Source organism: Loxodonta africana, chromosome 11 (genome assembly GCF_030014295.1).
Source record: "Loxodonta africana isolate mLoxAfr1 chromosome 11, mLoxAfr1.hap2, whole genome shotgun sequence".
Classification (NCBI taxonomy): Eukaryota; Metazoa; Chordata; class Mammalia; order Proboscidea; family Elephantidae; genus Loxodonta; species Loxodonta africana.
Window position 1 is genome coordinate 52434745 of NC_087352.1, and position 144179 is coordinate 52578923.

Consider the following 144179-nt stretch of genomic DNA (forward strand, 5'->3'; position numbering starts at 1 on the left):
GCGGGTGGCGGGGGTGGGTGGAATGCAAAATGGTACAACCACTTTGGAAAACAGGCCATTTCTTAAAAAGTTAAAGGTACACCTGCCACACGACCCAACCATTTCATTCCTAGGTTTTTATCCAAGAGAAACAAAAGCTGTTCACATAAAGATTTATGCATGAATATTTATAGTACCTTCATGTATAATAGCCACTTACACGCACACACACACAGCAACAACACTAAACAACACACAGCAACAACACTAAACAAGCAACAACACTTGACAGATGAAAAGATAAAATGTGGTGCATCTCCATACAATGTAATATAACTCAGTAATAAAAAGAAACAAACTATTAATATATGCAACAATACAGATAAATCTCAAATCATTGTGCCAGAGGGAAGACCCATTGCTGTTGAGTTGATTCCAGAGCAGCTGGTGGATTTGAACTGCCAGCCTTTCAGTTGGCAGCCAAGCACTTAGCCACAGCTCCATCAGGGCTCCTTCCAAGTGGAAGAAAAAACAAAAAACCCAGCTGCCATCCTGTCAACTCTGACTCCAACTTTCAACCTTTCAGTTAGCAGTCCTGCGCATTAAAATAACTCCTCAAGTGAAAGAAGCCAGAGGAAAAAAAGAGGACATAGTGGATGTTTCCATAGTGACAGAACGCAAATCAGCATTTGTCTGGGCACAAGGGTGGAGGGAGGGAGAGATTGCAAAGGGGCAGAAACATCCGGAGGCAATAGGGATGTTTAGTGCCATGGTAATGGTGATGTTTTCATGTGTGTGGTCTGTATCAAAATTCAATGAAATGTATGATTTAGATGTTTGCAATTTTTTGTACTTAATATCTACTTCAATAAAGTAGTGAAAAAAAAAAGTTAACACTTTATTATTCTATAGTCACCCTAATCAGTTTCTTATGCAGGATTCTTTCTTCAATGAACAAATATTTGCCAGACACTGTTCTAGATGCCAGGGATACAGAGTTGAGTAAAAGAAAGAGATCTCCACATTTCTTGAAATACATTCTAATAAAGAGGGACAGATAATAAAACCAACTATCTCTGATGTACTATGTAAAAATATTTAGCAGAAACAGGAGTTTCCAGGGATGAAACAAGTGGTTGTAATTTTAAATTGAGTGATAATTTAAAACATGGTAACTATAGATTGGTAAGGTTTCCTGGGTTGCTTAAACGGTTAAGTGCTGACTACTAGCCAGAGGTTGGAGGTTCAAACTCACAAAGAGGCACCTCCAAATACTGGCTGGGGGATCTGCTTCCAAAAGGTCAAAGCACTGAAAACCCTATGGAGCAGTTTTATCTACTCTGTACACATGGGGCTGCCATGAGTTGGAATCAATTCAACGGCACCTAACAACAACAACATAGATTGGTAATTTAAATAAGACACTGTTCTTATTTTTAAGTGCTGTCCAGTTGATTACGACTCATGGTGACCCCATGTGACAGAGTAGGGTATTCTAGGCTGAAATCTTTATGGGAGCAGATCACCAAGTCTTTTCTCCCACAGACTGGCTGGTGTGACTTTTCGGTTAGCAGCCAAGAGCTTTAACCATTGTGCCACCAGGGCCCCTCTTAAATATCCCTTGCTGTCAAGTCGATTCCAACTCATAGCAACCCTATAGGACAGAATAAAACTGCCCCCATAGAGTTTCCAAGGAGTTCCTGGCAGACCTGAACTGCCGACCTCTTGGTTAGCAGCCATAGCACTTAACCACTACACCACCAGGGTTTCCTCTCTAGGAGGCAGCCCTTATGAGGTCTCTTCACCAGGAGGATAGGTCAAAACCAGTGCTTTGAAACAGTTGGAAACCCTGCTGAAAATTTGCATTTAAACCTCAGATATACTGAATCAGAATCTACAGTTTAACGAGATCCCCAGGTGATTCTTAAGTATAATAAATTTTGAGAACTGCTCCTTTACTAGCAGTTTTCAGAACTGGTCTCTAATCAGCAGCATAAGCATCACCTGGGAACTTTTTAGCACTAAAAGTTCTCAGCAAGGGTTTAAACTGGAATGGTTCTAAGTCCTGGCTCAAAACAAGGCGACTCAACTGTTTTCTCTTTACTGGCCCTTCAGGAGAAAGGCTGTTCTCAGAATGTTAGGGAAATGCAGACTAAGGAGAGGATTTGAGATGCAAATATCTTACTTTACCACCACTCAGAATTCAAGAACTGAAAGGAAGTAACAAGTATGATTTGCACAAAGGAAATGTGAAAGAGTTGTTATGTGGAAATAATTTCACAGGTATTGGGATCTACTCACCATCACCAGTTCAGCCTGACAGCCTTGCTCTTCCTGGACTCACCTGGCAGCTCCTCCTGCAGGCTGTGCAGTGGGTATGGTTTTTGGGCTTTGAACTTGTTCCGTCCAGTTTGACCCCCTGCTGAGAATTTGCATTTCCATCCCAGATATACTGAATCAGAATCTACATTTTAATAAGATCCCCAGTTAATTCTTATGTGTACATCTACAGTTTAACAAGATCCGCAGGTGATTTTTATGAATCCATAAGACTATATATAGCTACAGTTCATCAAGATCCCCAGGTGATTCTTAGGTATACATCTACATTTAACGAGACCCCCAGGTGATTCTTAGGTATCCCTGCCTGTAAACTAGCTGCTGAAAGTCTTTCTTTCTGAGACCCATGAAAATGGTCCAAAGTTCTAATAACTGCAGAAATCTGATTACTGTCACAAAACTTTTCTAGTGTCTATAATAAAAAACAAAACTGTTGCTATCAGAGTCAGTTTTGACTTGTAGCCACATTTTTAGGCAGAATAGAACTTCCCCATAGGTTTTCCAAGGCTGTAAATCTTAACAGAAGCAGACTGCCGCATCTTTCTGCCACAGAGCAGCTGGTGGGTTCGAATCTCTGACCTTTTGGTTAGCAGCTGAGTCCTTAACCACTGTGCCACCGGGGCTCCACCTATGATATTAAAAAAAAAAAAAAAAAAAGGTATAGCTGCAGTCAAATTATAATTAGTGTGTTGGCTTCCTGAACCATAATGCAAGCAACTTAAATGAGTTTTTAAAGAAACAACAATATTCACACTCTTCCTTTAGCTATTCTTTGTCCACAAGTAGCCATCCATATTAGAAATGAAATTCTCCTTGATACAGAGAACTGTGAGTAATACAACATACTTTGAATACAGTAATAAAAACAAAAATCCTATCGTTGTACTGAATGTCAGGAGGCCCTATTTTTTGTTGTTGTTATTGTTAAGATGAGGCATGCTATGACTATATAAACATCCTACAAAACCATTAGGAAACCCAGTCCCTACGGTGGTCCTAGCCTGAATTATTTAAGAAGAACCCAGGGGGCAAAAGATTCTATGTGAAGCTTCATTACTGCTAAGGGGGAGTAGAGTTGAGAGGATAGTGCCAAGGATTTATTTGCTTGCAGTAGGATAGTTGTTTATCTTTAAATTAAAAACTCATCATTATCTTGGCAGAGCCTATCTAAGTAACATATGGAGGGGGAACAACTCTGGGAACCAAGGCAGCCTTTGCAAAGGAGTATTTTAAAGGAAACTACATGGTTGTGGTTTTGAATCGGCCTTAAACATCAATCCTTTCTCTAGTCTCAGACTTAAGGAGATACCACCACCTGCCTCAACATTTTTTGTGGGGAAGAAATGTGTTACAATATGTGGAAATGCTATGTAAAGTATTTCTACATGTTAATTGCTTAATGAATTGATAATTCAGAATTATTAGTAAATTTCCCTTGCAAAGGCCAGTCTTTAAACAAGTAATAAATGAGAAATGTTGGAGAGATGAGTAAAAATTACTCGGCTGAGTCCAAATCACTCCTCATTTCAGAGTTCCAAATGGATACCATTTTTAGTTCCCAGTTTAATGTTCCCCACCCACTATATATCCAACTCTAGCACAGAAATAAAGTCTCTTTGAGTACACAAACGATTGATAAAAAATGCAATTTTATTTGAAAAGTGTGCAGAAACAATCATTAAATACAGTTCTCAACCATAGTATTCAAACTCAGACACCATGAAATGATTGGATGCTATAATTACTGAAGCCACTAGAACTTTGGTACAACAACAATGACCTAACAATGTCTGTCAGGCACCACAATCTATTCATCGGCATATAGAATTATAACTCCATATTTAAAATTTTAAGTGACATTCATAGCACTATGCGAAACAGAGATCTGCATAGAAGACAGACTAAGCAACCAAAAGTGCTCAACCTAACAATGAGGAAACATTCCTTAAAGGTAAATTGTTGGGATACAGTAAAATATTTCAGCATTATATCAGAACATTATCTACTTTTAACATATTACCTAAAGCAGGATAGATTATTTAAATAATTTCAGATGCCATCAATAGCTTTTACAAAGCTGTGGACAAAAAAGCCCTATGGTACAAGGAGGATATTGACCAAATTATAATATACTATCAAGCATGTAATTGGTCTTCTTGAAAGAAATACAAGAGGACATACAAAATGATTGTTTTCAATAACTTGAGATCTATTAAACCTTTCAGTCAAATATGATGACCTCAATTTGCCCATCTGTACTTTCCAATACTTCTACTAAATTTAGCGTTTTGTCCTGTTATGACACTTCTTTTCACGACAGTTGGCTTAAATTATGACTGTGTTTTTTTTCAGCTTGCAATAGCAGTGCCTGTTTATAAAATGGAACATAATTGACAAACCAGTTTCTGATACATGCTCTCATCTGTGCCTGATAGTAACCTGGTGAGGTACGTGGGGTTTATAACTCTCATATGCGCAGAAGTCACTGAAATATTTAATGACATTCCCACAGTCCCCCAACTGTTCTTTCTGGCCGCTTTCTTCTTTATAACACTAGGCTTCCTCTCGAAAGAGCATTTGAAAAATATCATCTGGAGAATAGAAGGGTAAGAATAAGCAAATATTTTTACCTTACTAGGGGTTGTATTAGTGCTAACAGAGGTAGGGACAGCAGTCACCGGTTAAATAATGAATCTATTAGGTTAAGGACAGATATTTTGATTCCTGTGGGTTTTGTTAATGAGCCTTAAGAGCTAAGTCAGCTGAGGGATAATACCCATGCCTTCCATAACCTGTTAGAAAAGAACCAAGAAATCAAATTTAAACCACTTGATTCAAAGATGACTTCTGTGTGGCACAGCAGTTAAGAGCTTGGCTGCTAACCAAAAGGTCAGCAGTTTGAATCCACCAGCTGTTCTTGGAAACCCTATGGGGCAGTTCTACTCCGTTCTACATGGTCGCTATGAGTCGGAATCAACTCAGTGGCAACAGATGTGGTTTTTGGTTTCAAATATATATATATACACATTTGCAAAAGATGACAGGATTTTAGGTAGTCCCTCTACTTGGTAATAAAGTTGTTTTGTTTTATATGATGTTTCCACACAGAAAGAAAATATCTCAGCCATAGTGTGGTGGTACAAAGAACTCCACAGAAAAACACCTTTGGTATGTTCTTTCTTGAAATTTTAATCAAAGTACAATTTATGAGACAATTAGATTCATATATAGTAAACAAAATATTCCTGTTTCCCAAATTTTAATGCCAATAATAAAATTCAATCTTTAAATATTTTATTAGCTTAGTTTTAAGGTCAGAAACCTCTATTTGGTTAAAACCTTTCATTACCAAATTTTTATTTAAAAAAAAATTTTTTTTTGATGGCATGCGTTTTCAGTATTGAAATGCATGCTTACTAATTGAGTGTGTTTAAATTTTTGATTGGTAGTATGGATCTTGAGAAACATGACCTGACAATACAATCTGCCAATGGCACTAGTGGCGCTGTGGCACCACAAATCTGTGGCATGACGAAATGCCAGTGGGAACTAGAGGCATAATTTATTGCAGGCACCTTTCCAAAACAAACCCATCAGTGCTCCCTAAATATCACACGGGAAAGCCGTAATTGTGCTTGCAAGCGTATCTCACAGAAATAAAGGGGAAAAAAGGCAAAAGTTTACAAAACTAGCACATCCAGGCAGCATCACCTAATAGAATGCTCAATCTACACAACTAGGCTCCAACTCAGTTCTGCTGAGCTTCACGCATTTCAAAAGGGACCCACCTTGAGTGCATTACAACTGGACTAACTCCTTGCCAGTGAGGTCCAGAGGCATGAAAAGTGGCTGGCAAACCATTTATGCCAATGGTAACGAAAGGTTGGTGGAAATGATGGGCAGATATTTGCCGGGATCTTGTTACAGAAACTCTGTTGGTTACAAGGTTTCTGTTGGAAGACTTGTCTTTCCCTACTGAAAAAATCGGCCTTTTAAATATGACCTTTCTCCATGCTATTTAAGAGGACTAGTTAGACAACTTTTAACTCTTATCTCTCTTTGTAGTTCTTGCTCAACAATGTCATTGTTGTTTGGCCTCCACACAAGAATTCTAAGGCAAATGTTTATATTCCCTAAGTATCTAACAGTTAGCAGTTCTACCTTATGAGACAAATAGCTTGATAAATTTATAAAGCATTGAGACAACATTCATCTCAGAGAGTATTCTATATCAATTTTCCATGCTGAAGAGAGAGTTCAGAACTCTTCCCAGAAATAAGCTTATCATCTTGGTTAAAGGTCAAAAAGAAAATACAGCTTATGTTGAATCTTTAGACAACATTTTCAAATATAGACGCATCTTTAAAAATGATGCATTCCCTAAGATATCCAGATATACTAGACTTAGCACTTGACAGCTTGATGATGCAGTGGTTAAGAGCTCAGCTGTTAACTAAGAGGTCGGCAGTTCGAATCCACCAGCCGCTCCTTGGAAACCCAATGGAGCAGTTCTCCTCTGTCCTATAGGGTCTCTACGAGTCGGAATCGACTCGATGGCAACTTGATGACAGTAGAGGGTGAAAGAAAACTTTTCTATAACTTTGGCTAACATCTGGTTTCATATTTTCCTTTTAAAGAGTAATTAAGTATCTTAGGAAATCGGAGACCTGAAGAACCATTTTTTTTAATACTTTGAATTTTAGATTGTAACCCCAAATCCTTTATGTTTTTTTTTCCTCAAATGTGTAGTGTAGTGTACAAGGAGGAAAGGATATGCCCCCTTTTTTAAGTGAACAGAAGCAGAGAACCATGAATTATCTTGTTCTACGGCACAGCATGTTGGTACTCAGGAGTCCAGGTTTCACACTATACCCAGTTGCACACTGTATCTACTGCACGATATTGCCTCTCTTTCTAACGACTGCATTATTCCACTCCCACAGGTAAGAATATATATGTGCTTCATCAAATTTGTTGATTCCCAGTGGACTTGCTTTATAGTTTAAAAAATATTTTGGCTGTTACTGATTTTTGATGTAGTCATGTGGTTTTCTATGGTCAAGCATCTCTCTCTTACAAAGGAGATAGGGATGGGCTGATTAAAATTTTTACCCTGGCTCATCTTACCTGTACAGGTTGGCAAGGAATAAAAAATTTGAAGCCTAACAAGAACCCACTGATACACAGAACTGCTCTTCTAGTCAAAAGTAACATACCATATTTACTTTAGAAAATGCTGGTTTTTTCATTTTTGCCGTGTGATAGCTAATCATATGGAAATGATAGCAAAGTGGCTATGGTGGTGATTTGCAAGAGTTTTACAGATTCTGTGCAGACACCCACATTTAGCATTTTCTGTGGCAAGTCATGACTAGTTCCCATCGTTAGACCAAGACAAGCGTTATGTTCTCTTCACTTTTGTTTTTTGTAAAAGAATTTTATTTTTAACATTAAAAGCTAACCCTGTACCTAATTATGGTTAAGAGTCTCAAAGAATGCCTACTCCATGAGAAGTGAGCTAGGAGACCAGATGGTAGTCGTAGTATCCAGATTCCAACCAAGTCCTTGCATCCTTTGCTGAAGACATCGGAGGACTTACAGCTGTGTTGGAGTCTCTGTGAGGCTTCCATAGAATAGGACGTTATAGAAAATGATCTACGTGGGTAGAGATAAATTTGGTCACAGAGGTATCTGAGGCACTGTGTTAGAGCTATGTAAACATCAACCAGTAGAAACACTACAGACATGGTTTCTATATCCAAAAAGAAGTTTCATGTACATTTTAAATATTTTGTCAACTTACAATATGATTTACTAAAGCGTTTGGGAGATAATCAGTAACAGGACACAAAAGTAAAAGTACATGCTATTGTGGGCAACCGGGGTCTACAATTCTTTAAAGGAGTCTGTATACTTCATGGCACCGGATGAGTTTGACATTATCAAATGAATTATACAGAACTATTGATTTTGAAGTAATGAGAGAAGGCATTTCTAGGGATGGTTACATGGAATTGATACTCAGATGTCAAACTTTATAGAGGAAACATCTTTTTGGATCAAGTACTTTATTTACAAACAGAATATTTTTAAATTCACTTTCTTGTCAAATTTCATTCCTCTTGAGATTATTACTCAATAATTATTTTTACAGGCATGATTCTATAATTATGGGCATCATCACCTTCTGCTTCATGCTACAGCTATCAAATAGCATCATCTTAAAATAGACCCTCAAGAAATGCTCATTAAACAACTGACAATGACAGAATTTTGGCATAAGTAAATCAATCATATAGCTAAAAAATGAGAGAACACAAAAAGACATACCAAAAATAGAATACCTTTAGGGTTTTATAAAGGCCAAACATCCCCTAATATGGAAATGCAGAGGGTGTTACAATTTGAATCCCCAAAAAGAAATTGCTATAATGATCACAAAAGTTTACGAAATTTTGCCACAGCAATAGTTACATTGCTTCTGCTCATTTTCCTTCTAGAAGAAACACCTTAACTATTAGCTAATAGCTTTCTATTTTCATGGCACATGGGAGGAGGACCATAGAGAAAACACCACTGGAGGTAATACCAAACTGTGATCAATCTTAGAGGCAGGCACAGTGCTGCAGAAAGCAGAGGAACGAGGGAGTTAACACTGCGGATTTCACCAGGCTAACCCTATCAAAGCCTCCAAAGTGCTGTTACTCATGACACATTTCTGGGTCAATTCCATCCTAAGAACATGACAAAAAGACATTTACTTGGATGTGTCTGTGTTTCTAAAATTGATGCAAAGCCAGGTGGAAGTTGGTGGAGAGGATTGAAAGGGGGACTGTAATTTAGGTTTCCCATGCTTTTGTAATTTAACAAAAAATGAGGCACAGAGTCTGGAAAAATGAGGTTTCATTGCCAAATCATATAGAAAGAGGAGCTATCCAGTTGGAAAACTGTATCCTCGTAAGGAAGAGAGAAAACTTGAAGTGCCTTGCCTTTGTTACAGAGGATACATGAGTCATATTATTGATAAAACTGACTAAAATATTTAAATAATAATCAGTTTGATAGGAATGGCTCATGATCTCATAAACCGAGATCATAAAGAAAATATACTAGTTTAGATGAAATAATAAAAATAGACTAATGGAAAAGAGTTTTGTGATCATTTTTGAGAAAAAAGGCAGTTTTATATGAATAATAAAGCAATTAACCAAATTTTTGGTGACATAAGCGATAGCTCCCGCCATACCCAATCCCCAATATAGCTCAGCCATGCATATTTAGACCTTAATAGGTGAAATAAAAACAAACGCTAAGCGTATTGTAATACAGCATGAGGTATCATCAATTTGTATGTGATGAGTCACAACGAAAGTTCAGAGTGGCCATAGTATTGATCCATCATGACTCTGAAATTGCTGATTTACAAAGTAACACATCGGCTTTTCTAAAATTGATTCAAAGTCAGAGGTGTGAAGGAAAGGAGTATGATTTATGTTTCTAATGCTCTTATAATTTTTTTTTATAAATTAAAAGGAAACACACAATTAATACCCCCAAAATTAATAGTCATATTCTTTTTCAAGGAACACCAGAATATTTTATCTAAAACGAAAATGGCTGAGGCTAGTTTTCAAAAGAGCTATTTAATCAACGGCAATCCTTAATTTCTCCTTCTGATTCTTCAACATTTGCTGAGAAAAACAGTGAAGTGTGATCTGAATACTGAACCAATTTCTAAGAGTTGGTTTGAAACGAAAACCTCCAGAGATTCTCTTAATCCCCACTGATAACGTCAGCTTCTAATTGGCTTGAGTAAAATTTGGCTAAACAATTCTCTCAGACATCTGTAACAGATACATTTTGTTTCAGCCATCCAAATGCCATGTTCACATATTCGCATGTTTTTCTGCCAGGTCATTTCTCTTGTACTTTGTCATTCACTGTTCTGTCCTTGTCCACCTGCTATTTATTAAGAATATAAAAATGGCATCATTACACAATCCCCTACATTTTAGCAGAACTCTGACATTCACCCTCACATAACCTTATCAGTAATTTAGTCATTCAAGGACAGCTTATTGGTTGTAATGCCACTCTTAATGAACCACATAGAATTCTTCATTGTTCATCCATTTTTAGCTGCTATATTTTCCTCCAGTGGAAACCTGATGATATAAATCAGAGTCTATATAGGAAGGATACCCAATCATTAAAAAAGAAGAAAATCATCATCTTTCTATCCTTTCTTTTTAGTAGCCTCTCTCCTCAATATGGCAAGGCATATTTTGTTGATTTAAAAAAAAATTAATATTTCCTCTTGAACACTATCTTATGTACTCATCTTTATAAGAAAAACAAATTGAGCATCCATGATGGTGAGATCTCATTAGGAAATCTTTGATCTTGTTGGGAGGGACCTCAGGAAAAGCTACTTAATTCTTTTGCACACTGTTGACTATTGTGGTTTCTTAAAATAGATTTTCTGGCACACAAAGACATGCCGTTGTGCACTGTCTACTCAACAACGATTTTGTGGTTGGTCACCATTTGTGGAAGTAAGATTTGAGTGGGGCTCTTGATTATCAGTTCACATGTAGAGTCTAGCAGGCACATTTTTTCTCTGCTGGCTTCTCCCCATCTAGCTTTCCCGAGTTTCCTCCATTGGCCGTTTCAGGGACTTGTGTCTTCTCTACACACTGTTCCATTCGCTTCATTATTAAGTCCAGAAGGGTCTCCACAGCTTTCTCCACATTCTGTCCAGTCGCTGCACTTGTTTCAAAGTAGGGTATGCTAGCACAGAAAAGATGATGAGTATTTTTGAGAGGAAGAAGTCAGAAAAAGATACAATCAGATGTACAAATGAGTCACACACGCAAAAACATGGCTGGCTGACAGACTGGGAAATCATCATGGTTTTGCGGGTTAAGTTGGAAAGCATCCTTGTTTTTTCTTAATGAGTAAAAACTGGTGGGCTGCTCTTTAGTATGGGTATAACTGTTTTATGGGCAAAGAAGCTGAGACAGGAGGTACTCAGGAACTTAAGGCCCACGCATCATCACTGTTTAAAAAATTTAAGGGGGAAAATGCCTAAAGCAGTGATTAATATTACCGTTAATATTACCATTCTATGTGTTTCCAAGGATTTGAACTCCTGACCTTTTTCTTAGCAGCCCTATCTCTTAACCACTACACCAGCAGGGTGCCACAAGTTAAATATTGAGTTAATCTTGGAACTGTTCCTAGCACATTATAAGAATAATTCAACTACTGTTAGCTGCTATTATTATTATTAAATAATTCAGCAAAAACATCATATATATTCTTCTGGAAGATCTTCGTAATTCATGTACCATTCTTGATTCAAGGAGATTCCTTCACTTAATCGGAAGTTTGCAAGGTCAGGTGACATCTCAATGTAATCAGCTTACCCGTATTTGTCTGCTAGATCTCGGGCTTGCCGTTCGTTGACTTCCCTCTGGTCTGGCAGGTCTGCCTTGTTGCCAATTAATACTATATCCGGATTTTCACAATAAGCATTTGCTTGCAGTTGGCCTTGGAAAGAAAGCAGATGGAACCAGCATGTTAGTTATAAACAAGTGATGTCAAATGACTGCTCATGCTCCAGATTCCTCAGCTAATTATTCATCTTCCGTTTGGCTGCTTACTAGTTATGTTAAATTAGCCCAGTTATTTACCTTTTCTCAGCCTCAGTTTCCTCATCTGTAAAATGGAGATAATTCCTCACAAACTGCATACTATGAAGATTAGAAATAATATATATATGAAGGACCTATTGTCCATCAATGCTCTTCTACATCTGGAAAATGCCTTTTGAGAAGGATGTACTGCTTCAGGTCATTTGTTCCTCAGATATAAGCGGAGATAACAGAATACGATTTTGAAGTGTGTAAGTTTGCTGCCTCTTTTAGAAGAACGATACGTTTCCCTCTCTCAAAGTCAAGTGATGATTTAAAAAGAGCAGAATATTTTGAACCATGATGAATTCATGGAGAAACAATTTTAATACAGGTAATTTTCCTTTTTTCTCCAGGAAACATTGTTCAAAAGGAGAAAAGAAAGAAAGAGAGGGAGAAAAAGGAAAGAGGGAAAAAAAAAAGAATGAGAAAGAAAAAGAAAAGAAACCTATCAAAGCTATGCTTCTGAGATTATAGGGGCTTCTTCAATGTCTATCTTAAGGCACATTGTGTGCTACCTTGCTGGGTGCAGAGGAAGAAGCCAAAGGCTTATCCTGCAACAACAACAATTTGAGTGTTAGAAATGAAAATATTATTAGACGTGGCAATTAATTATCTTAAATCCCATCAATATCCTTCTGGAGATTCTTAAAAAACAAGGGAGAGTTTCATCTTTCTTGAAAAAGGATAAATGAATCATTCTCTGAAAAGTCCTAATCCTTCAGAATCTAGTAATACCACCAAAGTTTTGATAAGGAAATGCAGTAAGAAAAGGAAATAGAGACAGAGCCCAGGATAAACACTCATTTGAAGTGGTTAAGAAGGTCAGAATTTATTAATTTTTCTGCCATTGGTAGCAATTGTGCTATTGAACTCACATTGAAAGCAGTTTTATATGTGTGTGTGTGTTTATAGATATACACACATATATAGAAAATAATCTAAAAAACCAAAAAACTCGTTGCCATCGAGTCCATTTTGACTTATGGCAACCCTTTAGGACAGGGTAGAACTGCTCCATAGGGTTTCCAAGCCTGTAAATCTTTACAGAAGCAATAATCTAAAATATGTTAACATATTAATAAGAAATGTGTATTTTCTTGAGCATCTACTCTACACTAGGCATAATTCCAGCCTCTGAGGTATGGCGATGGGACAAAATAGATAGTATGCCAGTGCTCGTAGAGCTCATAGAGCTTTTCTACTGCATACTAGTAGTAGGAGAGTTAAAACACAAGTAAACAAAGAAATATGTAATGTAGTATCAGGTGGTAGAAAGTGTCCATTCGTTGAGGGGAGAGTGATGAGAATGCTATTGATGGAGATGGGTGGTCAGGGACAGCATCTCCAAAAGAGAGAAGTTTTGATCAAGCATCTGAAAGAAAAGAAGGAACTAGCACATGACTGTAAATGGGAGAAGAGAAATCAAGGCTGAGGGATAGGAAGTGCTAAGGCCCCACAGCAGGAAGGTGCATTTGGTTGGAGGAACAGCATGCGAGCATGTGGGGCTGGAGCCCAGTGAGCTAGGGAGAGTGAGAGAAGTAGATTGGAGAGGATTCCAAGGGTCTGATCCCATAGGGCCTCAGAACTGAGGGAAGAACTCTGGATTTCATTCCGAATGAGATGAGAAATCACAGAAGGATTTTGAGCAGAGGAGTAACATCATCCAAGTTAAAGAAAAAGCAATGGTGTCTGGCCATAGACTGCCCAGCAAATCTGGAAATTATCAAGAGTGGCACCAGCCCTGGAGAACAAGTGATCTGTCCTATTGCTTGTTTATGCCATTAGGATCAAAATTCTTATTTGTAATAAAAGCAAATGAAATATTTTCTTTAGTACTATGTAAGTAAAAAAAAAAAGAAAAAGAAAGGAAAAAATTATAATACTGCTCTCCTGTGTGTTGGTTTATTAATTGGCTTTAATAATTCATTAGGCAATTTTTAAATTCCATATTATGGTCTAAATTCCTTCAGAGGCTGAGGACTATTTTATGCAAGTTCCACTCATATTTGAACATTTAAAAAAAAAATTTATTGTGCTTTAAGTGAAAGTTTACAAATCAAGTCAGTCTCTCACACAAAAACTTATATACACCTTGCTACATACTCCCAGTTGCTCTCCCCTTAATGAGACAGCCCACTCCCTCCCTCCACTCTCTCTTGTCGCGTCCATTCCGTCAGCTTCTAACCCCCTCTACCCTCTCATCTCCCCTCCAGACTGGAGATGCCAACATAGTCTCAAGTGTCCACCTATATTTGAACATTTTTTAAAACTTAAAACTCCAGTCTGACTGATTGGCACACTATACCTTATCTTCATGCCAGTGCTTTGCTCTGGAGTAGTTTATTAACTAATAATTAATTATTACTAGTTTATTAACTACTAATTAACATCTAATTAACCCGTTAGTTCTTACACACATTTCAGGTTAAAGTGTCCCCATCAGGAAAGACTGTTTGCCCTGTGCCTTCTCTAGGCTAGACATAGTGGATGTTGTACCTCAACCAGTTGTAAGATGTCATTCAAGACTTACTAGACCTTTCAATCACAATAACAAAGACCTTAAATATAGGTAGTGATTAACCCTTCTTAAAACGGTGTCAACAGAAAATACAATTCCAAGCCACCTTGGGTAATCCAGATAAAGGCCCCACTTTGAAGGCAATACAGGAAACACTAAACTCTTGACTTCCTAAACTCATGACTGTGGTGCCGAGTCTGGTCATAGTTTGTACGGTAAACAAGCAAATGTAGTGGTTGAGCCCTAAAGTGGCCAGTACAAGTCACTCAGTCCCACTTACTCATCCAGTTTCTGACATTTAGGAAGCTCTGTTGACTGGTGAGGTCAAACATTAATAAGAAGCCCATGGCATCTCTGAAAAACGCGGTGGTGAGGCTCCGAAACCTGCCAAGAAAGCATACAGCGGGTAGTTCTGCAAGTTAGTCCACAGGCTTATGATGCAATGCAAATAAGTGTTTCCTTTTCAAACACAAAGTTTCCATGGCTAACTCTCATGGGTTATCCTACAGAACAGGGAGAGCAGGTGTAGAGCCCGCTGAAAGGCCAGGAGAGGAGGTGTGGTTGTAGTTTTTTTTGTTCGTTTTAAGACCACTTCCTGACTATATGGTCCCATAGCACTTAAAATCACAGAGTTATAACATTCTCATCACAAACTTACACAACATATAGGTCTAGGTCTTTTTTGTACTTGACCCTGTGTGCCCAATTACTTTTAGGTACTTCCTTAGAGCAAACACAGGCACTCGCAACTTCACACATCTGGAACCACACTGGTCCCTCCTCATTTCTTATTCTAGCTATGGCATCATCATCCTCCTTTGCCACAGTCTCTTCAACCACAATATTCAAATAATCAACAGATATTTCTTGACCTCCTCATTTAAGTCCATTCACCGTACCACTCCCCCAGATGTCTGTTAGTTTGTCGTACTGTGGGAGCTTATGTGTTGCTGTGATGCTGGGAGCTATGCCACTGGTATTCAGACACCAGCAGGGTCACCTATGGTGGACGGGTTTCAGCTGAGCTTCCAGACTAAGACAGATTAGGAAGAAGGACCCGGCAGTCTACTTCTGAAAAGAATTAGCAGGTAAAAACCTTAAGAATAGCAGTAGAACACTGTCTGATATAGTGCTGGAAGATGAGCCCCCCAGGTTGGAAGGCACTCAGAATACGACTGGGGAAGAGCTGCCTCCTCAAAAGAGAGTCAACCTTAATGACATGGTTGGACTCAAGCTTTCGGGACCTTCATTTGCTGATGTGGCACGACTCAAAATGAGAAGAAACAGCTGCAAATGTCCATTAATAATTGGAACCTGGAATGTACAAAGTATGAATCTATGAAAATTGGAAATCATCAAAAATTAAATGGAATGCAGAAACATTGATATCCTAGGCATTGGTGAGCTGAAATGGACTGGTAGTGGCCATTTTGAATTAGACAATAGTATGGTCTACTATGCAAGGAATGACAACTTGAAGAGGAGTGGTGTTGCAGTCATCATCAAAAAGAACATTTCAAAATCTACCCTGAAGTACAATGGTGTCAGTGATAGAATAATATCCATACATCTACAAGGAATACCAGTTAACACGACTATTATCCAAATTTACGTACTAACTGCGAAGGCCAAAGATGAAGAAATTGAAGATTATTACCAACTTCTGCAGTCTGAAATTAATCGAACATGCATTAAGGACGCATTGATAATTACTGGTGATTGGAATGTGAAAGTTGGAAACAAAGAGGAAGGATCGGTAGTTGGAAAATACGGCTTTGGTGTTAGAAACAAAGCCGGAGATTGCATGATACAATTCTGTAAGACCAATGACTTCTTAATTACAAATACCTTTTCTCACCAACATAAATGGTAGCTATATACATGTACCTCACCTGATGGGATACACATGAATCAAATCGACTACATCTGTGGAAAGAGACGATGGAAAACCTCAATATCATCAGTGAGAACAAGGCCAGGGATGATTGTGGAAAAGACCATCAACTGATCATATGGAAGTTCAAGTTGAAACTGAAGAAAATTATAACAAGGCCATGACAGCCAAAGTATGATCTTGAGTATATCTGACCTGAATTTAGATTTGACATGTTGAATACTAATAGACCAAAGCCCAGACGAGCTGTGGAATGACATCAAGGACATCATACATGAAGAAAGCAAGAGGCCATTAAAAAGACGGGAAAGAAAGAAAAGACCAAATGGATGTCAGAAGAGACTCTGAAACTTCCTCTTGAATGTTGTGTAGCTAAAACAAAAGGAAGAAATGATGAAGTAAAAAAAGAACTGAACAGAAGACTTCAAAGGGTGGCTTGAGAAGACAAAGTGAAGTATTATAATGTCATGTGCAAAGAGCTGGAGATAGAAAACCAAAAGAGAAGAGCATGTTCAGCATTTCTCAAGCTGAAAGAACTGAAGAAAAAATCCAAGCCTCGAGTTGCAATAGTGAAGGATTCCATGGGGAAGAGATTAAATGACACAGGAAGCATCAAAAGAAGATGGAAGGAATACACTGAGTCATTATACCAAAAAGAATTGCTCTATGTTCAACCATTTCAAGAGGTAGCATATGATCAGGAACCAATAGTACTGAAGGAAGAAGTCCAAGCTGCACTGCAAAAAAAAAAAAAAATTTTTTTTTTTTTGGTGAAAAAACAAGGCTCCAGGAATTGACGGAATATCAACCGAGATATTTCAACAAACAGATGCAGCACTGGAAGTGCTCACTTGTCTATGCCAAGAAATTTGGAAGAGAGCTACCTAGCCAATCGACTGGAAGGGATCCATATTTATGCCTATTCCCAAGAAAGATGATCCAACCGAATGCAGAAATTATTGAACAATATTAATATCACATGCAAGTAAAATTTTGCTGAAGATCATTCAAAAGCGGCTGCAGCAATATATCAACAGGGAAATGCCAGAAATTCAGGCTGCATTCAGAAGCAGACACGGAACTGAGGATATCATTGCTGATGTCAGATGGATCTTGGCTGAAAGCAGAGAATACACAAAAGATGTTTACCTGTGTTTTATCGACTGTGAAAAGGCATTCGACTATGTGAATCGTAACAAACTATGGATAACATCGCAAAGAATGGGAATTCCAGAACGCTTAATTGTGCCCATGAGGAACCTGTTCATAGATCAAGAGGCAGTTCTTCAGACAGAACAAGGGGATGCTGCGTAGTTTAAGGTCAGGAAAGGTGTGTATCAAGGTTATATCTTTTCACCATACCTATTCAATCTGTATGCTGAGCAAATAATCCGAGAAGCTGGACTATATGAAGAAGAATGTGGCATCAGGATTGGAGGAAGACTCAATAACAACCTGCATTATGCGGATGACACAACCTTGCTTGCTGAAGGTGAACAGGACTTGAAGCACTTACTGAGGAAGGTTGAAGACCACAGCCTTCAGTATGGATTACACTTCAACAAAAAGAAAACAAAAATCCTCACAACTGGGCCAATAAGCAACATCATGATAAACGGAGAAAAGACTGAAGTTGTCAAAGATTTAATTTTACTTGGCTCCACAATCAACACCCATGGAAGCAATAGTCCAGAAATAAAAAGACGCATTGCATTGAGCAAATCTGCTGCTAAAGACCTTCTTAAAGTGTTAAAAAGCAAAAATGTCACCTTGAAGACTAAGGTGCACCTGACCCGAGCCATGGTATTTTCAATAGCATCATATGCATGCGAAAGCTGGGCAATGAATAAGGAAGACAGAAGAAGAATTGATGCCTTTGAATGGTGTTGGCGAAGAATATTGACTATACCATGGACTGCCGGAAGAATGAACAAATCTGTCTTGGAGGAAGTACAACCAGAATGCTCCTTAGAAGCGAGGATGGCGAGACTACATCTTACATACTTTGGATGTGCTGTTATGAGTGATCAGTCCCTAGAGAAGGATATCATGCTTGGTAAAAGTACAGGGTCAATGAAAAAGAGGAAGACCCTCAATGAGATGGATTGACACAGTGGCTGCAACAACGGGTTCAAGCAAAACAACGATTGTAGGCATGGCACAGGACTGGGCAGTGTTTTGTTCTGTTGGACATTGGGTTGCCATGAGTTGGAACTGACTCAACCACGCCTAACAACAACAACAACCCTACCACACTACTCTAGCTCCCAAAGCCATTATCTCTCACCTGGATAACTTCCCCAATCTTATAGAGTTCCTGTTTCCCTCTGATTCCTTCCCATCTATTATATCAATCCTCTTCTAAGAGCATTTTAATGCCCAAGCTCCATAACAGACTGTCAATGCTTTGTATGAGCAGATCCTTGGTCATTTAACCAGCTTCATCTCTTGATCATCCACAGGCATGATGATCTTTTAGTTCTCAGGAAGTTCTTTCTCTCCTCCAGGCTTTCACACGTGCTGTTCTTTCTGTTGTCTCCCTACTGATAGCCTCACCTCCCACTTCATGTCTGCTTGTATAACACTCACTCAAATATTCTTTATGAGCAATACAAAATGGTATCAGCAGAAGTATCACCCCTGAAACAGGCTTCCCAAAACCCAAGCCTAGGTTATGGGCTCCTCCTGGTGGGCCTCCCTATCACCTTTTGTTTCCCTATTATTATCCTAAGGTTATATTGCAATTGCTAGTTGTTCTTGTTGTTAGGTGCTGTTGAGTCGGTTCCGACTCATAGTGACCCTATGCACAACAGAACGAAACACTGCCCGGTCCTGGGCCACCCTTACAATCCTTGTTATGCTTGAGCTCATCGTTGCAGCCACTGTGTCAATCCACCTTGTTGAGGGTCTTCCTCTTTTCCACTGACCCTGCACTCTGCCAAGCATGATGTCGTTCTCCAGGGACTCATCCCTTCTGACATGTCCAAAGTATGTAAGATGCAGTCTCGCCATCCTTGCTTCTAAGGGGCACTCTGGCTGCACTTCTTCCAGGATGGATTTGTTCGTTCTTTTGGCAGTCCATGGTATATTCAATATTCTTCACCAACACCACAATTCAAAGGCGTCAACTCTTCTTCAGTCTTCCTTATTCATTGTCCAGCTTTCACATGCATATGATGCGACTGAAAATACCATGGCTTGGGTCAGGCGCACTTTAGTCTTCAGGGTGACATCTTTGCTCTTCAACACTTTGAAGAGGTCCTTTGCAACAGATTTGTCCAATGCAATGCGTCTTTTTATTTCTTGACTATTGCTTCCATGGGCGTTGATTGTGGATCCAAGTAAAATGAAATCCTTGACAACTTCAGTCTTTTCTCCGTTTATCATGATGTTGCTCATTGGCCCAGTTGTGAGGATTTTTGTTTTCTTTATGTTGAGGTGTAATCCATACTGTAGGCTGTGGTCTTTGATCTTCATTAGTAAGTGCTTCAAGTCCTGTCCACTTTCAGCAAGCAAGGTTGTGTCATCTGCATAACACAGGTTGTTAATGAGTCTTCCTCCAATCCTGATGTCCCGTTCTTCTTCATATAGTCCAGCTTCTCGTATTGTTTGTTTAAGCATACAGATTAAATGGGTATGGTGAAAGAGTACAACCCTGACGCACACCTTTCCTGACTTTAAACCAATCAGTGTCCCCTTGTTCTGTCTGAACAACTGCCTCTTGATCCATGTAAAGGTTCCTCATGAGCGCAATTGTTCTGGAATTCCCATTCTTCGCAGTGTTATCCATAGTTTGCTATGATCCACACAGTCGAATGCCTTTGCATAGTCAATAAAACACAGGTAAACATCCTTCTGGTATTCTCTGCTTTCAGCCAGGATCCATCTGACATCAGCAATGATATCCCTGGTTCCACGTCCTCTTCTGAAACTGGCCTGAGTTTCTGGCAGTTCCCTGTCGATATACTGCTGCAGCCGTTTTTGAAGGATCTTCAGCAAAATTTTGCTTGAGTGTGAAATTAACGATATTGTTCTATAATTTCCACATTCGGTTGGATCATCTTTCCTGGGAATAGGCATAAATATGGATCTCTTCCAGTCAGCTGGCCAGGAAGCTGTCTTCCATATTTCTTGGCATAGACGAGTAAGCACGTCCAGCGCTGCATCTGTTTGTTGAAATATCTCAATTGATATTCCATCAATTCCTGGAGCCTTGTTTTTTGCCAATGCCTTTCGGAGCAGCCTGGACGTCTTCCTTCAGTACCATTGGTTCCTGATCATATGCCACCTCTTGAAATGTTTGAACACTGGCTAATTCTTTTTGGTATAATGAGTCTGTGTATTCCTTCCATCTTCTTTTGATGCTTCCTGTGTCATTTAATATTTTCCCCATGGAATCCTTCACTATTGCAATTCGAGGCTTGAATTTTTCCTTCAGTTCTTTCAGCTTGAGAAATGCCAAGAGTGTTCTTCCCTTTTGGTTTTCCATCTCCAGCTCTTTGCACATGTCATTGTAATACTTTACTTCATCTTGAGAGGCCCTTTGAAGTCTTCTGTTCAGTTCTTTTACTTCATCAATTCTTCCTTTTGCTTTAGCTGCTCGATGCTCAAGAACAAGTTTCAGAGTCTCCTCTGACATCCATCGTGGTCTTTTCTTTCTTTCCTGTCTTTTCAGTGATCTCTTGCTTTCTTCATGTATGATGTCCTTGATGTCATTCCACAACTCATCTGGTCTGCAGTCCCTAGTGTTCAATACATCAAATCTATTCTTCAGACGGTCTCTAAATTCAGGTGGGATATACTCAAGGTCATATTTGGCTCTCATGGACTTGCTCTGATTTTCTTCAGCTTCAGCTTGAACTTGCATATGAGCAATTGCTGGTCTGTTCCGCAGTTGGCCCCTGGACTTGTCCTGACTGATGATATTGAGCTTTTCCATTGTCTCTTTCCACAGATGTAGTCAATTTGATTTCTGTGTGTTTCATCTGGCGTTGTCCATGTGTATAGTTGCTGTTTATGTTGGTGAAAGAAGGCATTTGCATGAAGAAGTCATAGGTCTTGCAAAATTCTATCATTCAATCTCTGGCATTGTTTCTATCCCCAAGGCCATAGTTTCCAACTACTGATCCTTCTTCTTTGTTTCCAACTTATGCATTTCAATCGCCAGTAATTATCAATGCATCTTGATTGCATGTTCGATCAATTTCAGACTGTAGCAGCTGATAAAAATCTTTTATTTCTTCATCTTTGGCCCTAGTGGTTGGTGCGTAAATTTGAATAATAGTCGTATTAACTAGTCTTCCTTGTAGGCGTATGGGTATTATCCTATCACTGACAGCGCTGTACTTCAGGATGGATTTTGAAACGTTCTTTTTGACAATGAATGCAACACCATTCCTCTTCAAGTTGTCGTTCCCAGCATAGTAGACTATATGATTGTCCGATTCAGAATGGCCACTACCAGTCCATTTCAGCTCACTAATGCCTAGGATATCGATGTTTATGTGTTCCATTTCATTTTTGACTATTTCCAATTTTCCTAGATTCATACTTCGTACATTCCAGGTTCCGATTATTAATGGATGTTTGCAGCTGTTTCTTCTCATTTTGAGTCGTGCCACATCAGCAAATGAAGGTCCCGAAAGCTTGAGTCCAACCACGTCATTAAGGTTGACTCTCTTTTGAGGAGGCAGCTCTTCCCCAGTCGTATTCTGAGTGCCTTCTAACCTGGGGGGCTCATCTTCCAGCACTATATCAGACAATGTTCTGCTGCTATTCCTAAAGTTTTCACTGGCTAATTCTTTTCAGAAGTAGATTGCCAGGTCCTTCTTCCTAGTCTGTCTTAGTCTGGAAGCTCAGCTGAAACCTGTTCTCCATGGGTGACCCTGCTGTATATGAATACCGGTGGCATAGCTTCCAGCATCACAGCAACACAGAAGCCGCCACAGTACAACAAACTGACAGACACATGGGGGAATTGCTAGTTATTTGTCCCAAATTCCACACTAGACTGTAAGCTCCAAGAGAAAAGGAGCTGTGTTTCCAACATGTTCTACATTATATATTTTCATGGCCCAAAGCATAGTAATTGCTCACTAAATATTTGTGAAATTAAAGATAGTGAAAGAAAGTGAAAAAGAAAGAGATCAGCAAAGGATATGAAATTATTAAAGACTTAAAATGACTTCTGTGGAGAAGAATGCTTTTAATACCAAAGCAGAGAGAAGAGAAATTTTAACAACCATTTGTTTCCAAGTTAGGATTTTTGTAGGGTATTGTCACGATCAAAAATGTAGAGTAGAGACACAAAAAAAATTTACTGAATTTTTTCTTGTGGGTTTGTTCCTACCATTTGCTGGAAGCACATGGAGATTATAGTGCTTTTATTGAAATTTTCTCTCCTTGGGGACTAGCTGAACTCATAAAGTTGTCTCTTACTCAACTATAATGGTATTGTGGCTAAGAAAACTTCTCTGTGTTCTCTCCCTAAGTGTGTGTATGTGTGTCTCATTTGAGGACAAAACCATGTTCACAGCACATGACAGGATTACTCAAAACATGCTTGTATTGCTCTTATTGGGGCAAACACTCTTCAATCCTTTCGTGTCTTTAGCAACATGGGTAGTACACATTCACACTGGACCAGGCTCATCCCCTGGACTATTCTGCCAAGTATCTTTGTTATCCCACAATCTTCTCAGAGTTTCTTCCAAGCAGAAAGATAATTGATTTCTGGCTTCATCTACCCAGCTCATTCTGTCCAGTAAGTTGGTAGGGTGGGAAAGCCAGAACCACACAGAAACAGATCCCAGAGTTGCATAATTACTCTTTCTCTCTCCTGGGGGCTGAGGCTGTGCCCCGTCTCCTTTAGGTTTATACAAGGACTATGGTTTTTCCTGCCTCGCATGAAGTTGCTCTTATCAATAGCTATTACCTTATATGGATTAGACTGCCAGATGTCCTCAGGCACTGGGTTGAGGTGTGAGATATTGTTTGTCTTGTTGCTTATATATACAGAATGAAAAATTCTCAAAGGATGAATAGCCCAAGTGTTACTAAGAATGTCCCTAGTATTCCCCATCTCCCCCATCAAGCAGCTGTCTAAGAGGACAGATGAGAGAAGCCTGCCATCAGGGTAGGCTGACATATCATGCGCCAGGACATATGGGAACCACATTTTCTCATATTACTTCTTCAAAAATGAGTTAAATTGGTCTATAAAACATACATCTTTGTGACAACAAAACTGACATGTGAGCAGAGACTCTTGTGAGGAATGACTTGGGAGGAACCAGCAGTGTTGAAGGGTGTGTGTAAATGGAATTCACAGTCAGAAAAGCTAACAGAGAGGGCCCAGCACCTCTCCTGGCATTTCCACTCACTGAATGTGAGAACATTTTGGATGCATTTCAAAAACTGAAGTGTTTACAAGCATAAACATGCTAAGATATGTGATGTAGAATTTGGAGGTATGAGCCTTCTAAATATGTTCTATGCTGACCTACTGCCAAGTTTTATTTAATCTAATACTGAAAACCTTCATTAGTTTTGGGTCTTTAATACTTCAAAACCTTGGATGGCAAAGAAATATGTTTTCATCAATAATGGAACATCATCCCCAGTCCTAGGCAATCGCTACTATTGTTTGTGGTGGTGGTTGTGTGCTGTCAGTCGATTCCTACTCATAGCGACTATAGGGCAGAGTAGAACTGCCACGTAGAGTTTCCTTGGCTGTAATCTTTACAGGAGCAGATCACCAGGTCTTTTCTTCTGAGGAGCCATTGATGGGTTCAAACCATTGACCTTTCGATTAGCAGCCAAGCACTTAACCATTGTACCACTAGGGCTCTTTTACTATTGTCTACCGAGTACTTATTCTTGGGCATTACAGCAGAAACAATACTGAAAACCAGGCAAGATCTCGCCTCTTACGAAGACAATTTAGTTGGGATGACAAGGTCATGAGGTGAACAATTAAATAACCCTTGGGGACAAAAATAGAAGATATGCTTATTACAAAGTGGTATTTAATTAATTTAGTAACTAAGGGGATGGTAGAAACAGTGTTGCAGGAATTTGGAAGACAGAAGGAGTTAGTTTCAGCTGGGGTGTTCAGAAAGCCTTCAAAGAGGAAGTGGAATGTGAGGTGGGCCTGGTGGAAGAGGATCAGGAATGTGGATCCTCTAGCTGGAGGACAAGGGTGCAATCAGAGACTTAGAGGGCAAAGTCAATCAGATGGTGTGCATGGAAAGTCTGTGTGGAAGAACAAGAGCTAAGATGAGAAAGGATTTAACAGTTTCCTTCAACTCTCTATTAAAGCAACATATAACTTGTTGCCGTCGAGCCAATTCCAACTCCTAGTAGTGTTAATTTCCCATCTTCATTCAGTTAAATGCTGGAGAAGTTTTTCCTTCTAGAAGAGTGCAAAGGCAATCCGTAACAAGAATCTTCATAGAGATTTTTGAAAATCTGATTTTTGAAATCTGGGGCCAAATATACAATGCCAAATATACAATGCTAGTTATAGCTGATTAACTAAAAATAATTTCCATTATTTCTCAATACAAATATCTACCTTAAAACCAGGAGAAAAGCTGCACATTATTATTACTTTTTAAGGTTCACATTGTTGTTAGCTGCCCTCAAGTTTCCCCAATTCAAGGCCATCCCATGCACAACAGAACAAATGCTGCACCATCCCCATGATCAGTTGTCGATCTGACAGTTGTGATCTATAAGGTTTTTACTAGCTGATTTTTGGAAGTAGGTGGCCAGGCCTTTCTTCTTAGTCTGTCTTATGCTGGAAATTCCACTGAAATTGTTCAGTATCATAGTAACAGCAAGTCTCTACTGACAACCAGGTGGTAGGTGTGCAGGAAGTACATTGTCCCAGGTCACCCACATGGAAGACGAGAATTCTACCACTGAACCACCAACGCCCCCAAGTTCACATACAGCATTGGTTTCAAAATAATGTTTTCTAGGGTATGTATATAGCTGGAAAAAAAGTAATTTACTATTACCGCTCTTGTCCTGCAGTGTCCCAAAGCTGAAGATGCACCTTAAATGCTTTCCCTGAAGATCCATTTGGTCCTTGCGTGTTATAAACCTGAAATAGACAATCTGCATCAGCTGATACTGCCTTGGATTTTGTCAACATTCAAATTCTCTGGGTTCACTCAGCATGTTTTTTCTCGATTACTATAATCAAAGTTCATAGTGCAGAGTAAATATTTGCTCTGCTTTTCCAGAAGTATCACATATACTCTCACTTTGAAATGTCAAGTACAAATACGATTTTCAACACAATTTAGGCATACTGCAAACTTAAATTAGACACCTTCTGTCATTTCCTCCTGGAGGCAGCAAATGTTAGGACCCAAGTTCTAAGTTCACATACCAACTCTTCATTTAACCTGTTGGAGTCTTATTATCTTACCTGTAAATTGAGACCCATAATCTCTTCTACTTCACAGAGTTGCTGCAAACTTCAATGAAATAATAAACACGAAAGCACTTCTTTAACAGAAAAGTGCTTTATAAATACCTGGAAATCTTTTACTGAGACACGATCTTTTTAAGGACTTATGCATGAAATATGCACAGAATTTCTCAGTAAGTTGGCACAGGGCATTTCAAACTTTCCTGTACTAGCCATTTCTTCAGAAGCTCCTTTTAGAAACATTTAAAGTTTAACAATTACAGATTTTCTAGTTTTAAAGGAAAACATCACAATTTTAATATTCAGCTCCCCCATAATATGGTTTAGTGGAAATGTTTCAAAGGAACAAGTTTGCAAGAATTTATATATACCCTGGTCAGTGGTGGTGTGGTGGGTGTAGGGGCAGGGGGGACGAGAAGGAAGCAGGAAAATTCTAGGAGGGGTTGAAAGCAAGTTTGCTAAGACTACACTACAATGTATTGACTTTCAGATAAGGTACAGGATATTATAAGGAATCATGATTTAACTTCTCAGGCAATGGCCTTCCAACCACCATGTCTTTTGTTTTCTTCCCACTTCTCAAGGAATGAGTAGCTTTGTGACATCAACTGGAAGCCGCAGCCATCTTGGCAATCAAGGATACCTTGGGTGGCAGTCAATCTGGCTAAGCTTATGTGCCTATGCTGCACGTCTCACATGTCACAATTATCCTTACTCCTGTCACTAGCGTCTAGCGTGGGAGAAGGAAGTGGTTGTGATTCTCACTTAAAGCCCCTTCTCTTGGAAAGGAGCATGGATTGGTCTCACATTCTGTTCCTAATAAACCAGTGATTGATGGCTGAGTCTACACATAAATAAAAATGCAGCAGGAAATTAGAAAGCTCATGTTCCAGCCATTTGCCAATCACATTTTTCAACCTCTTTCTCAAGAATAGGGAAATAAACACTTGTTCTTACTGAGGAATCTAACTCAGATCAAAGAGTTAAGGTGCTTGGATTCTGAATAATTTAAGTCAAGTTTTAAAAGATCCCTTTAGAATTCAGAAAAAACACACTATACGAATCCATAAGTTTTTTTTTATTTTAGTTGCCCTGTATACTTTCAGAGTGAAAAAACAGGGCCACTCAATATTTTTCTAAGTAAGATGGCATTTATAGTTGATTTTTATAGTAATAACTACTACTCTAAAGTAAATGGAAGTGACAGATTATGAACCTCATTTGATAAAAGAAAGACATACCTGGCAAAGAAAAGGCATCGCTTCTTTTCGTAAATATTTTATTTTTGTCGTTGTTGCTGAGAAGATACACAGCAAAACATACATGAATTCAACAGTTTCTACATGTATATTCAGTGACATTGATTACATTCTTTGAACTGTGCAACCATCCTCGCCCTCCTTTTCTGAGTTGTTTCTCCTGCATTAATGTGCACTCACTGCCCCCTAGGCTTCCTATCTAATCTTTCGAGTTGCTGTTGTCACTTGGATCCCACATAGGTAGATTTTAGAAGGGCATTATGTTCAAGGGAAGCCTAGCTTCTTCATTCTTATTTTATACGAAGGAATCAGCAACCAGGTTAACATTAGAGTTAAAAACTCACCACACGTTTTTCCCGAAAGTCTATTCCAACTGTTGTGATGAATTTGGGGTTGAATTTATTGTCGGTATATCTATAAAGAAATGTCGTTTTCCCCACCCCTGAGTCTCCAAGGGCCAGGAGTTTGATCAGGTAATCATAGTCCCCATCTGTCATAGTGATGGTCTTGGTGGGCCTGTGTAGGAGAGGAAAAAGGGATAAGTTATGACTGAAGTTAGTTTTCCTTTGTCTTGTATCAAAACACAACATAAACCTAGTTTTCAAGGTTAAAAAATCAAACGTCTGTATGCTACTAGATTCTGAATTAGCTTGTTCAGAGCAGCCTTAGGGGTAAGGGTACATCTTTTATTCCACTCAGTTCAAATCTTTTGACACCATGTCAGTTAATACGGAGCACAAAGTTATATGATACCCAAAATAGCCATTGCCACAGCAATAGGAGAACTTAAGTAAAAAACCCTTTTTTTAAACCAGTGCCTTTTGGAGGTCAGAAATATGATGTTAAAAAGAGGAGAGTTACAGAAAACAGAAAAATCAGTCCACGGTGATGCAGGTATGCTAGAGACAGGCTGATATTACATATGGTTAGTAGAAAAGGAGGAAACCCTGGTGGCATAGTGGCTAAGTGTTGCAGCTGCTGAGCAAAAGGTCAGCAGTTCAAATCCATCAGGCACTACTTGGAAACTCTATGGGGCAGTTCTATTCTGTCCTACAGGGTTACTATGAGTCAGGATCAACTCAACAGCATTGGTTTTTTGTTTTGTTTTATTAGTAGAAAAGGAAAGTCTCAGGAAATATTTTGCATCTACCTATGCAGAGTAAGGTTTCTATCATGTACATGCAAAATATTCCCTATTTAATTTTAAAAATTTAACAACTGGTATGACTAACTTTAAAAACTTTACTTGGAAATCAATGCTGAAAAACCTTTAATTCTGAAACACTGAAGCATCTCCTTTCCAGTGGCAAATCTGCTGTATTAACTGCATGGTAGTATATTTTCCAGGACTTGCAAGAGGGAATGAGCAAGTTAAGAGGCATAGCTATGCTAACTCCAGTGGTATTTTTCCTGACTGAAGGAACAATGTCACTTCTTGTCATTTCTTTCAGTGCCCTGGGCTCCCCTGGCTCGGCCTTGTATACTCAGTTGTTCCAAGAAATGTGGGTGAGGACAAGCCTGGCAGTCTGCACTGGTTACACCAAGACCACCACGATGTGTGTTTGAACAACCCATCGTCTACTGAATACTCGGTTAAATTTCCACTCCTGAGTTGAGCCAAATGATTTTCTATTTGGTGAAACTTTCTGATTCGTAGGTTATAGAAATGGGTCATCATATCCTGTGTAGATGAAGGCCTATGAAGAGTTTTCGAGAGTGGAACAATGGCTTTCCTTGTTATGTGAGAGAGAAGAATATTTCTCCCACCCCTGTAAAATCCAGAATACTTTGTTGTACCCTTCAAGAGCCCTGGGGCAATTAAAATTACGTTTCCGTAATAGGTTTTTTTTTTTTTTTAATAGGTTATGCCATGAACGTATCTAAAAATCACTAGATAACTCTAATCATTCTCTAAATGTAAGAAAACGATAAGCCTCGTGTATATGTACATCGATTTAAAACAAAACTTTACTATTTTACATTGTCATTTTAATTAGTAGTCAAAACAAAAAGGTTTCATGTCTTTGGGTAAATAACGATAAAGACGATTACAGTGCACCAGGCTTCTTTTCCTATATGGCCTTTCTGGCTTTGGGGTTAGAATGCTGCCAAATGTTTCTAAAACTGCTTGGGCTGCAGCCTACCCTGTGATTGGTCTAATTTATGCACCTTGCAGGGATTGTCAATATACTATTCAAATTAAGTGACTGTGGCTTACTGAGGGGATTAGTCAGTCTATTTTGCAAATAGGGTACGTAAAACACCTGATAGGATTGAGTGACTATTTTATATAAGCAGCCAATCCAACAGAGGTTTTGAAAGAGAGATACGAAGAAAGAGAGAAGAAGGAACTGTAACACTGAAGGTGGTGAGTGATGGTCCGAGATGGTACTAGTGAGAGTAGCAGTGATATGAGCGACAGCAAACAGGAGACTGGGGAGAGGTGACTGTGGTGGACTTGCCATCCCATGAAGTGAGAGAGAGCTGAATGCCCTTGGGCCGGAGGCTTGCTGACACAGCAGGGTGCCTCCGGTCACTTGTTTTAAAAAAACCAAACCCACTGCTGTTGAGTCGATTCCGATCCATAGTGACCCCATAGGGCACTTGTTAGCAGAGCCAAAAGAGCTGTAACACTGGTCTGAGTAGGGCAGAGGCCAGGCACAGCGGAGCTTGGAGGCAGAGGCCCAAGTGGGACCTAGCCTGTGGGCACAGCCCACAGAAGGTTCTCCAGCTAGTACGGCTGAGAAGAGGCTGAGAGCTATCCTGGGTGGACACTGTCCTAATCGATGAAGATGATCCTGATCCCAAGTTGTATTCAGTTATTGCCAAGTTGTCTCTGATTCCTGAGATGTAACTCCCCCAATAAACCACTAAACTGCAAGTACAATTTGTGAGTTCTGTGAGACATTGCAGAGAATTACTGAACCCAAAGATGGGAGTAAGAGTACTAAAGGGTGGGGAAGCGGTTGGTGGTAGAGATGAGTAGTACATCAGCTTGAAGAAGTTGGACATTTGGGACATCTTTAAATCTGCCCCTAGGAACCAGCTTTGTTCTGATTCTTATTAAAGAAATTATTACTTAATGATAATTAGGTCCTTAGCAAATAATTCAGGATCATTACATCACTTGTCGGATTTTCAATTGTTCTACATAAATATGTCCTTGTATTTGAACCATACTGCTGCTAAATACTACTAAATTTATTATGGATATACATTTCTTTCATTAGTTAATGTTTTTTTGAGGTAGGGTGTTTTTAGAGCTGCCAATACATACTTTTGCTCTAAAGCTTTCCTCCCCCCCGTAACACTCTTGTATCACTAAGTAGAACTCTCAGGGTAGGTTTGCTGACCACGAATGTTCTTTTTCTTTTTTAATATCTAGACAAAGCATAATCACTGCTTAGGAGGAGATGCATAGCAGCCATCAGTAACCTGCATTCCTTAATAAAAGGATACAAGTGTCTCAATTATTGACATGAAAATCTTCTTGGAAAATATCTTGGCTTTTTTATCTGCATTGATTGAGAGGCTAGATGAGATTATTTCTTAGTTTTGGTCTTTCTGAATGTTTTACCAAGACTTTGTAGTGGAGGACGTTGCTGCTGAAAGTTTTTGACCAAATGGATTGTGAAAGAATGCTGACAAAATGCTTTTATTTCCTCCTACTCAAGATCTAAGGATCCCTGTTGGTACAATGCTTAAACATTTGGCTGCTAACTGAAAGGTTGACAGTTCAAACGCACCCAGTCAAACATGTCTGAGGGATATTGGAGCCTATCATTTTACTAGTAAAATTGGAGGAAAGTGTTCAGTTTCTTGGGAGAACAAATAAACTCAGTTTATTCTCACTAAGGTGTAAGTGGAAACCCTGGTGGCATAGTGGTTAAGTGCTACGATTGCTAACCAAAGGGTTGGCAGTTCAAATTGCTAACCAAAGGGTCGGCAGTTCGAATCTGCCAGGTGCTCCTTGGAAACTCTATAGGGCAGTTCTACTCTGTCCTATAGGGTCGCTACGAGTCAGAATTGACTCAACAGCAGTGGGTTTGGTTTTGGTTTTTGGTTAAGGTGTAAGTGACTAAAGACAAATTCTTCCCTAGGTACAAGCCTTGATGGTCAGAGGAAAGAAACTGAAGCCACTGGATGTGTAAATGGAAGATAAAACTGGAGAATCCAATGGCTCCTTGGAAGAGCCAAGAAGGTATATTCACGTACTTCAAAATTTTGCTTAGTATTACTATGTTTTTAGTGATTTTTTTTTGTGACAGTGTCTAGAAAGGCTAAAACTTGAGTAAATCTAGTTAAATATTTGAAATATATGGTGTTAGACCTAAAGATACAAATTCAAAAAATCTAATTCATAATCTAGTTCCAGACATGAATACAGTTATAAGTTAAATAAGGACACAAGAAAATATGACATAATTTTGCAAGACAGGACATAATCGATTGTTAGTGAGTCAAGTAGATGGTATGCTTTGGATTCAATGATCTTCATGGACTGCATTGGTCTGAGGAAAATTTATAGAGAAAGATGAAGTTGTGTATAACCTTATAGCATAGGAGGTAGTTAGCTATGAAGAGAGGCAACACAGGACCATTATGTGGGCGATTACTTCCTGCTTGTAGAATGAGACTAGCACCACATGCCAACTACGTGACCTACATGTATTCCTGATCAGCAGCCAATTTGTATCTCTGTTATTTGTACAGAAACCTGCCTGGGGCCAACACTGAGGCTACCTCCCAATCAAGCTACCTTCCAGAGTGAACAATTCAGACTAACATGGATCAGTTCCACTGTGATTCACACTGGCTCTTTTCATAAATGAAGCGTGGTGGACACTATGGCATTTAGCACAAATTCTTCCCAAAATGAAAGTAAAGCTTGGCACTGTGGAAAGGTTCATTTAGTTTCACCAATAGACTAAGGAAACTGACATATAAAGTAGATACGAAAGAGCCTGCCTATAAATTTCTTTTTAAAATGAATTTTATTTCTCATTTTTTATAACATAAAAAACTAGAGATAAATAAAATTCCTTTGAATTTGGTTCTGTTCCTTTTTTTATTACTATGTGATTTTCTCAGTCCTAAAATCCTACGACCTTAATATTCTATCCTTGGCACAGCAAGTACACCACCACAAAGAGAAAAAAAAGAAGAAGAAGAAGAAAAAATGCCTTGGCAAGGTTTCCTGTTCTAAGAACTAGGTTGAAAAAATCATCTGGGAAGGATCGAAAAGCTGACAAATTTAGCAGTAGTGTTTATTTCTGCACAATGATTGATGGTCTTGTCTGTTCTTGGTTCTATGGACCTAAAAAGGAAGAAAACGCCAGAATTCTTCAGAGTTTCAGGAAATGTGTCTGACTCAATCTCATTATCATGGTGTCACAAGCTATACCACAAAAGCCTTGGGGTCTTTTAGATACAGAAGCTAAAAGCGCCATCCCCAGAGCTCTTCATGAGGAGACAAGGGACTGGAGAGAGTAAGGGAAATAATCAAAATTCATCAGCACCCATGAAAACCAAACCTCATTGCCATGGAGTAGATTCTGACTGGTAGTGACCCTGTAGGACAGAGTAGAATTGTCCCCACAGGGTTTCCAAGGCTGCAATCTTTACAGCCACTGTGCCACCAGGGTTCCTTAACACTCACGAGGCTCTCTTAAAGGCAGAAGAAAATCCATGCCATCTTGTAGACCAGCCCCTCAGTTTACTGATGAGGAAGCCATGTGCAGAGAAATTTTGTGACTTGCAGTGGTGACTGCTAATTACTAACAGAGGAAAATCTAAGACTAATATTTGCTATGATTTGAAATGAAAAGTGGGTTAGATAGAAGATAGAAATATTTTCATTCTATGGGTGGAAGTGATTTTCTCCTGGGTATTAAAAGGAATGTGATTTTTGTAACTAGCCTTTTGCAAATAAGGTTGCCCATAGTTTTTCTCTTTTTTCCTGCTATGTTTAATTCTTATTCAATGTATGTTCTATTAGTGCAGAGACTAAATTGCCTTTGTCCACTGCTGGATTCACAGAGCCCAGAACAGTACTTGGCATGTAGTAGGAGCTCAATAAATATATTTAAGTAATTTCTTTCTCTGTAAGTTTTCTTTAACCACATTACATGTATGTATAAACCACTTGGACTAGATAGGACATTATGTTTTATTTTAAATATTTAACTTAATGCTCAGTATTTAGACTAATGTTGAAATGTCTAGATTAATACTTATAAAGCTAATGACATTAATATCAAGAGCAGTTAGATTCTCCTTCCTTCCTCATATGTGAGGTAAGTGATTTAGATTAAATGACCACTATCTGGAATCTGGATGGTATTTTCCAGTGCCCTGCTGGTGCAGTAGTTAAGAGCTATGGTGAGCTACAGCTGCTAACCGAAATGTCAGCAATTTGAATCCACCAGCCGCTCCTTGGAAACCCTATGGAGCAGTTCTACTCTGTGCTTTAGAATCACTATGAGTTGTACTTGCTTTGTGAAAGTGAGATTTGTGCTCACAGAGAGCATGTAAAGTTGTGGGTTGACTAGGTCATAGCTCAGAGGACAAGGCTTCTCAGTGAAAGCATTCATTCACTCATCTAGCAGCACTCGTTGGTGCCTCTTATTTGCATGACATTTTGCATGGCTCTGAGGATTCACTCATTGCTCTCTAGTGGGAAGTTTAGCAAATGCTCCAGTTAAGTGTCGACTACTAAACAGACAGAATTACCCATGTCAATGTCAGTGTTCTTTGCTAATCCAATAATTAACAATCTCAGGGATGCCCTGACAACCTATGATGAAATCTTGTGACTTTTACTAAATTAATAAAAACCAACTTAATATGCTTAAGGCACTTTGGAAAATTTTAATTGGCTGACAAGGTATTTGTGATATTACTTTACATTCAGTGTAGTTGATTTCAATAAAACAATGCTGTCAAGCATGAAATGGACAGATGTTTAATATTTCTCATTTATCTTTATTTGATTGGCTTGTGTTGGGTTCCAGTGTTGGGTACATTTTGAAGTCTGGCTCTCTCTTAGCAGGCACTTCATTGTCTGAATGATAGCTTGAGGGTGGTACCCACTAACTGACCTTGAAATACTGCTTTCCATAGTCTCATTCTTGTGCTGGAGGTTAGAATTAAATGATGGACAGCTGTACTACTCTAGGGACCTATGGCTATGCATCACTAGTAGAGAAGGCATGTTTCAGGAGGGAATGAGATTTTTAAAAAAATTAATCTGCTTTAGTGTATTGTATTTAGCATTTTGTTTTGTTGGAAATTTTATTGTAGTTAATTTTTATTTCAATTCTTCTTAAAAAGCTGTTTAGAATTAATGGATGTATGCAATATGAAATACTCAAACCGAACTTCAAAAAATAAATCAACGTCAACTTAATCAAACCACTTTTACTTAAGTTGACAATAGTTAATGTGTCTTTTGGGACAATCAAATCTATTTTGAAAAATCAAAGTGTCCATTTTGTTTCCCTTTGTGATCAAGGGATCTAAGAGAATAGAAATAAACAAAGAATTAACTGAGCTCTGAAGTTCAGCTTACTCACCCTTGAAGTAAAGGATAAAAATACCAACACAGGTCAGCTTTAAATTGATTTATTGCCATTAACATATTATTCCATGATTTAAACTCACTTTTTTTTTTCTAAGCCAATGAATAATTTTATTTCTCTGAACATTTTCTAAACATGAAATACAAAGCTTGAAGATAGATATCCTAGGTAGTGAGCAGAAGTGGACTGGTACTGACCATTTTGAATGAAACGATAGTATGGTCTACTATGCCGAGAAAGAAAAATGGAAGAGGAATGGCATTGCAATCATCCACAAGAAGATCATTTCAAGATCTATCCTATAGGGTCACTATGAGTTGGAGTTGACTTGATGACAATGATTTTCTTTTTCTCTTTTTCATCCTGAAATACAATGCTGTCAGTGATAGGATAATAGTCATACACCTATAAAGAAGATCAGTTATTATAACTATTTTTCAAATTTATGCATCAACCACTAATGCCAAAGATGAAGAAATTGAAGATTTTTACCAAGTTCTGCAGCCTGAAATTGATCAAACATGTAATCGAGACACATTGATAATTACTGGTAACTGGAATACAAAAGTTAGAAACAAAGTAGGATCGGTAGTTGGAAAATATGGCCTTGGTGATAGAAAGAATACCAGAGATTGCATGATAGAATTTTGCAAGACCAGTGACTTATTCATAGCAAATGCCTTTTTTCAACAACATAAACAGTGACTATACACGTGGACCTTGCTGGATGAAATCTACAGGAATCAAATCAAGTATATCTGTGGAACTGGATGATGGAGAAGCCCAATATCATCAATCAGAATAAGATCAGGGCCAACTGTGGAACAGACTATAAATTCTCATAGGCAAATTCAAGTTGAACCTGAAGAAAATTAAAACAATCCCACGAGATACAAAGTATGAACTTGAGCATATCCCACCTGAATTTAAAGACCACCTCGAGAACAGATTTGACACAATGGACACTAATGACCAAAGACCAGATGATTTGTGGGACGATATAAAGGACATCATACATGGAGAAAGCAAAAGGTCATCAAAAAGACAAGAAAAAAAAAAAAAAAAAACCAAAATGGATGCCAAAAGAGACTCCGAAGCTTGTTCCTGAATATAGAATAGCTAAAGCAAAAGGGAGAAATAAATGATGAAGTAAAAGAGCTGAACAGAAGATTTCAAACGGCAACTCAAGAAGACAAAGTAAAGTATTATAATGAAATGTGCAAAGACCTGGAGTTAGAAAACAAAAAGAGAAGACTACACTCGACATTTCTCATGCTGAAAGAACTGGAGAAAAAATTCAAGCCTAGAGTTGCAATATTGAAGGATTCTATAGGCAAAACATTGAACAATTCAAGAAACATCAAAAGGAGATGGAAGGCATACACAGAGTCACTGTACTAAAAAGAATTGGTCGATACTTGAACATTTCAGGAAATTGCATATGATCATGAACCAGTGGTACTGAAGGAAGAGGTCCAAGCTGCACTGAAGGCACTGGAGAAAAACTAGGCTCTAGGAATTGACAGAATACCAGTTGAGATGTTTCAACAAATGCTGGAAGTGCTCGCTTGTCTATGCCAAGAAATTTGGAAGACAGCTAACTGGCCAACCAACTAGAAGAGATCAATATTAGTGCCCACTCAAAAGAAAGGTGATCCAATGGAATGCAGAAACTATCAAACAATATCATTAATATCACGTGCAAGTAAAATTATGCTGAAGATAATTCAAAAACAGTTGCAGCAGTACATCAACAGGGAACTGCCAGAAATTCAAGCCAGATCAGAAGAGGACGTGGAATGAGGGACATCACTGCTGATGTCAGATGGATGTTGGCTGAAAGCAAAGAATATCTGAAAGATATTTACCTGAGTTTTATTGATTATGCAAAGGTATTCAATTGTGTGAATCATAACAAAATATGGATAATGTTGTAAAGAATGGGAATTCCAGAACACTTAATTGTGCTCCTGTGGAGCCTGTACATAGACCTAGAAGCAGTTGTTCATACAGAACAAGGGGATACACTTTGTGGTCTAAAATCAGGAAAGGTGTGTGTCAGGGTTGTATCCTTTCACCATACTTATTCAATCTGTATGCTGAGCAAATAATCTGAGAAGCTGAACTATATGAAGAAGAACAGGGCATCAAGATAGGAGCAAGACATTAACAACCTGCGTTATGCAGATGGCACAACCTTGTTGCTGAACGTGAAGAGGACTTGAAGCACTTGCTGATGAAGATCAAAGACCACACCCTTCAGTATGAACTACACCTCAACATAAAGAAAACAAACAACAGGATCAATAAGTAACATCATGATAAAAGGGGAAAAGACTGAAATTGTCAAGGATTTCATTTTACTTGGATCCACAATCAATATCCATGGAAGCAGCAGTCAAGAAATCAGATGACTCATTATGTTAGGCAAGTCTGCTGCAAAAGACCTCTCTTTTAAAAAAAGCTAGGAAGTCACTTTGAGGACTAAGCTGTACCTGACTCAAGATGTGGTATTTGCAATTGCCTCATATGTATGCGAAAGCTAGACAATGAATAAGGAAGACCAAAAAAGAACTGATGCCTTTGAATGATAATGTTTGTGAAGTTACTGAGTATACCATGAACTGCCAGAAGAATGAACAACTCTTTCTTGGAAGAAGTACAGCCAGAATGCTCCTTAGAAGTGAGGAAGGCAAGACTTCCTCTCACATGCTTTGGATATGTTATCAGGAGGGATCAGTTCCTGAAGAACTTTATGTTTGGTCATAATGTCATCGAAAAAGGGGTGTGGGATCAGACACTGTTGGTTCTGTTGTACACAGAATCGGAACCAACGGCATCTAACAACAACAAACTCTTTTTTTTTTTTCTCTAAAGCAACACCCCCTCTCCACCTTGGCTTACTTTTATGATAGCTTTTGAAACTAAAGTTCCTTTTCTTTTAACTTTTTATTTTGGAAGATTTCAAAAATATACAAAATTTGAGGAAATGGTATAATAAGCCACTATATACTTATCATCCAGCATCTAAATTACCAATATATGGTTAATCGTGTGTCATTTGCCCTAAAACTCTCCCTCTACCAAATTATTTTGTTAGACTTCTTAACATTTTATTCATAAAGAATTCAGTATATATCTTTCAGACAAAATTTATCCGTTTTTACACAATTTTGCACTATGATAATGCACTATTGACATTTTGGGTTAGATAGTCTTTGTTCTCGTGCTGTCTTGTGCATTGTAGGATGTTTCACAGCATCCCTAACCTCTACCCATGAGATGCCAATAGCCAATGTCTCCAGACATTGCCAAATGTCCTCTGATCTAAAAGATAAGGACTCTGTTTGTTCATCATAATCACAGTCCATTATCATACCGATAAATAAGCACAATAATTTTTTAGTATTATCCAACATCTAGTCATTGGTCAAATTTCCCTGGTTGTCTCATAAATTGTTTTATACCTTGTTCACATCACCAGCCAAATAAGGTCCATCCATTGCAATTGGTGGATTTGATTAAGTCTCTTCTAATCTGTTCACCTCCTCTATCTTGCAATTTAGTTGTTGAAAAAACAAGGTTGTTGATGCTGTAGAATTTTCTATAGTCAGGATTTTGCTGATTGTATCTCTGAGGTGCCTATGCATATATGCAAATTTGACTTTTTGACAAGAATATTTCACGTAGCATTGAGTATTTTCAACAGGAGACACATATAATGTCTGATTGTCTCTCTTTTTGTCATGTGAGCTGCCATTGATGATTTTTGCCCAGGTCCATTAGATCCATTGTAACCTCACTAGAGGTTGCAAAAGGGTGGTAGTCTAATTCCATCATTATTTCGCAGCTGGAATTCTTTTATAAAGAGATATTTTCTCTCATTGACCACTTACTTCTCTTTAGGAATATCCATATAGGAAAGGCAGAATAATACTTGATTCTTTCCTTTTATTGACCAGTTTTCAAAATTATGAATTGGTTCTGAGGCATCCTCTCAAGGTGAGAAATAGTTCTTCCATTGCCATAGAGTCAATTCCAACTAATAGTGACCCTATAGGACAGGGTTGATCTGCCCTAAAAGGTTTCCAAGCCTGTAATCTTTCTCCTACAGGGTGGGTGGTGGGTTCGAACCACTGACTTTTTTGTTAGCAGCTGAGCTCTTAACCACTGAGCCACCAGGGCTCCTTATTTTTTTTGAGAAGGAAGTATTATATCTTCATGAATGCACGGATTTAAATATATTTGATGTATGTTAATTGTAAGCAGCTGTTATTAAGGTTGAAATTGTCTTTATCTTTGGACGATGAGAACTTCCTCATATTGACTCCTGAGTCTTTTTTGACACAACCCTACTAGTCGTTGTGACAAATTGTTTGTTCCTAGAATCAGTCATTTCTGTAAGGAGCCCTAGTTTCTTTTAGTAGAAAAAGATCGAACAACCACAGTCTAGGGACTGACTACTGAGTGGGTCACTGTTCCTAGGTTTTCGAGAGGACAGAGCTAAGAAAAACTTTAAAAATAAATAAATAAAATACAACATGAGTTTATGTTGATACTTCTAGTTGAAACTTAGGACCACAGGCTTTTAACTTACTCTCATCAATCTGACATCTGGCATTTTAGTAAAAATACTAAAAGTCCTAATTCTCAATGGGACCAGCATAATCATGAATTAACTTTATTCCACAATACGCTCAGAATAACATTACCAACAACACAACCACAAATGGTATTTTATTTTGGTCCGTATGATATAGCCCAGGTTTTTGTGATTTTTTTTTGCATACAGTCAACATTACAGAGCCAAACTATTATATTTCAAAGTCAGTTGAAAGAGTTTCTTTGTGTGGTTTTGGTACTACCTAGATATCCAGTTAAGATTACTGTTTAATTTTAATTTTAATTTAATTGTGCTTTTCAAATTATGTGAACCCTTGACTTTGTGGTGTTTATGACACACAGACTATTTTTGTTCTTGTTGATATTGTTGCTTTTGGGAGGAGAAAAAAAATTCTGAATCATAGGAAGATTTCTCCACCCCAGGTAATAATAGAGGATATTCTTCTAGTACTTTAATGGGGTCACTTTTACATTTAATTCTCAGACTCTTTTGATATTTATCATAATGTATGTCATAGGATCGCTATGAGTTGGAATCGACTCGACGGCACTGGGTTTATGTTATGTAAAATTGATCCACTGCATCTCTTTATGGTTATTGAGTTGTTTCAATGCAACTTATTTAAAAGTCTATCTTTTCCTCCCTGGTTTGAGATGCCACCTCTATCATACGCTGAATTTCCCTATATAATTAGGTCTATTTCTGCACTTTTCTCTTCAGTTCTATAGGCCTCATTATGTCTTTATGCGTCACTGTTTTAAATATGATTATTCATAAAATGATTTTACATCTGAAAGTGTTATCCCCTCTTCATTGTTCTTCTTTTGGGGACATCTTTATGACATTGGATCTTGGTATGTATTTTCATGTGGTCAAATCTTCTATCGTGACTTTCAGGGTTACTTAATAGTTTGCCTCATACAGGTTTTAGATATTTTTGTTAAATTTACATCTAAGTATTTTATTTTATTTATTTGTTTTTGTAAGTTGGGGATCATCTGTCATATTCTGTATATTAGTGCTTATATTGTTTATATGAGGGTTATTGATTTTTGTGTGTTGATTTTATTATCTAATACTTTGCTAGATTTTCTTATTATTTGTAGTGGTTTTTCAATTAATTTTTGGATCTTTAAAATGCACAATATCATTTATTAATAGATATATTTTTAGTTCTTTGTTTCAAATTCTTATGCCTCTAATTGTTTTATCTACTCTCACTGGCTGATACCTTTATTAGCTAGAGTAGTACAGATAGTAGATATCTTTATCTTGATATTGGTTTTAGCTGGAAATTCTCTAGTATATTCCCATTCAGAATCATGCTGGGTGTTTTTGTTTGGTTTTGTTTTGTTTTTAACCTGAATGGATACTGAATATATTAATTACCTTTATTCCCTCTACTGAGATGATCTTATGGCTTTTCTCTTTAGCTTGAGTTTATTAACATATTTCTTAATATTGAACCAACTTTATAAGTCTGAAATAAACTCTACTAGCTAATGATATATCTTTTAAGGTGCCGTTGGGTTCTATCTCTTATATTTCACTTAATTTTGCATTAGTATTCATAAATTAGATTCATCTTGTTTTTTGATACAATCCTAGTTTTGAAGTCTGCATTATACCGTGCTCTATAGTAATTTAAGTATTATTGAGATTGTCTGATCTTTAAATGTTTGGAAGAATTTCTATGTGAAACCATTGTTGATGTGACGATTTTGTATGGGAGGGTTTCTTTAATTATCTCTTCTATTTCTTTTTTGGTAATTGGTATTTTTAAACCTCTGTCTCTGCTTGATTCAATTTTGCAAAGTGGTAATTTTCTAACCATTTCATCTAGAAATTCAAAAGTACCTGTATGGAGTTGTACAAACTACTCTCACATGATTTTTAAAACTTCCTCTGTTTGAATGCATTTCCCATTTGACATCTATACTTTTGTATATCTCTACTTATTTGTGAAATGCTTTAGAAAACCAATTAAGGCGCCAGTCATATTACCTCATGAGTTCATTTTACTCTCATAATAGTCCATTGGTCCTCATTTTCTACCAACATCATTCATTTTTGCCTTAAAACATCCTTTCCAACCTTACTCTTTAGCTTCTAAATTCAACCACACCACAACTTCTTCGTCCATGAGTTCATACACTTTTCCCGTTTTACTCCACCTTCTATACACCCATAAAGAGACTGAGTGCTGTGGGGTCAAGTTCTAGTAGACCTTGGAATTCTGGACTTAAAGTCACCAAAACACAAACTTGTTTGAGGTGTGTTCTTACTAAGAAACCTGAAGCTTGCCAATAGTCCTCATAATCGGGATTAAGATGGGCTGCTCTCTAATCCAAGACATTTTTACCTGAATTGAAACAGCTTTTAAATCATTCTATTTACTAATATCGATCCATTCAGATCAACTCTTTTTCATGAATCTTCCTATTATCAGATCATTATCACTCAGCAGGAGCCTGCCAAGTACAAAGCTATTTTGTCTCCAGTTATAGCACAATATTGACAGGTGCTCTAAATGGAAACTTTCTGAGAAGAACATGGGAGCAAAAACCTAGCATTACCCTGAGGCTCACATGTAATCCTGATTAGGAAGCATAGCCCTAATTGATGTGTGCTTAAAAACATCGTTTAGCAGACAAAATCAATCCAAATCTCAGGGTTCGTTCAAACAATTCAAGCTGTTGACCTCCAGTAAGCATATTGTCAATAGGGGAAAAATAGTACTTTACAAACTTGGTGTGTCAAATTCAAATCAACTTCTCTGGAGGCTTGTGTTTATGGGTTAAAAGTAACTGAGAAATGTTTTGATAATGCTGATAACCTCAAATATTGATTGATAAAGAGAGAGAGCTTAGAACTTTACAACCCTGGAAACCTGAATGTGTGAAATCCCAAATTCACCCAAGTTCATACTGTGGGCACAGGTCTATTGAAGCTCAGACACACCATCAATATCTGTAGGCTCACCTCGTTAGCACAGAGTAAAACACTAAAGTTGTAGTTTCTCCAGCTCCCACAAAATCTCCTTCTTTAGCTTTTCTGAATCCTGGGCTAGATGTGTGTGCAGTTCTATTGCAAAGGTACCAACTTCCTCTGTAGGTCATTTACTCCATCAAGGTTAGAGGTGGCGAGAGACAGGCAAGTTCCAGTTGTCCTCATGAGTTCCAGTTTGTCCCCACAGATTCCTTTTTGACCTTGTTCTCCCCCTGTTCATGTTAATCTTCATGTTCCTGGTCCCCACCCTGGTTCTTCTCACTCCATACACAACACCAGACATAAAAACAACAGGCTCACATAGACTGCCTAGCAAGCTCCCACAATTGCATATGTCTAATATGATTAATAAATCCCTTATTCCATATCATTCATAGTGGTTCTAATCGGACCTTTACTGATAGAGAGTTCCAGAATGCTGATAATAGACTCTGCTTACTTTAGGAATATGCATTTATTTTTTAAATCTTTTTAGAAAATTCAACTATAGTTATTGTTATAGCTAAGATAGTGCCATGGGCAGGACATCTATTTCAAATCTGATTTCACATAACTCACTTCAAACTCATAAATTCCAGTTTTGAAAGATTGCCACACAATTACAACATTAAGGGTTGCTTAGATATTCTGATAACCAGTTGAAAGGATCTTTCAGTGAGCTGGCCTATCACTGAAGTGCCTGTTTTCATATTCCATTGCAATGTTTTTATATCTATTGCAAAATGGTTATGAGCATTTAATATTAACTTACTCAACTTTAAGGCATGATTTTAACATTTCCCTCCAAAAACTCTGAAAGAAGCCACACAGAAGGGTAACAAGGCAATTAAATGAGGAAATAATCATCTTTACAACACATGGTACTGGGGAAACTGGATATTGACATTCAAAAGAGTGAAGTTGAACCCTTCCACACACCACATACAAAAATTAACTCAAAATGGATAATAGACTTAAATATAAGTGCTAAAACTATAAGAAGAAAACATAGGAATAAATCTTCGCAATCTTAAATTGCACAAGGGATTCTTATATATCACAACAACAGCCCAGGTGACAAAATTTTTTAGAAAAGAAAAGGTAGACTTCATCAAAATTGAAAACTTTTGTGGATACTTTCAAAATGATATACCATCTCATACTTACTAAAACCAAAAAAACTACCCAGGGACTCCTCATACCCACTAGCAAAGCTATAATCACAAAGATAATAACAAGTGTTGGTGAGGATAAGGAGAAACTAGAATCCTCATACACTGCTGGTGGGAATATAAAATGGTGCAGCTTCTTTGGAAAAGTCTGGCAGTTTCTCAAAAGGTTAAACATAAAGTTACCATATGAATCCACAATTCTACTCCTAAGACTGAACCTCTAGAATTCACTTTGTAGGGGTAATTCTCACAAATAATTTCTTACTTATAAAAATCTTTGTTATTGGATAAGGTCCCAATACCCAATCTAACATGCAAATGAGCTCACGAATCAGGACTACGTAATTGAAACTCACTGAGAAAAAGCGTGCCAGTTTGGTTATCCAAGCACTGTCAAATAATAATACTGAGATGGAATGGAACTTCAGTGCATCTTTCTTCACTTTAAAGCGTGTCTAGAGGAAACTATTCTGGAAGGTTGAGACTATAATTTCCTTCAGCAAATTATTCTAGTGTAGAAAAATCCACTAGAGGAGAGGAGGAGAGTCAGTTAATCTAATGTGATCATGTTACAGTTTAGAGCAATTTCTTCTTGTTGATTGCGATCAGCAAAGCTTGGTATACAGCTAATCAACCCCTTCTTTTGCTGAAAACCATTATTAAAATGTCCTTAACATCCTTTTCTAGCTACATATAATTTTCTTCCCTCACATATGATAAAGTCTGTTTCCCTGAAACTTAGGAGTAACCCCCCAAACATTATCAGAGTCAGTGTTTTCCCCAGCTTCAGCGGTCTCTACCTTTAATAAATCTCTGTTTTTACTTTAACAGAGTAGGAATTTTTACTCTTAAGACTGTTCCAAGACTCACAACAACCTTGTGCTCCAATAGAGCTGAACTAATCTCCCATTGAGCCGACTGGGAAGTAGAGACCAACGCCTTCCCTGAGATCAGTCACCAGGCACAGGAGAATAGATTTTCCTAGCTCAGTGATTCTCAAAGCTGGCTGCTGTTAAAACTCCCTGATGTCCAGGCCGTAACCTAAACCAATTAAATCTGAATCCCAGTAGTGAGACAAAGGCATTAATATATACATATTTTTTTAATTTTTATTGTGCTTTAAGTGAAAGTTTACAAATCAAGTCAGTCTCTCACACAAAAACTTATATACACCTTGCTACATACTCCCAATTGCTCTCCCTCTTATGAGACAGCCCGCTCCCTCCTTCCACTCTGTCTTTTCGTGTCCATTTCTCCAGCTTCTAACCCCCTTTACCCTCTCATCTCCCCTCCGGGAAGGAGATGCCAACATAGTCTCAAGTGTCCACCTGATCCAAGAAGCTCACTCCTCACCAGCATCCCTCTTCAACCCGTTGTCCAGTCCAATCCCTGTCTGAAGAGTTGGCTTTGGGAATGGTTCCTGTCCTGGGCCAACAGAAGGCCTGGGGGCCAGACCACCGGGGTCCTTCTAGTCTCAGACCATTAAGTCTGGTCTTATGAGAATTTGGGGTCTGCATCCCACTGCTCTCCTGCTCCCCCAGGGGTTCTCTGTTGTGTTCCCTGTCAGGGCAGCCATCGGTTGTAGCCGGGCACCATCTAGCTCTTCTGGTCTCAGGCTGATGTAGTCTCTGGTTTATGTGGCCCTTTCTGTCTCTTGGGCTTGTAATTACCTTGTGTCCTTGGTGTTCTTAGTTCTCCTTTGATCCAGGTAGGTTGAGACCAATTAACACATCTTAGATGGCCACTTGCTAGCGTTTAAGACCTTAGATGCCTCTCTCCAAGGTGGGATGCAGAATGTTTTCTTAATAGATTTTATTACGCCAATTGACTTAGATGTCCCCTGAAACCATGAGACTCAGAGATTGCTCACTTCAATTTTTCCTAATATAAAAAGCTGGAAGTAACCTCAAGTCTCACCAACTGGTAAGCCTCACCAATTGGTAAGCTACTAGGAGAGAACCGTTGACCACTCTCATGAAGACATATATTTCCTAGGACAAAGGTTGGCTGAGAAGATGGTTCCTTTTCCACCACAGGCAGCTGCTTCATTGGACTAAATGGGACAAGTGATAGGACTATTCCTTTCCCTGATCATGATAAGGACATGCTATCCTCTATGAAGTCAGTCAATCCATCCATTTTCTGTTCTTTTCATATGAGGACATACGGACATGTGTGAGTAGGATAAAGGGCTTGTAGGTTTGTATATGTTAGGACATTAAATTTATATATGTAAATTGAAACTTCTACCCTTTATGTCTCCATCTAGAAAAAGATATGGCTTTATGTTAAAGAAATCCTTGTTTAATCATATGTTTTACTAAATTTTCAGACATTGGCCTAGTCACCTTACCAATTGGGTTCATTTTCTGTCTGCTGCTTGAGGAAGCCATGCCAAAATTCCACTGTTTTGCTTCATTATCTGAGAAAGGGCATGATAATCAAAATACCTGCCCATGAACCATGCCTTCCTAAGACGTAAGAGAACCAAATTGGATACTATCTATGGGCTCATAGGCAAACATCTATGAAAATAACTGGAGTGCCATATTGTTAAAATTTTCTCCTTTAAAATTAATTCTAATTAATTCACAGAACCACGTAATTCCAAGAATAAGAAAGATAAGAATTCTAAGACTTCTTTAGGAAAAGAATGTTACCTGGTCTTTGCTTTAGCTGATATTTAACAAGAAGCATTTATGAGTTTAACAAATGCTGGAAAAGAAAGATTTTATCTTCAGAGAATGGAGTTAGTCCAAAGAAAGTGTTTGTTTGTCTTACAGAGGCTCATTCTACATTATGTAGATGCTTATGTTAATCTAAATTTCTGAATTAGAATTTTGCTTGTGCAATATGTATGATATGAGGCTGAGTAGAAAAGAAAGCTATTACATATATAGTACTTAACATTTATGTGGTCGGAGAGGAGCCCTGGTGGTACAGTGGTTAAAGCACTCAGCTACTAATGGAAAGGTCTGCCACTCTGTGGGACAAGGACATGGCAGTCTGCTTCCGTAAAGATTTACAGCCTTGGAAACTCCACAGGGCAGTTCTACTCTGTCCTATAGGGTCACTATGAGTCAAAATCGACTCGACAGCAGTGGTTTTTTGTTTTGTTTTGTTTTAACTATACATGGTTCTTAACCTTTAGGTGGATGGAGAGAAAATAAATATCAAATCTCAACATTTGATGTTATTTTAAATCAAGTCTACCTCAGAAAAGCTAGGGCTCTTAAGTCTTACAGGTGTTCAGAGAACAGAGAAAAACCCACAAACAGATGTGAGGATTACGGATGTGAGGTCAGGGGGGCTCCATGGAGGAGGTGAGATGAGAGCTTGGTCTTGATGGGTAAAGGCAAGGAATTCCGGATTGGAGTGTGAGGAGTACTAGCCCTGGAGTTAGAGCATAGCACTGAGTGTCATCAGCTGCAGGAGACCCAGCTGATGAGGCTGGACCTCCAGGGTCAATAGTGGACCGTGGTGTAACGGTAATAGGTAGGCTTTGGAGTAAATAGCCCTGGGTTTAGAAGTTCAATTTTAACCATGGCAAAATTATATAACCTCTAATCTGGGGGGTCTTTGTCTGCTGTTGTAAGTCTGTGAAACACCTGGCTCAATGCATCCAGCTACCATGAATTGAACTCCCATCCACTCTTGACTTGGCAGGAAACAGAGAGCCATAAAAAAAAAAAAAAAAAATCTTTTGATCAGTTACACAAGGTAATAAAAACACAAAATAATTAATCAACATAGGTCACTTTCTAGTCTAAAATGAAGTCACCATATTTCTCAGAACAAAGGAAAAGGCAAGGCTAAATTTGAAAAAACTGGTTTTACTCTATGAATTGGAATTGACTTGATGGCAATGGGTTTGGTTTTGGTTTTAGTTAAAGAATGACTAGACTATTTTAGCCACTCCACCCACTGCTGGAGCTCTGATTAAAAATATATGTCAACAATTGACTAATTACAGCTTTAATGAGTCTATTGTTTACTTCTTGGCAGTAACCTAATCAATTGACTATGTCTTAAACTCACATAACATTTCCCAATATAAAACATTTATAAATTTTCCTTTGTCAACTTTCATCACCAGCTGTGACTGGTCAGAAAAGTCATCATTAGCACAAAGATATTTACATCTATGACCACCTTTAGCTGCTGTTGGGTGCATTTTAAAATTTAATCAGACCAGAGCAGAAGGCAGCTTATTGAAGCTTCACTCAGAGCCTGCTGATGTTCCCACAACAGGGACAATCACAGCAGGGTGGCGAGGTTTTCTCATTCAACAATAGTCTTTCATTTTAGGGCTGCTGAACATTTTTTGGTTAATAAAATTTTTTGGCTGAGAAAGAAAAGTCTCGAAATATCTAAAAATGTGAGATGATTTGCCAAAATTACATTTCTGAAAAGGTTTTGAATCATGCTTTTGGGCAACTTTTCTTTAAACTGAGAAACGGGACTTCACATGGATACACAGTCTCTTGGCTGCTCACATCCATAGCGACTGCTCTCATTGAGACAGAGTCATGACTTCAGCAAAGGAATGAACACCAAGAGTTGGATGTTTTTACCAACTAAGATTTGTTATAAGACAGTTTTTATGAAATTAGCTGGGCCTGTATTTTCCAAAATTGATGGAAAAGGAGAGGGCAGCTTGTGGCAGGCTGAAAGAACATAGGCTAGGTTATATTACATTTCATCTCTGCAAAGTCACCCGCCTGAAGCCCACTTCTGCTCAAGGAAAAACATGGCAACGCTTCTCATTAAAGATGAGCATTTTAGTTTCTGATATTTTTGAACCAAAAGATCAATATCATCATTTACTACCTTAAGTCAAAATACTAAAAGGTAAACAAATGCTAACATTTTAGTGGAGAAAAAAAAAATCCCCATCTGCTGTTTGTCTCAAAGAATACATTTGCTGTATCTGACACGTTCTAGCTTACTGAAGATTCGTGAGTCTCAGAGAAATTCTTGGGAATCAATCTATTTACCTAACATCAAAGACTGCTCTTCCTATGTCATTGCCATCAATTTTTTAAAAAGAAAAATTCAAATATCTTTCTTTATCACTTTATTTCATAAAAGTCCCAGTGAGCTTCACTGCAAGTGAGGGATTCCTTATTGCTACACTAATGGTTTTCTTGCTGACATCTGAGTCCATTTTGGTAGTTATTATTATTACACTAAGGTCCCTGGGTAGCATAAACAGTTTACTGTTGACTAATAACCTAAAGGTTGGTGCTGTAGAACAAAGACAATCAAAGACACAAGAGACAGATTAATCCAAAGGACTAATGGACCACAATGCCCACAGTCTCCCCTAGACTGAGTCCAGCACAACTAGATGGTGCCTGGCTACCACCACCAACTGCTCTGACAGGGATCACAACAGGGTCCTGGGCAGAGCTGGAGAAAAAATGCATAACAAAATTCTAACTCAAAAAGAAAGATCAGACTTCCTGGTCTGACAGAGACTGGAGAAACCCTGAGAGTATAGCCCCTGGACACCCTTTTAACTCAGTACTGAAGTCAGTCCTGAGGTTCACCCTTCAGCCAAAGATTAGACAGTCCCATAAAACAGACAGTAATACATGTAACTCAACCATGTATATAAGACTAAATGGGCTCACCAGCCCAGGGGCAAGGATGAGAAGGCAGGAGGGGACAGAAGGCTGGATAATTGGAAATGGGAAACCCAAGGTCGAGAAGGGGAGAGTGTTGACATGTAGTGGGGTTGGCAACCAATGTCAAAAAACAATAGTGTATTGCTGAATGAGAGATTAATTTGCTCTGTAAACCTTCATCTATAGCACAGTAAAAAGAAAAAAAAAGGTTGGCACCTCAGAAGAAAGGCCTGGCGGTCTATTTTCATAAAGAATACAGTCAAGAAAACTGAATGGAGCAATTCTACTCTGCAACACATGGGGTCCTCAATGAGTTGGAGTTGACTCGATGGCAATAGGTATTATTACAATAAGAGGTATGCTTATGAAAGCTAAGTGCTTTCACTATTAAATTTCAGGAAAGTAAATTCTAACTACACAGAATAACAACATAGAGAACACATTTGTTCTAGCTCTATATTTCTGTTGAATACATTAAATTGAATAACCACTACATGCAATTATTAGGTTTACATTATAGAACAGTTAAAGTCAGTATTGCCCTTTTCTGATGGTGGTAATCAGCAGCTAATCATCTAGCTCATATCCATACAATGAGAAACAGAGGCTAGTATTAAGTCCATTTCTTTCCCTACCTTCCTCTACTTAAGCAAAGGCTGGGACTCTGATATCTCCTAATATCATCTGAAAGAGCTGATTTTCCCTATTATCTAATACAGAAACTTGGTTTATAAATCCAACTTGAGGTGTCCTTGTTAAAAAACCACAAATGCCAGCAAATTAAATACTTTATTTCCTGGTCAATAGGGTTATGTTTTCTTAAGCAATACAAATAAGTAAGATAAAACAAGAGGAGTCAGTATAAGGATGCAAGTTGGGAATATTTTTTCTCTAGCACAACAACACTGACTGGATTGCTCAGGTTACATCAGCAATTGATTATACGAGAGCATCAGGATCATAGGAAGCGTGTGTGCACACAGAAATACACGCACGCGAACATGCAGTACACATGCACGTTTTTTCAACATATAAAATGGCTAGTGTTTCAGGAAAATTAAAAAAAAATTGATATCATAGGATGCAAATAACTCATGCTACCTGTAAACTGGAGAATAAAATTAGCTATTGAGCCATTGTTTTTACGGTTGACTTGATTTTTCAACAACTGATAATTGCTCAGTAAGGGATACAGTCTGGACAAGTTTCAGCTGTATTGAATTCTTTGTGAATTAGGAAATTTTGTACTTAGTTCACCTGCTTTATTTTTCAACCTCCACATATTTTTAAAATAAGGGTTAGGGCTAATCTTCCCCTGTGTGATATGAAAGCAAACCAGTAGAAAACCTCTGTGTTTTCCCATAATTTTTTTTCCCCATATTTTCTCTCCAAAAGTATTCCCTGCAAACAGTTTTCCTAGGGTCTTAAATGCTGTTTTGAGTTGTACTGAAAGACCTTCCTGAGCTTCAGCATCTGTGCATCCACAGTGCCTAAAATCCTTCTGAAATCCCCATAAAAAGTAGACATCCCACAAGGGTCTGGAGGAAAGAAGTAGTGCTAACTGTATTAGGGCAAGAAATCCCCAAGGAGGTAATGTTAACTAATTCACTCATTACCTCCCAAAGTCACCTAAACCAGATATTCCAAAGCAAGTTTTGATGAGCAGAAAAGCCAAAAAATCCATTGCCGTAGAGTCAATTCTGACTCATAGCAACCCTATAGAACAGAGTAGAACTGCCACATAGGGTTTCCAAGGAGCAGCAGGTGGATTTGAACTGCCAACCTTTTGGTTAGCAACTGAGCTCTTAACCAGTACACTATCAGGGCTCCTTAATGAGCAGAGTACCTGGTAAAAAGAGGTACACCATATTTTGTTGAAGGGTTATTGAAAAGAAGTAAAGAATGGATTAAAATTCCTATCAGTGAATTCCTGAATAGAAAATGGAGCATATACTTAGTAGAATATGGTCAGTGGACAGATCAAGGGACACTACAAAATGGGGATGCAAAAAAAGCACCAATCTCCCCTTCCTTATAATTTTGTTCACAACCCACCCACTCAGTGCCGTCGAGTCGATTCCAACTCATAGTGACCCTAAAGGTGGCCCCAAAGCTTTCATAACAAATTCTAAATATTGTAACTGGTCTTAGCCCACACTTGTTGAGCTCTTCAGATTCTAAAAGCTACTGTAAATGATTAACCTGGAAAAATTATTCTGCCCTTTACCAGTGGCATTTAGTTGAATCTATAATAATTTGTGCTTTCACTAATACACTAAGTCTAAAGCTATGTTGGAAACCCTGGTGGCGTAGTGGTTAAGTGCTATGGCTGCTAACCAAAAGGTTGGCAGTTCGTGCACTGGGTTTTTTTGGTTTTTTTAAAGCTATGTATCGCTATTTAATAAGACACAATAAAGTGGCAGAAAAAGAAAGGGAAATACCAAATTGTTCAACTAGAAATTATAAAGGTATGTTAGTTTTACCTATTGCCATCGAGTCAATACTGACTCATAACAACCCTATTGGACAGAGAAGCACTGCTCCATAGGGTTCCAAGTTGCAGCTGGTGGATTCCAAACGACTGACCTTCTGGTTAGCTGGCAAGCTCTTAACCGCTACACCACCAGGGTTCCATTAGTGTTACTGGATTCCAATGTAAAAGAAAGCCACTGGCAAAATGTGACAAAATAATACAAATGAAATAAGGTAAAGAAAGAAGACCCAGTGAGGTAAAAACATTAGAAGTGAGATAATAAAGGATCTTGGCCAGACAAGGGGGATTTTTATAAACTCCTTACAAGAGCTATACATCATTCCAAGCTTAAAAAGGGAAGCACTTTGAAGAAAAGAAGACCTACTGAACCTGTACGATACAGCATGTATGATTGTGTTACTTCTGAAAAATCAAGAAACTTTAGACCAATGGGCACATATAAGAGAATTAATAAAACACTGAGAAGTTAACCTGGTTTCCTTTTTTCTCCTTACACAGCCTTTAGGGGAAACTCTATTTAGAACATATTTGTTCCTGTCACAGCTTTATCTTTTGGATTCTAGGCCAAAACTCAATTGCAAACTATTGGAATCACTCAAATTGTGGTTTTATGGATATCTTTTTTTTTTTTTTAAAGCAAGTCTACACTTGCCATAGCCAGTTGTCCGTCAAGCTCTCTGATACTCAGTGGACCTTAAAGAGTTCTTTCTCTTTTACTTCTTGCTAAATGTTAAGGTTTCAAGTTTAGTTGATCTTCTAAAGACCCTTTTATGTTAGTTGAGATGGTCAATATTAAAAGAAATTAAGATCCCATTGCAGCTCTTATGGTCTTTGATTCTTGATAACCAAATTTGCCTATGAAGCCCCTACTGACATCCCACCATTGCTAACCTACCCGATACACAGAATAATCCTCAGTTTTAAAAGAGAATATCAAGACAGCTCAGCAAATATTTATTGCACATGGACTATATATAAGAAATTTTCAAAAGTGCCGTAAATATGGAGGTATGAATGTTAGCTGATAAACCAGCAATAGAACTCAGTTTCTTCTCTTCTCCCTGAATTTATGCCTGACATTTACTGGAAGATATCATTACCAGGAAATGACCTTGAAACAGATACCCACACTGTGTTCTCTGCTGCAGACACTAGAATGGTTTTGTGGTCTGACTCTATATCACACATTTCATAAAGCAGTCCAGAAAGGAAGAGAAAGAAAATATTTAGCATGTCCAGGAACAAGATATTCATCCTTGGTGTGTTTTAATAAATTCCTTCATTTTAGTTACACTTCAAGATATGGATATGATATACACCCAATTTGAGTGGAGAGATAAGATTCATTAACAAAACACAGCACTTCCTTTCCCCCCAAATCACAACTCATAGTTAATGTCCTTTCAACTCTGTTTTTCATAAATCCTTCACGCTCAGGTGATTCTTGAACCAACAACACAAAATTCAGAATTACCTTGTAAAGGCTTTAAGAGATCAGAGAAATTTGAACCCAAAGGAAGTTTACTTGTTTGGTTTCTAAAGTGCCTTGGTGGCGCTTGGTTCAAACTCACCAGCCGCTCTGTGGGAGAAAGATGTGGCAGGAAGCTTCGGTAAAGGTTACAGCCGTGGAAAACCTATGGGGCAGTTCTACTCTGTCATATATGGCGGCCGTGAGTCAGAATCACCTCCAGGCCATGGGTTGGGTTGCTCTCTGCTAGTTCTCTCGAAGGGATTTTTAGCTGAGAGAGCTGAGAAACAGAAACAGCTGTTCTAAATCGTTCTCCAAATTAAAAGTAGGTATTTTTTTTAGCAGTTTTAGAAAAGGTGGAATATCAAAATTAGGCCAGACTAGGATGTGGTCCTAACACAAACCTTGGGGTCAAGACTTGGTTCTAATCCCAAACCTGTTGCCATGGAGTCAATTCCCAATCATAGCGACTCTCATTAGCGACATTGACTTGAACAATTTATTTAACCTGGAAGTCAAATTCCTGCTCTAAAGGAAATGTGTAGGGTCCTTGAGAGGCCTAAACTATATATGTGAAACATCTGGTCTTTAAGTGGTTAAGGGCTAGGCTGCTACCAAAAGGTTGGCAGCTGGAAAACACGCAGTGGCTCTGTGGGAGAACCATCTGGAGATCTGCTTTGGTAAAGATTATGGCCAAAAAAAAAAAACCCTACGGGGTAGTTCTACCCTACTCAACTCCACAGCACACAATAACAATATTTAGCCAGTGGAGAGACTGAGTAATGCAAATGATCTTTTGGGATAAAGCACTGTCTGCAACTATTCCTTTGTGATATACGCTCATAACATTTCTCTTTTTCCACATTAATCCTAAATAGAGATTGATTACAGAAAAGAACTCTGTCATTAGTCAACCTGTGTTTATCCCAAACACCTACGGAGGGCCCAAGTCTTATGAAGAAGAGAAGTAGCAAAAATGTAGTGCCTGCTCTAAAGGGCTTACAATTTAAGAACTGATTTTGAGTGATTACCAAGATATAGCGTTAAGTAAAAACAGGTGTACATATTTGTCAAAACTCCTTGAACTGTACATTTAAAATGGGTACAATTCCTGTGTATAATTATGTCTCCATAAAAGAAAATCACTGGGAAAAAAACAAAAAACCTTTGCTCAAGTACCACCTCCAAACATTTCTGATGAAATCACCTAGAGTGTGATGTGGGGATAAGAATTTTTTTTTCTTAAAATTTTTTTTTATTTTTATTGTACGTTAGATGAAGGTTTACAGAACTAGTTTCTCATTAAACAGTTAATACACATATTGTTTTATGACGTTGGGTAACAACCCCACGACATGTCAACAGCCTCCCTTCTCAACCTTAGGTTTCCTATTACCAGCTTTCCTTTCCCATCCTGCTTTCTTGTCCTTGCCCCAGGGCTGGTGTGCCCCTTTAGTCTCGTTTTGTTTTATTGGCTTGTCCAGTCTTTGGCTGAAGGGTGAACCTCAGGAGTGACTTCATTACTGAGCTGAAAGGGCTTCCAGGAGCCATACTCTCAGGGTTTCTCCAGTCTGTCAGGCCAGCAAGTCTGGTCTTTCCTTTTGAGTTAGAGTTTTGTTCTACATTTTTCTCTAGCTCTGTCTGGGACCCTCTATTGTGATCCCTGTCATAGCAGTCAGTGATGGCAGCCGGGTACCATCTAGTTGTACTGGACCTCAGTCTAGTGGAGGCCATGGTAGATGTGGCCCATTAGTCCTTTGGGCTAATCTTTCCCTTGTATGTTTAGTTTTCTTTATTCTTCCTTGCTCCCAAAGAGATGAGACCAGGGGAGTATCCCAGATGGCTTCCCCCAGGCTTTTAAGATCTGTATGGATATTTTTTTAAAGCATCCATACCAAAAAACGAAACCAAACCCATTGCCGTCAAGTTGATTTCAACTCATAGTGACTGAAGCTATTTTAATATGGAAAAAAAATCAAAAAGCAGACAAATAAGACACTGAACAGTGTGAATCACAGATTAGGAATGCCAAAGGTAGCAATAAAAATATGGGACACCCAGTTAAATTTGCATTTCAGACAAAAAAAATTTTTTTTTTAGTATATGCATGTCTCGAATGTTACACATTTAACTAAACATTGTGTTTTACCCAGCAACTTTGTATGCTAACTTTTGTACAAAAAAAAGAAGAATAAAGAATATATGTACCTGTTTGTTTGTTTATACATAAAATACATTTTGAAGGTTTGCTTCTGGGGAGGAGAATTGGGGTGGTAATCAAGAAAGGAAAGGACACTTTTAACAGTGAGCATTTTGTGCCTTTGGAATTTTGAACCATGTAAATGTATTACCTATTTTAAAAAAATAAAAAAAAAAACTATACATTTTAAAAATAAATAGTTTGTAAGACTCAAGAAAAGGAGGTAAAACTAATACGTATGGTATAATTAGAAAAAGAACATAGGAAATTGCCCAAATATATTACTGTATTATATGCTGATTTTTCAGTGTGGCTAAACTATAGGTTACATTAATATTAACAATCACTTGTTGAGTTGCCAAACTATAATTAGAATTAATACTAACAACCTCTTGTTGAGTTGTTATTATGCTAACCACTTTACACACATTACTTAATTTAACCCTTGCTGGTTTTACAAATGGAAAAGCTGAAACTCACAAAGGTTAGGTAAATTGCCCAAGGTCACATAGCTAGTAGTGATGGGCAAGGCTGGGATTTGAATCCATGTGTAACAGAATCCATCCTTTATTGCTTTCAAACAATACAACATTGTATTGTCTTGTAGAATATGTCCTCCTAGAAGTCAGAAAATTTATCTTTAGGCATAATAAGCAGACAAAAAGAAAGAGCAATGAATAAGGACATTCATATACTAACATCATACACCAAGCTATGAAACACGACAGAGTGGTGTTTTTCTTGTTTGTTTTTAAGTAAATATACAGTTATACTTCAGTTTATGTAATGCCTGTGTTCCAGGAAAGTTATTTATAAATGATATTTATGCAAATGTAATCACATTTAGAATAAAATTGGGAGTCTGCTCTTTAGACAAACCCTCTGATAAATTTTTTACAGGGGAAAATATTTTGTAATAGAACTGGCCCTGATACATCTGTCTTTGGACAGGACACATCATGAGACAACCCAAGAGTTGTTAATTGTCCTTCATAGTTGGGGCCTTAATATACAACATGACTAATTGGTTTATATGTGAAGAGGACACTTAACTAAATTACAAAGGATTTAACTAGTTAGATTAAGTTCCTAGCTCAAGTCTACCTTGAGTTAATTTTTGGTTAAAAAGTATGAGTAAATATTTGCATGAGACAGGCAGAATGTCACTTAACTTATCAAACAAGTACCATTTTCATAGCTTATCAGTGACAGGAATATGTTAGAAGATTATTTAGTTTTCTACTGTGTGAGTGGTTTTTAAAAGATTTCTCTAAAGTCTGTTTTGGTCTATACATTCCTAAGTAATTTACCTTCTTTGTAGTGCAGGGTGGTTGCGGAGAATGGAGGAAAAGGGAATTTCTTTTGGACATGACATTCAAAAGGTATAGGTAATATTTCAAGGGTGTTTAAAACTCATAATTTTAAAGACAGTTGGTCAGAAGACTATCTTCCTATTTAGAAGAGGTCCCCAGGCTCCCTGAACAGACTTTCTGACAGATGATGGGATAGGAGTGGTCCTTAGGCAGGCAACCAGCCTATTAGAGCCCTCTCCAGCCCAGGTCCAACCAAACAGCAGGTCCCTCTAAGGTTAACACAGCAAGCCATCACCTCCCCATGTTCCAATTCTGGACTTTCTCCCATTATACATCAGCACTCCCGAGCAGTCAGTATTACAATTCCAAATTCACGTTTCTAAAAATCAATTCAGGAATGAACATGTCACCGCTGGCCAGGCCACAGCTTCACTTCTCAATATCGCCATTTTTGTAGAGCGCTGTTTGTGCCATTATCTGACTATTCTATTTATCTTAATTTTGTAAGCACTTGGCTACTAGCCGAAGGTTGGTGGTTCGAACCCTCCCAGAGGCACCTCAGAAGACAAGCCTGACGATCTGCTTCCAAAAGGTCACAACCTTGAAAACTCCATGGAGCAGTTCTACTCTGTACACATGGGAGTCTCCATGAGTCAGAATCAGCTCAATGGCAACTGCCAAGAACAATTGCTTGTACGAGTAAGTGCTTCATTTGAAAGAATAAAATTACACAGTACATATGTTAGATATATACCATCAAAGATTGCATCTAAAAAGCAAAGCGTACCTGAGGATTTTGTATTACCTTTAGCCGCCTGTGAAGCTACACCCCTCCACCAGCCTCCCACCACCATAACATGCATGAATTTTTAAAAATATTTTCCATATATTTGATTCAGTGGACAATTTCCAGAATGCATTACATTAAAAGTGTAGGGCCCTGCCTGTAGTTAATCTGCATAAAATCTGTATTATTTTCAATAAGTCAAATTGCATCTCCATTTAATTGTATTTGTTATATCTAATTGAATCAAGTTTGTTATTTATTCTTCTTAATGTGAAAAAAAGGGGGGGGAACTGACTTGTTTATATCTTTTATAAATTATGAAAAAAAATTTTTTTTTTTTTTAGGTTTTCAAAAATCTTATTTTTTCCCCTCAGTTTCCTGAAGCCCCCCCTTTTTTCCCCCCCATAGCAGCCTGTTCTTGTTTAAATAGCTCCATATCTAGAACCTAGGAAAATATATGTGCATTTATTTATGTATAAGCACCATGAAGGTTTCCAAACAAACTTTTTAATGATATGAAGGACCAAGGCTTAATAAAAAAAAAATCTCTATAGAAAAGTTGCTGATAATGCAGGGTTATATAAGAGCTGTAAACACTAATACTTGATTTTATAAATATTGAAAAGAGTTGTGTTAATAACCATGTTTGAAAAAATCAGGACATATTAAGCTCAAAAAATAGGACACCAACAATAATTCATGAAATATATGTGGGGAGGTTTAAATGAGTTTACAAACTTTTGTGAAATCTTTTTTTTTTTTTTCCTCACCCTTTGAGCTCAGACTTTGTGTCTTCCTCCAAATCATGTCCGGAAATTGTTAGCATCAGTGATAGGAGGAATTAACAAATAAAAAGGGCCATGGGTATTTAAAAGACTTAAGGACTTGGAAGGGGAAGTTTGGGGTCTACCTAACCACGTATTGGCATGATATTTCTAATTATCATCATGTTTCTACTTGCAGTCCTTTGTTACAGGTCGGAAGTCATAATCTTTTTTTTTTTTTTTTTTTCTGGACAGCCTCAGTGTCGGCTCTCCATTCCCTAGATAAATGCAGATGTCCTTTAATTATTGTGGTTTTAGAGATTCCAAAACTGCAGTCTAATCAAACATCTCTCCCTGCTCCAATTTGCCAGAGAACTGGGTATTTCCACCATTAGAACAATTTCATCTGAAACGGGTTAGAATGTAAATGTTAGGGAAACATTCACCAGCGATAATGCTGTATTTCATGTCAGAGGCTAGGAAATACATGCTACTTTAGATCCCTGTAGAAATGCCATCACAGAACAACAAACTGGCATTAGTGCTTGGCTTTTGTTATTGTTGGTATAAAATCATATAAAGTCGATTTCTACATCATTTATAAAACTACAATTAAAAACATTGTCCATTATATGCTTTGTGCAATAAGGAGCCATACCAGAAGTTACTCTTAGGATGTAATAATAGAAAAAAAAAAAATTGTGTTTCTCTTTATAAATTGGTATACTTTCTTTAATTTGATTAAGAAAAGTTTCTCTGGTTAAACTACTTCCCCTTCCCTCCACTTCTGGACTACATGTCTCAATTCTTGCTGGTTATCTTATGCTTCCTTCAGTCACTTGATCACATTTGTGTCCCTAACCCTGTTATAATTGTTAGCTGCTGTGCCCAAATGCTAAGCAAAAGGTTGTATGTTTGTGTCTACCCAGAGCACCTTGAAAAAAAAGGCCTGTAATCTATTTCCAAAATGTCAGTCACTGAAAATCCTATAGAGCGTAGTTCTACTCTGACATTTATGGGGTTGATTCTATGGTAACTAGTTTTTATAGCACAGCAGTTTAGTCCATTCAATTAGTATGTTGCACATAGTTCCATAAGTCCTCAGTTTCTCCTTAGTATACATAAGAAGTAGCTCTAAATTAAAACTAATGTGCTCATTACGTGAAAATTGAGTCCAATTTTCTGTCTGTACTGGGCCTATATTCAACAGTAATTATCTCTCTTAGATCTTTTATTCAGTGAAAATTATTGGGATTATTAGCACCACAGAGCTCTGTAGATATTTTAACTCATAGCTACTAACATGGCTAATAGTTACATCAACATGTTTTCCAGAATTTTTTCCTGCAGAAGATATGGATAAAGAGATAAACCATAATTGTACGCTGTGTTTTATTCTTGAACTTGGCTCTGTTTTGAAGTTACACCCTTGTTATTTCAGACCCCACCCTGGTTAATAAGATACTCCTCCTTCTTCACTGCAGCCATCTCAGGTTTACCAAACGAAATCCACCACCCTGGAGTCAATTACCACTGATAGTGATCCTACAGGGCCAAGTAGAGCTGCCCCATAGGGTTTCCAAGGACATAAATCTTTACAGAAGCAGACTACCACATCTTTCTCCCACAGAGCAGCTGGTGTGTTTGAATCGCCAACCTTTTGGTTAGCACCTGAGGACTTTAACCACTGTGCCACCAGGGCTCCTTCATCTCAGGGTTAGGGAATGAGTTTTCTTTGAGTTCTGTGGCTCTTATTCTTCCTGTCTTTCATTTTGGACTGAATTTCTAAGGCTATTTTAATCTTAATTATCTGAAAAGGAAGGAAAATGTACAGTTTCAGTTTGGCCAAAGTATACAGAATTAGAAGTACTTCAAAGAATACGTCATCATTAACATTCTATGTTTCAGAGGAATAGAAATAGTTCTCATATTAATATATAATATTTTAAAGTGTTAGATCAAGTAATGTTGCTCTGCTAGACTGAGCTGAAGGTTAGACTTATGTCTGATATCCAAACAGGCCAGTTTGCTCTATTTCATTTTATAAGCATTTGATGTTGGTTCCCTGGCCCACCTGGTAAGGAGCAGGTAGACACCAAAAAAAAAAAAAAATTAATGTTCCTTTCTATTCTAGTTTGTCAGCAGATGCCATACTGGTGGTTAAAATATGTTTAAGATCAACCCTGGTCTCTTGGGAATCAGGAGAGAAGAAACACAGAAGAGAGATGAGTACAACTCTATCCCTGACACCATTTAAAAACCCATTTAAAAGGAAGTTCTCCATACAGTGGGTCAGAAAACCAAAAAAAAAAAAAAAAAAAACACCAAACCCATTGCCGTTGAGTCAATTCCAACTCATAGTGACCCTATAGGACAGAGTAGAATTGCCCCATAGAGTTTCCAAGGAGGGCCTGGCAGAGTCAAACTGCCAACCTTAACTACTACGCCACCAGGGTTTCTAACAGTGAGTCAGAAACATCTCTTTAATATAGGGTAGATTACTACTGCTAAAACAAAAGGTTTCAATCAAAGTCTAAAATTATAGGTATGCTATTACCATAAAACTTTAATAAATATCAAGTGTACCTTCCAGCCAATTTCAGCTCTTGGCGACCCCATTTCTGTCAGAGTAGAGCTGTGCTCATAGGGTTTTCAACGGATGATTTTTCACAAGTAGTTCATCAGGCCTTTCTTCTGAGGGACATCTGGGCAGACTCAATCCCCCAACCTTTTGGTTAGCAGCTGAGCACATTTAATCCATTGCACCACCCAGGGACTCAAATACCATCTGCACAGAGTACCAATTTATTTTAGTGCCTTCATAAGCCTCAATCATTAGAATTTTACCACAAACTCTTATCAGGTTTTGTTGCCTGCTGACACAACCAGTGACAATGACAAATGAATTTGAAGGACAGTGGTCAACTTTACATTGGTTTACACTTTCTGTTTATTTTTTTAAAAAACTGCATGAATTCAAGATATTTACAACAAATCCTTTTTTCCTGAAGCTAGCAAATCTAAGTTGAAATTGGTAGTTGCAGCAGACCTCCAAACTAAGAATTTTGCTCTTGAAAGTAAAGGCAGATAAAACCTTAACAGCAATGTGTAACTTAAAACATATCGTAGTCAATGTTTTGATCTGTTTTGACCCACAGGAAAAAGGATTTCTACCTATTCTATTGATATGTCCCCAATGGTTATTTTCTTTGTCTTCCTTGATATTATCACCTAAGCTCTGATGGACTTGAAAATGTCTTGATAAACCAGATTATGCTTAAAAATCATTTGAAGATAACTATTCAAATTTCTTTTTATACATAAAGCTTTACAGAGATTTTTTTTTTTCTGAAAAATAGCTATAAAAAAAATTCATGTCTTTAAAAAGATACAGAAATAACTTCAGTACATTTGGTTAAGTATCCAGCTAGTTCTGCAAAGAGAAACCCATAAAATCTGACTAAGAATTTTAGGAGTTATCTGAGTGAGGCTTTCCTTAGATGGGTAAACAAGAAACTACTCGCATATCCTTTTTTATAAAAAAGTGGGCCAACCACTTTCACTTTAGTTTTCTGAATTTCACTGACTTGAAATTAATTATTGTTTGGACATGAGCCCAGTAGAGATAGACAACCAGAAACATATTTTCCTGTAATGAACTAACTAGTTTTACTTTAGGGCTATTTTTTACATAGCGATCTTCTGCCATTAGACATTTGGTCTAACTTGTTACCTGACAACACTTCCAAACATGTTGGTGTGGGGAAAATTGGGCTCCATTTTGCTTACTATAATCAATAAGGTATGTTTTTGTCTCTAATGAAAGTCAAACTGTTATTCTTTGTGATTGCTATAAACTGTCCAAATCCTCATTTTTTGAGAGACATTTTACCCAGTGTAGTAAGTCTTTTTCTCTATTCTGACAGGTGGGGAATTAGACTAAAATAGTAATTAGTGCCTATTTTTCAAGGTAATAACTCAGAGGGCCATCTGGTGTTAAATTACTCTAAAATCACCAATGTGCAACCAGCCAAGAGATCTCTGACTATTGTATATCTATGAGGTTGGCCATTTAGTTTGCGATTGTGGACCTGCTTGGCAAGCCTCCGGTTATTTAAAAGTCTCTCTAAACAGCAGTCGGCTGAGGTTGGCTTAAAAAAAAAAAAAAAGCAACCATTTCTGAAATAAAAAAATGTTCAAGTGGCTGATTTGTTAAGGTTACTACTACTTTAGTCTACAGACTTACCACAGAGTCTGCCAGGTCATCATTTGAACCTATCTGTATAGAGTAGCTATGAGTCGGAATCGACTCCAAGGCAGCGTGTTTGGGTTTTTTTAGTATATATGCATTACTGAGTCAGAATCGACTCAATGGCAATGGGTTTTTTTGTTTGTTTGTTTATATGCATTCTTCAGCCAAGAGACAGGAAACTGAGAACCTACTGGTAAGGATGTGCACTCAAGTGTTGTGGACAGTATTGGTGAGCAAGCATCAAGCCCTATGAAAGGCCAATTCCCTTCCTGAGAATGGATGCAAGAGACTCTACAGGAAGGAGACCAAAGATCCTTTCTAACTGAGTGGACAGTGACCATATTTTCAGATCTAGGGATCTGAACACTTGTCTAACCCAGGATCTGCCAATGGAATGGAAGCTTTGAAATGGTACCTGCTCTAGAAATTCCAGTCTATAGCATGACCATCTACATAGGCCACATTGGTTTTGACTGATAATGTCTATTTGTCCAAATTGTTCCCCTGCAACTCTCTTCTTAAGCCTGGAACTTCCAACATTAGACATACCTTTGAATTTGTGCTACACGTTACAAAGCAAATGTGTTTACTGGGAGTGATAATGCAATAAGCTGCTTCAGCAACAGCTACTTTAGCAGAAATTAATCCATCAGAAAGATTGGTTAAAAGTCATCAATTTTCTAGCTTAAGAGCAACAAAATTGTACCCACCCCTGGACAAAAATTTCAAGAGAGAGAAAATCGGTGTCTGAGTGAAAGTTCTGAGAGATTAATTTTACCCAAAACTTATCCTAAAAAGAAAGTTCTTTGTTCCACAATCAATGAATGTCAAAGAGAAAACACTCAAGCAGACAATCTTACCTCCATGCTAAAATGGTAAAATAGACATGTAATAAAATTAGTTCCTCAAACAGGAGTTTAGGGGCTTTGGGGAATGTTTGGCCTTATAAAAAGCTTCGTTATTTCTAAAGTAGTAGGAGAAGTTGGGATATATCATGTCTCAAAATAAAGTCTGCAAAAAAACACCTTTTGTTTAATAAAGTTTCATGACAAAAGCAACTATTCCTAAGTATGGATTTATGCATGGGTACCACTACTATAGTCTAAATGGAACTCTGGTAACTCATCTCTCGTATGGATATCATAAAAATATCTACTCCCCTTTTAAATTCTATTATCAACTCATTTCCAGTCCAGTTAAAGAGGATAATTTTAAAATCATAGAAATCAAGTGATATTTGATGCTGGGGGGGTGGTGGGGAAGAACTCTTCAATACGCAGTCTACCCAGACTTTTCTTGATTAGGGCTGGCATTTGAGATATGCTCTCTGTATTTGGGGATGGTAGATAATACAGGTCAAGATAATACCTCAGGACCTAAAATAGAGAGAAAACCTTTACTTCTGCTTTTATATACTCTTTTCCATGGGACCCTGTGGTTTGGAGAAGAGCAGTCACCTGAATCATCTAGTCCTGTTTTGCTTTTAAATGGTTCCTTGGGTCGATTTTGGTCATCGTGTTAAATGAAACTAGATTCAGAAAGATTATGCCTTGAATGGGAGAAATGTTTGTTTACTTCAACCCTCTTTCATATTTTCATCTTTTGACAATATACTGTGTGAAAGTCTTGAAAACAAGTTAGATGTGAAAAAGTATTCCAAATGGGAAGGAGTAGTAAGAAAAACTAGAATTTGCAAAGCCGTGACAAAAGTTATTAAACTTCTGATTTTCTTACATCATGACAGATTTGGAAATTGATGCATTCAATGAATGTATTCTTTGGTGATGGTGTTTCAAAGCTGAAATAATGGCAATTGTTGTCAGTCTTTTCAAGGGATTAATATCAATGCCATTTTTCACACTTGACAACCATGTCAAAGAAATATCATTTATGTTGTTGTTATGTGCCATCGAGTCAATTCTGACTCATAGTGACCCTAAGTACAACAGAACAGAACACTCCCAGGTCCTGCACCTTCCTCACAATCCTTGCTATGCTTGAGCCCATTACTGCAGCCACTGTGTCAATCCATCTCACAATATCATTGTATCATTTATAGTGATTCACAAATGTTCATAAGTTAGGAGGACTTGTGTGTGTATGTCGGTGTATGTATGGTAATGATATCTGTACCTTTTTCTTCCTTTTTATTATTATACCCTCCCACAAGTCCAAGTACTCTTTGCAAAATTGGAGGTTGGTTCCTATAATGTTCACTTATCTATACTCAAAACTCTAAAACGAATACATCAACAACACTCATCTTTCCCAAGAAAATATGAAATATTGATGAATTTCCAGCAGAGGACAATCTAGAAGATTCACAGTTGGATAATATCATAGTGAATAACGTTTAAGTAACCAAATGCTTGAGGAAAACAATGAACAAGAGGATTAAAGTCAACATGGTTCTAATTAGAAATCTTGACTGGGGTTTTTATAGACATGGATTGTACGTCTAACTCATAGATGAGTCATTTAAATATTTTCTTAAGGTTTTGCTTCTCTAATCTGTAATAATCAAAATATGAATAACTAGTTATTGACATATTACAAGGCATTTTTTGAGGGAATATTGTTCAGAACTAGATGTCTCAAATGATGTGTTCATAACAAACAAAAGCTTTCACACCTAAACTCCAGAAGGAACATGGACAATGTCTCAGTTGGACAGGTAGACATGTAGTATATTCTCACTGGCATTGTTCAGTTATCAGAAATACTTGTGATGGAGAGTGAGAGGCACCAGATGCTTGTATAAAGAATTTTTATAAATGCGATAGAATATGCCCCCAATGTTTTCTAATGGTAACACTGGAAAGAGTGTTAACATGGGAATGGGATGAGGAAGAAGAGATGGGAGAGAGAGAATAATTTTCTCTAAATTTTGCCAACCATTTGACAAGTTTTTACAGGAATATTTTTAGAACCTGCAAAAATAAGGATTGCCAGAGAATTATTTGGCAATTTTTTTAGAGTATAAACATACATTTTAAATTATGCTCTGGTCAATAGATTTTGAGATTAAAAGTGTCATAAATTTGGTCATAAAAGCTAGAACACAGCTATTGAGTAAAATGAACAGAGTGGGAGGTAATTTCCTCTTAAATTAATTTTGATTGTTATTATAGCATGATATGAATGAGACCAAATCAATTTATGCAATCACATTAGGAGTCTGTGGGTTTTCCATTCTGAAGTTGTAGAACACATTCCTGAGATATGATGTGTCAGTTTTCATAAATGAGACTGGGCGAGAATATGGGTGAGCAGAATTATAGGAAAAGGAAACACTAGTTGTCTTAGTCATCCAGTGCTGCTATAACAGAAATACCACAAGTAGATGGCTTTAACAAAGAGAAATTTATTCTTTCACAGTCTAGGAGGCGAGAAGTCCATATTCAAGGCATCAGCTTCAGGGGGAGGCTTTCTCTGTCAGCTCTGGAGGAAGGTCCTTGTTATCAATCCCCTGAACTGAGAGCTTCTCCACTCAGGAACCCCAGGTCCAAAGGACACACTCTGCTCCTGGTGTGGCTTTCTTGGTGGTACGAGGTCCCCATGTCTCTCTGCTCACTTCTCTCTTTTATATCTCAGAGGAGGCTAGCTTAGGACACCATCTAAATCTTGTAGATCTCATCAACATAACTGCCACTAAGCCATCTCATTAACATCATAGTGAAGAATTTACAACACATAGGAAAATTACATCAGATGACAAACTGGTAGACAATCACACAATACCAGGAATCACGGTGTAGCCAAACTGATACACATATTTTGGGGGAACACAATTCAATCCGTGATACTACTTAAAGAAAATTTAACTTGGTACTGTGGTTACAAAGATGAATGAGATATAGTTCCTGCTCTTAAAGAACTTGGAATCTGGCAGTGCTCCGACAGAATAAGATAAATGATATTGTATTCAGAAACTAAGAACCACAGGTATATTTAACGTTTCTCTCCAATTATTGTTATATTTTAATAATGATAAATATATATAATTAGCTATATAACCTTACATTTCTAAGTCCTTCTAAGATTTAAATGTCATTATTAGCTCAAGCAGATCCGTAATGACAGAAAAGAAAGAAAATCACCAGTCCTTTCTTATGGTTACTACTTTTCCTCTTTCCAGTGCCTCCCTGGGAGACAGCACGTGGTCTCATGGATTTTAGAGATCACATTCCTGTTAGTATTTCCCAATCACTATTACCAGCCTGACCTCTCCTGGGAGGTTCAGATTCCTGAAGTTATTTTCCCGCTGAACATATTGGATTGGATTCCACAGGTACCTCAGATACACTATGTCCAAAAGTGAACACTTCCTTTTCCTCCCTCAACTTGCTCTGCCTTCTCTGTGCCAGATTTTAATTAATGAAACCACGATTCATCCATCTATTTCATCATTAAAGCCAGCAATTTAAACTTAATAAAAATTTCTCCTTTCCCCCAATAGCTGGTCAATACCCACCCTTGTTAATTATTTTTCTAATCTGTCTTTTCTTCTCCGATCTTATAATCACTGAACTCATTTCAGATTTGTTTTATTTCCCGTTCCTAACTGATCTCTCCATTGTTTTAACCCCCTTAAATATATCTTCCACTTTGCCATCACAATACTGCATTCAATTCACCAACTTTAACCTTAAGAGGTTACACTAAAATTATCTGCTTATGTATTTCTCTACCTTACCAAATTCTAAGTTATTCAAGAGCAGGAACTATGTTTTATTCATCTTTACAACCACAGTACCAAGTGTGGTACTGACACATAGTTTGCATTTAATGATTTTTTTTTTAAATAAAAAAATCAGACAGAAAAATTATACCAGAGGTTAAATTGCAGTTATCACGTTTAACATTTTGAGAAGATCTTTTATTGTAAAACATAACATTGCCAACTTTAATACAACTCACATGGCATTTTCCCCCAAGTTTATGCTGATATACCATAGGCAGGATTTGTGCTCCCCCAAATGCCAATAAGCCTAGGATTTCTTATTTTTATCCTTTGAATTAAGTGACCCACGTACCATGTTCCCTTCATTTGTGAGTTCACTCTCACCTTTATCTAGGAATTGCCTGCTTTGTAATCTCAAATGGAATGAATTATACCAAATACATAGACTCCTGGGAGAAGAGGGTGCTGATTTAAAGAAAGATCCAGAAGCAGTACTAATGAGTTTAAGCATTCTACTTTTGGTTGCTTGATTTTTATAATAATTAAATGAAATATTAAAATCTAAAGATATTTGGGGAGACGGTATATGCAAATTTCAAAATAAGTAGTACTTAATGATGGCCTCGGAAAGTGGGGAAATGCAAACCCAAAGTTGCTCATTTTATTTTATTACTACTATGCAGTCTTTGGAGTCCCTGGATGGTGCAAAAGGTTAACCTGCTCAGCTGCTAACCAAAAGTTTGGAGGGTGGAGGCGACCCAGAGGCACCTTGGAAGAAAAGCCTGGTGGTGTACTTCTGAAAAATCAGTCATTGAAAACCCTATGGAGTACAGTTCTACTCTGACACACATGTGGTCTCCATGAGTCAGAATCCACTCACTGGTAACCAGTTTTATGGAATCTACATCAACTAACACACCATTTCTAACTGAAGATTATAGGTTTTTCTCATAAAAAACAAACAAACAAACAAAACCCATGGCCATCAATTCAATTCCAACTCAAAGCAATCCTACAGGACAGAGTAGCACCACCCCATAGAGTTCCCAAGTAGCAGCTGGTGGATTCCAACTGCTGTCCTTTTGGTTAGCAGCTGAGCTATTAACCACTGTGCCGCCAGGGCTCCTTTTCTCATATGATGGCCTATTTATCTAAGCCTGTTTCATTATGTTGTAACCCTTAGTTATAAATACCAGAATGTTTTCATTAAAGTGAAAGATATGTCTTGCAGAATTGTTTCTAATAGAGGCAGTTTACTTCAAAGCCCTGAGAGGTGGGGTTTGATGACGGACATTGCCAACCTTGGAAGATTATGATCAGTGATTGAACAGGAGTGGGTGTGGGACTGGGGTTATGAATAACAGTTTCTATGTAGTTAGTTGCGGTATATACAGTTTACTTAAGGAGTTAAAAAATTAGCAAATGGATTGCAGTTCTCCTGCACTTCCCAGCATTTGGGAAAAAACTTCAGAAAATCAGAGGCATACCACAGTCCAAGGAGGCACTTAGTCAATATATGGCAACTCTTGACATTGGAAAAGGTCTCTGCATTTTTTTTTTTAAGCACTAGGAGATGCCTAGTTTTTCTTTCCCTCCTTGAAAAAAAACTAATTCTACTCTATATTTTTAATACGTCCACATGTCCAGAAATATTTATCAATAGTACATCGGGTTTATGAAAATCACATACGTTAAATAGTAAAAAACTGAGCTATTCTTTGAACAAACTACTCAGGCTCTGAGGACTTTACACAAGTTAGATCGGACAAATATAATACAAGCTTAAAATAATCTATTCCTTTTATTCTACACAGGAGAAGATCAAGGCCTTGAAGAGACTGAATATCATACCCATAGCTGTACACTACTCAGCACTAGCAATATTTGATTGATGATAGACTTTCTAATGGTTTTTTTCAAATCCAACTAATTTTGACATCCTCCTCTGCAACATCCTTAAATGTTAAAATAAAGCAGAACTTGGTCCTCAGTGCTATACTTTTTTCTCTACCATCTCTCTAGGTGATAACCCTCAAGAGAGTGGCTCTAAATAGCATCCATAGGTGGTTGAATCTCAAATTCCTGTATTCGGCTCTGACTGACTCCTTCCGCGTGCTCCAGATTCATATATCCAAAAGCCCAAATTGGTATTTCCACTTGGATACCCAAAAAGACCTCAAGTAGATGGATATGAACTCCTAATTTCTCTTTAAGATCTGTTCCTCCCCTAGTTTAGTGTTTTTTTAGGAAATGGCTTTACCATCTACCTAGTTTGTTCAGCACAAAATCTAGTGATCATTTTGTTTCTTCTTTCCTTCATTTCCCACCCTTCATCCAATCTGTCAACACAGCTTGTCAGCTCTGCCTTCAAAGACTTTCCTAAATCTATCCACGTCTCTCCGTGACCACATTCCAGCTCTAATGTAAGCCACTGTCATCCCTGATCTACAGGAATAGCCTCCTCACTTGTCTCCCTATGTCCTTTTTGGATGCCCTACAATCCTTCTCTTCAAGGTTGCCTAAATGTCACCTTCTCTGAGACTTATCCTGACCACTGATCACACAGAGTCTCCCCAGATCACTCTCATTATCTTCCCCTTTATTGACTTTTTTTTCCTTTTTAGCACTGAAACTTACAGAACTATTTATTTACTTATTTACTTATGTGTCTGTCTCCCCACACTAGAATGTAAGCTCCACGATTGCAGAAGCCTTGTGTGTTTGATTACCTTCTGGTGTCTACAGTGTTAAGGAGTCCTTGGGTGGTGCAGTTAACCCACTCGGCTGCTACCTGAAAGGTTGGCAATTCAAGTCTACCCAGAGACACCTTGGAAGAAAGGCGTAGTGATCTCCTTCTGAAAAACCAGCCATTGAAAATCCTATGGAGCGTCATTCTCCCCTGACATGCAGGGGGTCACCATGAGGCAGAGTTGGCTTGACAAGCAACTGGTTATACACAGTGCTTAGAGAGTACCAAAGTTCACAGTGTGTTCAACAAGTATTTATTGAATGAATCTCTGACAGGCTGTATCCAAATCATAGTGTCCCCTCATTTCACTCAGAATAAAAATCAAAAGTCAGTACAGTGCTGATGACCCTCAAAGCCCTCTGTGATCTGGTTCCATTACTCATCTGACTGAATGTCTTCCGCTCATTCCCTTTTCTCCATTTGTATGGGCTTCTTTCTGTTTGCTTGCTGTTCCTTCAGTCTGTAGTCCTCTTTGCCCTTACATCCACATGGCTCATTCCCTCACTTCCTTCTAATCAATACTCAACTATCACCTCAGTGAGGCTTCCCTGGACACCGTATCTAAAATTTCAAACAAATTTCTGCATTTCTCCTCTGCTTTTTAGCATTTACCTCTACTGTACCATAGATTTAGCTTGTTTGACTTGTTTACTCCCTATCTCCCAGGTAAAATGCAAGCTGAGGGCAGGGATTTTGTCTGTTTTATTCACATCTGCACACACAGTGTCTAAAATAGTGCTCCTGTCCCCTGTTGCTCGGCACTCAATAAATATTTGTTCAAGAAATAAATAAGTTTAATATATTATCTTTCTCAGTAAGTTGAGCAGTGGTTTAATCAAAAAGATGGAACTTACTGAAAAATTTTTGGCTAGTTTTTAAACAGGGTTTTATTCTCATTACTGATAACCGAGAGAAGCTTCCCTCATTTAAGGAGTATCCATGAGAGATGAGGGAAGGTTAATATTTGGAGAACATGAATAATGATCACAAAAGTTGTGAAATACATTAATACTCTCAACTCTATATAGGGTTTACAATAGTTTAGTTAATTATGGTTAGTGATGTTGTGACTTCCTGCTAATACCTAATAAAGCTAAGCTCCATATACGCCTACTAATAGGTGAAAAGTAATCCTCCTTTAACAGCCCTTATAAGCAAGTGGCATGCTCTTCATGTGAAACACCCAGGTTTGTGCTGTCTGCTTTGACTGCAATCATTTTCTTACATATCCCCATTATAATTACTTGCTTAAGAGCCAAAGTATTGGTTAACCTGCCAGATCCTTGATTCATGAAACTGGAGTAATTGTGTGCAGAGCTTTTATGTGACTAGTTGGTCTACATTTCACGGTCTACTGAACTGAAAGGCTAAGGAAATGAATCAGAAATTTCCAAGTGTGAAGGTGGGAAAAGAGCAGATTTCTGTTCTGAGCCACCTGGGGCTTTGGATCACTTCCACCTTTCCAGAAGAACAGTTAAATAAATGCAAAGCAATTCTGAAACTAGCAGATAGTTTTAGCATAGCATGGTGTGCCAAGGAGTTGAGAAGATAGATTACAGTAGAGTTACCTTCCTCATTAGGTCAAATATGTCTGTTCCAGACTGGCTGATGAGAAAGGAGAGCTGTGGTTTGCTTACATTTGACAGATTCCCTTTATCCTATCTTGGCAACTCTGAGAACAGGCTCATCCAGTTCCATGTGAAATGTTTTGTTTTCCTTTCAAAAGCAACGACGGTAATATTCTACGGTGTTCATAGTCAGTTCTTAAGCAGAGAAGCCTCATTAATATTACACTGTCAAAATTACCCCTTTTTGATCATCTGTAAGAATCCTCTTTTGCCTTCAAAAAGACCTAATCCCATCTGGGTAGAGGATTATGCTGGGAAACTAGGAAAAATAACTATTTGGGGGATGCGAGACAAGTATAGCTCTCACTTGGTAACTATGATTTGGACATTATAGTAGCTTGAGAATTCAGTGAACTTAAATACCTCGGGCCATAATGCTGAAGTCCAGCTTTTCTGTCAACTCTTCAAAGTTTAGCACTATAAAATCCTGCATATGATGACACATTTTTATTACTGAGTATGTGTATAGATAAATTTATATTTACATAAGTGTGTACATATGTGTACATAAGTATATATAAATAAACTTATATATGTAAGTGTACATATATAAGTGTATATATAAGATATATAAATAAATGTGTTCTTATATATAAGACCTTTAACTAGATGCCGTGAACAGTACATATTTTCCTTTTAAACAGAATTAAATCAATAGTCATGGCTATATTATATTAAATAACAATTCTGTTGCTAATAACTCAGAAATTTCATGTGATTAATTAGGGCTTAGTTTAATACTTTACCATTTAAATAACTGGAATCTTATGCCCTTAATTTTAGCTCTTAAATAAAGAGCTGGTAAACATGCCACAGGTGTGATGACTTTAACCAAGCTCAGCTTTTCCCTTGGAATGCTTTCTCTGCTTTCACTAGTTACATTTCACCTGCTCTATTAGTTTTCAGGTGCTAAATCAGGTAATGTTTCCTTAGGTAGGAAAATCTTGGACACTAATTTATTACGATCGCTTGAACAGCGCGCGCACACACAGCAGCAGCAGCAGCACTTAAACAGAACAAGAAGTAACAGAGCCAAAAACTGGAAAACAGAAATTCCTCTTGATTTCTCAGTGGCTATTTCGCTTGAAGAAGTACAGAGAAATGCCCTAGCACGCACTTGCCTGACTTGCCTATGTCAGGTTTCTTTAAACACATTATTTTTGTTACTATTATTAGTAATAGTAGCGATATATTTATTACTACTATTGCGTTTGGTTATTGGTTTTGAGATACAGATAGAAGGACATCAGCATTGCTGTGCCTGGTTTTTTGTCCCAACCAGCTGTTTGATAACGCAAATACCAAAACAAAGACAGCCGGCCAGAGTTCTCGGGTGGCATCTGTGCAGCACACATCCCTGGGTCGTACGCGAGTGTTTCTGCAGGAAACCGCAGGTCCACCGCGCTCCACCCGGAACCAGCCCGGTCCCAGGCACAGCCTGCAGTCGCGCCCCTTCTCCCAGGCCTGCTGCTCGCGTCCACGTCTCACTTCCCTTCGCAGGCAGCGCCGAGAGCTCCCTGGATGGGTGGGAACGCACTTCAGCAAGAACAGCCCGGTTTCCCTACTCACCAGCCAGCCTGCGAAGTTTTCTCGGCCGACACGGTTGGAGTCAGATTTCAGAGCGGCTCCCTGCCCCTCTCCCGAGGCCTTGAACTCCTGGGCTTCAACACCAGCAGCAGCACGGGACCTGCCTTTGCCAGGCGTCTATCATGGGGACAACTCCTGTATCTCCAACCTGGGACCCTGGATCTGTCCCCAGCCCTGCCCGGCAGGACGGCAAGTGGCAGGACATGTAGCACCACCCCTTGCAGCCGGCCTGAGACGCCGGGATCTGAAAGGTTTGTGTGAGAAGAAGGCGTGTCTCCCAGCCCCAACGCGGATGTGAGGAGCTCACCTCAGGCATGTCTTGCTGGTGACTCAACTGCTGGGATAACAAACACACTTGGCTTTTGGTGACATTCTCTGCGCTCTAGGGCTTCAAACCCTAGCAGTGAGTTCATCTTATTCAATTTATTTCTCTGGGTTTTTCTTCTACGGCTCTGACTCGAAGAGCCCCGGGCACTGGGAAGAGAACTGCTTCAGATGCATAATATCCTCTCAGAGGGGAATAGGTTCCCTTATCAACTAGAGAGAGCAAAGAATTGCAAGTGGAGGACAGAGAAGGGCCTGGGGAAAGAAAGGGGGAGCTGGAAAGAAATTCCCATTTTAAAAATCAGTTTTTACTCATACGTGTTGCCGTCAAGTCGATTCCAACTCATAGCGACCCTATAGGACAGAGTAGAACTGCCTCAGAGTTTCCACGGAGCACCTGGTGGATTCAAACTGCTGACTTTTGGTTAGCAGCCTTGCACTTAACCACTACACCACCAGGGTTTCCCGATGTGTTCATATATCTGTCAGTATCACCAGCCCTCCTTGCTTTCTAAAGTCAATTCAAGGATCAGAAGGATCCCTGGTGGTGCAACGGCTAAGCGCTCAGCTTAGGAAAATATGGAAGAAGTTCTTATTTTTTTGTATTTTTTTAAATAATATTTTATTGTGTTTAAGGTGAACATTTACACAGCATATTAGGTTCCCATTTAACAATTTCTACACAAATTATTCAGTGATCTTGGTTACATTTTTCACAGAGTGTCATCGTTATCAATCATACCATTCTGGTTGTACTATTTCCAGTACTCTAGTTTCCCTGCCCCCTTATGTTCTCATCTTTGCTTTAGAGTAATTTTTGATTATTTGGTCTCAATGTTCTTATCTTTAAAACAGGGGTAACAATAATGCCTCCACTGGGTCAATTTGAGTAAATGCGTTATCTAAGTAAAATGCATACAACAGTGCTTGGCACAATAAGCTCTATGTACATGTTGGCTATTATTATGTTGGTACACTTAATCTTCCCCACTCTTCGCTGATTCAGACCAATTCATTTAAAAAAAAAAAAAGAAAATTCTGATCTACTAGGAGAACATACATGAGTTTCAGGTTGTAGATTTTCAAATTATACATGCTGTAATCAATATTTACGGTAAATCAGCTTTGCATCTATCAGCATATCCATATATGCAAGTGTGTGTGCCTGCAGATGTGGGTAGAACTAAAAGGAAGAACATAGCAATGTTGAATTTATTCTACTGTATGTATTGTTAATTTTAAAATGATTCTCTGGGCTATCTAATGATCATCTGTATTCTTTACCTAGTTTATGCCTTCACTTACTAACTTTAATCCCAATAGCTACTATTTCCTGTATATGATAGAGTTTATAAAGCCCTTGTCCATAGATCATCTCATTTGATTTTCACAACATTGCTTTGAAATAGGCAAGGTATCTATTATTTTTATTGTCCCCATTTTAAGAGTGAGGAAACTGAGGTTGAGGAAGTCCTAACAAATTGCCCAGACTCATGAAGTTCAGGAAAGGCAGAGCTCAGACCTGTTAGGTCCTAAATGTGGACCTCATGGTGGTTACCACATGGTACTGCCCCCCTATCATTTCTGGAAAAAGTTTCTGCCATGAGACAATCTAACACACTTTATGGTCCTCTCTCCTTGTCACTCTTCACCAGATTAGTGTATCAGCTGTCTCCTAGAATCAACTCTGGCAGGGACAGCTTTCCTGGAGTCACCCTTTCCACAGACAGTCCTGTATTTCAGGTTCGGAGGCTCAGATCCATTAGTGTTACCTAGTGATGCTCCCTGAGAGTTGAGGGATGTGTCCTCCCTGTGGGAAGAGGAGCTCCAAGGAGGAGAAGGCAGTGGGGGAACATGAGAAAAACGTTGTTTGCCCACTTCCCAAAAGTCACTTTGACCAGATGTAGAGTAGAATAGAAAGATACTAGAAAACCAGTGAAAGCAAGGTGACAGCATCACTTGTCATAATATAAAAGAGCTTCCTGTACCTGAGCTTATGTAGCACAAATTAAATAGACATCATCTGTGTCTTCAACAGGATTATAATTCAGTAAACAGATATATAAATGTACCTAGGGAGATATCTAGTTAAAAATGGCAAATCAATCACACATGTTTTATCTCCTCTTCTCCAAACGCCTATAAAACAAGAGTAAATGAATTTTTAAATAGTTATTAACTCCTTGTTGTTATTAGGTGCCACCAAGATGATTTTGACCTATAGTGACCACATGTGACAGAGTAGAACTCCTACGTAGGGTTTCCTAGGCTGTAAGCTTTATGGGAGCAGATCGCCAGGTCTTTCTCCTGGGAGCTGCTGGGTGGAATTGAGCTGCCAACCTTTTGGTTAGCAGCCAAGCGCTTAACCATTTGTGCCACCAGGGCTCCTTAACCTGTAAGGAGAAATAAGAGAGAGAGGAGACATCAACAGACACAACAGATGGCAATGGATTTGGGGAAGAACCTAAATCAGATGAAGGCCGTCACTGATTTGGAAGAAGAAGGAATTTACACTCTGCATGCTGGCTGGAAAGGTTAAGGATAAGAAGCCAGCTGATTCTCCCTGCCTAGCCCTGGAGGCCCAGGCCTAGGAGGCAGAGGTGGTGGGTGAAGACAGGGGTTTGGTTAGAAGTCTGTATAGAGTAATGCTGGGAGCCAAGTTCCCTTTCTCCATGCTATGCAATCTACTAACCATAAGCTCTCCATCTGCCCAACCTAGCTGCCAGGAGATCGAAGGTTTATTTTCTGGAGAAGATAAACTAGAGTAATTTGCAGTTCAACAAGATGAACTGGACATATGCATTCTTATCTCTGCTCCTACAAAACAGGAATAGAAAAGAAATTTATACACAAGAAAAACTTTTTGAAAGTTAAACTATACTCAAAAATTTCAAAATATGATTTAGAAGATTAAGTTGGAAAAGTCTTTAAGAAAGTCGAGTAAAAAGATATAGAAATAAAAAATTAGCTAATGAATAAAGCTTTTCTGACTAATTGGAATCTCAGAAAGTTCCAAGAAAGATTTTTTTTCCTATCCAGAAAAGATGGAAAAATTAATTAATTAAATGATGAAAAACAATTCCAGCAATGAAGGCCATGGACTATTAAGATCAATAGTTTCACCTAAAGTCTAGGAAAATAAATTTTAAATCAAATTATATACACCGAGGTAACTTGGAAGAAAGGCCTGTAAACTACTTCCAAAAAATCAGCCATTGAAAACCCTATGGAACACAGTTCTACTCTGACACACGTGAGGTCACTATGAGTTGAAATTGATTTTATGGCAACTGGTTAACACCCGGCACAGGTGTGGGTATAATTGAAATAATGGGGACACAGCAATTGAATTAAGCCTAAGCTATCATATAACCTCATGTGGAGGGTAGGGACAGACAAAGAGACAGCAAGAGAGTCTATGTACATATGTGTGTAAGACAACCACTCCTCAAATATTTTAACAGAAAGTCAATAAATAATATGTAAAATTGCTAAATAAAGAAAAAGCAGAGTAAGCAAACCATTTAAAATATGGAAGTACAATAAGAAACCACTAGAAGAGTCAAAACATTTGCCTGTGGAGACTGAGACTGTGGCCTAGGAGGAGATCTGTTCTACTTTATAAGAACTTTAATACCATTTTACTTTTTTAAAAACTATGAGAATTTGTTACCTTAATAAAAAATAAAATTAATATTCTCATAACCTTAAAATATAAGTAGAGAAACAAGACATTTGTTCAGTAGAGAAAACATTACAATTAACATATTTGTATAATCAAACCAAAACCCATTGCCACGGAGTCGATTCCTATTCACAGCGACCCTATAGAACAGAGTAGAACTGGCCTATAGAGTTTCCAAGGAGCACCTGGTGGATTCAAACGGCTGACCTTTTGGCTAGCAGCTGTAGCTCTTAACCACTATGCCACCAGCGTTTCTCACACACTTGTATATTTTAATATGAACCAAACCAAACCCATTGCCATTTGGTTGATTCTGACTCTTAGAGACCGTATAGAACAGGGTAGAACTGTCCCGTAGGGTTTCCGAGGAGTGCCTGGTGGGATTTGAACTGCTGAACTTTTGGTTAGCAGCCATAGCGCTTAACCACTATGCCACCAGGGTTTCCACATTTTAATATAATACTCTATAAATAGTGGAGAAAGTGAATTTGGGGTGGAGAATGTAGATAGATGTAAGGAGTTTGCACAATCATTTATTCATTCAACAAACATTTATGAAACAACTTGTGCCTTGAAATCTGTTAGTCACTGGGGATACAGCAGGGAACATGACACAAGGATACAAGATATTCCAAGAGAAAAATGAATATTTTTAAGCTTTAAACAACTATGTTTGGTTTCTTTTCTGTTTCCTCAGTGGTATGAGCCTTTGAATTTATATTTGGGTCAAAATAATGCCTTCCATACTCAAATCTTAAAAATTACTGTCTTCTCTCTTGACTTGAATCCCACGCTAATGAGATCAGAGGTTTCCTAACTAGGTCTTCTCCTGGGTTTGCAGGGAAGGGTTTGCAGGAAGTCTTACATGGGTGTGCCTCCACTTACTTCAGTTCACGAGGAGTCTGTCTAATCACAAATGAAAATCAACCCCTCCCCAGTTTGAGGAAACCCCACAGTCTGACTAATATGTCACAAGACTAAACTCCCAGGTCATGCTAGTTTTCTTAGCCACTTTCAAAGATGTGACTTTAAGAAGTATATATGTTTACGTGACTTTCTACTAAGGAAATTGCTTCAAATACGTAACACGTCAAGACCTGTTATAGGTATTAATTTATTAAACTGGATGTGTTCATTCAATTATATCTAGAGCATCTCTCCACTCTATGGTGAGGTCTTAACCTTCTCACTTCTAACCTTTTTGCTTCAGTTTCTTAGAATATGAAATGAAGATAAACGGGGACCTTACATAGAGAGTGTTGTAACTTAGTCCAATTTTTTCTTCCAGGAAAAGCACAAATGCTCCCATGAGTAATGTTTGCCTATGGCCTTTATGCAAACCCTGCTTTAACAAGAAGCCACAGTAACATAGTGAGAGTATGCCATGATTCTGCCTATGAATGGCATTAGACCTCTTTATAAGAAAAAAAATTCTCTAAGTATGATTACAGACAAAGTTACAATTATAAAATTGTTAAATTTCTCAAATTGATCAAGAGATGAAAATCCATATTAATAACAAAACTAAATGCATAGGAAAGTCATTATGGCATATGTGTACATACATACACATTCATATACACACATACAGTCATGTATCAATATATATAATGGCATGTGTGAATATAAATATAGTCATATATAAGCACATGTGAAATATGTAATTATATTTGGTTTTTACTGCCTTTACAGTGAGATAGATACAAAATGAAATATCATATGTGCCTACCATATAAACAAAACATTAGTACATGGTGATTCCTTCATTATCTCAAAAGATGTTACCAAAAAACTGCATTCTTTGTTGACAACCTTTGCTGCTTTTTAACTGAAAAATATCCAACACTTCAAATAGTGATGTCACAGACTCAGAGGTAATTATTAAGTCTTTCTCAAATTGCCAGCCTTTCAACCAATTATCAGCTAATTTTTCCAGGCATCCAAACTAACAGTGAAGTAATTTCAGGCAAGTATGTCTTTCCCCACTAAATACTCTTTTGTTCAAAATAAAGTGCTATGTGAATGTCCCATTATATGAGAGATCTTGGAAGGATTCCAATATAAGAAAAGTATCTCTTTTTTGAGTTGTCATTTTGGGAAATGCTCTTGCATTATACTTGATCATATATGATATTAAAGATAAGTCACAAAAATAACAGCCAGGAAATGAAGGTTTAGTCATAGTAAACAGTTTCATACTACATGATTACTTTCAAAACTATATTTCTAAGAAATAGCAGGAGTGTCTAAGTAAGCTTATATGTGAAACATGGTATATTCTATTTTTGTCATTATACAGTAAATGTTCATAAGCCCATAATGAATTTCTATTGCATTTCTAATAAATATGTTTAAGTATTCTATTTTCAAACTGACAAGGAAATTCAAAACATTATTCTCAATTTTACTTTGCCATTTTTTTTTCCGTGACCTATAGATATAGGGTCGCAATGAGTCAGAATCAACTCAATGGCAGTGGTGGGTTTTTAGACATTAAGGTATAAAAAAAAATGGCAAAGTAAACATGAGAACAATGTTTTAGGTTTTCATGTCATTTTGGAAATAGAACACTTAAACATATTTATTAGAAATTCATTATGGGCTTATGAACCTATACCACACTGGTGAGAAAAAAAGAATATATACCATGTTTCATATAATTATAATGTAAGCTTACTTATTAAGATACTCCGAATATTAAGACACTCCTACTATTTCTCAGAACTTAAAATGTAGTTTTAAAAAATAATCCTGTAGAGTGAAGTATTTTTCACTCTACAGGATTAGTTTTTAAAACTACACTGAATAAGAAAAACAAAATTAATAAGGAAAACTAAAGAAGAATTGATGCCTTTAAATTACGCTATTGGCAAAGAATATTGAATGTACCATGAACTGCTAGAAGAACGAAAAATGTCTTGGAAGAAGTATAGCCAGAACACTCAGTAGAAGCAAGGATGGCGAGACTTCATGTCACATACTTTAGACATATTATCAGGAGGAACCAGTCCCTGGAAAAGGACATCACGCTTAGTAAAGTAGAGGATCAGTGCAAAAGAGGAAGGCCCTCAATGAGATGGACTGACACAGTGGCTGCCACAATGGGCTCAAACATAACAATGATTTTGTGAATGGCACAGGACTGGGCAGTGTTTCATTCTCTTGTACATAGGGTTGTCAGAACCAACTTGATGGCACCTAACAACAACAACATAGATTAAGGGATAATGTGATAGAAAGGTGAAGTTGGAGAACCTGAAGCTATGCCTGCTAACTAAAAAAACATATATCCAACAGAATGGTCCATATCTGAAAGAACTGCATAGATTAGCGTCACCATTAAGAGCTTGAATCACACAAGGGTGGTGATTCCCGCCACATCTCCATAGACTGATTTCCTTGACCAGTGTAGAAGATGGATGGCTCTGCAAGCATGATAGTGAATACCTATGAGCTTAATCAGATGATAACTTCAGTTAATCCAATAGATACAGACCCTAATACTTGGTATATTTGAATAGGTGGCTCTAAGTCAATTACTGAGTTATCTACCAGGGTCTCCAACTGCTCCAGGTTTCAAAAAAGCACTTGTGCTTCTTGTACTTTATGGCCCAGGAGATTTATGATAAATGAGGTATTTGTAGCAGAGTAGGATGTCTTTCCTCAACTCATTAGTGGCAAAACTGGATTTGTAACAATCAGAAAAAAAGTGATCCAAACTTGGGTTTAATGACTGTGCCTTTAAGATCTTATAACACTGGCCATCACAATTTGAAATTTTCTTTCTTTTACTAAACTGCCAGTGTTTTTAAGATTCCTTAGCTTTTCCTGCTTGAGACTATCACTATAAAGATAAAACTATTATCCATTCTAAAAACTTCTCTTATAAACTTTGAAATAAAATATTCATTGTGTGTATATGTTGGTATCTGTGTATATATGTGTATATTTCTTTTCCTATATCAAAAGTTAATACTTTCTTCATTTAATCTATTAAACCAGCAGAAATAAGAAAGTTTTTATCAAAACTGATTCCTTAAATGTCATTGTTATGTAATTTGGAGTCAGAGAAACTCAAAATTTGCAAGGGAGCAATCTAGGTTAGTTTCCCAAACTCTTCTTCAAGGAACCCTACATCTGAGAGGCATTTATAATTTTGTATGTGTGTGAAAAGGGCTCCATGGTCAGACTACTTTGCCAAATGCTGCTTCTGCTACTACCTCTGAAAATCCACAATTAGCATTTAACACATTAAAATCTCTGTAATAATGAAACCACTTTGCCCTTATTTAGTCTGTCTCATCCAAAGTAATTTGAAAATAAAATTTCTTTACTCATAATACTCTTGCTTAACATCTCCTCAAATTATTGTTCTCAGAACATCTGTAACTTCATTTATTCTATGGATGAAGAAAAGTAATTGTGTATGACAAAACAGCCAACGTGGCAACTCATGTCCTTACTACATTTCTGCGTGCCAAACACGACAACTCATATCCTCTATTCATTTCTATTTGCCAACCAATCGTCCGAATGTTACCTAGATTTTGAAGTCCCATTGAACATGGCATGTTTATTTCCTCTCCATCCCAAAAGTCCAACATATGAAAAGGAAGAAATTAGAAGGGCATTAACTCATAAAGGTGCCGTTGAGTTGATTCGAACTCAAAGTGACCCTATAGGAGAGAGTAGAACTGTCCCAAAGGATTTCCAAGTCTGTCATCTTTACGGAAGCAGATTGCCATATCTTTCTTCCACAGAGTTCCTGGTGGGTTCAAACTGCTGACCTTTTGGTTAGCAGCCAAATGCTTAACCACTGCATCATCAGGGCTCCTTATGAAGACAATAGGAAGCAAAGAAGCAAAAAATATGAGAGATATTTTGCCTTTAGCAAACAGATGGAAGAGTGCTAACTGCCTGAGCAGAATGCAGGAAACTGACAGGAAGCCCCTGCACTGGGGGCACCAAGGAGAGTGAGCTGATTCACCCACAAACCCCCTGGAGAGGCCCAGTGTCCAGAGATACCAGAAACTACAAAAAAAATCAGGGTGGATATTGAGTTGAAATATAGGGATTGAGTGAACATCTCCATGAATGTACCTCCTCCCCTAGCCAGAAAGTTTAGAGAATGACTATTTCTAGGGGAGTTTCTTAAGTGGATGAGGAAGATCAGGGAAGACCAATTGAAAAGTAGTAAGTCTAGGTTCCAATGAGTGTTAATTTTCTCAATAGGAAATCCATTAGTTTCAGCTAACATTTATTAAACAGCAAATATGTAAAAGTAATGATCTAGATACTGGGGATAAAAAGATTATTTAACTGCAAAATTCATATAAAATACATGATTTCCAATCTCAAGGAGTTTACATTTGTAGTAGTGGGGGAACTCAGAAAGTTTTTCAGATTTTTTTTCAGCCATTAATTCAATGGGTGTTTAACGAGCACCTACAAACATTACGAGGTTCTAACTTTCATTCCAGAACTGCATTAGCTTAGACAAGTTCCATAACCTCCGTTACCTCCTGTGTGCACTTATAAATAAAAGGAATAATAATAACTACTTCATTGGGTTGTATGCCTAAAACATACTTGGACAGTTTGGTTTTTTTAAATAAATATGATTATGAATGTGAATATATATATGAATATTGTATTCCCTAATATTCACTTTTGTTTTCAGCCCAATTTATTGAGAGCCCTCTAAATAAACAACAGGCCTCACAATGTAGTTGATATACAGAAACGCTTAATTTTGTGAAAAGTGTATGTGGAATATGGGAGGGACTACAAATGGGCAGAAGGAAATTTGCGGGCTGATGAATAGGTTCACTATTTCAATTATGATGATGGCTTCACAGGTACATTAATATGTTAAAACTTATCAAATTATACACCTTTATTATGTACAGTATATTTTTTGTCAGTTATACCTCAACGAAGCTGTCTAAACAAAAAGGAGAAACATAGAATTAGGCTTAAATATGAACCCCTTAGAAGGACAGCATCCTCTTGTTTATTTACCTCCTTCCTCTCTGACTCCAACTCACTCAGCGTGGGTGCATGGTGGACACTTGTTCTATTTGTATTGTGAAGATATTTACCTACTTTTACATGGTATGTATTCAATAATATTTGCAGATGGATTGTTCTCAAAACTTCAATTTATATAAACTCTGAAGAGTCAGAAAAATGAAATAAAATCATGATTATATAAATTCTTAATACTAAGACCTAAATTTTCTAAGCTGTTCAAAAATCAGCATAATCAGAAATATTATCTGTGCATGGCTGGGGATGTACTCTAGATACCAGTTATAGAAAGATAGCTCAATTTCCCAGGAACTTCATGTAGGATGTATTTAGTAATATTTTTAAATAGTGTCAGACACCCTCTAGCATGTAGGTAAATGCTCAAGCATTTTCAGACATTTTTGGCCCCAGATATTTTGTCTACCAAACTCTTAGTTTTGACTTTTGCATTAGATAACCTTTTACTGCAATAACACACTATAATTAATTACTCCAGAACTCATTGGCTTGAACACGTACTTATTCTCTTGCTCACTGGTCTGTGGGTTGGATGCAACTTAGCTGGTGTCAACAGGGCTCCAAGTTCTGGGCTCCAGGCTCCGGGTTAAGTTCGATTCCACTAGTCTCTCATGCTCCGGGGTTCCTGAGGCATGTGGCCTGCTCCATAGGTATCATTCCGGGGACCATGCTAAAGGGGTGGCAGCTCTGTAGAGTTTACTCTGATGGTGGATATCAGAAGCAACCATATGGACAAACTCAACAATGTCTCATAAGGCCTACACTTGAAACGAATGTTACTTGCACCCAAGTGTCATTGGCCAAAGCAAGTCATGTGGCCCAGCCCAACAACAGTGGTCCAGGAAATACAGTCCTCCCATGGAGTCCAGGTGGGAGGGAATACATAATTCCGAAATAATAAAATAATCTATTACTACTGTCTACTAGAAATTGGGAAAAGCACAAAAGAAAATATAGATACACTGAAAGCTAATTTGAAAGCCTATCATTGGGAAGGTTTCACTCAGTAGATTCTATTATGTACTAAATGCTGTATCGACCATCTATTTTTTAGGATAAGTTTTTCTAGTGACCCTGGGTTGTATCTTTTCCACTGTGGCCTTAGCATCTTAGCTTTCTTTTGGCTTTCTTACCCTTAGCAACTCTTCGTAGTTTCTGGCTTACTAAAATCCCTTCTTCTCATTTTTGAGCATAGCTAGACATTTATTACTTTCTAATTTTTTCTATTATTTTCATGATTTTAGCGAGGTGAGGGATTTAACTGTGTATTCATCATCTTGGTTTCTAGTACACCATCTTAAAACTGGAAGTTTTGCAGTGTATGTGTATTTACGTGTACATATGACAATAATTTTACTCTTTTGAGTATAGATTCGGAAGAATAAATTGACTTAGTTTTGTCAGAAAAAAGCTGCGTGATCAGTTATAAACAAATCCTTTAAAAAAAAAAATTCACTAGTTTATTGGCTCTGAACAGCTTAAGATATGTAGCACCTTGACCTGTGGCTGACTGTAGTAGAGATTTATCGTGTTCCCCAACATCCAGTTATTCTCTACTTCTGCATAAATAATTTTTTATAATTTCTTACCCTTTGAAATTTGTATTGGCTATCTGATCTGTAAAAGTTCTGGTGGTGCAGTGGTAAAGTGCTCGGCTGCTAGCTGAAAGGTCAGCGGTTCAAACCCACAAGCTGCTCTGCAGGAGAAAGATGTGGCAGTCTGCTTCCATAAAGATTTACAGCCTTGGAAACCTTATGGGCAGTTCTACTCTGTCCTATAGGGTCGCTATGAGTTGGAATCAACTCTACAGCAATGGGATGTGATCACTTTAGGCCAATGAAATATGAACAGGGGCGATGTATCTCACTTCCAGGAGAAAACATTTACAAGTGGGTACACAATGCTCCACTGTGACTCAGTGATCATGGAAGCCTGGGTTGAAGTGGAGATGCCTCGAGATCACGGGGAATGTTGGGCCAACACCTGGGAACAGCTGCCCTGGAGGGTGACCTGGCTTATAAGTGAGTAAGAAAGTAAATGCTCAGATGTAGGGACTGTTCATTTCCACAGCGTTATGGAGCCTACCTAGATGAATACAAAAGTCTATAGAGCATTACTAGGAAATAAAAAAAAAGAAATAGGTAACAAAATTTAAATATTTATAATTGAATAAAGAATGTATAACTAATTTTTACTTTTATTATTAGGAAAACTCCTCTGGCTTTATTTTTCATCAAGCTATAGTACTTAATGAATGCAAATTAACTTTTGTTTTGAAAAACCACAAACACATTGGGGACAAGAAAAAATCTAAAAGATTAAGACCAACTCCTATGTGTTCCTATGTTCAGAGATAGATGATCGCTCTCAAGGTGATAAAGTAATAAGGCAATTTTTTATGTCTCTTTTTTTTTCTGAGCTCTCTTTTCCCCTAGCTCAGAAATGGGTGGTTTTCACAGTTTGCCCTCTGCCAGCAAAATGTGTTATATTACTCAGAGGTACCTGGAAGTGAAAGTGCAGATCAAGTGCCTGGTGAACTTAATCAATCCTCAATGACTATTCATGAACAAAACTACTAAAACATTATTAACAAGATATGACAGTGATAATTAAACTCGGCAAAGGTATCATTGCTCATGTACAATCACTATTATAAGCTGGGCTTTTCCCATAGTTGACTGTCAAATAATATGCATGTTGACAAACTTAAATTGGCAGATCTTTTTTCGATAACTGGGGTTTAATGCTATGAGTCACTTTATTGTGGTCGCTCCTGGAAAGCCCCAAGTTCCTGAGCAGCTTATGTTGCCAGGGCAAAAAGATAAGGACTTATATACAGCTTACCTAACCCTTCTGCCAGTTGCCCAATCCTGAAAGAAAAGTTTCACCCTTGAGAAAAAGCTGGTCCTCAAAGTCAGAGCACATAAAAATGTTCAGAGACATTTTTCCCTCCGAATATTGACACAGCATATGATTTAAAGCATAAATTAAATGCCAGTTAATTTTACTAAATCTCAAAATGTGCTCTGACATTTCAGAATGGACTTAATATCTAGGCAGTTGTATTTGCTCAAACTTACTCATTTTTGCTTTTAATCAATTTCGAATGTTTAATTTCTGATACGAAGCAGGTTAGCATTGATGTACAGGTAGTCACTGGGTTACAAACTCCTGACTTATGTACAATCTGTAGTTATGAACCAACCCCATAAAGCCTATTATATTAAAAATTTGAGGTACATACAACGGTTTGTAATAACAAACAGTTGCTACTTTGCAACGCACATCAAAACATTATTATTACTGTATTATTATATTAAAGATGTTTTAGTGTACCTGGATGTGTTTAATTTTTTTATTCATAAAGAAGTACACTATGTACTATATACTAAGATAAACATGTGACTCATTGATGTTAGATACAAACTGTACCTAACTGTTCTGACTTATGTACCTATTCAATTAAGCAAAGACCTGGCTCCTAATCTGGGGTCTGCCTATAGTCTTTAATTTTGGGAATGTTGTTTTTACTAGAAGTTAACATTTTAAATATGATGTTAATTACTCATGTTTCTGCTTAACCATCTCATTCTAATAGTAACTAAACAAAGCATCCTGTGTCATTTTACAGCTAATCTAACTGTACTATTTTGAGGCTGAAAGTTACTCTGATATAAAAGGATGTGTATATTCCTGATACATGTATTTATATTTTATTTATATTCTCTTTCTTCATAGGTTTGAAAATTTCAAATTGTCTGAGATTCGTATATTGAGGCATTAAATTTTGACAATTCTTCCTTCTATTTGCTCCTGTCATTATTTCAATTTTCACTTCAAATAGGCTCATAAATAGGATCTTTTGTATTTTAAAAGTATACTTTACATGTAGTAAAATTCACCTTTTTTAGTGTACAATTCTGCAGGTTTTGGTAAATCTATACAGTCATTGGATCACCACCCTAGTCAAGATATAGAACAGTTCTATCACGCCCCAAAATTCCTCTGTGCTCCCTACTCCAGCCTCAGGCAACCACTGATCTCTTTTCTGTCTCTATGCTCTTGTCTTGACCAGGATGCCGTATAAATTGAATCATACATTATGTAAACTTTTTAGTATGGTTTCCTTTAGTTAGCTTAAGGTGTAAGTGCGTGTGTGTGTTTATCTTGTCCCATTTCTCAAAATTTTGTTTCTTAATTTCTACATTAAATATACATTTCTGCCTCACTTTCCCAATCTGATGTTTCTTATCCAGTAATCTCTAATATAAATTCTGCACACCAAGCAGATGAATTTCCTCAAAGACTGATTAGAACAAATTCACGATTTTGATACCTTTCTTCAGGTTGCTTATCCCTTCTGGAATCCCAAACCAACCACCTTGAATAGTTCAAATCCTACATGTTCTGAATGTAGCCTCAGATCAGGCCCTGCCTTCTCTAATAGTTTTTTTTTTTTTTCAAAAAAATAGTCAATAACAAACTCTATGTTGAATCTATCATGTAACATCTCAATGATTTCAGGTTCATTTGTGTTTGCTCCCCTACCAGATTGTAAGGTCTGAAAGAGAACATCTTCAGGAATTCCTATAAAGTGGTATTAGATGGAAGGAACTTGTCTTAAATGGCTTGGTAAACTTAATCTACTTGTATTCTGGAAAAGTGAAACATACCATTTCCACAATGAATGTACAGAATGAGAATGCTAGTTTTTCTGTAGATAGTATGTTTAAACAGTATAGCTCCGGGCAGCGGATGGAAAGTGGGATTGCCACTGCTCACTGATTCATTGATTGCATGAACAACACCTGGTGACTTCTTCTTGCCCCTAGATTTAGCAAATAGAGGGAAAATGCTAAGTTCCTAATTGAGGAGCAGATGACTATAAAAAAGCTACTATCTTTTGCTAAAAGATAAATGAATACTATCTTTTGAAGTAAGTTTTGTAAATAATTGAACTTGAAATTTCCTTTGAAATCTGTGAGATGCAATGGCCTGAATTAGGTAACCCAAGAAAAATCAGTTTAGTATTAGTTGGCAATGGCTCCCAGAGGCTCCAAGGAAGCTCCTATTTGCTTCACAGGGACTAAGAGTATCCCAAATGAAGCACATGGACAGGGCTGGTGAGATTCACACATTTTTTATTCTAAGAATCTCAGTCTGCAGATACCTTGCAATAGTATTAGGGATTGTATGAATAAATTAATAAAGCCACAGAGTCTTAAAATAAATAATACTTGTAGAGTCATTATTTCAATAAAAAGCTTATTTTCCAAATATGGAGATCACCAGTGGCTGTGAATAACTATTCAGTTAAGTAAGCAGTTTTAGAAACATCAAGAGTAAACAAACATAAAATATCTTTCCAAATGCTTTCAAAAGATATTGAATAAGCAGGGACTGCCTTGGTAGTTCACCACTCATCTGTCAGTTTGACTTACTGTGGTGGCTTTCTTGTCACTTTGATGCTGGAAGCTATCCCACTAGTATTTCAAATACCAGCGGGGTCACGCATGGTAGACAGGTTTCAGCAGACCTTCCAGACTAAGACAGACTAGGAAGAAAGGCCTGGCAATCTACTTCCAAAAATTAACCAAAAAAACCCTATGGATTACAGCAGAACATTGTTTGATATAGCACTAGGTTGGAAGGAGCTCAAAACACACAGTGGCCGCAGCAGTGGACTCTAGTTTGCCAACAGTCATGAAGATGGTACCCAAACCGAAAACCAAAACCACTGCCGTCGAGTCGAATCCAACTCATAGCGACCCTGTAGGACAGAGTAGAACTGCCTGATAGAGTTTCCATGGAGCACCTGGCGGATTTGAACTGCCGACCTCTTGGTTAGCAGCCATAGCACTTAACCACTATGCCACCAGGGCTTCTGAAGATGGTACAGGACCGGGCAATGCTTTATTCTGCTCTTTAAGGGGTCACTACGAGTCAGAGTCAACTTGACAGCAACTAACACCAATAACAAACCTTGGTAGTGATAAAAATATGCCCTATAAGCCACTACTTCATTCTCTCATAATTTCTCCCTTTCTTTGATAGAAGTCTTTGAAATGCATTTATTTTTCTTCAGGCCCATACTGGTGAATGCAGCCTTATACCTAACACATTGTATGTGTGCAAGTGACATTGAAGAAACATTGGAGAAACATTTCAACCGACTGATGAAAAGTATACTCTTTAACACTCACGTTATGTAGGCCTAATAATAAAAAGCTTGAACTGAAGAATCATTATTGTGATAATTCCTATAATTATAACTTTTAAATCAGGCACAGATTTCAGCTCTTAAAAAATATGAATGGGAAAGAAATAACAGTGTTCAGAAGTGCTAGGGATCTTATGTTTCTTTATTTTTCATTTGGATATTCAACGCTTGTATACACTTGAAATCAAAATGAATCTCGAGAGCGGGGGATTAAAGGAGATACCGCTCCTGTAATCAAAGTCTCACGAGCCCCCCACAAGGCAACACACAATAGTCTCCATGTTCCACCAGGCTTTGTCTCCCTAAGAAAAGACAGGCTCTGAGTTAAGCAGATGATTCAGATACCAGACACACTGTTTCCAGCCCTTGACCTAAGGCTGAGCATACATTGCTTATCTGAGCTGTCAACATATTTCAAAAAAATGTGACTCTCCCTGGGGCACAGGATGTGGGCATAAAGAACAAAACCGAGCAGCAGCTAAGTGTTTCTTTCATATCTGTGAAGGAAATCCCACAGCTTGCAAGCAAATCAAGTGGACTGAATACATCATTCGCTTTTATCACAATGGGTCATGATGAAGCAGCTAAATTAGGTGCTCTACAGTAAAGCCACTTGGAAAAATGAGCCCAGCCATTTGTATGTACTGGGATTGTCTCAACTAAAAAAAGTAATAGACGCATGATTTTGATGGAGCAGTATTTACTTCTTCAATCCATGCGTTTGGGCACTGAAATTATATTCTCCAATAGAATAAAGAATGAATGCTTTTTGGAAGCCTTTTTATTACTCACTTGAGATACAATCTCTTGGAATGTGGTCTTTAGTGTAGGAACTTGAGTTTCATACAACTGTAACTTGGTGAATGGTGAGTTAACCTTGAGATGGCTTCAATTCTGTTAATGATTTCTAAGAAGTATCTGTCCTTCATTTTCCAGGCATGATACAACATGATCCCTGTTACCTATGCTCGGATTTTCAAGTCAGCACTGCTGGGTTACAGTCTTTTTAGAGAATAAGATCTTCACTTACATTTGGTGAAGGACAAACTTGCTCATGGATTCTTCAAGTGTATTGAGCAAATCATGCCATTTATAGTTATAGACAATCGTTCTTTGGAAATATACCTCAGATAGTGCTCTGATAATTTTAAAAAGAAAGGCATAAATTTCCACAAATACAGAAAAAGTCAGGTAAAAAGTTCTGGGTTTTTTTTTTTTTTTTTTTGGAACATTATATAGCATAGTATTCATGGGAAAAAAAAAAAAAAAATGAACCAGAAGGAAAAGGAACCTAGATGTTTCTGTGGTGTAAACATATTTCTATGGTGTTTTCTTATAATGCTTTTTTTTTCTGGGAATGAATGCACAGGGACTCCCTAGCTTGCTTGAGTTTTTCTCTTGCTAAGGCCTTGATACTTGGTAAGACTCCCACTTCCCTGTCTGGGATACCATCAAAGGCAGAATGTAAGGGACGCAGGCAGAGCAGCTGGTGCTCCTGGGAAGGCTTTTTTGCTCACTAGCTGAAGTTGTAAAGAGGGTCTGCAGTGCTTAGTGTCCCTTGGATTGAAGTGAAACTCCTCTAAAAATCCTTCCCTTTGCTCAGCCACATATGTCTCAACGTTGCATGCAAATGGCCCATCCAAAAACAGAAAGAAAGGAGAAAAAAAAAAAAAAAAGACCTGTTGCCCTTGAGTCCATTTTGACTCATAGGAACCCTGCAGACACAGTAGAACTGCCCTATATTGTTTCCAGGAGTGTCTGGTAGATTTGAACTGCTGATTTTTTGGTTAGCAGCCATTGCTCTTAACCTCTATAGCAGTCATTTTTTTTTTTTAAGGACTTAGACCATATGAAAAAATGGCCACAACAGAAAGAAGCTCCCATATACCCTTCATCCAAACACCCCATTCAAGTTCACCACCTGTCCTGAGAATATCTGCTAGAGCAAAAGGATGCAAGTCCATGCCAGAATCATGTATTGTACTTAGTTATCTTTCTTTTTCTTTAACCTAGAACAATACCACAGCCCTCCTTTGACCCTCAGCCATGACCCTGATGTTTTTGAAGATTTCAGGCCAGCTATTTTGTGGCATGCCCATCAGTTTGAGTTTGTGTGATGTTTCCTCATGATTAGATTCAATTACTCCTTCCTAACAGTCCAACTTGATATGCATATAATCTTATAAAAATGCACATTATGACCCAATAGGACTAGATGATGTCTTACTTTTTTAAAGCTGCCTTAACAAAATACCATAAAATGGGTGACTTTAAAAAAGAGATATTTTTTAAAAAATGAGTTCAAACATATAAAAAAGTTGGCTTCAACAGGAAGAAATTCTCTTATACCCTTCACTTAGAGACTCCATTCAAGTTTCTCCAGCTGTCCCAAGAACGTTTTAGAGCAAAAGGATCCAACTCCAATCCAGGATCATTTACTGTCTCAAAGTTCTAGAGGCTAGAAGTCCAAATCAGGCTATCAGTCATGTTGATTCTTTCTGAAAGCTCTGAGAAACTGTACCATGTCTCTCTCCTAGCTTCTGGTGGCTCCTGGCAATCCTTGGCATTCTTTGGCTTACAGCTCCATCAGCCTGCATCCACACATGGCCATTCCTTCCTCTGTCTGTTTCCGTTTCTGTTTTCCTTTTTTACAAGACACCACTCAGTTGGGATTAGGACCCACCCTGCTTCTGCATGATCTCATGTTACCTGGTAACATCTTCAAAGACCCCATTTCCAAACAAGGTCACATTCACAGGTAGCAAGGGACAGTACTTCAACATATCTTTTTGGGAGACACAGTTTTCTTTCTTTCTTTTCTTCAGAAGCATTGTCATACTGTAAACTATGTTATTTATCTATTTGCTTTCTTGCTTAGTGTCTCTTTTCCCTTCTAAATGTCAGTCTGACCACCTAGGAGGACAGACGGCTGCTTAAAAGTGGGTTCCATCTGAGCAATGACCAGAGAGAATGCCTACCACTAAAAAAAAAGTTAAGATAAACGACAGCTTAACTCAAATAAAATATATTCTTGGTGAGATTAGAGATGATGACACCAAGGAGGTAAGCAGGGGTCAAAGTCTTAATACAAAAAGTCTTTATAGCACTCTTTCAAATAGATAATGCAAAGAATACCCCAATGGAAGAATGAACCAAAGAACACAAAGAGGTTTTGCTTTTGAAAAATTCTCAAAAGAAGGATGGGAAACATTTACATAAGATGTTCAGTAGCAATGATAATCAGTGAGATACAAATTAAAATGAACCATTCTTTAGCAATGAGATTAAAAAAGCAGTAATGCCCAGTGGTGCTGAAGTTGAGAAAGAGAGAGAGGGAGGGAGAGAAAACTGGTACGCTAATGCACTCTTGGCGAATATAAACGTTCTTTGCAATTTAGAATTTGTATCAAATTTAAAATGTGCACATTGTTTCATGCACAAGTCCACATCAAGGAAATTATCTTAACAGAATAATTTAGCAGGTGGATACAGGTATGTACACAATTCTGTTCATTTTTAACATGGTTTATATTAGCAAACAACTGGAAATAACCCAAATGTCCATTTGTAAGGATTGTTTAAATAAATTATATTAAGAACCACACAGTGGAGCATTATGTAGCTGCCAAACAGGCTTTAAATATACAGAGGAAAGATCATGATCTTTTTTTAAGTAAAATAAAAATTTTAGATATTCGAGATATATAAAACAGACTACAGGCCACAAGAGAAAGTGAATAAAAAAAGGTTTTAGGTGTTCTCACTAGTTCATTTTCCCATGGGTTGACGTTCCAACCTGTTGTTCCTAGATGATAGTATTACAGTTATTTTTTCTGCTTTAAAAAAATTCGTGGTCTATATTTTCTATTTTTCTTTTTCCTGCATGTATTGCAAGTATACCTTGCTTTTTGTAAGAAGAAAACAGCAATAAAAGTTTATTTTAAAATAAAATGTATTATTGCTTTCATGTAAAAGTCAATTGGAAACATAACATATATTCACAGATAGAGAACATTATACCCTAGGGAAAAACTTAGTATAGTATTTTTTTAAATGTAAAATTGTATTTTAAATCTATCACATAAATAAAACAAAAGACAACAACCACATGATCTCATCAATTGATGCAGAAAAGGCATTTGACAAAGTCCAACACCCATTCATGATAAAAATTCTCAGCAACATAGAAATGGAAGGAAAATTCCTCAGCATAATAAATGGCATTTATACAAAGCCAACAGCCAATAGCCAGCATCATCCTAAATGGACAGAGTCTGATAGCATTCCCTTTGAGAATGGGAACCAGACAAGGAAGCCCGTTATCACCACTTTTTCAATATTGTGCTGGAGGTCCTAGCCAGAGCAATTAGTCTAGAAAAGGAAATAAAGGGCATCCAAATTGGTAAGGAAGAAGTAAAGGTATAACGATTTGCAGATGATATGGGTTACTGGGTATGATCTCATCCACGGAAAACCCCAAAGAATCCACAAGAAAACTACTGAAACTAATAGAAGACTTCAGCAAAGTATCAGGATATAAGATAAACACAAAAAAATCAGTTAGATTCCTTGACATCAACAAAGAGAACTTCAAAGAAGAAATCACCAAATCAATACCATTTACAATAGCCCCTAAGAAGATAAAATAATTAGGAATAAACCTAACCAGAGACATAAAAGACCTATACAAAGAAAACTATAAGACACTACTACAAGAAACTAAAAGAGACCTACATGATGGAAAAATAGACTTTGCTCACAGATACGAAGACTAACATTGTGAAAATGTCAATTCTACCCAAAGTGATCTACAGGTACAATACAATCCCCATCCAAATTCCAATGACATTTTTCAATAAGATGGAGAAAATAATCACCAACTTCATGTGAAAAAGGAAGAGGCCCTGGATAAGAAAAGTATTACTTAAAAGAACAATGTGGAAGGCCTCACTGTACCTGATTTTAGAACCTATTATACCTCCACAGTAGTCAAAACAGCCTGGTACTGGTACAACAGATACATAGACCAAGGGCCAGAATTGAGAATCCAGACATAAATTCAGCCACGTACAAGTAGCTGATATTTGACAAAGGCCCTAAGTCCGTTAAATGGGGAAAAGGCAGTCTCTCTAACAAATGGTGCTGGCGTAACCGGATATCCATCTGCAAAAAAATGAAACAAGACCCATACCTCACACCATGCACTAAAACTAACTCAAAATGGATCAAAGATCTAAATAAAAAAATCTAAAACAATAAAGATCATGGAAAAAAAAAATAGGGACAAGGCTAGGAGCCCTAATGCATGGCATAAACAGTATACAAAATGTAACTAACAATCCACAAGCACCAGAAGAGAAACTAGGTAACTGATTGTGCCTAAAAATAAAACACTTATGCTCCTCAAAAGACTTCATCAAAAAAGTAAAAAGACAACCTACAGACTGCGAAAAAAATTTTGTCTATGACATATCCAATCAGGGTCTGATCTCTAAAATTTACAAGATACTGCAAAATTTGAACCACAAAAAGACCAACAACCCAATTAAAAAATGGGCAAAAGGTATGAACACGCACTTCACCAAAGAAGACATTCAGGCAGCTAACAGATACATGAGGAAATGCTTATGATCATTAGCCATTAGAGAAATGCAAACCAAAACTACCATGAGATACTATCTCACCCCAACAAGGCTAGCATTAATCCAAAAAACAGAAAATAAAAAATGTTAGAGAGTATGTGGAGAGATTGGAATACTTATACACTGCTGGTGGGAATGTAAAATGCTACAACCACTTTGGAAATTGATTTGGCACTTCCTTAAAAAGCTAGAAATAGAACTACCATATGATCCAGCAATCCCACTCCTTGGAATATATCCTAGAGGAATAAGAGTCCTCACCCGAATAGATATATGCACATCCATGTTCATTGCAGCACCATTCCCAATAGCAAAAAGACGGAAACAACCTAGGTGCCTATCAATGGACGAATGGATAAACAAATTGGAATACTATGCAACAATAAAGAACAACAATGAATCCACAAAACATTTCATGACATGGATGAATCTGGAAGGCATTATGCTGAGTGAAATTAGTCTTGAAAAGACAAATATTGTATGAGACCACTGTTATAAGAACTCAAGAAAAGGTTTAAACACAGAAGAAAACGTTCTTTGTTATCAGGAGTGTGGGGAGGACGGGAGAGGGAAATTCACTGACTAGATAGTAGAAAAGAATTATCTTAGGTGAAAGGAAGGACAACACACAATACAGAGGAAGTCAGCACCACTGGACTAAACCAAAAGCAAAGAGGTTTCCTGAACACAACCAAATAGTTTGAGGGACAGTGTAGCAGGGGCAGGGACCTAGGGGCCGTGGTTTCAGGGGACTTCTAGATCAACTGACATAACAAAGTTTATTAAGAAAATGTTCTGCATCTCACTTTGGTGAGTGGCATCTGGGGTCTTAAAAGCTAGCCAGCAGTCATCTAAGATGCATCAATTGGTCCCAACCCACCTGGAGCAAAGGAGAATGAAGAACACCAAAGACACAAGAAAAATATTAGTCCAAGAAACAAAAGGGGCCACATAAACCAGATACTCCAACAGCCTGAGACCAGAAGAACTAGATGGCGTCCAGCTACCACCAATGACCGCCCTGACAGGGAGCACAACAGAGAGGCCCTGACGGAGCAGGAGAAAAGCGGGGTGCAGAACTCAAATTATAGTAAAAAGACCAGACTTAGTGGTCTAACTGAGACTGGAGGATCCCCAGAAGACATGGCCCTCAGACTCTCTATTAACCCAGAACTGAAACCATTCCTGAAGCCAATTCTTCAGATAAAGAATAGACCGGACTGTAAGACATAAAACGATACTCGTGAAGAGCGTGCTTCTTAGTTCACGTAGCTACACGACACTAAATGGGCAGCTTCTGTCCAGAGGTGAGAAGAGAAGGCAGAAAGGGATAGGAAGTGGTTGAATGGACAGGGGAAATAAGAATGGAAAGGAGGAGTGTGCTGTCATATTATAGGGATAGCAACTAGGGTCACATAACAATGTGTGTATAAATTTTTGTATGAGAAACTAACTTGAGCTGTAAACTTTCACCTAAAGCACAATTAAAAAAGAAAAAAAAATTGTATTTTATTATTTAAAAACCATTAACACCAGACACTACCTGGTCTCTTGAGAATCAAGAAAATTTTAATCGATTTATTTGTCTCTCTCTTTTTGTGTTTGTTAGCCTGAGAAAAAGCATAGTTAGGCAGCAAAACAAAGAAAAACAACCAAATTAGAAAAAAAACAAACACTAAATTAGAAAAGAAGGCATTTTCTGTCCTTAGTGGTGAATTAAATGGTCCAAACAGCACGACAAAAAACAAAACTAAATGTATGAGCTTATTTTCTCCCAAATTTCTGGCATTGTCAACATCAACATGGAAGTGACTGAGTCACAATTTAAATTAAAAAAAAAAAAAAAGTACTCACTTAATGCTACTGAAAAGCTTCATTTTGTTAGCTGGCACTAAACATTGCCCAAAATAAGAAATTGTTTCTAGGTAGAAAACAAAGAGCAGCAGCATTTTCTTTTTTACTTTTAAATGAAAATTGGCAGAGAAATGGGTTGTTTTCTTACATAAGTGATTCTACTGTGATTATATGCAGCTCTGAAAAAAAATATACAATTTGATCTTTGCCTTTATTCCTTCTCCTCTTGGTGGTTTCAGTGTTTTTATGTCAATAATGGACTCAAGAAATGGAAACTCTTTTTTTTTTTTTAATTTGCCAGACTTGGGGATTCACTCCATTAATACCTAATACTACGAATGAAAACAGCAGAGCTATAAATAAACAATATTGTTTAATAGTCAAACAACTAGTAACACTTTGATTTTAAGTTTGGACCATAGGTTTACCCCATTCATAGTAAGTAGTACTTTGAAATATTGCCCCTGCTGATAGTACTATCCACATGTTCTTTGAGGACCTAACACAGAGAAACTCTGCAAGCATAGGTTGACTTAGAATGAAGTGGCTTTTCTCTGCTTGGGCATCTATGAAGGAACTCATGCTCTCTCCTACAAAAGGGGAAGCATCAGAAAGGAGTGGAGCTACAGTACCCCTGTGCATCTGTGAACTTGGTTCTCACCTGGACTCTACCATCACAAGTTCTTTGACCCCCAAAGCAACCAATTGCCATTGAGTCGATACTGATTCATGCAGGCCCATGTGTTTCAGAGTAGAACTGCACTCCATAAAGTTTTCAGTGGCTATGATCTTTAAGAAGCAGTTCATCAAGCCTTTCTTCCTAGGTGTCTCTGGGCAGATTCAAACCACCAACCTTCCAGTTAATGCCACCCAGAGACTTCTTTCTCTTTGGCCCCTAGCAAGTATTTAACACATCCATGCTTCTGTTTCATCATCTGCAAAATGGTGAGGAGTATGACATTCTGGGGACTGCCTCTCCATTGTAAAATGGGCCATCTCTGTTCATCTCCAGCTGATTGCTGCCATGGGACACACTTCTAGGTCTTCCCTTCTTCCAAAAGAAGTTGAAAATCAAGATTTCTATGTGAACTCCCATTAAACAATACTAACAGCTATTCCAACAAATTTTCTAACATTGGATGGATCAGCCTAACACATTGTCATGTGACCTCTGTTCATACAACATTTTAATATCTTCAGACTGAGAATTACCCTTCATGTAAGGCTCCAAACTAATTTCTTATAAAAATCTAAAGACAAGAGCTGCTGCCAAATTTGGGTGACATTTCACCGTTCTTGCTTAACTATGTGCAAAAGGCATGTCTTTTAATACAGCTACCGGAGTTCATTTTGATTATTTCCAACTTTTTATTTGATGAAAATTCAGTCCTACTTAAATGTCATTGATAATGGCACTCAGAAAAATATGCAAATGTATTCATCCAACACTCAAAGTTTATACAGAGTTTTAAGATGGTAAATGCTAGAGTGGGAATTCTGACTAATACTTATGAAGTGTTTTCTGGGTTCCAGGTACGATTATATATTAGTTAATTTACTTCTCATAACAATCACCTGACTAGGTACTATCTTTATTATCTCCATACATATAGAGAAACGGAGGCACAGAGATGTAAGTATTTAACTTCTCACACAGCTAGTAAGTGGTAGAGCTAGGATTTGACAGAACTCAATCTCAATCCCTCTGCTAATCTGCCTTTCAAATTAAAAGGTTAACAAATATCCAAACAATTATGTATCTTTATGTGAACAGCAATCTCAGGCTGTATGCTTTCTTGTGATGTAGTATACAGCACGAATCTGTAACTTTCTTTAACTTGATTGAGCTTTTACAGTACGCCATCTTTTAAATCCATTATGAATCACTCGTTGTGTTTAGAGCCCAAAATACAATGCAAGGAAGAATTTGTTTCTTCATGGAAATTCTTGGTTTGTTCATTTGCTATTGTCATTTCAAATATTTCACAGAATCCTGAAAATACAAGCATTGGAAGTGACATACTATAGAGACCATCTGGCCCAAATTCTCCTTAATCGAAAAGTTGGGAAAACCAAGTATGTAGGTATGGCATCTGTTTCTCTGTTGGCCACCAAGATTGAGTTGATACACATGAGAATCCTTTTCCTTTACCTCTCATCTATTTTCTCTCTTTATGCTACAAATGACAAGAAAGAAAATGCCCTTTCCTGACGGAAGAGAACTCTCAGAGGAGGAAAATAGTCAGGATGCTAGTCAGTTCGTAGTGAAATCAAAATATTTTAAATCCACAAGAGTCTGCTTCAATTTTTTCTGCCAACTTTCTGTTCAAAGGCTGAAAGGTATTTCAAATTCCATTAATTTACTGAGTATCTACTACATTTATACCAGGAACTAAAATATTCTAAATTTTGACATAAAAATATCAGAAGTTAGCCATTATGTTGCCATCAATAAAAAAGACAACTATTATGCCATTGACACTGGTGACAGTTTTACAAACCACTTCTGTCCAAATATTTTCCTCCTGGTGACTATTATCAAAACTTTTAAAATCTACTTTTTGTTGGAAATTTGTAGAGCAAATTTTCTTCTGGCAGTAATCCAGAGGAGGGCTTCCTTCTTTCTCTAACACAAGAACGCGTGCTGTGCAATAGAGCACTGAAGAAAAATGCTTTGAACATGAATGACACCTACTTACTAGTCAAACAAATGGTGTTCTTTCCTTTCTGAAGGTTAGTCAGTAACTAGAGTAAGTAAATGAAAGGATTACTTAAAAAACGAGGGTCTATATAATTTATCGCCTTTTTACATGCATGCATACATTTCTTTTTACTCATTAACACAAGGGCTTATCTAATTACCTACTCCTCGCCTTCCCTCAGTTTGTGCAATCGAATAAGGGGGTTGGACTATTATTTATTTGGCCTCATATTTGCTTCTGTGACCTGGTAAGGGCCATGTAGAGAGACCAATTTGTGGGGATTGCAACCAAAGTTAGTTTGTGAGTCTGAAGCTCTTGATCCATATAGAGTTGAGATGCCTTTTATTTATTTATTTATTTTAATGCTTTAGATCAACCTTTATTTGGAGATGAGGCTATAAAGGACTGGAAGGGGTTTAAGCAAAAAACTGGTAAAGGATTCTAAAACCCAAATGACATATGGTAGCTTCTTAAATTAGTCACCTGGGCTCACATTCTTATTGTAAATTTCTTGCTCAAGATTTTTTTTTCAAATTATGCTTTTAAAATTATGTTTAAAAAAAAAAAAAAAGAAACCAAACCCATTGCTGTTGAGTTGATTCTGACTCATAGCAACCCCACAGGATAGAGTAGACCTGCCCCATCGTGTTTCCAAGGAGCAAATGGTAGATTCCAATTGCTGACCTTTTGGTTAGCAGCCGTGGCTCTTAGCCACTGTACCACCCGGGCTCCAGAACTGCCTTAAGTTTCTTTGAAATAGACTTAGCAATAGAAAATTTTGGTACATTGATGCTGAATATGGTATTTAGAAAGAGCCAAAAATTATTGTGAATCAAGTGAAATACATAGAAGAGTTAAAGAAGTTGGGTCATGCCAATCTCTGTGTGACTCAAAAAAAAAAAAAAAAAAAACCTTGAAGATAATTCTACAAGTGTTAAAATATTTTACAGCAATTTAGGCATCATTATAAAAGGCATAACTTTATAGGGTGACAATTTTTTTAGAGAAAGCGCTCACTCAGATTTCTGAATTCTTATATACTTCCTTAAGAAAAATACTACTGAAAGCTGATGTGCTGTATCAAATGTTGCAGATGGCATTTTAAGAATGTGGGCACCTGACATAAAAGCATCTCTTAAGAAAAATTAAAGTTTGTTCTTTGTTGAAAATTGTGTCTGTTAAGAATATATACCAAGTACCCGACTGTTCGAAAGTATCTGTTTACTGGATTCTTCAATTTTTGGAACTACATATTTTAACATGCAGAAGCAGTCTGAATATGCTTGTCTTCAGGCATCAGGCAAGATTAAATCACTGATGATCTTTATATAATCAGCCCCCAAAATAAATCAAGCCATAGTTACGGCAGTGGACAGAAAAGATGTTTCAGGGTAATTGGGAAGGAATAATTTTTGACAAATGTACTCATTCTTCTTGGAAAATGTTTCAAATGTTTCTTGGATATTGTCTTTAAACACTGTAGCTAAGTTCTACTTTTACAACCGTCTGCTTTATATACTTACCAGTCTTTTTTCCTTTTTAAATATGTCATACTTCATTCCTGGTTTGATATATGTTTAGAAAATACTTTGTAATATCAACAAATTCTGTGTGCATGTGTGTGTGTGTGTGACTGTGTGTGTGTGTCTGTGTGTGAGAGAGAGAGACGAAGACTTCAATTTGGCCTTTGTCTTTGGTTTTTTAAAAGGTAACCCTTGAAATAGCTCCAGAAATCAAAGTGACTTTGTTTTCTAAAATAGCCAGGCAACACTTAAATATGTCCAAATGAGTGGGGGGCTACACAGACCACACCTGACTACTAACAACAGGAAGGGAAGGGGGCATAATTCAGTCATGTACATTCAGTGAATTGATCAATCAGCAATGAGACCCCAGTTATGACTATGCAATCATGCCCATAAAAGCCCTGACCACAGAAGTTGGATGAGCTTCCTAAACTGATGAAATGGTGCATGCACAGAGAAAGTGGCACATCCCTGGGGACAATGGAGTCCTGTGCTGCGAACCCTACTGAACCTTGCCTGATGGGTCACTTTGTATCTTTCTACTTATAATAAATGGGCAACTGTAGTATGGTAATAATCTCCATGAATTCTGTGAGCCATTCTAGAGAATTAATGAACCCACAACGGCAATGAGCCAGTAGGGGCTGGCGCCTGCCTATTCGGCAGTCAGAAGGACAGAGTCCTTCCAACTTATGTGTTTTGACCTAGCTAAGGGTGGCCAGGGATGAGAAAATGCCACATGCGTGGCTGGCAAGGATGATAATGGAGACATGGGAAGCTGAGGACTGAGTCCACTTACAGGTGGAATTTGGATTCATGCAGTAAAGGTGGGGTTTGCCCATCTTCCCCTTTATTAGTGCAGTGTGTCTATTATCAAAGTGTGAATACGTTTAAATGCTATCTTTCTTTTTCTAACAAACACAGAATGATAGGGTATCAGTGATTCACTGCTTCATTTCATTTATTTTTCTTCAGTGAAAAGTTTATCTCATGTTAAGCTGTGTCTAAATAGAGCTATGAAATCCAGCACTTTGAATGAATGGATGGATCAGTTAGAACAATTGACCAATTTGGCCAAAAAACAATTTACAGTCATTGATCCAGCAAATTGAATCAAAATAGTCTACCGCTCATTGGTATAGACAAAACCCAAAACCAAACCCATTGCTGAGTCGATGCTGACTTGTAGTGATCCTATAGGACAGAGTAGAACTGCCTCCTATGATTTCCAAGAGTGTAATCTTTACGAAAGCAGACTGCCGCGTCTTCCCTCTAAGGAGCAGCTAGTGGATTCAAACCACCAACCTTTCTTTCAGTTAGCAGCTGAGCACTTAACCACTGCACCACCAGGACTCCTACAGGTAAAAAACAACTTCAGTAAATCTAGAACAGACGAGGGTGGGATTAGACTGTTAACATGAAAAAGTCCTGGTAACAGATTGTTTCATTGCAGTTAATTTCAGTTCTGCTAATGAAATAGGAAACAAGCAGAAGGTGATTTGCATTTGAACACCACTGTTCTTCTGATATGCTAATTACATTGCAGAGACTGTTTTGATCTAAAGATCTCTGCGAAAGATACAAAAGGCCATTCTTAGTACATACATTTTTTTCTACCAGTTTTTTTTAGTCATTTGCAGCATCTGAATAAGTTCAAATGTAAAATTATTATGAGGTGGAAACAGGAAAAAGAATATGAAGACAGGACATCTGAAGACCCTGTGTTTGGGCAATATATTCAACTGTGTGTGTATGTAGGTACACATATTTAGCAGGATGGAATTTTTAAATTTCTTTTTGAATATCTATCACTTATAAATTGTTGGGACAATAATATGTAAACACTTCCCAATATTTTGTTAACCTATAATTTTAAAATAAATAACTGCTATTTAAGCAGGATTCCATATAACACCTGTTTAGAAAAGTACTAATCAGTTTGACTGAAAGCAAACTGCAGCAGGCCTACATTTATTGCTTAGATACTTTTAAAAATTAGCACAATATGAACTAAAACATTTATATGAATATAAAAATAAAATGTTTCAACACTGATGTGCCCTTTCAGTTCATAATAGAATTTTAAGAGTGCTGTGTTTGGAGCCCTGGTGGTATAGTGGTTAAGAGCTATGGCCGTTAACCAAAAGGTCAGCAGTACCAATCCACCAGTGGGACCTCAGAAACCCCATGGGGCAGTTCTACTCTATCCCACTTGACAGCAATGGGAAACGTTGTTATAGGATAGAGTAGAACTGCTCCATGGGGTTTCTGAGGAGCAGCTGATGCATTTGAACTGCTGACCTTTTGGTTAGCAGCCATAGCTCTTAACCACTACGCCACCATGGATATCACTATAAATGAGAATTGAAAAATTTCTTATAGTCCTGGCCCAGGTGGTCTACATTTCTTCAACTGCAACGTCAGAATAAAAGTTAATTTTTTCAGCCAAGTGGCTATAAACTCTGTGTTTTTGCCAGGATAATCAGATCCAATACCTGGAATAAATATTATTAAGGCAAATGTCACAGTTACTTAGAACCATGATTTAAACAGAATTAATGGATTTTTATGTATAATTTCAATGATCTTTCTTATGCATTGTGAAAAATCAAGACACATTCTTTCTCCAAGGAACCATTTCTCTGTTACTAAGTTCAGCAGGGCAAAATGCTGGCTACTAAAGATTGTGGGCCAATTCTACAGATTTGGGAATAAAAGTGCCTACTCAAAAATAGCTTCTTCCTAAATCCTGCGATTTACGAAGATGTCACTGAGTTACTGAACTCTTAAATGAAAATTCCCTTTTGAAAGTTATTCCTTTTGTTTAGTTCCTGTTTAACATAAATTCTAAGGAAATGTAAAGCTAGTTGGGAAAAGAATTCTGATTTGATCAATAAGGAAGAAAAAGGTCAGAATTGGAGAAAGAAGGAATTTCGGACAGCTCCAGAGTAGACTAAACATCTGAGAGTCAGGGTAAAAGGTCAAAAATAAAAATTAGGGTTTTTTTCTTCTTTTTTTTCTAATTTTATTGTAAAGTTGAAAGGAAATGAACAATAAAAAACAAACCTGTTGCTTGTCAAGTTGATTCCAACTCGTAGCAACCCTATAGGACAGAGTAGAACTACCCCATAGGATTTCCAAGGCTGTAAATTTTTACAGAAGCTGACTGCCACATCTTTCTCCCATGGAGTAGCTGGTGGGTTTAACTGCTGACCTTTTGGTTAGCAGCCAAGTGCTTAACCACTGAACTACCGCCAACCACTAGGGCTCCTTGAAGGGTAATAATAAAGGTAAAATTAGCAAATTGCCTGGGGCCATTGTTGTAGTCTCAACCAAAAACAAAACAAAACAAAACTCATCTCTGTTGAGTCAATTCTTACTCCTAGCGACCCTAAAGGACAGAGTAGAACCGCCCCATATGGTTTCCAAGAAGCACCTGGTGAATTTGAACTGCCGATGTTTTAGTTAGCAGCTGTAGCTCTTAACCACTATGCTACCAGGGTTTCTGGTTGTAGTCTCAGTGCTCTTAAAAATCCACTGAATCACCATACTCCACCAGAGTGTGCAATCAGCAATGGCACCAACAAAATTAAAATACTTGGAGAATTTATAAGTCTTTAAACCTGTGCCTCTTTCAATTAAATCTCTCTAGTTCAAGGTTGTCTGGTTTAACCTTGTTAATCCAATTTGAGCTAATTCTTTCTTCTACCTTATTATTTTTCTGGCCTCGCTGAGGAAATAAAACAAGGAGGAGCATAGAAGGAGACACACAGAAAATATTTATTATTGTTACCAGTTGTCGTTGAGTGGACGCTGACTCATGGCAACCCCACGCATGTCTGAGTAGAACTGTGCTTCATAGGGTTTTCAGTGGTTGATTTTTTGGAAGTAGATAGCCTGGCCTTTCTTTCAAGGCACTTCTGGGTGGACTCAAGCTGCCAGCCTTTTGGTTAGCATCTGAGTGCTTTAACCATTCCTGTCGCCTACAGAGGCCACAGAAAATATAGATGCGCATGAATTGTGGTAGCAATGCAGTCAAGCCTGGTATCTTCCTCCATTCCAGAATAGTGACTTCTGGTTGACAACCGGGGTCCGTGTAGAGCCAGATATTTCTAGTTCAAAATTGCTTGAATGGAATCTTTTACTGGAACTTTAGAGTAAGTTAATTTTAAAAGAATCAATGTGAATAAGTTATATGGAGTGAGTTAAGAAACTCTTAACCTAGGCATCCAAAAAACCAAACCCACTGCCATCGAGTCGATTCTCACTCATAGTGACCCTATAGGACAGAGTAGAACTGCCCCATAGAGTTTCCAAGGAGCGCCTGGTGGATTCGAACTGCTGACCTTTTGGTTACCAGCCATAGCCCTTCACCACCACTACGCCACCAGAATTTCCACCTGGACACATATACACAGATTAAAAGATGTAATAAATGCAGTGTAATGTAATAAATATGTACTTTAGCCAGTTAATGTTTTCTTCTAAAATCTTACACTTATCTTTACTGATTAGCTCTGCATTTTATAATGTTACCTGAAGTTTGCTGCTGCTACTGCTATTGCTTAAATTTTACTTCTGCCTCTGTGTGTGTGTGTGTGTGTGTGTGCACATATGCTGAGAACTCAAAATTCCTGTCTGCTAAGCAAGAGATGGAAACCCTAGTGATGTAGTGGTTAAGAGCTATGGCTGCTAACCAAAAGCTTGGCAGTTCGAATCCACCAGGCACTCCTCGGAAACTCTATAGGGCAATTCTACTCTCTCTTATAGGGTAGCTGTGAGTCAGAATTGACTTGATGGCAATGGGTTTGGTTTGTTTTTTTTGAAGCAAGAGATAAGACCTCCTGTCCAAACAGGGAGCAATGTCATCTTTTCCATCTCTTCCTGTCAAATAGTTACTTATAAGCACTGATGGAGGCAATCAGATGGGTTCCTCTTGTTTGCATTTGATTAGAACTCCTTCCCCTTTTGAAAATAACAATGTGCCAGCTTTACTCACGGACTCTCTCCTTGCCTAAAGAACTTTCCCCAGAGTCTGGATTGGGCACATGACCAAGCCAAGAAACTCAAAGGTAATGAGACATAATTCTAGAACATTTTTGAGTTAGGAGATAAGCCTAGAATGGCTGACAGCCATCTTGCTCCTATCCATGAGGGCAACCTAGGAGAACTGATCCAGGATATGGGGGAGACAGAGCCCTAAGGACAGTTTCAGACAGGGAATCCAACCCTATGTGTAGCTAGCTCTGATTTTACAACTTTCGGGCCTTCAGCTTTTGTGAGAAAGACTAAGTTTTCAAAGCAACATTAAAACATATATATTTTAGTGTGTTTTATGTGAAAGTTTACATAGCAAATTAGATTCCCATTTAACAACTTCTGTACAAATTGTTCTGTGACATTGGTTACAGTCTTCTCAGTGTGTCAGTATTCTCATTATTTCATTCTGTTTGTTCTGTTTCCACTGATCTAGCTTTCTTGCCCCTTCTTGCCTTCTCATCTTTGCTTTTGGGTAAATGTTGATTGTTTGGTCTCAAACAGCTGATTGTTTAAAGGAGCATATTACTCATGGGTGATATTGTTTATTTTATAAGCCAATCTATTATTTGGCTTTAAATCTGTCTTGGAAGACGTACGACCAGAATGCTCCTTAGAAGCAAGGATTTCGAGACTTCCTGTCACGTACTTTGGACGTTATCAGGAGAGAACAGTCCCTGGAGAAGGACATCATGCTTGGTAAAGTGGTGGGTCAGAGAAAAAGAGGAAGACCCTCAACAAGATGGATTGGCACAGTGGCTGCAACAATGGGCTCAAGCATAACAAAGATTGTGATGATGGCGCAGGACTGGGCAGCATTTTATTCTATTGTTCATAGGGTCGCTCTGAGCCGGAACCAACTTGAAGGCACCTAACAACAACAACAACGACAACATTATTTGGCTCAAAGATGACCTCTGGGGGTGGTGTACCACCTTTTGCTTATCCATTTATCTGCTGATGGACATTTGATGCCATCTAAAGAAGGTAACTTGTGTTTCACCTTCAAAATGAAAAATTAAAGGGAAAAAATTTTCTGAGCTATTCTAACACAAAGGACCGGAAAAAAGATTTTAACTCTTTTCTGCTCACTCGCTTGTAGTAAATATTTATTTTTCATATCTCTACTCAATATTAGGAGCAAATTTGGGGCTTTACTACTTAGCATGTCCATCATTTCTTCAAATACTAAATTGCCTTGGGCACAATGAATTAAGTAAAGCAAGTAAACTTGAGTCAATTACTTATGAGTTGATGTGTCTGAGCACAGTAGAACTTCATTAATCTCTGTTGCTCCAGGGAGATGTGTTTGCTGTTGTTCAGGATACAAAGACCTGAACAACACTGGCAATAAATCATAAAGTCACTGTATCATAGATGGATAGCTTATTTAATTTAATTTAATTTACTCATGAACACTTCCAGTTACAGTATAAAAACATCAAATGCCTCATTTCTGGATAAATATAGTTCTTTCAGGGATGATGAAAAATAATAATTATTCTTCAAAAAACTAATGTTATTTTAAAAATTAAAAATTATTTTTAAAAGAAAAATAATTGATTTTTCTTTCACTTTCCTCTAACTTTTCCTGTCTTAACCTTTCAACTGGGATCAATCTTTAGAATAACTTAAAGACCATGCGCATACGCTTTCACTGCATATTTAACAGATACAAAATGTGTGTCTAGAGTTAAAGGCAAGGAGCCCTAGTGATGCAATGGCTAAGTGCTCCATTGCCCACCAAACAGTTGGCAATTTGATCCTACCCAGCGGTTCTATGGGAGAAAAGACCTGGCTATCTGCTCCCATAAAAATTACAGCCTAGGGAATTCTATGGGGGCAGTTTTACTCTGTCCTATAGAGTCACTATGAGTCAGAATGGACTCGAAGGTACACAACAATGACAGAGTTAAACACTAGTTAAGTATTACTGAAAGACACTATCTAACCTAACCCGGTGTTACCAGTGGGGTTTCAGATGGTACACTCTATAGACTTCTGTCTTATTACTGATTTGTATATTAAACAAAGTAGTGTGTTACAGTGTAACCAAGGAAGTTAACAGAAATGAAGCTTGGGTCTTCATTCCTTGTTCTTCAATGGACTTCCATTCCAACTGGACTAAGACTTACATAGAAAAGGAGAGCAGGGCTGGAAAGGCAGGGAATGTTATCGAAGGCATGTTATTGCTGATGTTGCTTTTCTTCAAAAACTTTGAGTTGGTTAAAGTAATTCTGAAAAGACTCAGAATTACTTTGTGCAAAGTTAGAGAAAACATATTCTGAGGAAGCGTGAAGTAGTTTGCATAAGATGAAAATTATAAAGGAAGAGGAGGAAGAAGCAAAAGTAGGTCAAGAGGGGAAGGAGAAGAAGAATTAGCCACAAAAATTGTGGAAAGGGCATGTGTTTTTGGAAAGTGTCACTCAAACTGGTATAGGTTCACATGCCATTTCCAATACTTACCTGCTTGGATAAGCGACTTCACTTTTTGGGCTTCCACAATTCCAACTATAAGAGAGGGAAATCTCTTCTTCACTGGTTTTATCTTAGATTTCTGATAAATAAAGCAATTTGAAAAAAAAAAATTTGAAGCATCTACTAAATTTTTTTTTTTTTTTGACTATATTAGCTGGGCCATACTGTTCATAAATATGCATTCCATTTTTTTTTCCTTATCATTAGGTGAAGTCTACAAAATATACATTCATACAACAAATATTCACTGCATATCTTCTGTGTGTCTAGCACTGCTCTAGGCACTCAGCATACGGCAGTGAAGTCCAAAGCTCTCCTGGGGCTATGATACTAGTGTGTGAAGATATCCATAAAGAAAATAAATAGAATATATAGAGATTGATGTGTAAGAAGATGTGAGAGGGGGAAATATATAAGGGTGTCACATTTTCAAACAGGCTATTAGGCAAGTCCTCACTGATAAAGTGGAATTTTGAGAAAGGACCTGAGGGAGGCAAACACTACTCCAGCCAGATGGAAAAGCAAGTACAAAGGCCCTAAGGCAGAAATGTACCTGGCTGATAAACTGGGAAGGCCATTGTGCTTGGAGGGAAAAGCAAAGGACAGAAGGTAAGGGGTGCTTCTAGAGAGGCTGTTGCTGTTGGGCTCCTTCAAGTTGGTTTTTGACTCACAGCGACCCCATGTGGTAAAGTAGAACGGCCCATAGGGTTTGTTGGCTGTGATCTTTATGGCAGTGGATTACCGGGACTTTCTTCCACAGCTGCTGGGTGGGTTCGAACTGCCAATCTTTCAGTTAGCTTCTGAGAGCGTAACCATTGCACCACCAGGGCTCCTTTTCTTGAGAGGAAGTACGGGCAAAATCATGGCAGGCTTTCACTCTGAGTAAGAGTGGATGCTATTCAAGGGCTTTAAGTAGGTGAGTTACATGATCTGACATGCATTTTAAGCGGAAAACTCAGTCAAGTTGAAAGTAGGATGCAATGAGAGCCAATTGTGATGAAAATTTGAGATTGAAATTACTGCATAGACTATAGAGCTGACACAGTGAGGCAGTCTCTCCTTCAGTCACCATCATTCCAATTTCTGCCTTGGTTGTCTCCATTAATCATGTGGTTCTCCAGCCATAGCTTCTGAATGTTTTTCTGGAATGTGATCAAATTATCACACTATAAAAAAAAATTTTTTTTTTTTTTTAGTGGACTCTTTATGTACAACTCTCCCAGTATGTATTACTCTCCCAGTACACTGTTATCTGGGAATTGTCTCTCTCCCTCCTTCTTTCTCACCTTTTGATATGGGAGCAAACATATTTGGACAATGTGACCCTGCCCCTGGCCATAACTGATTTATCCAGGGACAGACACATGATTCAAGCTGGTTTAGTGGCCTCATTCCCAAGGGTATTGGTGATTGTGGGAGTCCAGAGTCAGGCCATTCTCTAGAAGAGGAGGTATAATCTTGGGAGTTGTGATTCGTGTCCATTTTCCACCACGGAGATGGAAGTGGAAGAATATGGTCTGGAAAGAAAGGAAAGAATGACACCAGTGCCCAGAGGGAAGCAAAGATGAGAGAGGGAGAGAGAACACATACTTGTTCCCAGGCCATTTCTACACTCTGCTTTAGACACCTTTGTATCCTCAATAAATCACCTTTTTGCTTACTTACTATGAACTAGAGTTATATACATACATATATATATATTTTATATATATTTATCTTCAGGCTCCTTGATTAAAAGCTGACAGCAAAATATTTTTGCAATCAGCCACCAGATTCGAAATGCCCTTTAGAAATGTACATCAGAGTTGCAAAATTCACAGCATGGGAGGTGGTAAAACATGTTCTTCAACCTCTGAAAGAATTGAGATAAGAGTGCATCAACTCGGGGTGTTTGCAAAAGCATATTAAAGGTATCAGGAAAACCTTGATAACAGTGTCATAAAAAAGCCATAATGACCCTGTCATTGTGTCAGTTGCATGGTTCTGTTTTTCATGCAGGATTCTGATATATTATATTTACTTCATTAATGGAACCAGCTAAATACAACATGACGTAATTCCAGTTTTAAAAAATATTATTTACCGATTTGTTACTATGGTTTTTTGAAGTTCCACAAGAGTCAACATTATGCCTGCTCAGAAAACAGAGCATGTATGAGCAGGCTGTGTTTACAATCAAATTATAGAGTAACTTCAGTTTTAATAACAATTTTGAAAAATCACTGTAGAAGTCTTCCTGGAATTTTTATTATATCTACATGGCAATCCAATAACAAAATTTATCAGAATGGCCGTAAGGTTGTGCCTTAGCATAGTTTTATAGAAATTGAGAAATAGGAAGGGACAAGGGAAGGAAGAGAGAGTTCTTGGAGTACATAAAACACTCTAAGGTTTTATCAGATGATTTCCACATTCCATTGGATCACCCTTCAGTATGGATTACACCTCAACATACAGAAAACAAAAATCCTTACAACTGGACCATTAAGTAACATCACGATAAATGGAGAAAATATTGAAATTGTCAAGGATTTCATTTTACTTGGATCCACACCAACGTCCGGAAAAGTAACGGTTAAGAAATTAAACGATGTATCATATTGGGCAAATCTGCTGCAAAAGACCTCTTTAAAGTGTTAAAAAGCAAAATGTCACTTTGAGGACTAAGGTGTGCCAGACCCAAGCCAGAGTATTTTTCAATTGCCTTATATGCATGCAAAAGCTGGACAATGAATAAGAAAGGCCGAAGAAGAGCTGATGCCTTTGAATTACGGTGTTAGCTAACTCTATTGAATATACCACGGACTGCCAGAAGAATGAACAAATCTGTCTTGGAAGAAGTACAGCCACAATGCTCCAATGATGAGACTTCATTTCGCTTACTTTGGAAACGTTTTCAGGAGGACCTAGTTTCTGGAAAAGGACATCATGCTTGATCAAGTAGACGGTTAGCAAAAAAAGAGGAAGACCCTCAATGAGATGGATTGACACATTGGGCTCAAACCGAGGAATGATTGTGAGGATGGTACAGGAAAGATTATGAGGATGGTACAGGACCAGGCAGCGTTTTGTTCTATTGTACATGCAGTCACTATGAGTTGGAACTGACTCGACAGCAGCACCTTACAACAACAACAACAAAGATTTATTGGAATCCCTGTGTGGTGAAAATAGTAAACGCACTGGGCTGCTAGCCAGAAGATTGGAGGTTCAAGTCCACTCAGAGGCACTTTAGGAGAAATTCTTGGCAATCTACTTTTGCAAAATCAACCACCGAAACCCCTAGCATAGTTCTACTCTGACACACAGGTGGGGTTGCCATGAATCAAAATTGACTCGACAGTAACTGGTTTAAGTTGTTTTTGGAAAAAGAGCATCGTCTTTTTCATAATGGCACAGTCACTAAATTGCTTTTAGGATATAGTAAAATGTCTCCTCATTCAAATTTCTTTCAGAGACTAACCAGTTCCCTTTCCGTGACATTTTACAACCATACAATTTGGCTTTATTAGTAAATTGTCAGAGCACAGACTGTTTGCATTTTTCATAGCACATTCATTACCTTGCTGAAGTAAAATATTTCAATACATTTTGTTAAAACAAAATTCAAAAATGGCCTGTCAGGTTGTTATTTTCTTATAAATGCTGTGGATGTCAGAATAACAACCATACACTGTGCATGACATTCTCTAGAATACTGAGTTTCAATAATAATTAGTTTACATCTTTACACTGAGCACAATGGAATGTTAACTATTGTGGGCTATGATAATCTAGAAAAAAATAATCTTTCTAATATCTTATTTTTCTACTTCAGAATAAAATAAAACCATAATGCATTAAAAGCCTCTTAACTTTTGAAATCATTAAAATTTGATTTAAATTCTTAGTGGTCATAATATTCTAAAATATTAGCATCTGTTCAGTTTTCATGAGTGTAACAGCTCTCTAACTTATTTTTTTGTGTGTGTTCTAAAAAATAAATTCCCTGGGAAAGATGTAATATTTCCGAATAGCCCTATCAGTAACCTCTTTTTTGTTCCTCAAAACAAATGAATGTCCCAGTAACCTGATTTTAATGTTTTCCTATTGGTTATATACCTACTGCTTGGAGGAATAGAAATAGAAATTTATCAGCTACCATGTACTATGTGGAGCCCTGGTAATGCAGTGATTAAGTGTTCAGCTGCTAACTGAAAGGTTGACAGTTCGAATCCACACCCTCCACCCGCCCCCCGCACCTGCTCCACAGAAGAAAGATTTGGCAGTTTGCTTCCATAAGGATTACAGCCTTGAAAATCTTATGGGGCAATTCTACTCTGTCCTATAGGGTTTCTATGAGTTGAAATTGACTTGAGGGCAATAGGTTTGGTTTGGTTTGGTTTGATGTGATGTAATTTGTGAGATGTTATAAATAGCATGGTGCCCTATGGGCAGCATACTGGGAACCCCTGCAGAGAACAGTAAGCTGGTTGGAGCTAAAACTCAAATGGATGAAAACTGCAAAAGGTTAACAGTCCAAAACCAGCATCACAAGTTTAAGGTTTAAGAAACACATTCAAGTCCAGTCTGAGAAGCATCAAATAGTTGGAGGCTCAGAAGGAGGGGCAAGGCTGGGTGCCACATGAAGCCTTCTGGGAAGGAAGGGTTTATAATGTCAGACAAAATACCTAGACCTTCAATCATGGAGTTCTGGGGACAAAAAAAAAGATGGCCAAATTCAGGGTGATGACAACAAAGAAGGCTGTGCCAAGCCAAGGACGAAGGTCAGGAGCATTTAGCCTCCACTCTTCCCTCCCACTGCCCTTTGTCCTCTTCCAGCTGTCAGAGAAAACTGACACTGAGAACCCAAGCAGAAAGGCTAGCAGGTAGGTAGATAGTTTGACCTTTGCATCCATGTCAAATACAAAGCCTGCATTATGATTCACCCAAGCAGTAGTCATGGACTGCTTCTACTTCCTGCTTGTGAATAAGGAGGAGCCACAGATACCTGGCCAGTTGGACTCTTATTGGACCTTGGAGGTCAGAGATAATGATAAGTGGCTGTAATTATGACCAAAGGAATACTTAAAAACCAAACAGTCAATTCTTAATTAAATTTGCTAGCCTCACTCTATGGAAGAAAGAAACTCATATCACAGGTGCCCAGCATAGCCCTGATGATTTGGACACTTTCTCCCAGCCCATCAGGTTATCATATCATATGACCATGAGTTTGAATATAAGGCTACGTAGAACTCTATTCACAAGTCATTGACCAACATACTATTCCTAATACCTAGCTCAGAATTATCCAACCTCGCATGTGGTTAATCTAGTGGTTCTCAAACTTTAGTGTGCAACAGAATCATCTGGAGAGCTTAATAAACTACAAATTGCGGGACCCACTCCCAAAGTTGCTGGTTCAGTAGGTCTGGAAAGGACATCTAACAAGTTCCCAGCAATGCTAATACTACTGGTCTGAGGAACCTCACTTTGACAACCATTGATTTAGTCCTTCAAGCTGATGGAATGGCTTCTTAGATGTGGGCCCTGGCATTTTTATATGTAGTTTCCTTCCTGGCTGAGCTGTACTTGATTTTGACTCTATCCTACTAAAAAAAAAAAAAAAGTGGGGCTTTAGAATTCTGTCTGAGTTGTGCCCCTCTGAGCAATCCCAGTAGATATATCCAAACTCCCCTCAAATCCCTAGACCTGGAATTTTCAGTAGGAGATTAGAAGTAATTTCTGCCATGGATATTACTTTGCATGCTTTCAAAGCCAATACTTTTGATCTCAGCTCTGTGTGGTCTGAAGTATAACTTAGTGTGAGGGAAGAGGGCCTAAGGGACTGTATGGTCAACAAGATCCCTTGGTAATTTTTATCTTTCTCAATAGTGAGAACCACTGCTACAAATTTCACAGGAGAAGGAAAGAATTGCTATGTAAAATGATCTAGAATGACTTCAAAGGGGCCAGCTGGTCCTTGAAGGGCAAATAGGATTTAAATGGATGGAAAGTAAAGAGAAAGACCGTCTAGGTTAGTAGAAGTCAAGATGAATAAAGTATAGAGACAAGAAAGCACAGGGTACATGTAGGGGCCATACACAGAGCAGCTTATTGGGAGCAGAGGGGAGAGGGGGTAATGAGGCCAGAAAGCTGGGTTAAACCAGGCTGGGATAGCCTTGAAGAGAAGATAATAATTACTGGTGGCTAATAACCTCAATTTATTGAGCATTTATCAAATGATACACTATAAACTCAAAGAAAAATGGTCTTCTGTCCCTAGAACCAAGCACATTGCCTGATATAAAGGTGATACTCAACAAAAATAGCCCAAATGAAGGAATGCAAAGATGTATGCTACTTAATTGGCTTACAGCAATTACTTCATGTATAACAGGCACTGTTGTTTTCTTTTAGAGTTCCACAGAGGTTAATTATCTTGCCCAAGTGTCAGGGGCAGATTTGAATCCAGAACTGTGTGACTCAAAGTCCAGTCACATTCATCTACGTCATGCTCTCTAGGCTAAGGTGTTAGATATTTATGTTGCAGGAAAGGGGGAAACAGTGGAGGATTTTGAGCTGGGGAAATGGCGGGGAGGATGTCAAGCAAAGTAGCCATTCTGGAGAGGAGATGATGAGTACGGCTTTAGGGGTGCTAGGTTGGAGGTGAATGCAGGATGCTCAAAAGCAAACCCCTGGAAACACCTGAGAAAAAGAAATGACAACTCTGGCATTTATTAAGTATGTGGAGAAAGGTCATAGGAATTATCGGCCAGAAGGAAACTGCCAGACCTTTCAACATTCACCTGAAGATTCTTGAGAGAAAAACTATGCATAAATTTATAACTCTCAAATTGTATAAACTTACAGCAAATCTAGGGGGTGATGGGTGGGAACTTCCTTATTTGTACATTAAGTTCTGTGGTGAGTTGACTTTTTAAAAGTTTTTCTTATCTGACACAGTCTTACTATTTTATACTTTTATCAGAGTCAATGAATGAAAATAAGACTAAGAGCAAAGAAGGAGGGAGAGAGAGACAGAGGAAAGAGAGGAAAAGCAATAGAGAAGCGAGAGAGAATACCACTCTATTATGTCCAGAGGAATACTTAAAAACCAAATAGTCAATTCTTAATTAAATTTGTGAAGAACCTTGTTTTTTATTATATCATGGAGGAAATAAGGAAATACAGTTTGCAATTTAAATCTGTGTTTAAGGAGGTAAAGGGGGAAATTAAGACAAATAGCAAACAAACTAAAGTATTACCTAATGTTAAGTATGGCCACCCTAAAGAACTGCAGCCAAAAATGCAGAGATATACAGCTGAGTACACAAATGACATATGTATTTATTTTTTCTAATTACTTCAAACAAAAAGTAAATTATTCCCATGATGCTTAATAAATCTGTTGGAAATCCTTCCAGTTGTTTTTTTTTTAATTTGTTTTGAAAACTTTTCATTGAATTTAGGTGTAGTTCTAGCATAATCGGAATATGCAGACATGCAGGCCTACAGAAATATTGCCCTCTTTCCAACGCTGCAGGTATCAGTTATCATGTTGACGCATTTCTACTGGAACATTCTCTGATTCACCATCTGCCCCATCTGCATATCCAAGTGGTCTATGAAGACTTCAGGCTCTGTGCCTTGAGCAAGTTCTCTCTTCTCCTTTCTCACCATTCAGAGTTTACCTTCTTGACCCCCTTCACCTGAACAAGAAAACATTTCTCAATGCTATCATATTTAATTCTCCTTATAAAACTCATTATGAATTTGAGAAATTCTCTCACTTTTCCCAAAATAGATTCCTTTAAATAAGAACAAAGGATACTTCCAGGACTCTGTTAGTTCACTTATGATCTACATTATTGTGATCATATTCATTCTTTCACCCAACATTCATGGTATGTTCCTAGAGTTATTATAGGTGCTGAGGACACAAAGCCGAGTGAGACTCAAAAGTGTTCACAAGACAAGAGACGTGCAGATAAGCTAAGGATTGCAGAACAATGTAGAAGGAAGACACATAGAAATCTGTACAGGGTAGTGAGGCAACGCCCACTAGAATCTATCCTCCATGAAGGCAAGGAACTCGTCTGTTTTGTTCACTGCTGGTTTTGTGATCTACCAAAATGAGCTATGTCACATCATTTTTGGGTTGTCCTAACTATGATGGCAGCTTCAGGAAACCAAGAGATAGAGGTTGCCTAACTGGCCTTCACTCGCCCCTATTGCCTACAGCGATATCCATGTATGACCCAGGCTGCTCTTGCTCTGTCTGAAGGTGAGGGGTTTGGTCTTATGGATGATTTGAGGCCTCAGAGCAGGATCAGTTCACTTGGTCTTTGGGGTGGAATAGAGAAGTGTATGTAGTGGAAGGGGCTGAAGGTAGCCTGCTGCTTGAGTCAGGCCTTGCCTGTCTGACCAGGAGAGCATTCCAAGGAAGGGCAGGGCTCTAACAGCTTTTTTTATTCATGGTGGAAATTACGGGGCAACTCTTTCCTCAGGAAATCCTTGTGGCATAGTGGTTAAGTGCTACAGCTGCTAACCAAAAGGTTGGCAGCTCTAATCCACCAGGCGCTCCTTGGAAACTCTATGGGGGAGTTCTACTCTGTCCTATAGGGTCACTATGAGTGAGAATCCACTCGACAGCAGTGGGTTTGGTTTGGTTTTTTGGTTCTCTTTACTCATCGGAGTCACTGAAGAGCCATTTTCCTTCTTTTCTTTAAAAAGACTGGAGAAAAACAAGTCCAATATCTTAAAAAATAGGGTTTATACTGAGGAATCTGCAGATACTACATGTTCTACAATTTGTGGCCACATATGGTCTATTTTCTGATTAAGCAGAATCAGCCATAAATCTTGAGGTAACTTGCTTAAGAGCTGCAATCACTGTATATTACACCCATTTTTTTCTTTTTTTCATGAGCAGTCATTTGTGGAGATGCTAGAGGGACTTAGAATTTCCCGCTATTACCTTATAGCATCACTACACTCCTCAGTGTCTGGCGTACTGCAGGGCACCCACTACATTCAACAGGCACATGATGTTGAATGACTCTACTGAGGCAGATCATGCATACATGTGAGTGGCGGGGGGCATCAGGGAAGACTCGGGAGACGAAATTGGCTAGGTGACAAAGGGGGACCATTCTAGGAAGAGGGAACACCATGGTGGAGGCAGCACAGTCGATATGGGGGAAATTATAAGTAGTTCCATCTGGGGAATGGAGAGAGATGAGAGGAGAAATAGACAAGGGATAGATCCACCACTTGTCTGTCAGTTTGCCATACTGTGGTGGCTCTTGCATTGCTGTGATGCTGGAAGCTATGCCACTGGTATTTCAAATACCAGCAGGGTCACCCATGGTGGAAAGGCTTCAACAGAGCTTCGGGACTAAGACAGACTAGGAAGAAAGACCTGGAGATCTAGTTATGAAAAAATTGGCCAGTGAAAACTTTATGAATAGCAGAGGAACATTGTCTGATATAGCTCCAGAAGATGACCCCTCTGGTAGGAAGGCACTCAGAATACGACTGGGGAAAAGCTGCATCCTCAATGCAGAGTGAACCTTAATGACCTGAATTGATTCAAGCTTTTGACACCTTCAACTGTTGATGGGTCATGACTCAAAATGAGAAGAAACTGCTGCAAACATCCATTAATAATCAGAACAAGGAACATACCAAGTATAAATCTAGGAAAACTGGAAGTGGTTAAAAATGAAATGAAACACATAAACATCAATATCATGGGCATTAGTGAGCAGAAATTGTCTGTATTGGCCATTTTGAATCAGATAGCCATTTGGTCTATTATGGTGGGAATGACAAATTGAAGAGGAACAGGGTCACATTTTTTGTCAAAAAGAACATATTTCAAGATCTATCCTGAAATACAGTGCTCTCAGTGATAGGATAATATCCATATGCCTCCAAGGAAGACTAACAGTTAATACAACTATTATTCAAATTTACACACCAACCACTAATGCCAAAGATGAAGACATTGAAGTTTTTACCAACTTCTGAAGTCTGAAATCAATCAAACATGCAATCAAGATGCATTGATAATTACTGGTGATTAGAATGTGAAAGTTGGAAACAAAGAAGAAGGATAAGTAGTTGGAAAATATGATTTTGTTGATTATTATGGATTGAATTGTGTCCCTGAAAAATGTATGTCAACTTTCCTAGGCCATGCTTCCCAGTATTGTATGGTTGTCCACCATTTTGTGATCTGATGTGATTATCCTGTGTGTTGTAAATCCTAACCTCTATGATGTTAATGAGTCAGGATTAGAGGTAGTTATGTTAATGAGGCAGGAATCAATCTACAGGATTAGGTTGTATCTTGAATCATTCTCTTCTGAGATTTAAAAGAGAGAATTAAACAGAGAGGAAAGGTGACCATGCACCATCAAGAATGAAGAACCAGGAGGGGAGCATGTCCTTTGGACCTGGGATCCCTGTGCTGAGAAGCTCCTAAACCAGGGGAAGATTGATGGTAAGGACTTTCCCCAGAGTCGACAGAGTGAGAAAGCCTTACCACGGAGCTGGCACCCAGTATTTGGACTTCTAGCCACCCAGACTGTAAGAGAAAAAATTTTGCTTTATTAAAGCCATCCACTTGTGGTATTTCTGGCAACAAAACTAAGATAGTGATAGAAATGCTGCCGAAGATTGCGTGATAGAATTTTGCAAAACCAGTGATTTATTCATCGCAAATACCTTTTACAACAATGTAAACGATGGTTCTACATATTGACCTCAGTAGACGGAATACACAGGAATGAAATAGACTACATCTGTGGATGGAGATGATGGAGAAGCTTTATATCATCAATCAGAACAAGGCCAAGACCTGACTGCAAACAGACCATCAATTGCCCATATCCAAGTTCAACTTGAAGCTGAAGAAAATTAAAACAAGGCCACCAGAGCCAAAGTATGACCTTGAGTATATCCCATTTACAGACCATCTCAAGAATAGATTTGATGCATTGAGCACTAATGACCGAAGATGAGATGAGTTGTGGGATGGCATCAAGACCGTCATACATGAAGAAAGTAAATGGTCATTTAAAATACAGAAAAGAAAGAAAAGACCAAAATGGATATCAAAAGATTCTCTAACACTTGCTCTTGAAAATAGAGCAGCTAAAGCGAATGGAAGAAAAGATCACATAAGAGAGTTAAACAAAAAATTTCAAAGAGCAGCTCAAGAAGACAAAGTGAAATATTAAAGTGAAATGCGCAAAGAAGATGGAAAACCAAAAAGGAAGAACAAGCTTGGCATTTCTCAAGCTTTCAGTTGCAATATTGGAAGGTTCTATAGGCAAAATATTGAATGATGCTGGGAGCATCAAAAGAAGATGGAAGAAACACACGGAGACACTGTACCAAAAAGAATTGGTGGACATTCAATCATTTCAGAAGCTAGCATATGACAAAGAACTGATAAGAGTGAAAGAAGTCCAAGCTGCATTGAAGACATTGACAAAAAACAAGGCTCCAGGAATTGATGGAATACCAACTGAGATGTTTCAACAAATGGATGCAACCCTGGAAGTGCTCACTCATTTATGTCAAGAAATTCGGAAGACAACTACTTGACCAACCATAAAAAACCATATTTATGCCTATTCCAATGAAAGATGATACAACTGAATGAGGAAATTATTGAACAAAATCATTAATATCACACACACGTGAAATTTTGCCAAAAATAATTAAAAAACTATTGCAGCAGTTCATTGACAGGGAACTGCCAGAAATTCAAGTTGGATTCCGAAGAGGACATGCAATAAGGGATATCACTGCTGATGTTAAATGGATCTTGGCTGAAAGCAGCAAATACCTGAAAGATGTTTACCTCTGTTTTACTGACTATGCAAATGAATTCATCTGTGTGGATCATAACAAATTATGGATAAATTTAGAAGAATAGGAATGCCATAACCCTTAATTGTGTTCATGCAGAACCTGTACACAGACCAAGAGGCTGTCATTCCAACAGAACAACGGGACACAGAGTAGTTTAAAATCTGGAAAGGTGTGTGTCAGGGTTGTATCCTTTCATCATATTTATTCAGTCTGTATGCTGAGCAAATAATCTGAGAAGCCAGACTATATGAAGAAGAATGTGGCATCAGAATTGGAAGAAGACTCCTTAACAACCTGCCATACAAAGATAATGCAATCTTGCTTGCTGAAATTGTAGAGGACTTGAAGCACCTACTGATCAAAGACTACAGTGTTCAGTATGGATTACAACTTAATATAAAGAAAACAAAAATCCTCACAAATGTACCAATAAGAAATATCCCCATAAATGGAGAAAATATTCACATTGCCAGGTTTTCGTTTTACTTGGATCCATAATCAATGCCCATGAAAGCAGCAGTAAAGGAATCATATGACCTATTGCATTGGGCAAATCTGCTGCAAAAGACCTCTTTAAAGTGTTAAAAAGCAAAGATGTCACTTTGAGGACTAAGGTGTGCCTGACCCAAACCATGGTATTTTCAATTGCCTCATATGCATGCGAAAGCTGGACAATGAATAAGGAAGACCAAAGAAGACTTGATATGTTTGAATTATGGTGTTGATGAAGAATATTGAATATAGCATGGACTGCCAGAAGAACAAACAAATCTGTCTTGGAAGAAGTAGAGCTGGGATGCTCCTTAGAAGAAAGGATGATGAGTCTTCATCTCAAGTGCTTTGGACATGTTATTAGGAGGGAGTAGTCCCTGGAAAAGGACCTCATGCTTGGTGAAGTAGAAGGTCAACGAAAAAAAGGAAGACCCTCAGTGAGGTGGATTGACGCAGTGGCTGCAACAATGGGCTTAAATATGGCAACAGTTGTGAGGATGGCCCAGGATAGGGCAGTAGTTTGTCCTGTTATACACAGGGTCACTGCGAGTAAGAACTGATTCAACGGCACCTAACAACTAACAAGAATAGATTGCAGAGGACGTTGTATGTCTGATTCAACTGAATCCAACAAATATTGATTCTAGAATCAGAATCTATGTGGTATACAATACTTTAAGGGCATCTCGAAAGACAAGATGCAAAAATGTATCCGTTGAAAGAAACAGGAAGAGTTTCTGGATGTTAAAAGAACCACATTGTTGCCTGGGGCAGCTAGCTTTTGGAGACAAATCCCTGGATCCTCTTCCCGTGGAAGCATGATGCTAAAAGGACACAAATTAGATTAAGAAGGACAACCTTTTCTCTGGAAGAGTAAATGATAGAGTAAGGGGTAATTTGGCATTAATTCCCAATTCCAAAAGAAAAAAAGACCTAAATGCAAAAGCTTTGTTCTATCATTTAGCTAATGGGAATTAGAGGATTTTCCAGGCATTGTATCTGGGGCTTACATGATTTCAGAGCTGCTTTATGTTGACACTGTGATCATTGCCTCCTCTAGGCAGGGGCTATGCAAAAGGAGAATGGCAGGCACTCCCACGTCATGCCTGGGTGACAAGCTGAGCTGCCTTCTCCCCAGGCAGGCCGTCTGAAGACATAGTGTGAAGGACAGGAGGCCAAGTGCCTCCCAGGGTACAAGAGCAGCTGAAAGACAATCCTGGAAAGCAAAAGAGCCTCTTTTGTATGTATTCACTCAGGCACTGAATAGATGTTTATTTTGGGCCTACCATTTCCAAGGCACAGTTCTAGGCTCTGGGGATACAGCTGTGAACAAAACACCAGGAGCCTTTGATCAAATGAGGAGAAACTGACAATATACAAATAAACGCAAACGATGTCAGAAGGAGGTACATTCTAAGAAGAAAAATAAAGCAGGATAAGGTGATAGAGAATGACTGTATAAAGAGGATGCTATTGTATGGCTTTGAACAATTATTGGACAATGTTTATTTATTGGAAAACTGAAACGAAAATAGAAATGAATAGTCCCAACCTCTCTGCATTGTAACAAGAATTAAATGCAGTGTGGTTATAGAGGACTTAGCCATCTCTCTGGAATATAGTAGGTAGTTGTCTTAGTTATGTAGTGCTGCCATAACAGAAATACCTCAAGTAGGTGGCTTTAACAAACAAAAATTTATTTTCTCACAGTTTAGTAGTCTAGAAGTTCAAATTCAGAGTACCAACTCTAGGAGAAGGCTTTCTCTCTCTGTCAGCCCTGGAGGATTGTCCTTGCCTATTCTGAGCTTCTGCTCCTGGGCAGTCTTCATGTGGTTTAGAATCTCTCTTCCCCCATCTCCGCTTCTTTCACTTGCTCGTTTAGTCTCTTTTATATCTCAGAAGAGATAGACTCAAGACAAGCCCTACACTAATCCTGTCTCATTTACACAATAAAGAAAATTTATTTCCAAGTGGGATTATAACCACAGGCATAGAGGTTAGGATTTATAATACACATTTCTGGGGGACATACTTCAATCCACAACAGTAGTCAGTCAATAATCAGTTTTTTTTTTTTTTTTTTACATTATTACCGTCAGTTTTTAATAAGGGTCACAACATTAGACTAGTTAAAATCTCTTGAGAGTAGTTGAGAAAACTAGCTTCAAAGTCTCTCACACTCCCTGTGTTCAAGTTCTGGTTCTGACCCCTAAAACCCATGAAACCATAAATTACTTTACCGCTCTAGGCCTCTGCTTTCTTACCTGTAAAATGGGAATAAAAATAATAGTAGCTTCCTTGTTAATTTTTTGGAAGGATTAATGAGATAATACATATAAACTTCTTAGCTCAACAGAGATGCTTAATATATGCTATTATTTTTTTATTAATATATTAATCTTTTTATTGTGCTTTAAGCAAAAGTTTACAGTTCACGTTAGTTTCTCATACAAAAATTTATACACACATTGTTATGTGACTCTAGTTGCTATCCCTGTAAGGTGACAGCACACTCTTCCTTTTTACCGGAGATTTCCCATGTCCATTCAATTTTTTTTTTTTTATTCAACCAGCTCCTATCCGTTTCTACCTTCTCCTCTTGCTTCTGGACAGGAGCTGCCCATTTAGTCTCGTGTATCTACTTGAACTAAGAAGCACACTCTTCACAAGTATCACTTTACGTCTTATAATCCAGTCTAATCTTTGTCTGAAGAGTTGGCTTCAGGAATGGTTTCAGTTCCAGGCTAACAGACAGTCCGGGGGCCATTCTTCCAGGGTCCCTCCTGTCTCAGTCAGACCATTGAGTCTGGTCTTTTTACTAGAATTTGAGTTCCACATCCCACTTTTCTCCTGCTCCGTCAGGGACTCTCTGCTGTGTTCCCTGTCAGGGCGGTCATTGGTGGTAGCCAGGCACCATCTAGTTCTGGTCTCAGGCTGATGGTGTCTCTGGTTTATGTGGCCCTAACGATCTGTCACTTGGGCTAATATTTTCCTTATGTCTTTGGTGTTCTTCATCCTCCTTTGCTCCAGGTGTGTTGGAACCAATTAATGTAATATGTTAATCTTTTTAGGAAAGTTTTTTCCAGTATAAAAATACCACCTTCTTAGGGTTATCGTTGTTTCCGGATAGTAATACATAACTTTTTTTCTTGTAGTGTCTATTGCTGTTGTTGCTGTTGTTTTTGGAGGATAGAGTGTTGGCTGAGAGTACAAATTGGCAGAAATATCATGTGTATATTTTAGCTATTCATTCAGGTATAGTTTCTAAAAGATACCTCTCATTACTATATGAAGGCAATGATATGTTAGAAAAGATGGAAGGTCTATTTTTTTACTATTTCAAAGTTACTAACTTCTGGCCTTAGTGAAAGAGTTGTCCACACAGAGAAGTAGCATGTATCCTGCTTCATGTGTCTGTGTCCTCCGCTAGGGCGTCAGGTCTCATGGTGAGGGGCTCTTCGCTATTCATGCATATAGGGTCGCTATGAGTTGGAATCGACTTGACAGCAATGGGTTTGGTTTGTTTCTATTTCTTAATATAGGGCCTATCCGAGATAATACCTGAGTAGCCTCAGTGGGAATGCGTACATACACCAACCGTCACAGATATACAGCAGATGTCACCATCCTATGTCTCGCTTGTATAGAACCAAGCTGGGCTCACCACCGTGGAAATGTCTTCTTCACTTTCCTTTGTACAAGCCTTCATGGGCTGCTTCCTTTTGGGAGAGTCAGCAAACTCATCTCCTCTTTTAGTGCACTCACTTCCTATACCTCTACAACTCCTCCACCAATCGGGCATGCCGTAGTTGCTGAGCTTCAGTTTAGAGGGCACATTCAAGAGCATCCCTGCAGGGCACAGACATGGCTATATTGAATCATGGCCTTGGTAACAGGAAAATATTGATCCCTCTACCTATTTATTTCACTAGTAAAAACATTCATTTTCTTTAGTGTTTTAGAAAATAAAATTTCTAAGACAATGTTTGCTCAATTCAATTAAATTCAGGACAGAAACATGAGATGGCCTTTGCCAAATGAACCATAAAGTGGTTGGTGAAGATAAAGAAGGAAATACGGGCATGACAATTAGTCGACAGGTTTTGTTTTGTTTTTAATTCTGAAAATACATTGGATTTGAAATTGCACGTAAATATAGGTAATCAAGTACAAAATGCATGAACAGAGCCCTAAATTCAATTCTGAAGGAAACTGGTATTCTTCTTCTGGACAGCTAAGGAGCAAACAAATGAAAGTGGTAAGGGGTTCAGCTGCTAAATCAAAGGTCTGTGGTTCGAACCCAGCAGCTGCTCTGCAGGAGAAAAGACCTGGCGATTTGCTTCTGTAAAGACTAAAACTCAAATGAGAGGCTGGGAATTACAGCTCTCTCCTTCCTCTGCTGGAGAAAACAGAGAATGCTCATCCTTAATTCTGCATCGGCCTCTAGGCTTCTCCACACTGATGGTTCCCACATTTCCATAGAACAATTTGAATCAAAATGTGAGATCTTTTTTTTTTTAATGGCCATATGCATCCAAACTTCAAATAGACATCCCCTGTGAGACTGAGAGATGTTGTCACCAAGTCGATTCCAACTCACAGTGACTCTATAGGACAGAGCAGAATTGCCCCATAGGGTTCCCAAGGTTGTAATTTTTACAGAAGCAGACTGCCTCATCTTTCTCCTGCGGAGTGGCTGGTGGGTCTGAACTGCAAACTTTTTGGTAAGCAGCTGAGTGCTTCAACCACTGTGCCACCAGGGCTCCTCTTGTAAAGATTACAGTCTAGGAAACCCTATGGGGCAGTTCTACTGTATCATATAGGGTTGCTATGAGTCAGAATCAACCTGATGGCGTGCAGCAACAACTACAACAAAGGAGAAAATGTCATGAAGTATACCTAGTCTGGTAATAGTACATAGTCCGTACTGAATAAAGGCTTGTTAAATAGGTGAATGAATGAGAAGCATGTCTCATGTAATTGAATATGCAACAGACTGAATATAAAATATAATGTCTTAAGTATTATTTTGCAATAATTAATAAAGCGTTTGAAGCAAGGACTTTTAACTACTTTAATTCAATGTGATTAGCTCAATGCAAAACATCTCTCAGTCTCACATGGGATGTCTATTTGAAGTTTGGATGCATATGGCCATTAAAACTAAAGATCTCACATTTTGATTCAAATTGTTCTATGGAAATGTGGGAACCATCAGTATGGAGAAGCCTAGAGGCTGATGCAGAATTAAGGATGAGCCACCACGCATTCTCTTTTTTCTCCAGCAGAGGAAGGAGAGAGCTCTAACTCCCAGCCTTCATTTGCACATGCTGTTATTCACAGATGAATAAAGTGTGCCACTTTTTTAGTCACCCCCTGGGTCCGTAGCACATAAGCACAGAGAGGAAATGGTCCAAGAACCATTGGCATCCAACCCATGATACATTATGCTACTAAATATCTGGCATGGCAATGCAATTGGCTAAACCACACCAGCCAGTTGCCAAATGTCATTTAGCAAAACAGTCCCCATCCAGGACCTCTATGTGACTATACTGATAATATTATCACTGGGGGTGAAGAGACACATTCCCTAAAGAAACTCGTCATTAGAAATAAACATGGCAGCTCATCAAAAAGCAAAAGCAGCATGAAGAAATCGAAGAGGATCTTGTAAATAACCCATTGTGTGTGTGTGTGTTCGCGTGTGTGAGTGAATGTGTGCATATGGGAAAGGCGATACTGTCTTTATTCCATCAAGCAACATAGTTTTTTTTTTTTTTTTTTTATCTTAACTGCCTAAAGTAGTTACTAGGCTTCCTCAACACCATAAATAAAGCAAATATTTATTCTTGCCAGCATTCTTCATATCATAGTATCCAAGACTGCATATGTTTCAGCCCTTCCTTGTAACTACTTAAAAAAAAAAAAAAAAAAGCAAAAATTTCTTCTTCTCCCAGCTTCTTTACAAATAGGAGTATCCTTTGTCACTATACCAAGCATGAAGTCAAATGTGATATTTTAAGAGTGAAAGAGTTCCTTTGGTGAATGAACTGCTATCTTCTCGTTTTACGAGGTGTTTTTGGGCAATCCCAGCCAAACACACACACATACCCTCAACTCTCAGCTCTACCATTATGACATCCCCTTTATACTTGCAACCCAGATCTCCCACCTGAGCTCCAAATTCATATCTATTACTAAGCACTTCATAATCTAACATGCCCAATGTTGAGCTCATTGTCTCTATATTTCAAGAAACATTTACCTTACTCTGGCTTCTCTTTATGGATTTGTACAAACATGAACCCAGTCATAATCTAGCCAAGATCCTGGATCATGAGTCATTAGATAATCCTATATCTCCTTCAATTTCCAAATTGGTTCTATCTCCAGGTAATTTTGATTTTATCTTCAAAAGAACTCTCTTTTCAGTCCCTTCATCGCCAACCTGATTGCCAGCACCTAGCCTAGACTCAACATCCTCTGGATTGTGGCAGTAAACACACAATGGTCTTTCCTCATCCAGTCTTACTGTGTTTTAATCCAGCCACCGCTCGGATGCTGCACTGAACACTCAGAATACACACCTGCTTATGCCTATCCACTGCTTCTTGTTGTGTGACATCGAGTAGGTTCCCAATTGTAGCAAACCTATAGAACAGAGTAGAACTGCCTCACAGGGTTTCCTAAACTGTAATCTTTACAGGAGCAGATTACCAAGTCTTTTTTCCCATGGATCCACTGGTGGGTTCGAACTGCCAACTTTCCGTTAGCAGCTAAGAGTTTAAACATTGTGTCACTAGGGTGCAGCTCCTTATTCACTGCTTAAGATCCTTCAGTTTAACAAGAGACAGAATCTAAATGAGGAAATCTATAGTGTCTTTGACCCCAAAATTAATATATGAATTTAACATCATTCTAATTAGAACTCCAACAAATTTTTTTTAATTTAATCCAATGATGTTAAAGTTTCAACCTAGACTGAAAAGTGTTTCTGTCACTTGCAAGAACAACAATTAAAAAATTCCTTGCATACAAACTGTGCTTAATAAATGGTAGTTGTTATTTTTTTTAAGTGCTGGAGAGTATCCAAAAAATGTTTGAAAAAGAGTGTTCCGTTATAGATAAGCCTTACCGGAGGGTAGAAAGTACTATAAGGCTTCTGTTTAAACAACGTGCCATTGGCATAGGAACAGAAAAATAGTCCAGTGGAAAGTAACTGAGAATCCAGAACTAGATCCCAAAATACAAGAGAATTTACTGTATGATAAAGATTGCATTTCAATGCAGTAGGGGTGGGGGGGGTGAAGAAGAAGCTTATTTAATAAATAATGCTACCACAATGGGCTATTCAACAAGAAGGAAATGAAATTGTATGTAATGAAATTATATACAAAAATAAATACGACATGGATTAGAGACTTAATTGTAATATACAGCACCACAAAATACCACAAGAAAATCTAAGTAAAAACATGTGCAGTATAGAAGGGAAGACCTTTTTAACCAAAACCAGAAACTCCATCCTATAAAGGAAAAGATACATATAAAAGTTAAATCTTTTTTGTGGCAAAATACACTATTATCAAAATCAATAGACAGATTTTTGTTTGTCATCAAAAACAATCGATGACATGATTAAAGAAAATATGGAAAATATGATACATTCACATTTTATGAAGACATTAAAAAAACATTGATTTGAAGGAATTTCAAAGAGGAATCAAGTGAAGAAAGCAAGATTCAGAAAAGTGTGTAAAATAATGAGCAAATTTATATGAAACAATGACAATCCCATTTATATATGTCTGTGTATTTGCATGTTTGTATGTGATTATATGGAAACCCCAGTGGTGTGGTGGTTAAGAGCTATGGCTGCTAACCAAAAGATCGGCAGTTCGAATCCATCAGGAGCTCCTTGGAAACCCTACGGAGGAGTTCTACTCTGTCCTATAGAGTTGCTATGAGTAGGAATCGACTTGATGGCAATGGTTTTATTTATTTTTTTATGTGAATATATGAATAAAATCGGAAGGTTAGATTTTTTTTTTAGCATCAACTACCTCAAAGTAGTAGTTTGGTGATGAGAATAAAGGAGATAAGAGGTGAAGTTGGAACTAAATATGAAAAGTCTGTATATGATCCCTTTTAGCTTATAGAAAAATTGTTTATGTTACTAAGTGTAGGAAAGACAAATTTAAAAGCCTTGAATTGCCTTTAGGATAAAATTTTTAAAATAGTTTGCCACTCAGATCCCTTCACCATGTGGCCATTTCCTATTATTCCAGACTCATCTTTCTACATTTTTATAAACACCTTTATGCTTTATTCCATTTTTCCATTCCCATGTTACACCCCATTCCCTAAATCTATCTTTTCTTTGGATTTGCTGTTATGGTCGCAATGATTTCCTCTTTAACCATGATGAATTTCTACTCATCCCTCAAGTGTGAGCTCAAGCACTACCTCCTCCAGGTATCCATTCCTTAGTCCCCGGCTTCCTTCTTGTCGTTACTGTGCTATAGCTCCTGCCTGACAGCACTGTGTTTGCTCATTGCTTGTCTTTCTTCTCCAAGTCTCTATTAGACTGAGATTCTTGGAAGATGGCAGCCTACCTTATTCATCATGATAGCCCCATTGATCTTTCACTAGCTTCCTCAACATAGGCAATCCCTGAAAAGCTTCCAAGTTTTTTTATGGAACAAAATGTCCCGTTACAATCTGATTATCTTCTTGGAGATGAGCCCGATCGTGTTGTATCCACAAAATGGCCAAAGCTCAGTCCAACAATAGTACTAATATTCCATGGGCAGAAGGGGGTCCTTTGTGGTTATTTTGTGTGTTCTTGAGTTAACTGTGGGAAACAGGCAAAAGAACCGAGGTCTAACTTCAACTAGTCGAGGGGAGATTAGATGGAAGAAAATTAAATAAAACTTGAAAAGACATTCATTGACTTTCTAGTCCTCAGAGTCATCACCTAAAACACGACAGTGAAAAGTGATTGCCCAATTCTGTATGTGAACACCTGGTACAAAGAGTTCTTACTTATGTTATTTTTAATTATATCTGATTTTTAAAAGGGCCATTAATCAGTCTCTCAAAAATAGAGGAAGCTAGATAACTACACCAATTAAATGCCCTTGTAGCCATTATCCTTATAAGGAAACTATATTTTGGCCTCTAACCATTTTAGTTAGAACAGCTGGGCAACTCCTGAAAAATCAATACTGTCCACCATACATCGGGGTGAGCCACTATGTAAACCTTGGTTATGTGTGGAGTTATTTACCCAGCCAAGTTATTTACACAAGTGCAAACCTGCTTGGGGAGTATTAAAGCAAATATTTCAGAGAGGAAATAGAGAAAATAGTTCAGTGTTTCATTTCCTTTAGGCAACATATCAGAATTACAGGATTAAAAAAAGAAAGGAAATCTTTTGTTTCCAAGGTGGGAAAAGCCTTTGTAGAAGACCAGTTTTTCTACCTTTCTCTGTTTGAGTCTAGAGTTCAAATTTGTATCCATTCACAAATGGAATGAATTGGATGGTCTTCAAATGCTCCTTGTCAGCTGTGACCTGCATTCTTGCCACTTGGCACAATTAAAGGAAGAGCCAAAAGTGAACTGGTAACACCCTTTGAAAGGAGCCATTAGAAAAATCATATTATGATCCATTAATGATAATTTAACGCCCTGCTTTGCATTAAAAATTCCCTAGGCAGTCATTGCTTTTTCTATGCAGAATGAGTAAGTGAAATGATGTTTCAAAACTAACGAGCTGAGTTTATTATCTTAGGACAGCCAATACATAAATGACTGGAGGGGATATGAAACGTAACTTAATCACTTCCACATGTCTTGTCATAGATTTCTCATATTTCACACACGGCTTTAGGCATATTTCATGGACTGGTATGCAAAGCAAAGACACAACCAAAATGTAAAGAATCTGCATTACAGAAACACAGGAACTTACACTTGGGGGGTATCTGAGGACCTAATTAATCTAACCTAGTAATTTATTTTTTAGTAATTTATTTAAAAACAAAAAACAAACAGGGCCTGGAGACCTTAATTTACCTGCTCAAAGCATAGGGCAATTGAGGACAAATTCAAGAATGGAATCCAGGTCTCCTAACTCCCTTACTGGTGCTTTTTGTATATTCCTGTCTGCTTCTACTCAACCTGCTAAGCAACTGCTATAGACTAAATATATGTTGTTATTGTGTGAAGCTGAGTCGATTTCAACTCATAGCCACCCCATGTGACAGAGTAGAACTGCCCCATAATATTTTCTAGGCTGTAACCTTTATGGGAGCTGATTGCCAGGTCTTTCTCATGGGGAGCCACTAGGTGGGTTTGAACCATCAACTTTTAGGTTAGAAGCTGGGTGCTTAACCATTGTGCTACCAAGGCTCCTTGGCTAAATGTATAGGGTCATCATAGGCTTTTGTACTCATTAATTTGTTGTTATTTTTCTCAGTTGTTGTCTTAGGAATCTACTGCTACTATAACAGAAATACCACAAGTGGATGGCTTTAACAAACAGAAACTTATTTTCTCACAGTTTAGGAGGCTAGAAGTCCAAATTCAGTGTGCCAACTCCAGGAGAAGGCATTCTCTCTGTTGGCTCTGAGGGAAGGTCCTTGTCATCAATATTCCCCCATTGTAGGAGCTTCTCAGCACCAGGGACTCCCGGTCCAAAGGACATGCTCTACTCTGGCTCTTCTTGCTTGGTGGCAATGAGGTCTCTATTCCTCTGCTTACTTCTCTCTCCTTTCATCTCTTGTAAGATAAAAGGTGATCCAGGCTACACTCCAGGAAAACTCCCCTTAAATAGGATCAGGGCTATGACTTGAGTAAGGGTGTTACAGCCCGTCCTAATGCTCTTTAACATAACCTCATCTTGCCTTATTAACCACAGGTAGAGAGTTTTTTTTTTATTTTTTAGAGATTAGGTTTTACAACAAAACAAAACAAAACAAAAACAAACCTATTGCCTTGGAGTCAATTTTGACTCATAGTGACCCCGTAGGATTTACAACACCATAGGGCCATTACATCAGATCACAAAATGGATGACAACCACACAATACTATAAGTTGTGGCCTGACCAAGTAAACACGCATTTTGGGGGTGGCACAATCAATCCATGACAGTTGCTGTCAAGTTGGCTCTGACTCATGGCAACCTCATACACGACAGAAGGAGACGTTACCTGGTCCCCCACCGTCTTCATGACGATTGGTCTGTTTGAGTCCATTGTTGCAGCTATTATGTAGTGCCTTCCAACCTAGAAGGCTCATCTTCCAGTACTGTACCAGACAATACTCTGTTGTTGTAATCCATAGGGTTTTCATTGGTTAATTTTTGAAAGTAGATTGCCAGTTTTTTCTTCCTAGTCTCTGTCTGGAAGCCCCACTGAAGCCTGTCCACCATGGGTGGCCCTGCTGCTATTAGAAATACCAGTGACATAGCTTCCAGCATCATAACAACCCGCAAGCCTCCACAGAGTGACTAACAGATGGTGGGTGGGTACTCATTAAGACTCCTTTATAACGTCCCACGGTCACTTAGCTTTGCTTTATATTTGTTTCTACTACTTGCTGTTTTTGATAATCCCCGAAAGGTCTACTATGAAGATGACAAGGCAGTGAGATGGAAAAAAAAGTCGGATGTTACTCCATACAGCTATTACAAATCCATACCTGAACTCCAGGAATTCTTAGGTTTACTGAGGTAGAAAGCTGGCAATTCTGGAGGCATGATTGTTAAGCCACAACACAACTTTTGTGTTTTGTATTCAAATAATTTTGGGAAATTATAGTTCCATCTGAGGAGCCCTGATGGCACATTGGCTAAGCACTTGGCAGCTAACTGAAAGGTTGGCGGTTCAAACCTACTAGCTGCTCCATAGGAGCAAGGTGTAGCAGCCTGCTTCTATAAAGATTAGAGCTTTGGAAACCCTCTGAGGCAGTTCTACTCTGTCCTACAGAGTCACTGTGAGTCAGGACGGACTCTACAGCAGCTGGTATAGTATCCTCTAGAAGAATCACAACATTTAGTAGCGTGTTAAAGAACCTGAGAAGTTGTGCTGTAAGTAAACTGGTTTAACTTTATTGAACTCATTCCTTCCCAAATGGATTTGAATATATGAGGATGTATTTGAATATTATGAGGATGTATTTGAATATTGTGAGGATGGCACAGGACTGGGCAGTGTTTGGTTCTGTTGTGCATGGGGTTGCTATGAGTGAACCCACTCAATGATACCTAACAACAACAACGTTTGAGTACGTATAGAGCTCTTTAAGTGTCTGTCTAGCTGCAATTTCTAAGCAGAAAGAATCTTCTGCAGAACAAACATTAGTAAGTTCGCTTTATCTCAGTGAGCAATGGGGTGTGGGCCAGTGTCTCTTCCTTTGATACTTCATTGTATTAATGAGTATCTGCAAACTGTTTCCTTCAGGCAGCTCATAGTGCGTGGGTGTGGGCTTAGGGAGAGTGGAGGGAAAAGGAGCTATAAGAAGTTAACAATAATTCTAGACTTCCCGAGTTTATAATCTCATTGTGCAAAGATGAGACATAGCAAGCTAGCAAAACCATAAGGCAGTGAATAATTCAGCTTCCAGTATCCCTATGAGATACAGATGAAGGCTTTAGCATTCCAGTCTTGAGCTCAATTGGGACAAAACACTTTTGAACTAGACCCTGGAGGGTGGATAGGATTTAGAAATATAAGAAAGAACAGCACTGAGACCAGAGAGATCGATACGTGTTTGTTTGAAGGCCATTCGGGGCTGGGGAACAGTATCAACAGCATCTTGAGTCAAATTCAATGCAATCTATTATTCACAGAGGAGCGAAGACTCTAGAATGTGTGGATTGGGGTTGGGGGCTGGAATTGTGCTGGAGGGGAAAGGAAATGAAGATTGGAGAGGCAGGATACAGGTGGAATTAAATATGTAATATATATATATATATATTTATTCTGTTGTGATTTTCAGGGTCTCCCTGAAGTTTTAGGTGATTTAACACTTCACACACAGCCTGAGCATGAAATAGGCATTAAAAAAGTGTTAGATAATTGGAAAAATTGAAGAGCACATGGATGCGCATGGATCAAAGAAGTGCACTGGGGAATAACTGGAATCTTTCTGTTTGGAAAGTAAGATGATTCAAAGAGTCTTTTTGGAACACAAATGTGGTGATGCTTCAGGTGGATGGGGTTTGTGAAAAACCACAGACAGCAGACAGCAGTCAGCCACATATCTGCCCTGGAGTGGAAGAATTTGATATGCATTTTAAGAGAAGAATAAATAAGCCTGGAAAGCAACTAAATAAAGAAAACACAGAAGACGGAGCAGTCTCTCTCTCTCACACACAGAACTAGAGGAATTGACTAGAAATAATACCGTCAGCAGGATATTTCACAGTTGAACTACCACCACCTGCCTTTCCAGGCTTCTCTCCCACTAAGGCTGGGCACACTGCATATCTTCTAGATCTGTGGGATTATTTGTCATCCTTGGAGTGTGTTCCCACCAAGATCATACATACTTTGCAGAGCGATGCTCAAAGATCACCTTCGCCAGGAAGGCTTCCCTGAATAAAAAAAAATTTTTTTTTTTTTTCCCCTGAATACCTTGGCTGACTCGGTCTTTCTCTTCCTGGACTCTGTAGCAGTTGGTATCTGGGAAAGAAAGAAACCTGTTGCTAACTGGTCTGTATTGTGACTTTCCAAAAAATCATGTATAAAATAAATTAAAATACTTTCAAAATTACCAAAATAATGGCAGAGTATGTGAGCCATGGACTCTCTTTCCAAAGCCTTTCTGCTCTCCTCCCTTACTATTTTTTGTATTTATCGCCTACCTTTTAAGCTCTAAGTTCCCTGAAGGCAAGGACCATGTTTTATACATCACAATATTCATCAAAGTATTGAGTTTGGTGACTTAATAAATATTTGATGAATGGATAAGTAAATTAATTAGAAAAATCAACTGGAATTAAAATGTTAGGTGGTGCTGAGTCGATTTTGACTCATAGAGACACTACATACAATTGTTGCTATGTTGGAGCGCATTGCTGCAGTCACTATGCATTTTGAGTACCTTCCAACCTGGGGGGCTCATCTTCCAGCACTATATCAGACAATGTTCTGCTGCTATTCATAAGGTTTTCATTGGCTAATTTTTTTTTCAGAAGTAGACCACCAGGTCCTTCTTCCTAGTCTGTCTTGTCTGGAAGCTCCGCTGAAACCTGTCCACCATGGGTCACCCTGCTGGTATTCGAAATACTGGTGGCATAGCTTCCAGCATCACAGCAACACGCAAGCCACCACAGTATGACAAACTGACAGATGTGTGGGGCTGAAGTAAAGTAAACCTCCTTAAACATTTATTCACTTATGCTTGTGTACCCTGTGTTGTTCTAGGTGTTGGGGATATAGTTGTGAGCAAAACAGCAAAAATTCTTACCCACACAGCTCAGATTCTAGAGAAAGGAGATGTACAATATGCAAAAAAGGAGTAAAATATTTGTCAGAGACTGATAAATGCTAGGGAGAAAAACAAAGCAGGAAAGATGAATAAGGAGTGTGTGGGGTGGGATGGGAGGGGAAAAAGATGTATAATTGTAAATAAGATGAAAAGAGAAGACTTCTAGGAGAAAGTAATCTTTGAGCGAAACACTAAGGAAGTTACTGAGCCAGCCTCGAGGATATCTGAGGGAGGAATATTCCCTGGAGACTGGTGTGTGTTTTGAGTGTTTAAGGAAGGCAAAGAGGCCAATGTGGCTGGAGCAGAGTGATTAAGCAGGGGAGAATAGAAGGAAATAAGATTAGACTGTAAGGGAGCAAGAGCATTTAAGAGGCGGTTGCAATAATTCACTGTGCAACCATGTGGCTTGGGTTGGGGATAAGAGTGGAGGTGGTGAGAAGTGGCTCTATTCCAAATATATTTTGAAATATAGCCAGTGAGACTTATTGACACATTGGATTATTGTGCTATTGGGTTTTTCTCCCCCTCTTCCCCTTTAGAAATAAGAGAAGTATTGGCTTTTGGCAAAGAAAAGGTCATGTGGAACCCTAGTAGTTGTTATTGCCTGCCTGAGTCTGCTGTGAATAGAGGACAAGCCCACATGACAGTCTGTAAAGAACATTGTCTGTAGCGGGGTGGGGGACAGAGGCCCTTTTTCAGTTTTATTATTTGATAATTCTCATTCAGTAGATCTATGGGTTACTGTACTTTGTTGCAACCGAGGGAGAGCAAAATTTTAGGAGATAAATAAGTTGTTCTGTGGATAGGAAATGTTTTCACATGACAAGGATTGATAAATGTGTTGAATTTCTCATGCAAACCCTAGGACCAAAACAACTCTATTCTGATTCACTTTATCTATTTGAGTGGAAATATTTCTCTTGAGGGAAGGAACCAATCTCATCCATCTAACACGAAAGCAAAGATAAGCATCTTAAAGAGCCCGAGGAGTGCAGCTCACCCTCAAAAATATAAGGGAGGTTCAATATGAGCTTCCGAGTGCTTGGGAAACAGTCTTAGCTGCAATCTTGATTTACTTCCCAAGTTATAACCTCAGGGAGACAGGACACGTGGGGAGAATGAAGGAAATGAAATACTATAAATTATCCCAATCGTGATGCCAGATTCCCAAGCAAATGTCTTGGTACTCAATATAAAATAAAGAACAACAATGCCCCTCATGGAAACCCCGCCTCACCACAGATTCCATTCACCATTCCATTCATCAAACAGTGGCCTGTTGTTATATACTCTCAATTCCTAAGATTGGCATTCAAAGGCCTCTCATCTAGTTCTCCTTGCTTTCTCTTCCTTCTAGAAAAGAGCCCTGGGCTCCAGTTAAACAAAGACACTCAGTTTCCCTTCAAACATGACATCCTCATTGTTGCTTCTCAAACTGTACTTGCCTTGCCCGAGGAGGATCACCATCTCTCCCATGCAAAGTTCTTCTGGTCTTCACAATCCTGTTTGAGTCTCTCCAACTCTGTGAAGCCTTACCTTGTGACATCAATTCACCACACCAAAGATTTCTCCTTTTACTAAAATGTTTCTAGTCCTGTCATGCCCAAGACCAAGTCTTCATCATCTCTTGCCTAGGCTAATGCAGTAGCCTCCTAACTGGTCTTCCCACGTCCATCCTTGAGCCCTACAGTCTATTCTCCACTTAGCGAAAATGATATTTTCAAAACCTATGTTAAATTATGTTATTCCCTGACAAAGTCCTCCAGTGGCTTTCCATCTCACTCAGAGTAAAATCCCCAGTTCTCTTTATGAGTTCCGGCCCCATTTCTACCTACAACACAACCCTTCGCTCTTGGCTTGCTCCTCTGTGCATATGCTCCCACGTAGCTCCTCTGGCCTTAAATAATATTTTTCTTTCCCACTTTTATTCTCCGCAACCTTTAGATCACACCTCATACATCACATCCTCAAAAACTCCTCTCTAACCCAACAGACTAGACTGGGTACCTGGAGTTTTCGTGCTGATAGCACTTTATTACATTTTTTCATAACACTTATGATAATCTGCTATATGTGCTTGAATGATTATATAATGACTACCTGTCTCCCACCAGACTATTAGTTTTATGCAGATAACAGATCATATTTGTGCTGGTCAAGACTGACCACAAGTGCCTAAGAGACCACCCTGCACTAAGTAGCTAATTAAATGTTTGTTTTAGGAACGAATAATACTTACTTACTCTAGTACTATCTTGGAGTCTGTAGGGGGTGCAAATGATTAATAAGCTTGGCTGCTAATTGAAAAGGTTTGAAGCCACCCAGAGATGCCTTGGAAGAAATACTTGGCAATCTGCTTCTGAAAAAACAGCCATTGAAAACCTTACAGAGCAGAGTTCTACTCTGACGCATGTGGAGTCGCCTTGAGTCAGAATTGACTTGATGGCAACTGGTCTTAAGTGGTTTGTGTTGGTTTGTGTTGTATGTGTATGATGACCCAGCACTCCTAGCTATCTTGTTATTTACATCTCCTTGAATACACAGCATCTTGCAAAGAACTGTGTCTGACCGTCTTAATACCTCAGTGCCAGTTAGTGACTTGTACTTGGCAGGCCATATTTCTTGACATTTGTGGTGTGAATCAACATGCACTTTCTGACCACCTGTGTGTAAAGGGTCAGTGCTACTCATTGGTAGAATTAAAATTTAAATAATGCGAGGAAACATACCTTTACCTCTGGTAAGAATATGATAATAGAAATCAGTGCTGTGTTTGTGTTTAGTCACATACTTTCCGAGCTATAAACAGAGCTGTGAAATCTTCTTCAACCTTTTCTTCACATGAGGCACACTAAGCAGGCTAAATAACCCAGAGCTAATTAGTGGCCACTCAGGGCCAAGACACCCAAACTCTTTACTACCCTGGCATTTCTTTCCACTTCAGCTCATTATGGAGTACATTAGAATCATCACTCCAACGCCTTCATTTTGGGGAAGATATGAATGAGAGTAATTTGTTTGTCCAGAGTGTCATAAGTGAACTCACGGCCAACGATGGGATTAGAATCCAGCAGGGTATCTGATTTTCCTGTTTTTTTGTTTGGTTTTTGGTCACTTAGAAGCTAGAGTGAGGCACCACTGTCTGTGGTCCTCCAACCTGGAGACCTGGAGACTCAGATCATCCTTCATGCACAAAGCCTTCCCTGGTTCTCCCCAAACTTGACATGTTTTTTGGTCTTTTTTGTCTCTTTTGTTATAGCATATTTTGGGTATTTCTTTTGTTGAATTTTGTACATTTTTATCTGGACATTTATTTAATCTTCTTAATTGAGTTGTCAACTCCTTGAAGGCACAGCCTTTGTCTGGCCTATCTTTGTATCATCCATGGTTACTAACACAATGCTGAAAATATAATGGCAATCATAAAATAAATAAATAAGGATTAGGTAAATTGAATGGAATTAATGAGATATTCCTGCATGTTGTATCTGTTCTATAAATTGCATTCAAAGCAATTTCTGAAACAAATGACCCAAAACCAAACCCGTTGCCATTGAGTCAATTCCAATTCCTAGCAACCCTATAGGACAGAGTAGAACTGCCTCATAGGGTTTCCAAGGCTGTAATCTTTATGGGAGCAGACCCCACATCTTTCTCCTGTGGAGTGGCTGGTGGGTTCAAACTGCCGACCTTTCACTTAGCAGCCGAGCTTTTTAACCACTGTGCTACCAGGGCTCCTTAAAACATTGACAGCAATCTGAATCATTATGCCTCTAACTAGAAGTTGGATTTAAGACCACTTGGTTATTCTCTAACAGAGGGCAAACAATTGTCTGGAAAATACAGGGAAAAAAACCCTAGACTACAAGGCATGGCACTGATTTTACACCGACATTCACCAAACCCTTCAGACATAGTTCTTTTGTTCTAACCAAAAATCCTTCTAATTCCTCGGAGAAAGATAGTAAAGTCACCAAGTGACAACTGGTTTCACAAAGGGATTTCTCCCTGTTCCAAAGGAATGACGAGTTAAGTGACAGAAAAGTATAATCTTGATCTCTATCAGGCTTCCTACCTCACCACAGCCTGCTCATGTTTCTGAAGGAGGGAGTTGTTACTTTTTGTGGGAGGAATGGGGTTGGGGAATTGGGAAACACTACAAATGAACACTTTGAAGACAGCATTTGACAAAACCTACTCCATGAGTTACGGAAGGATTTAAATCCAAAATGTAAAAAGAAAATTTGAAAGGGGCATTCATTATTTGACTCTTTAAAATAACAACTGGGGCTTTTATAAACTAAATTTTATTCAAAATCAAATCATTCAAGCAAGTGAGTGACATGTAGAAATTCAGGGGAACATTTTGAGTTAACACGAAACCTAACTTTATTTCTAGCAGATATAATAAGAAGTTGATTCAAATATTTAACAGTTTTTAATCTACTAAATCTGATGAGAAAGAATCAATCCCTGGCTCAAATGTGCTTTGTGTTTTACAGTGCCATTAATAACCGTCTATACTGATTTCACATAACTTAAAATAATGCTGTTCAGTTGGGAGATATGAAGAAAGAATAAAGCCAGAGTACCTTCGGGCCTGTTGTTGGGGGTCAAGAGAATTCACTTATGCACATAGCTTCAGGCAGATCGAGACCCAAGAGCCAGATTCCTAAACAGTGACACACGAGCTGGATTTAAAAATAGATGGCGGTCAGCGCCTGAATGAAGTACTAAGGAAAACCAGTTGCTGCGGAATTGACTCCAACTCATGGCAACCTACGTGTGTCAGGGTGGCAGTATGCTCCACAGGGCTTTCAAGAACGGATTTTTCAGAAGTAGATCACTAGGCCTTTCTTCTGAGATGCCTCTGGGTGAACTCAAACCTCCCACCTTTCAGTTAGCAGCTAAGCGTTGTCAACTATTTGTACCGCCCAGGGACTTAAAATAAAGCACTAGCTCAGTTAAAATCAGCAATTTTTCATCGAGGATCTACTTTGTTTAAGGTATAATCCAGATAGCTATTTGCCAAGGATGCAACCTACAGAGAAATGGTACATCCTTTCTGATTCATTGTCCAAATTACTGTGGCTCTTTCTTCCTTAGTACAATATGGTGATAATTGGATTAATGAAAAGGAGAAAACTAGGAATATTGGAAAAAGATTTAAATTTCTCCATTATTTCACACAAAATATTAACAACAAGGATAACACAAAACTCAAAACATGTCACTACAACAGGGACATTGATGACAAACTGGTGAGTGTCCTTAATTTAAACAATACTTAAGATTATAGACTGCACAAGAAAACCTGAAATGTTTTATAAACTTACAGCTCATATATCAAAAAAATCTGATACAGGCTTACCCAAATTAGTTTTCCCATAGTCCTATAAATTTATATGTTGCTACCCATAAAAAGGTACAAATTTGAAAAAAATCTTCTGTAAATAATCAATAAGTAAAACACACATGCCACATATGCTAGCAAAAAAACTAAATTATCTTTCTATTATTTTGATTAAAAATGATCTTAAAATCTTTATCATATTAAGAAAACGTAACCAAAAATAAACAAAAACGAAGTATTGTAGAGGTGCGTCAGGCAATTTATTAATAAAAATATTTTTGGATTGTAATATTTCTTATATTTGTCAGTTCTTTAGTAGATTGTTATATCTTGGGTTTTTTTTTTTTGTCATGCCAAACAATGATTCAATTCTGTAGCTAATCTTATATTCATAATATACTTATAATCAAATGAAAGGGGTTCCCTGAAATTATATAAGCTTTAGGGCCCATAAAACCAATTATCCTCTTTCTTTTACTAGGATATTTAAATCAGAACCATCTTGTTCTTAGGTATTTACAAAGAAAAGTCAGTGTCACCCTGTTCAGTCTCTATTCTGTCAAAACACTATTGCTTAGAGATAAATTGTCCCTGCAAACAATTTATACCAATTTGCTCATATTCAGTTTTCAGTGGACACATATGATTCACTTTTTATACAACAAAAAATATTGTAAATGATAAAACTAGATAATCAAAAGCTTTCTCAGAAAACAGTCAAATCAATGTCATACTATCTTTTTGAGTACGATGCCATCATTGTCTCTCAAATTAGGATGAAAAGCTTAGGATCAATGTATATGACTAATTACAAATGTCCTAAGGAAATAGTCTTTTAATTCAGCAGACTTTTAGCAGTGGTGAGAGCTGGCTCATATGGTGTTAGAGCAAGAACTTCTTTCTCGTCCCCGCAAGTGTTCCAATTTGATTTCCAAATTTTGGTTCCTCCTTCCCTGACACTTGCTTGGGTATCCATTAGTTCTGTTCTGATTTTGGTTTCCTATTAATGCCTGTGGCCTGTTCGCTTTTCTATTCTGTTCATGCTTTCTGCGTTGATATTAGTGTAGGACTCCAGGCTTTGCTGACTCCTGTTCTGAAAAGGGAAACTGCTGGGGCATCTTTTCTCTGCCTGCCCTCTGGAGTCTAATGGCCCACTGGCCTTATGGTTCCTGGCTCTATGCTGCCCTCTAGTGACCACTGTGGAAGCAATACTGTTGGAAGCCCATACCTCTTAACTGCCGTAGGGAATCAGTCTGGTTGACTCTTCTCAATTAGAGTCCCCCTAGAAATTTTTACGTATGGATTATGAAACTTTAGTTAGATATAAAGGAAGAACCTGCTGGAAGTTAAGGTGATAGATACAGGAAATTCATTCTATTTTAAGCAAAATGAGGATTTTCCAATTACCTTAGTAATTTATTTTATTTTGCTGAAAATATACACAGCCAAATATACACCATTTCAACAATTTCTACATGTACAATTAAATGACATTGATTACATTCTTCATGTTGTGTTACCATTTAATTTATTTTTCTATCACTTCATTTGCTATCCATTCATCCATTTGCTTAACATGAGTACCTGGCCACATGCTGAGGCAAACCAAGACAAATTGACACAAGAGTTTGGCCTGGGACTAATCTTGTCCAGGTTCATATGTACATCCAATACGGAATGGAGCAGAGCTGGTCTCTGCTCAACACCAGTTCTGGAGTGAACCGCCATAGTATTCCCTTACTCCCCAGACTGAACCAGTCCTGAAATACAGTGTAATTGGTTCCCAGGGCTAGAGCAGGAGGCAGGCACAAAACAAATGCTAGAAGAGTAGTATTTTAGGGTCTTGAAAAGTAGAACCAGGATTCAGAGTTCTGAATAAATATATCAATGTGCAGTCACATAAAACAACCTGGGGGACCTCATGAGTTAGGTACAATGTGGAACAGAAAGAAGGATTTCCAGCTGAAAGAGGAGCAGATTGTGGATATCACGAAAAGACAGAAATGGTGGCAATGATTTTGAGGCAATGTAAAATGGTGCTTTCATAGCGTGCTTCTGTTACTGAAGGAAAATATCACTGGGAGAGGAGAGGCAGGTTTTTTTTTTTTTTTTGTAATTCCTTGATCTTTCCTGTTTATTTTTCTATAGTGGAGGCCATGTTTAACAGAACCACCTAGCTGACAGATCAATGATCATCTTACCCTTTTTCATTAGACAGACTGTACTTCTCAGTTCATTCTTCACTACTATTAAATGTTTCCATTTTTGTATGGAGACACAAATAAACAGTACTACCCAGCTCCCTCTTGAAGTGACCAAGCAAAACAGTCACTATTAACAGACCAAGGTCTTCACTGATTGTTTTTTATTTCATACAGGGCTCTGACACAGAACAGACTGCGGTGACACTCTTCTTTGCTTTTCACATAATATTCGGCATCCCCGGTGCAATATTTTAACATGGTCATTATCCATTGACATCTAGATTGCTTTCCTACGGATTTATTTGGCTGATGGAACCCTGATGGCTCTGCTGGAACGGGGGCATTTGGTACTATTGACTCTTCCTCCCAGGAATTCAAACTTAATGCTAATTAAGGTGGTGATCCTGGGGCAGACCAGGCTTTTTTGCACAATAAAACTACCCCTGAGTGATGATCCAGTACAGTCAATACTGCTTGCCTGTTTTATTTGGGCTCTTATCTCTGGAGGTGCCCTTGTGCTGTGGTGGTTACGAGCTTGGCTACTAACCAGAAGGTCAGCAATTTGAATCCACCAGTTGTTCCTTGGAAGCCCTGTGGGTAAGTTCTACTCTCCTAAAGGGTTGCTATAAATCAGAATCAACTGGACGACAATGAGTTTTTTTTTTTTAAATCTCTGAAGAGATTTAAAAGTCAAAGTTCCTAGAAAGGGAATCCACTCACTTGTCATTTAATGTGGTCTTTGGTTTTTTTACCGTAGAGATTACATTACTGCGTAGGGGAAGAACCATACAGGCTCATAAACCAACCATAACCTGACCCTGTGAAGAAACTATTCTGGATCCAAAAACCTTCCTTTAGGTGAAAGTTTTAAGTGGTGTTTTTAATGCAATTAACAGCAAGCATTTCCAAAATGCAAACAGAGCAATATGCCCTGTACAGAAAATGTCCCATTTCCAACCCTTCTCACTCACAGGAGAGTCAATCCTTCATTATAAAAATATTTATGATACCCTATGTTCATATGGAAACCGTGGTGGCGTAGTGGTTAAGAACTACAGCTGCTAACCAAAAGGTCAGCAGTTCAAATCCACCAGCTGCTGCTTAGAAACCCTTTGGGGCAGTTCTACTCTGCCCTATAGAGTCACTATGAGTCCAAATTGACTTGACGGCAATGGGTTTGGTTGTTTTTTGT

At 38.1% G+C, this 144179-nt stretch overlaps 1 protein-coding gene across 3 annotated transcripts; it reads right to left on the minus strand.

Annotated features, from left to right (window-relative positions):
- Positions 1-3357: 3357 nt before the first annotated feature.
- Positions 3358-73146, minus strand: RAB27B (RAB27B, member RAS oncogene family). Of its 3 annotated transcripts, none has more exons than XM_003406713.4 (6): positions 73033-73146; positions 27475-27646; positions 25453-25538; positions 14816-14919; positions 11748-11871; positions 3360-11109 (listed from the first exon to the last, which is right to left on the minus strand). In XM_003406713.4, the coding sequence occupies exons 2-6, from the start codon at positions 27625-27627 to the stop codon at positions 10920-10922; spliced, it is 657 nt and encodes a 218-aa protein (XP_003406761.1). In that variant the 5' UTR covers positions 27628-27646; positions 73033-73146; the 3' UTR covers positions 3360-10919. The 3 variants fall into 3 exon arrangements, with proteins under 3 accessions (XP_064150560.1, XP_003406761.1, XP_023399544.1); XM_023543776.2 differs by lacking the exon at positions 73033-73146 and adding an exon at positions 60737-61091; XM_064294490.1 differs by lacking the exons at positions 27475-27646; positions 73033-73146 and adding an exon at positions 27113-27457 and having other exon boundaries at positions 3358-11109.
- Between the last annotated feature and the right edge of the window lie 71033 nt (positions 73147-144179).

Excerpts from the sequence above, each read along its gene's own strand:
- RAB27B (XM_003406713.4), bottom strand. The coding sequence starts at position 27,627 with ATGACAGATGGGGACTATGATTACCTGATCAAACTCCTGGCCCTTGGA. Across the intron at positions 11,872-14,815 it reads AAATGTCAGAAACTGGATGA|GCCAACTGCAAGCAAATGCT; the intron begins GTAAGTGGGACT and ends TTTCTTTCCAAG. Across the intron at positions 11,110-11,747 it reads GATCTAGCAGACAAATACGG|CATACCCTACTTTGAAACAA; the intron begins GTAAGCTGATTA and ends TTTCTGTGCTAG.